Source organism: Salvelinus alpinus, chromosome 14 (genome assembly GCF_045679555.1).
Source record: "Salvelinus alpinus chromosome 14, SLU_Salpinus.1, whole genome shotgun sequence".
Lineage (NCBI taxonomy): Eukaryota > Metazoa > Chordata > Actinopteri > Salmoniformes > Salmonidae > Salvelinus > Salvelinus alpinus.
In genome coordinates, this window is record NC_092099.1 from 20089482 (window position 1) to 20211377 (window position 121896).

General features: G+C 42.3%; 2 protein-coding genes across 8 annotated transcripts; both read right to left on the reverse strand.

The window, feature by feature from the left end:
* Window positions 1–18263: 18263 nt before the first annotated feature.
* cog3 (component of oligomeric golgi complex 3) lies at window positions 18264–30705 on the reverse strand. Its single transcript, XM_071340746.1, has 23 exons — window positions 30507–30705; window positions 29846–29992; window positions 29476–29537; window positions 29172–29337; window positions 28922–28996; window positions 28684–28776; window positions 28454–28579; window positions 28260–28340; window positions 28094–28137; window positions 27858–27984; window positions 27652–27743; window positions 26828–26967; window positions 26437–26597; window positions 24229–24337; window positions 23881–23999; window positions 23598–23687; window positions 23233–23353; window positions 22864–22952; window positions 21103–21237; window positions 20120–20195; window positions 19886–20013; window positions 19350–19448; window positions 18264–19118 (listed from the first exon to the last, which is right to left on the reverse strand). Exons 1-23 carry the CDS (start codon window positions 30690–30692, stop codon window positions 19089–19091), a joined length of 2496 nt encoding a protein of 831 aa, XP_071196847.1. The 5' UTR covers window positions 30693–30705; the 3' UTR covers window positions 18264–19088.
* A 22964-nt stretch (window positions 30706–53669) lies between these two features.
* LOC139538571 (E3 ubiquitin-protein ligase Midline-1) lies at window positions 53670–120521 on the reverse strand. 7 transcript variants are annotated; one of them, XM_071340748.1, is made up of 11 exons: window positions 120410–120521; window positions 72197–72918; window positions 70206–70271; window positions 64173–64268; window positions 62871–62978; window positions 59652–59800; window positions 59410–59537; window positions 58213–58356; window positions 57452–57613; window positions 57126–57333; window positions 53670–56887 (listed from the first exon to the last, which is right to left on the reverse strand). In XM_071340748.1, the coding sequence occupies exons 2-11, from the start codon at window positions 72860–72862 to the stop codon at window positions 56539–56541; spliced, it is 2076 nt and encodes a 691-aa protein (XP_071196849.1). In that variant the 5' UTR covers window positions 72863–72918; window positions 120410–120521; the 3' UTR covers window positions 53670–56538. The 7 variants fall into 7 exon arrangements, with proteins under 7 accessions (XP_071196849.1, XP_071196850.1, XP_071196853.1 ...); XM_071340749.1 differs by lacking the exon at window positions 120410–120521 and adding an exon at window positions 102035–102268; XM_071340752.1 differs by lacking the exon at window positions 120410–120521 and adding an exon at window positions 81724–81968 and having other exon boundaries at window positions 70218–70271.
* Window positions 120522–121896: the final 1375 nt, after the last annotated feature.

Here is a 121896-nt window from a genome sequence, read left to right on the forward strand (position 1 = left end):
TCTCTGTACCCCACACATACAAATATCATTAAGATTCCTCAGTCGAGCAGTGAATTTCAAACACAGATTCAACCACAAAGACCAGGAAGGTTTTCCAATGTCTCGCAAAGAAGGGCACCTATTAGTAGATGGGTAAAAAAAAAGCAGACATTGAATATCCCTTTGAGCATGGTGAAGTTATGAATTACACTTTGGATGGTGGATCAATAAACCCAGTCACAACAAAGATACAGGCATCCTTCCTAACTCAGTTACTGGAGAAGTAGGAAACCGCTCAGGGATTTCACCATGATGCCAATGGTGACTTTAAAACAGTTACAGAGTTTAATGACTAAGATAGGAGAAAACTGAGAATGGATCAACAAACATTTTAGTACTCCACAGTACTAACCTAATTGACAGAGTGAAAAGAAGGAAGCCTGTACAGAATAAAACTATTCCGAAACATGCATCCTGTTTGCAGGAAGGCGCTAAAGTAATGCAGCAAGAAATATGGCAAAGCAATTCACTTTTTGTCCTTAATACAGTGTTATGTTTGGTGCAAATCCAATACAACACATTCCTGAGTACCACTCTCCATATTTTCAAGCATAGTGATTGCTGCATCATGTTGCATGGGTATGCTTGTAATCGTTAAGGACTGGGCAGTTTTTCAGGATAAAAAATACACAGAATGGAGCTAAAGCACAGGCAAAATCATAGAGGAAAACCTGGTTCAGTCTGCTTTCCACCAGACACTGAGGGATGAATTCACCTTTCAGCAGAACAATAACCTAAAACACAACGCCAAATCTACACTGGAATTGCTTACCAAGAGGATAGTGAACGTTCCTGAGTGGCCCAGTTACAGTTTTGACTTAAATCTACTTGAAAATGGCAAGACCTGAAAATGGTTTTCTAGCAATGATCAACAACCAATTTGGCAAAAACTCACAGCTGTAACCACTGCCAAAGATGCTTCTCCAAATATAGACTCAGGGGTGTGAATAATTATGTAAATGAGAAGTTGCTATATTAAATTTTCAATAAATTGGCTAATATTTTTTTATATATATGTTATTATGGGGTATTGTGTGTAGTAGATGGGTGAGATTTTTTATTTATTTAATCCATTTTGAATTCAGGCTATAAAACCACAAAATGTGGAATAAGTCAAGGGATATTAATTCTTTCTGAAGGCATAGGTGCAGGTATATAGCCATGAGATAGCTAATAAGCTCAGAATCTTCAATGCAAATAGGCCATGGCAGGTAGATTGCCGTGGTAGACAGATACTTAATTACTCATATGTGCAGTAGCCTCCGGTTAAAATGATAGGCTAAGACATTTCTGAATAGTCTCTTCAGAGGAGCTGGACCTGCGAGACCACATGAGGACAGCTTCTCGGGATCTGTGCCCACGGTATTTACATAATTTATGTTAAAAGGAATCTTGTGACCTAATTTAAGAGTTGGCATATTATAAATCTTTTTTGCTGAATAATTAGAAGAAGTTGAAGGAAAAAATGACAGTGCAAGTTTTCATGTTAGTGATATTATTTTGGTTGAACTGAATGCCCTGAACACCATCTACAGTAGGTTTGACTCTCCTGAATATGTGGAGGTCTACGCATTCGATGGCAGAGTTATATCCAGAATCAGCACGAGGACACAAACAGACTGGGATTGGGTGGACCAGAGGAGACATGAGGAGCATAGCCAAGGTAAGAGAAAAGGGTCATTTTACTTTACGGTGAAGTAAAGATGATTGGTGATTGTTATAGGTCAGACTCCAGAATTATGGTCTTCTTCAAAGTGGAGCATGTTGCTTACTTAGTCTTCTACTTTATTTTCTCTTGACAAATTCTTCCTTTGCAGACAACATTCAGTCAGAAGAAGTGACACCAAAACCTGCAAAGGAATCAGGGACCCCCTTGGAATGTGTGGATACCACGCTTGACTCCACAATGCTTGAGGTAGATGGGCAAAACAAGGATGTTTTAAAAGAAGGCACTCACTTTGACCAATGTAGTACATTTCAATGTAGTACATTTCACTTTAAATGTGATCCAAGAAATTGCTATTGCCTGTCTCTGAGTCCCTGAAGTGCTCCAAGAGTGCACCTTGTGTTGAGGGGAAAAGTCTACATCTTCATCTAGGGCCATTTTAATTGTTACCAATCTCGCAAGCATCCACATAAAAGATTAGCATAACTGTAGATACAATATCCTGAAATCTGGAGTTTCTCAGTTTTCAATGATTCATGATGAGCAATGTGGGCACTTCTGTTGAGAGTTTAATAAATGATGAACTGCCTTTGTTGTCTCTCTTTAGAATCTTCCTAAAAACGAGGACCTGGAGATACATATGTCCCTCGATAATGAAGTATTGGATACTCTGAGCAAGCATCCCCAAACTCCCACAGCTTGTAGAGTAGAAACTAAACAGTCACCAACACATTTTGAGATGGTAATGTTTTATATTATCACTGTTGGATTGTTTTATATAACTTTCTCAATACAGTTTTTTCTAAGGACATTATGACTTAGCCTATTCAACTTAACACTGTCGCGACACTGATAGCTGCATTACACCTATCATCATTTCTTGCAGCAAATTTGCATAACATTTTTGGGGGAAAATAGCGTACCCTTGGTACATAGGCCACTGGCTTGATGGACATGCCTAAAAGGCACAGGTTTAGTGCACTGTACTGGATGTTGTCAGCCGAGCTGATTGCCTGGTCTGCTTCTAGATCAGAAGGGCATCCAGCTCAGACTCATCAGGGGAGATGCTGGAGAGTGAGATGGACTCTATTCCCTGTGAGTACTGCCTGCAGCCCAGGAAGCCCACTGTGACCAGAGACCAGATAGTCAACAATATGGACCAAGAGGTGAGGCCTTCACAAACCACATAATGCTCTCACACAAATCTTATACAGCCAATAAGGACAAACCTTTTGTGTGTAACTGAAATTCACTGTAATATTTGTCACCATGGAAATAAGATCCATGGCTTGATACTTTTATATCTCTATTAGAGGCAGAGCCACGTCGTAGGTCACTTAGATTGATAAACAAATCACTTCGATAATTACATTATACATCAATCATGTTTTTTTAATATGTCTTTGTGTATTTATATTATACAGCTTTTATTCAACTGAGAAGGCATTTCAACAAATTGGATCTTAATTTCTGACAGAGGCATGTTTGGATATCTCTTCCTCTGATGGGTTTGACATGTTTTTTTAAATTCTATGTTATTTTATTTATTTAACCTTTATTTAGCTAGACAAGTCAGTTAAGAACAAATTCTTATTTAAAATGACGGCCTACCAAAAGGCAAAAGGCCTCCTGTGGGGACAGGGGCTGGGATAAAAACAATAAAAATAAATATTTATAAATAAATAAATATATACAGTGGGGAGAACAAGTATTTGATACACTGCCGATTTTGCAGGTTTTCCTACTTACAAAGCATGTAGAGGTCTGTCATTTTTATCATAGGTACACTTCAACTGTGAGAGACGGAATCTAAAACAAAAATCCAGAAAATCACATTGTATGATTTTTAAGTAATTAATTTGCATTTTATTGCATGACATAAGTATTTGATCACCTACCAACCAGTAAGAATTCCGGCTCTCACAGACCTGTTAGTTTTTCTTTAAGAAGCCCTCCTGTTCTCCACTCATTACCTGTATTAACTGCACCTGTTTGAACTCGTTACCTGTATAAAAGACACCTGTCCACACACTCAATCAAACAGACTCCAACCTCTCCACAATGGCCAAGACCAGAGAGCTGTGTAAGGACATCAGGGATAAATTGTAGACCTGTACAAGGCTGGGATGGGCTACAGGACAATAGGCAAGCAGCTTGGTGAGAAGGCAACAACTGTTGGCACAATTATTAGAAAATGGAAGAAGTTCAAGATGACGGTCAATCACCCTCGGTCTGGGGCTCCATGCAAGATCTCACCTCGTGGGGCATCAATGATCATGAGGAATGTGAGGGATCAGCCCAGAACTACACGGCAGGAGCATGGTCAATGACCTGAAGAGAGCTGGGACCACAGTCTCAAAGAAAACCATTAGTAACACACTACGCCGTCATGGATTAAAATCCTGCAGCGCACGCAAGGTCCCCCTGCTCAAGCCAGCGCATGTCCAGGCCCGTCTGAAGTTTGCCAATGACCATCTGGATGATCCAGAGGAGGAATGGGAGAAGGTCATGTGGTCTGATGAGACAAAAATAGAGCTTTTTGCTCTAAACTCCACTCGCCGTGTTTGGAGGAAGAAGAAGGATGAGTACAACCCCAAGAACACCATCCCAACCGTGAAGCATGGAGGTGGAAACATCATTCTTTGGGGATGCTTTTCTGCAAAGGGGACAGGACGACTGCACCGTATTGAGGGGAGGATGGATGGGGCCATGTATCGCGAGATCTTGACCAACAACCTCCTTCCCTCAGTAAGAGCATTGAAGATGGGTCGTGGCTGGGTCTTCCAGCATGACAACGACCCGAAACACACAGCCAGGGCAACTAAGGAGTGGCTCCGTAAGAAGCATCTCAAGGTCCTGGAGTGGCCTAGCCAGTCTCCAGACCTGAACCCAATAGAAAATCTTTGGAGGGAGCCGAAAGTCCGTATTGCCCAGCGACAGCCCCGAAACCTGAAGGATCTGGAGAAGGTCTGTATGGAGGAGTGGGCCAAAATCCCTGCTGCAGTGTGTGCAAACCTGGTCAAGAACTACAGGAAACGTATGATCTCTGTAATTGCAAACTAAGGTTTCTGTACCAAATATTAAGTTCTGCTTTTCTGATGTATCAAATACTTATGTCATGCAATAAAATGCAAATTAATTAATTAAAAATCATACAATGTGATTTTCTGGATTTTTGTTTTAGATTCCGTCTCTCACAGTTGAAGTGTACCTATGATAAAAATGACAGACCTCTACATGCTTTGTAAGTAGGAAAACCTGCAAAATCGGCAGTGTATCAAATACTTGTTCTCCCCACTGTATATATATATATATATATATAGGATAAAACACACATCACGACAAGAGAGACAACACAACACTACATAAAGAGAGACCATAAAGAGAGACCTAAGACAACAACATAGCAAGGCAGCAACACATGACAACACAGCATGACAACAACATGGTAGCAACACAACATGGTAACAGCACAAAACATGGTATAAACATTATTGGGCACAGACAACAGCACAAAGGGCAAGAAGGTAGAGACAACAATACATCACACAAAGCAGCCACATCTGTCAGTAAGAGTGTCCATGATGGAGTCTTTGAATGAAGAGATTGAGATAAAACTGTCCAGTTTGAGTGATTGTTGCAGCTCGTTCCAGTAACTAGCTGCAGCGAACCGAAAAGACGAGCGACCCAGGGATGTGTGTGCTTTGGGGACCTTTAACAGAATGAGGGAGAAGCATCGGGGATAGTCGCATTAGAAGGGGTGGGAGATGAGTAAATGTTGGACAGGCAGGGAGGCATAGCTGAATCAAATAGGAATCCTGACTTAATGAAGTGGTGATTAAAAAACTCTTAAGGATCCGCCCCTTTAAAAAAAAGCCTAAAATGACACTCAAATCGAACTGCCTGTAGCTCAGGCCCTGAAGAAAGGATATGCATATTCTTGGTACCATTTGAAAGAAACCACTTTGACGTTTGTGGAAATGTGAAAGGAATATAGGAGAATGCTGATGGAGGACGATAGCACCCGGCAACAGTCAACAAAGCTCTATTTGAAAGTTTAATGCTTAAAACCAGCAAATCAAATTGTTTGGGCACAGACTTGGTGGAGACAACCGAGCACTGAAGGTGATCCTTGGTAAAGATTGCCACTCCCCCACCTTTGGAAGATCTGTCTGCTGAAAAAGGTTATAACCAGGAAAGTAAACATCAGTATTCAAAACACTCTTCCTTAACCACGTCTCAGTAATGACCAACACATCTGGATTGAAGCTGTGAACCCACACTTTCAATTGATCTAGTTTAGGTAATAAGCTTCAAGTGTTAACGTGCAGAAAACCAGTCAGTAAAGCAGATATCAGAGAATTGGGGCTAGCAACTGTAGACAGGTCAGGGTGTACATACACATTTCCAAATTTCATCAACAGTAATACAATAAAGGCACGGCATAGGACAGGGAGAGCTCTGCAGTGCTGATTTATGACATCTGAACGTGCATCAGATGGCAACAAGATCATAATGTACAGCAATTTCATCAAGTAATATGAATACAAAGCCGGCGAAAGGTGGTTAGAAATGGTATGGGAGGCCAAAAGTCTAGGTAACCAATAGAGAGTCAGAGTCCCGAGTGCGGGGACAAACATAGTCTGTCCCACGGTTGGGTAGAGAAAGTTCGTAGTCAACAAAGCATGCAGGAGTCATTAGGCAAATAGCAAAATAGCAAAATGCACAAGAAAATAATTAAATATATAACGACTTGTGGCTAGCCATTGTAAGATCAGTGTCACTTGCCCCAACAGTGTGGTGGGGGAGATAATCAGGGCAGACGGTGAACAGATCGCCAGGTGGAATCCATAGCAGCAGTGCAGCAGGCAACGGGAGTAGTTTGGGAGAAGCTTTTATTTCTGGAGGCAGAGTTCTTGTAGAAAATGCCAGTGTGTGGTCTCTGAAAAGCAGGAGGGGGCTTCAAGGTCTCTGGATTTGGGTGGGGTAGCCTGCCATTTGTTGGGCTCAAAGGCTTCGACACCTCTCACTTCACACGTCAGTGCTAATTGAAGTTGTATCTTCCTGTCAGTTGTTTTGTTGTGAGTTGGCCTGGAAAATGACAAAGTTTCTGATGGAGGAGAAGGAGGAGGCTGCATTCGCTGCAATCCAGGGGAGCAGGAAGATTGATGTAAGCCCTTACCCACCCTTCAAGAAGGCTGCGAAGGAACGGGTGAAGCAAAGGTCATGACCAGTCTCTCGTATGATTGATGGGGCACTGAAAAGATCCCAATATAATACACTCTAATTTAGTGTAACTTTGATATGATATCCCACAGCACTACTTTAAAACATCACTGAAATCTTAATGGTACTATTCTCAAACATCAGGTTGAAAGAATGGGAGAACCAGAATTGCCTGTTTTCAACTAAACAAAGTAAGTCTACTCACAAGGTCACAACCCCTTTGTTACATGACATGTATTATATAATTCTTTAAGATACTGAAAGTTGTTTGGAATCCACTGATTAAAGTGAAAAACTTTTAATATAGTAGAGACAGACATCTTAGGCTGGTGGACTTTACTGACTCATTGTGTTGATGCTTTTAACATTGCAGGATCTAAAGTTAACTTGCGTAACACCATTTGCTATCGACTTTCAAATGAGGTCTGGACTGCAGAGAAGGAAGACTCATTCGCCGAAATGGAAATCATTGATTCTCCAGACACTCTCACACTTTATGGAGAAGAACAAGGACACAAGGTATACTAACTGAACTTTTAATGACAATTTTCAGCACGGGTGATGTTAACAAATAGATTATCTCACTCAATATACTTCAGTGAAGGCCAATGGCTATGCTTGTGCAGTACATGTCAATTCATGATTGCTGTTTGATTTTACAGATCAAGCACACACTAATCAAGCTCTATGAGGGTGGTCAATCATTTGTCACCATATTTCCAGATGGAACAGGACAGGTTTTGTATCCTTTCGGAGAGATTATTCAGAAAATGTATTCAAAATATACAATATATTTATTTTGAGTTATATGTTTTATAAAATGTTTAAATGTATCGTTGATCAGAGAATACGCAGGATGGTCAGATCGTTTACCTTAATGGAGTGAAAGCTATCCATCAGGAAGACTTGCCGTTCTCATATTTGCTGTCCATGGTGCTGATTACACCTATGTGATCCTGGAGGACAAAGATCTGGTACCCAACATCCAGGCCATCTTTACATCCAGGGGTCAGGCCACCTGCTATCATCCCAATGGTCTTATATGGTGTGTATAATATAGTATTAAGCAAATGAAGAACGAAAATGGTACCCTATAGATTTTCAGCTTCATTGGGGGCTGTGTAGGCCTATATTTGGTAACTTGACATATAGGGCGTTTCTCAAAATGCATGCTACCATGCTCCGAGCATGCAAATTCGAGCATGGGAGGGTCGGAGTATGAGTCCAAATCGAAGTATGCGAAATGGCTTTTCAAATGTGTACTCCGTTTGTACATATTTTGAAGCATGCATCAATGGAAGTTTAAACAGAAAGTATGCACAGAACATGTAGCAAACACATTAAAAAAATGATGCACAATTTCTTGAAATCAATTGCGGCCATTATTAAATAGCTGAAACGAGAGAAAATACACTCCGACTTCGGAATGAAATGTTGACTATTCACATCTCATATGTTGCCTGACTACAATATTTTATCTTCATACATACATGAATAAATACACACTGCGTTAATTTTGGAAGGTTTACCTGCCTACAATACCCCCGGTAGTAAGTAAGTCAATAGGGCTAACTGGCTAGCTACTACTGTTAGCTAGCCATATAGCCACAAATAATTGTTTGCTAGCTAGCCACCTACGAATAAATGACATCTACCTTGCATAACATTAGTTTTAAGTAATTTTGTCTGTTAAACTATCTGGTTAGCTACATTATTACAATTCACATACAGCTAGTTGATAGTTATGAAGTCAAATGTTTGCTTTGTGTATATCTTGTTTGTTGTCTCTATTGTTGCCATTGTCCTGGCTGGAAGAAGGTTCAGTGAATGGGAGGTGCAGCGTGAGGTGATACAGTAGGGGGAGTGCGAGTGCTTCTCAAACATGGTTGGAAATGTTACTTTCTAAAACTGTATGTTACCAATTGAACGACATCTATTGCAGGATAAATCAATGTTAAAGTTTACATAGCTAGCAATATATGGATGTTAAAATGCACTTTATGGGTTGGTTAGGTTTGCTTCTTCTAACCCATCGCCAGGGTTGGGTAGGTTACTTCTAAATGTAATCCGTTACAGTTACTAGTTACCTGTCCAAAATTGTAATCAGTTACGTAATTTTTGGATTACCCAAACTCAGTAACATAATCTGATTACATTCAGTTACTTTCAGATGACTTATGTTATGGGTTGGTTATGTAGGCTTCTTATAACTAATCGCTTTCTACCTCATATAATAATACGATCAAATTTTATCTTTACTTTAAAAACCAAAGTATCAGAATTTCAATAATTCCATTAAATATTATATTCCTTGATCTTCAAGAACAGGACTTGGAAATATGGAAGTATAGATTTGTCAAATTGTTTTACCTGAGCATAACCCCAAAACGAAGGACTTATTAGCCAGCCCTAATTTGTTGTTTATGCTTTTGTTGTCATGAAGGACTGATTGGGCTCATTGATTCGAGTTTGATTTTTTTTTGCTGCACTCATGGAATGGCATGCTTTTAGCACTACTGAAAAATGAATGTCATATGCTGCATTTGCTATAGGCCTATTGTTTACCTTTTTGTTGGTGACACTTTGATATCTTGATAATATGCAGCTGTTTAAAGGGCAAATTTATTTAAGTCCAAAAAATGTAAGCCCAAAAATGGATGTAGCAAATACAGATTGCCCCTTTAAGTCTATCAAAAGTGTGCGAGTTTGAGAATGTGTCCAATGGATTTTATTTTTTATCAGCATGAATTAGATTGAGCAAAAAAAGCCCCACTTTTATTCCACAGGCTGGGATCCACACTATGTAGCTGTTGCAAGAGCGCATTTTTCACTGGCTGTCCACTGGTTTCAAAAACAACGATTGACAGGCAGCTTAAACTTGAATTCAACCATTATTGCGTTCAAATACACATTTAGATTTGTGAACAGCCATCCACAACAACCACAATCCATAAGGCGCAAATAGCTAAATGAGAGAGTAGCAATGTGATTCACATCAATGCGCTATGTAGATATCAATAATAAGTGATATCCTTATCGCCGTAGACTACACCACTGCTGTCATCCTTACCTCCAAGCGTTTATTCAAGTTGGAAAATCTTTGGATGCAGACAACAGTCGCACCATTGGAAGACATAGCTTTGACAGTAGCCTACAAAAGCCTATTCCTGCTCTTTTCTCACGATCCATCAAACACATTCGGTGTGTCATCGTAGGGGTCTCTGACTTGTGGTCATACTCGCTCAGGTGGAACAAACTTAAACTTGGCCTTTTATCAATGCTGATTTGAATGTCATTGAGAATTCAGAGGGGTGTCAAATATTTTTTTCCACAAACATCCTTTCTGAATTTAAAAGTAATCGACGAAGTAATCATTTCGTTTTTCAAAAGTATCTGTAATCTGATTACAATATTTTTGCTGGTAACGTAACGGATTACAGTTACAATTTTTTGTAAACAAATCAAATCAAATCAAATTTTATTTGTCACATACACATGGTTAGCAGATGTTAATGCGAGTGTAGCGAAATGCTTGTGCTTCTAGTTCCGACAATGCAGTAATAACCAACAAGTAATCTAACCTAACAATTCCACAACTACTACCTTATACACACAAGTGTAAAGGGATAAAGAATATGTACATAAAGATATATGAATGAGTGATGGTACAGAACGGCATAGGCAAGATGCAGTAGATGGTATAGTGTACAGTCTATACATATGAGATGAGTAATGTAGGGTATGTAAACATAAAGTGGCATAGTTTAAAGTGGCTAGTGATACATGCATTACATAAAGATGGCAAGATGCAGTAGATGATATAGAGTACAGTATATACATATACATATGAGATGAGTAATGTAGGGTATGTAAACATTATATTAAGTGGCATTGGTTAAAGCGGCTAGTGATACATTTTTACATAATTTCCATCAATTCCCATTATTAAAGTGTCTGGAGTTGAGTCAGTATGTTGGCAGCGGCCACTAAATGTTAGTGGTGGCTGTTTAACAGTCTGATGGCCTTGAGATAGAAGCTGTTTTTCAGTCTCTCGGTCCCTGCTTTGATGCACCTGTACTGACCTCGCCTTCTGGATGATAGCGGGGTGAACAGGCAGTGGCTCGGGTGGTTATTGTCCTTGATGATCTTTATGGCCTTCCTGTGACATCGGGTGGTGTAGGTGTCCTGGAGGGCAGGTAGTTTGCCCCCGGTGATGCGTTGTGCAGACCTCACTACCCTCTGGAGAGCCTTATGGTTGTGGGCGGAGCAGTTACCGTACCAGGCGGTGATACAGCCCGACAGGATGCTCTCGATTGTGCATCTGTAGAAGTTTGTGAGTGCTTTTGGTGACAAGCCGAATTACTTCAGCCTCCTGAGGTTGAAGAGGCGCTGCTGCGCCTTCTTCACAACGCTGTCTGTGTGGGTGGACTAATTCAGTTTGTCCGTGATGTGTACACCGAGGCACTTAAAACTTTCCACCTTCTCCACTACTGTCCCGTCGATGTGGATAGGGGGGTGCTCCCTCTGCTGTTTCCTGAAGTCCACAATCATCTCCTTTGTTTTGTTGACGTTGAGTGTGAGGTTATTTTCCTGACACCACACATATAACGGATGACATGTAACACGTTACTCCCCAACCCTGTTCTCAAATGTAATGCTTTATGTGTTACATTCTCGTCTCACAAGAATGTACTCAAGAGAACGTCCTCGGAGAATGCACTCGGAGCATGAGAGTGTGGAACATGGTAGTATGCATACTGAGAAACATCGATTGTATCTGTGATCTTGCTGTTCTGCATGTTGGATGTGATTTTGAGTTCCCTTTCAGTCGGTCACTCGGTATATCATACTATGGAGAGTCAACGACCAATCATATTCACCTGAAGAAAAGTGAAATTACTCCCAAAGGGCCGATGGATGCCGAGCCTACCCTTGGAAGCTCCAGCCTTCCTGGCTATAATACCGGGGCTCGCATTCATTTCCTCAATTCTTCTCTCTTCAGCTCGCCTGAAGGGAGAACGTGTCACACAATTTACAAACTTTTCAAGCACATGAAGACTACGAGATTCGGCTCTGACGTAGGTGTCTGTTAGTGGTGAGAGAGTACTTGTCCCCCTAGATGTTGCGAGTTTGGGTCTTGGTATCGGTTTCTGTGTTTGCTAAAAACCCACTACTTTCTGCTCTACTTGTCTAGTCAGTACTTCCTTGCTTGAGTAAGATGGCCAGTGGTAAGAATATGTCAAAAAAGGCTAACAAGCCGAGTTTGAATCTCCCACTGTGCCTTAGGGCATGTGGTTTCACAAAGAAAAGTATAGATATTCACGAGTGCTGTCCCGTTTGCCTGTGGTGGAAACACGCTCAAGATGCTTTGGCTCGGACCAGTTAGTGTGACCATTGTCTCAACTTCCATTAGGCATTGGGTTGACTTTGTGAAAAAGATTGGAGCTGCTGGCAAAGGGTCTTCCAGTGAAACAACCTCGAGAATGGGACTGTCTGAGGCCAGGAGAGTTCAGCATTTGATTTAACCAGGCAAGTCAGTTAAAAACAAATTCTTATTTACAGTGATGGCCTATTGTGTGCCGCCCTATGGGACTACCAATCACAACTGGTTGTGATACAGCCTGGAATCGTACCAGGGTCTGTAGTGACACCTCTAGCACTGAGATGCAGTGCCTTAGACTGCTGCGCCACTCGGGAGCCCCATAGCTGTGGTTGGAGTTGATAGGGGTGTCATCCCATTCTGGTTTCTCTTTGGCAGTGTTCAGAGTCCGGATTCCGGGGATGATATATCCCTGGTTGGCCCTGGAAGGTTTTCAATGTGAATCGGATAACATCAGTCTGGGGCAGCCTAAAGTCCCGACTTTGTATTCGGCAGGGGGGGTGAAGCATTGGTGGTTAATGCGCCTTTGATGGAGCTGTGTCGTAGGGTGGCAGATCACCTGGGGTGGATTGGCTGTCTTCTCCCCCGCAGCAGAGTTCCTACAGGTTTGGGGGAAGGTACTGTATTTAACTCCTGTCCCTGCAGCGGTGAAGCGTTGCTTACCTCTGTTTAAAGATTTCACCAATGAGCTAAAAGCGACCTGGGATTTCCCTCATTCAGCCAGGATGGTGCTACCAGGTTATGGCGGGGCTCGTTTGCACACTGCTGATGGATGGAAAGCAGGCAAGTTACTTAGCTCCAGAGGCTAACAATGGGGCTAATCCTAGCAAGATGCTTCCTAATAAACAGTGGAGGTTCTAGTTGGATCAGCTGGACAAAGTGTTCCAGGCTGAGGGTGTGGCGGCCCGGTCGTTGAATGTGGTCACAATGTTGCAGATTTATTATATCAATTTGCTGCATGAGCTGAATAAGACCGTGAAGACGGGGAAGCCAGTTTTAGAGCTTCTCCTCAAAATGTTGTTCTGCGTCTGTCCCGCTGTACTATCCTGGCCGTGGGGAAATGTATGGGGGCGACAGTGGTGGTTCAGCTCCACCTCTTGTTGACATTTTCCTGGATTTGTAAGAGGGACAGGCAGATGTATTTGGACAAGCCAGTTTTGCCAACAAGGGCAACAGTTCTCCCAAGTGGCTCAGCCAATGGGGGCAAGTTACTGGTTGCCGAAGTCCCTAAACCAGGTGTGGGTCGGGTATCAGAACGGCAGTACCATGAAAGCACATTGTTTCTACTCAAGGTTCCTCTGTGTTCAGTGGTATTGAGAGTGTGGTATCGTCCAGGTGTGGGTATAATAAACACGGTTCCTTCCCCACATTCAGACACAAGGTTCTCAAGAGTGTTGGATCTGAAAACAATTATCCCAGTCCACAGGGTGGCGCTCTGCCCCTTCGGGACATAATGTATGGGAGACTGGCAGCGTGCTCCGTACGGTGGGAGGCATGGAGAGGGGGCATGGTCTGTAGATCGCTGTGTGCCCTCCTCCTTTTTGTGGTGTCATTATGTCAATGGTCCGCGAGGTCCTAGCGCCTGTCTTGAGTGAAGAGATTTCCTCTCTCCTTCAAAAGCAGCAGTGAGAAGTGCAGAGCGGTTGGCACAGCCAGTACTTTTTAGTTCCAAAGAGCAATGGAATGTTGCGTTTCATCCTGGACTTGTGCGTTTTAAACAGGCACCTCAAGATGTGCAAGTTCAAAATGCTCACACTTCCGTGGCTATTGCAGTCGGTGCGTCCCAGCGAATGGTTCACGTCCATAGTTCTGAAGAATCCATATTTTCATGTGGATATACACTGACTGTGCAAACATTAGGAACACCTTCCTAATATTGAGTTGTACCCCCTTTTGCCCAAAGAACAGCCTAAATTCCTCAAGGCATGGACTGTACAAGGTGTCGAAAGTGTTCCACAGGGACGCTGATCCACGTTAACTCCAATTCTTCATACATTTGTTTCAAGTTGGCTGGATGTCCTTTGGGTGGTGGACCATTCTTGATACAGACTGTTGGACTCTAGCTTATAATATACTTATTCATGTTACCATACTTATTGATTACTTTACATGTATTTAAAACATATTTTTTACCCCTTTTTCATGGTATCCAATTGGTAGTTACAGTCTTGTCCCATCGCTGCAACTCGGGAGAGGCGAAGGTTGAGAGCCGTGCGTCCTCCGAAACACAACCCAGCCGAGCCGCACTGCTTCTTGACACAATGCCCGCTTAACACAGAAGCCAGCCACACCATTTTGTCAAAGGAAACACTGTACACCTGGCGACCGTGTCAGCGTCGCCAGAGTGCGATGGTACAAGAACATCCCTGCCGGCCAAACGCTCCCCTTACAAGGACGACGCTTGGCCAATTGTGTGGGTCTCCCGGTCATGGCCGGCTGCGACAGAGCCTGGACCCGAACCAGGATCTCTAGTGGCACAGCTAGTACTGCGATGCATTGCCTTAGACCACTGCGCCACTCGGGAGGCCCTACTTTACATGTATAATGAATAAACAGTACCAGTCAAAAGTTTGGACACATCGACTCATTCAAGGGTTTATCTTTATTTTCTACATTGTAGAATAATAGTGAAGACATCAAAACTATGAAATAACACATATGGAATCATGTAGTAACCCAAAAAATGTTAAACAAATCAAAATATATTTTATATTTGAGATTCTTCAAAGTATCCACCCTATGTCTTAATGACAGCTTTACACACTCTTGGCATTCTCTCAGCCTGGAATGCATTTCAATTAACAGGTGTGCCTTGTTAAAAGTTCATTTGTGGAATTTCTTTCCTTCTTATTGCATTTGAGCCAATCAGTTGTGTTGTGACAAGGTAAAGGTGGTATACAGAAGATAGCCCTATTTGGTAAAAGTTCAAGTCCATATTATGTCAAGTACAGATCAAATAAGCAAAGAGAAACATCAGTCCATCATTACTTTAAGACATGAAGATCATTCAATCCGGAAAATTTCAAGAACTTTTAAAGTTTTTTCATGTGCAGTCGCAAAAACCATCAAGCACTATGATGAAACTGGCTCTCATGAGGACCGCCACAGGACAGGAAGACCCAGAGTCACCTCTGCTGCAGAGGATAAGTTCATTAGAGTTACCAGCCTCAGAAACTGCAGCCAAAGTAAATGCTTCACAGAGTTCAAGTAACACACACATCTCAACATCAGCTGTTCAGAGGAGACTGCGTGAATCAGGCCTTCATGGTCTAATTGCTGCAAAGAAACCACTACTAAAGGACACCGATAATAAGAAGAGACTTTCTTGTGCCAAGAAACATGGGCAAATCTGTTCTTTAGTCTGATGAGTCCAAATTTCAGATTTTTGGTACCAACCGCCGTCTTTGTGAGACGCAGAGGATTATCTCCAATTGTGTGATTCCCACCGTGAAGCATGGAGGAGGAGGTGTTATGGTGTGGGGGTGCTTTGCTGGGGAAACTGCCTGGGATATATTTATAATATAATACACACTTAACCATCATGGCTACCACAGCATTCTGCAGCGATACGCCATCCCACCTGGTTTGCGCTTAGCGGGACTATAATTTGTTTTTCAACAGGAAAATGACCCAACACACCTTTAGGCTGTGTAAGGGCTATTTGACCAAGAAGGAGAGTGGTGGAGTGCTGCATCAGATGACCTGGCCTCCACAATCACCAGACCTCAACCCAATTGAGATGGTTTGGGAAGAGTTGGACCGCAGAGTGAAGGAAAAGCAGCCAAGAAGTGCTCAGAATATGTGGGAACTCCTTCAAGACTGTTGGAAAAGCATTCCAGGTAAAGCTGGTTGAGAGAATGCCAAGCGTGTGCAAAGCTGTCATCAAGGCAAAGGGTGGCTACCTTGACTAATCTCAAATATAAAATATATTTAGATTTTTGTAAAAAAAAATGTTACTACATGATTCAATATGTGTTATTTCATAGTTTTGATGTCTTCACTATTATTCTACAATGTGGAAAATAGTAAAAAATTAAGAAAAACCCTTGAATGAGTAGGTGTGTCCAAACTTTTGACTGGTACTGTATATGTTCGGGTCAATGGAGGTTGGTTAAGAACTTGGTGTATGGAAAGTTACTGAGTCGGGCAATGGAGGGAGGCAGAAAATTTAAATTTGGTCAAACATGTTATTGTTTATTCTCATGGATCCTATGGAGGGAGGCAAAGGGCAACAGTCTGGTTTCAGTCAGTGATAAGGTAGGACAGCCGTGGAGTAGGGAGGAGTGAGGAATTCGGCCCGTGGTCAGGTCAGATGAAGTGAGAAGGAACAGTCCTATTACACACATATACTTACATGCCCACTAGATATCCCCCTTTCCCTTTCCCTTCATTAGGGGAAAAAGGTGGCTTGTGTAACCCCTTTTTGGAGATGATGGAACCTGTGTGTACGTGGGCTGCCATGGGCCTCCTAGTTTGGTACCCTCTGGGCTGGCTTTGGACGTGATTGTATGTCCCCATTGTATGTTATACCAAGTGACCGACTCAAAGGGAACTTACAGTTATGAATATAACTACTGTTCCCTGAAGGAGGGAACGCAGTATAACATATTTTGGCCCCATGACGTCAGAGGGTTGATGAAATTCATGCGAGCCCGGCATTATAGCCAGGAAGGCGGGGCTTCCGAGGGTGAGCTCCATTGGCCCGTTGGGTGTTTTCTTCAGGTGAATATGGTTGGTCGTTGACTCCCCATAGTATGTTATCCCTCGTTCAGTAGTTATATTCATAACTGTACGTTTGTGTGTTTTTTTTGCTTGTTTGGCAGGGTGAACCTGACCCAGCTGGGAGGCTCCTGCTGCAGTGACACCGGGGCTATGAGGAGGCGCTGGAGTTGGCTGGACCACGAGCCCCATGTCCACGCCCCTCCCTTCCAGCCCATCTGTCTGACCCTCAGCCCCAACATCAGCCTCCGCATCCAGACCCAGGACTGCATCTACCTCACCTTCACCTCTCGCAAGAGCAGTGTGAGGTTCAACGTCGGTGCCAAACTCAAGGTGAGAGACACTGACATTGTCAACTACAGATTCAATAAAGACACCAGGTGCGTGGCGTATATTACTCTAATCATGCGAGAAGCACAGGAGAATACCATGCTTTATAATGAGCACTGAAGTTGATCACAGGTGTCACATCCTTCCACAGCTTTCTATTAAAACCCACTCATATCAGAGCTGATCACTTTGCTTTTCCCCAGCTGGAGCACTTGAAGAGCCTGATGTTGCCTGGGCCAGACCTGGACCAGAGACACCTCCACATGAAGAGTGCAGAGATCTACAACCTTCTGCAGAAGATCCAGGGCTATATCACCTACCAGCAGGCCCCAAGTCCACAGAAAGTCACGCCCCAATATAGCCTGGTCTCTCAAATGGAGAGACTGAAGACACCTCTGGACAAGCACCACTCAGTCAAGAAGAGAGTTCAGATAGCTACCAAAGCCAAATAATTCATTTTTCATTAAATTGGATACAGCAACTTATCTAGTCTCAAAAACTGCACAATGAGACAATAGTGCTTATGTATAGTGTGAACAATGAGACAAGGACAGCAGATATACTAATTTGTCATCATTTTTAATCAGATTGTTCATGGATAAATACAGTAGTTACACTATACACACACACACTTCTATACAGAGGATGTCAAAGAAAAAGCTGCAGTTAAAGTTTACATTAACTTTGTAATTCATTGAATGTGGGAGTAGCATTAGGCAAATATATCCATAATATATTACATTTCTGAGTAAGACCACTGACTTCTCCATTCCTTTACAGTGCAAAACTGCTCTCGACAAAGGTCCATTAACACCAAGTTATAGAGAAGTTCAAGCATCCCAAATACAAAAGAAAAGGTAAAAAAAAGAAAATTAAACAAGTTCTCAGGGTACTTTAAAAAAAAAACATGTATGCAACAAGTTGAAACATCAATGGAGAGAGCAGGAGGAAGAACTACCATTTGGAAACCACTGACACAGTAAAACAGAAGGGTTCCTTTATTAAAAACAGACCAAGGGAGCAGTGTTAAAACCTGAGAGCCCTGCAGCACAGGCTGTCATAGACCAGAGATCTCCATGTTCATAGAGAAAGGCGTAGAGATGTTACATATCGTGCAGCATGTTTTCTTTTCATTCCGTCTCTTAATCCATGAAGCATAAACGTGGCGGCTGCTCGTCGCTCATTAGCTACCCGACTAATGAATAAAGTTCTATCTCCTCTATTAGCCTGGTTAGAGTGTCCTTATTCCAGCCGCTCAACATTCACCCTTGTTTCCCATTTGCTACGCTCACTAAATGTGCCAACTTATCTTGACTCAGAAATGTTTTATTATGATAAGAGAAATACAGTTGATATAGCCAATAACCCTAGTCTGTGTGGATCTCTCCCACATAAAAAAGTAAGCCCAACACCTTTAAATTTTAGTTGAACAAATTGATTCAAGATCAGTACCAAAAAGAAAGTCTTCATTTCACCTGATCCTACCAACTGAGTGATTGAATGCCTAACTAGACCACAACATGCTCGGAAGCTGTTGGTTGTGTCTGTGTTTGGGGTATCTTTGGCCTTGTGTAGGATCTTTGCAGGTCGAGGGCCAAAGACTAGCACAGTCCTTCTCCTAGACTTTTGCTCCACAAGCTCCAGGTCTGGCTAGGTCAGGGCTGGATTAACTCTCCTGTCCACCCTTCTGTCCAGACCAGACAGAGCTCTGCTGACCAGGCCTTCAGGTTACTTATTCACAGACAACAGCAGGTTAATCTGAAGAAGAGAGAGAGCGAGGACTCACTCCACTAAAAACATCCAGCATGACTTTGAATGTCGCTTCAGACACCACTACACACAGTGAAAAGCTGAATAAACCAAGGTTGAATAAATACACTTGAAAAAAGATCTTGAGATCGAACAGCCATTTTCAGGAAGAGATTGTAAAACCTTGTAATACCTTGCCCTTGGTTACGATTTTGTAAGTGTAGCTAGTACCAGCCTTACCTGTTCCATAGAAGGGCAAGCGATGATCTGAAGGTCCTCTCCACTGTATTCCTCCTGAAGCAAGGCGTGCAGTCTCTGGAACACCTGCTGGATGTTGTTCTGTGGGAGAAAACAGCAGGTTAGTCAGAGAGCTGCTGGAGAGAAATTATCCCCTCGCTGGTCCCCTTTGTATCCCAGTTGCCATGTCAACGGTGTTATTGTGCACTTAGATTCACTTACTGTAGATTAGCACCTAGCTGTGCACAAAGAGCCATGATAATTACTGAATAATTATTCATTTTTAATAAGCAGGAACAAGGCTTAAAAAAAAAGTATCTACAAATTGCTCAGCCTGAGCACCTGCTGAAAATATTCTATTTGTTATGTAGGTGTGTACTAAAAACCCCTATGAGCTCCTGTTACGCTACAGGGTTAGCCTGGCCCAAGATCTGTTAATTTGTACTTTGGCAAGACAGCAGAAACATATCTGGGACCAGGCTAGTACAGGGTTGGCTAAAGGAGGAGAGATTAAACTCCACTGTCTAACAGACACCCACCCGGACAGGCTTGAAAAGGATAAACTCTGTGTCTCTGTTGGCCAGGTACAAGGACATGCTCTGTAACGTGCTTGGCAGCTTGCTCTTCATCACCCTGTAGGTAGCCATCACTATGTCGTTGATCTTGGCTAAAAAGGGTAGAGAGAGAGAGCGTGAGTCATTTCTCAGTTCCAAGCCTTCATTCCACCATATGATTTAGAGGTTTCACTGAAATATGATGATACGGTTTCTTACCTGGCTGTGCCCAAGGTTGTTGGGAGAGGTTGTACGTGGGACCTCCTTGGATCGCCATGGTTTTCAGAGCGGACACCTGAAACAACACAAGACAAGTTCCCATCTTCCTCAGTGAAGGACAACGTGAGTTAGACTTGACTATAAGTCCTATTCTAGATTGAGGAAGGCATTTGCTGAAAGTGCTATATACAGGTACCTGCCAAAATAAAAAGAAACACTTGAGTAAATGAGGGACACAAAAGTAAAGTAGGTGCTTTCACACAGGTGTGGATCCTGAATTAATTAAGCAATTAACATCTCATCATGCTTAGGGTCATGTATAAAAAAAGAAAAAAAGAAAGAAAAAAAAGTAGCCCATAATTTTGGCAACCATGGCTGGAAGAAGAGATCTCAGTGAATTTGAAAGAGGGATCTCAAAATAGCTCAAGGGGTTTAAAGGGTGTGTGTAAGTCACCAGATCTCAACCCAACAGTTATGGGAGATTCTGGACCAAATTCTGGAATTTCTTGTGGAAGAATGGTGTCACATCCCTGCAATAGAGTTCCAGACACTTTGTAGAATCTATGACAAGGCACACTGAAGCTGTTCTGGCCCAACACCCTATTAAGACACTTTATGTTGGCATTTCCTTTAATTTGGCAGTTACCTGTAAGTCCAATTCATTATAACCACTTTAAGACTGTATGACTTTTAATACTGTATGAGAAAGACCATGGATGATAGGCACTGAGTAGATTCAGAACAGAAGGTCACAATGTTTTAAAACGAAACCCATCACATTTGAAAAGGCCTAGATTCCAGTAGAATAAGATTCACCTTTGAATAGCCCTTTATCTTTCAGTTTTACTGCACAAAATCATGACCCTCAGTCAGTAGTCAGTGAATTACCAGAAAAAGAAAAGAGAAAGTCCAAGGTCATGTTTTTGAAGTCTGAGCCCCAGGCTATCGGTCTGCCTCTCCTCTCTGTCAGACTGACACGTTACCTTGGTGAGAAACTCCTCCAGATTCCCAACAAAGAGGTGAGTCTGCTGCTGGATGAACTGCTCACAGCTAAACTTCAGATGACGGTCCACGTCCTTCTTCGAATCTATGTAGTGCTCCTTTATCTCCGGTGATCCCTAAGGTCCAACAGAGAGAGAGAGGGGTTAGTAACTAGTAAGTGGTAGTATAGATGAAAAATGACATATACTGCCAGGTTTTCCTGACATAGGGATAGGACCAGGAGTTTTTGGATTTCTTAACCTTATACTGTTTTACAAAGTGGGATTAAAATCGATGTCATTTTTTGTCAACAATTTACACAAAATACTCTGAGGTCTAAGTGGAAGAATATTTATTTTGAATTCTTAAGATGAAAAAAATTCATAACTAAAATAGTCGTTGCATAAGTGTTCAGCCCTTTTCTTTCAGCAAGCATAAAATTATTTTACGAGCAACATTTGGTTCAACAAATCACATGGACTCACTGTGTGAAATATTAGGGGTAGAATTTTTTTATTGCCTAACCCTTCCTCTGTCCCCATACATATATCTTTAGGTCTCTCAGTCAAGTATTGCATTTCAAGCATAGATTCAACTACAACGACCAGGGAGCATTTCAAAAGCCTCATAAAGAAGGTCAGTGGTTGGTAGATCGGTAGCAATAACAAATCATAAGCATGGTCAAGTTAATAATTATGCTGTGGATTATATATTAAACCACCCAGACACATCAAAGAAAGTCAATCTTCTGAACTGAGCTGCAGGACAGGAATGAAACTGCTCAAGGATGTTACCATGAGGCTATTGATGATTTTAAAACTGCTTCAAAGTTCATGTCAGTGATGGTAGAAAACTAAACATGGATCAACAACTTTGTAGTGACTCCACACTAATGGCCTCAATGACAGAGTGAAAAGAATACAAATATATAGAATAAAACTATTACAAAACTAAAGTAAAACTGCACCATCAAAACAAAAAAGACAGGAAATGAACACACTTTTTGGCCTAAATGCAAAGCCTTATGTTTGGAGCAATTCCAACACATCACTGAGTAACTGTATCCTTATTTTCAAGCATGGTGGTGGCTGCATCATGGTATGGGTATGCTTGACATTGGCAAATACTGGGGAGTTTTTCAGGATAAAAAGAAACTGGATGGAGCTAAGCACAGGCAAAATCCTAGAGCAAAACCTGCTTCAGTCTGCTTTACACCAGAGACAGGGAGAGTAAATTACTTTTCAGCGGGGCAATAGCCTATAACACAAGGCCAAATCTACACTGGAGTTGCTTACCAAGAAGACTGTGAATGTTCCTGAATGTCCACGTTACAGTTTTGACTTAAATCAGCTTGAAAATCTATGGCAAGACTCCAAAATTGCCATCTAGCCATGATCCAACATTTTGACAGAGCTTGAAGAATTTTGAAAGGAATACTGGGAAAATATTGCACAATCCAGGTGTGCAAAGCTCACAATAAGACTCCGCTGTAATTGATGCCAAAAGTGTTTCTAACATGTATCGCCTCAGGGTGCTGAATACTTATGCAACGACTATATTTTAGTTATTTAATTTCTAGTAATCTTTTATTTTTTCTCTCTCCACTTTGACATTAGAATATTTTGTATAGATTTTTGGGGAAAAAGGACCAATACATTTGATCTCACTTTGTAACACAAAATGTGAAGAAAGCCAAGCGGTCTGAACACCATTGTAAGGCACTGTATATGTATTCTATATTTAAACCAAATCAAAAACTTTACCTCCAATAGAAATTCTAGGATAGCGTTGTGGCTGTTGAGTCTGAAGAAACCAGGGACAGATTTTGGGTTCATCATTTTGAAGGCAGCATCTGATTTGAGACAAAAAAAAGAAGATTAATCTTGCTGAAGAAGGATTAGAGTGCCCTCTAGTGTTACAAATGAAATACGATGGCTGAAATGAGTGCTAAAACAGGAACACTTCTACCAAAAGCTACAAGTTATACAGTATCTCAAGTTATTACCACTATTATAATAGTCATATGTGCATTTGATGGACACAATGGGCAAACCCCACTGATAATGACAATATAATGACAGGTTTTATGGAGCCAGAACATACATCCGCTGGCCTAATCTCTCCCTCCTCACCTCTGGTTCTCTTCAGGTCCAGAGAGATCTCCTTGATGGCAAAGTCTGTGTGGAAGGGAGCGATCTGTTCCCTCATGATCAGCAGGTGTTTGATCAGAAACAGCTGACCGTCTACCTGCGTCTGGACAAGATGAAGTCATAGCGCTAAATATAACATCTGAATAATCCAAATGTAACCTTGTTCCAAAAACAAAACTAGTATTGAGCCATTTATAGAGGAAAAAACGAATAACATGCTAATCGTAAAGCTACAGTTGTATTTCTCAATTACACCGTATACAGGCAGAAATGTATAATACAACACATCACATGCACTGCGCCAACCCAAAAATAAAATAAATAAAATAAAAAGAATCGGCACCAACCTTGTTCTTCAGGATGACATCGGACGCTTTGAGCAGGGAGTGGATGCAGGCAGACAAGGCCTCTTGCGATAAGCCCTGGAAGACTGCTCTCTGGAGGGCCAAGAAATTCAATGCATCAACACAGGGACAACATGGTGGATGGTAGATTAAAGAGATCAAGAGGAAAGGTCAAATAGCATCATGAAATGGACTAGGCTCACAATTCATTCATATGACTATATCTCATATGCTCTCATACATCGAAGAGTAAACATGCAAAATGCCAGATAATCCAAGCACTCACATCTATGCACCTATAGAGCTTGGACAAGCAGACCAGCGTCCGTCTGACTGTGGGGTACCACATGCCATGCAGGTCAGCGGGAGAGATGGATGGCTGCAAGCGGGACGAGTCTATACTACCTGTATGTAAGGAAAAGAGAGGAGGGCAGAAAGGTACAACAGTAAGACTTATGCTTCTACACTTGCATTGCTTGCCGTTTGGGGTTTTAGGCTGGGTTTCTGTACAGCACTTTGTGACATCAGCTGATGTAAGAAGGGCTTTATAAATACATTTGATTGATGAACAGAATGCACTATTCACAACATATAAAGATAAGATATCCCTTTACACTCATTTGTAAACACTGACTTGCGTTACTGGCTCTCCTGTCATTTGGATCTTCAAGCTGCACGTCTGAGAATGACGACTCCTGGGCCATTAGCTTCATCTGCTCTTCCTTCAGGCTCTGGGCAATTTTCTGTAACCCCACGAGCGAGAAAGAGAGAGATGGATTACAAACTGCCTTTATGTTGTATCGAAGACAGCTGCAGGTAGAACTTGCCCGTAGGCACAGATCTAGGATCAGCACACCTTCACCAAATCTTAACCATTAGGGGGGGGGGGGGGGGGGGTGAAAAGTGAAGAGCAGCCGCAGATAAAGTCAATCATAAATCAATCGGGTTAATTACAAGTTGCAACAGCACAGAAGCTGAGAAAAATGTAATGTCTAGCTGGCCTCTTAGAGACAAGCCCTTTATATTTTAAATCAGACAGCACCAAGTGTTCTGTAAACACCAACCCCAGAGGCTTGTAGGAAGACAAAACTAAATGCAGTGACTATGAGCTGCTACAGAATCACATAATACAATAATAATCAAGTGGCCCGTCCTTGTACCTCCAGTCTGGCGTCAATTACAATCAACAAAACATTGCACAAACAGAACACTGGAAATCATGTGTATTACAGAAAGGGAACACTTAACTGTTTAACTCGTCAATATTCCAATTACAGAGGGGAAACAAATGTACAGTGGCTTGCGAAACTATTCACCCCCTTGGCATTTTTCGTATTTTGTTGCCTTACCCCCTGGAATCAAAATAAATGTTTTGAGGGGTTTGTATCATTTGATTTACACAACATGCATACCACTTTGAAGATGCAAAATATGTTTTATTGTGAAAAAAACATGAAATAAGCCACAAAAAAAAGAAAATTTGAGCATGCATAACTATTTTACCCCCCCTCCCCCCCCCCCCCCCCTGCAAGTCAATAATTTGTAGAGCCACCTTTTGCAGCAATTACAGCTGTAAGTCTCTTGGGGTATGTCTCTATAAGCTTGACACATCTAACCACTGGGATTTTTGCCCATTCTTCAAGGCAAAACTGCTCCAGCTCCTTCAAGTTGGATGGGTTCCACTGGTGTACCGCAATCTTTAAGTCATACCACAGATTCTCAATTGGATTGAGGTCTGGGATTTGACTAGGCCATTCCAAGACATTTAAATGTTTCCCCTTAAACCACTCAAATTTACATTTACATTTACATTTAAGTCATTTAGCAGACGCTCTTATCCAGAGCGACTTACAAATTGGTGCATTCACCTTATGATATCACGGCCAAATGATGCTTTAACAGTATGCTTAGTGTCATTGTCAGGTTTCCCCTCAAGAATTTCCCTGTATTTAGCATCATCCATCATTCCTTCAATTCTGACCAGTTTCTTGGTCTCTGCCGATAAAAAACATCCCCACAGCATGATGCTGACACCACCATGCTTCACTGTGGGGATGGTGTTCTTGGGGTGATGTGAGGTGTTGGGTTTGCGCCAGACATAGTGTTTTCCTTGATGGCCAAAAAGCTCAATTTTAGTCTCATCTGACCAGAGTACCTTCTTCCATATGTTTGGGGATTCTCCCACATGCCTTTTGGCGAACACCAAACGCGTTTGCTTATTTTTTTCTTTAAGCACTGGCTTTTTTTCTGGCCACTCTTCCATAAAGTCCAGCTCTGTGGAGTGTATGGCTTAAAGTGGTCCTATGGACAGATACTCCAATCTCAGATACTCCAATCTCTTTTTATAACCCAACCCTGATCTGTATTTCTCCACAAATTTGTCCCTGACCTGTTTGGAGAGCTCCTTGGTCTTCATGGTGCCGCTTGCTTGGTGGTGCCCCTTGCTTAGTGGTGTTGCAGACTCTGGGGCCTTGCAGAACAGGTGTATATATACTGAGATCATGTGACACTTAGATTGCACACATGTCGACTTTATTTAACTAATTATGTGACTTCTGAAGGTAATTGGTTGCACCAGATCTTATTTAGGGCCTTCATAGCAAAAGGGGTGAATAAATATACACAAACCACTTTTCCGTTTTGTTATTTTCACTTCACCAATTTGTATTATTTTGTGTATGTCCATTACATGAAATCCAAATAAAAATCTATTTAAATGACAGGTTGTAAAGCAACAAAAAAGGAAAAACGTCAAGGAGGATGAATACCTTTGCAAGGCACTGTACCTTACATTTGTATCTAGGGGTGACTCACTGAAAACAGCCACATCAGACAGACCCACCTCCATCATCTCCAGTTTCTCAGGATAGGCCAGGTCCCCAGGGGCGGGGTTGTATCCGATGATGTCAGTCTGGATGTAGATGTGTGTCCTGTAGACCAGCCTCTCCTGGACATCCTCCAGCATCTGTTTCACCACCGCGTCAAAGGCCCCCAACTGACCAGCTACAAACATAGTCAGTGTATCATTTCAAATCCAAAGTGCTGGAGTACAGAGTCAAAACAACTACATTTGTCACTGTTCCAATACTTTGGAGCTCACTGTATATTGCCATCTTGTATGGTAAGATGTTCTGGTAAATGTAACATAGAAGTGCATATTTCCTACAAAGAGTTAACTGTACCGGATCGTTAGAGTAACCAGAGTAGGTCCTTTGTATTGTGAACAACAGTACCGTTGTTGTGGACGTGGTCCTCCAGCATCTCATTCTTGAGGATGCCACAGAGCTCTGACAGGGTCTCCAGGTGGATAACGTGGATGATGAGTGGCCGCAGGACGTCGTAAAGCGACAGACACAGCTTCTCCAGCAGCTCACTAGAGGGGTAAACCCGACGACAAGCTCCATTATTCCCATTCACATGTCAGACTAGCAAGCACAAGGCTCAGTTTGTTAACTCACTGCAATGTAAAGGTCATATTTGAGTCGTCCTCTTGAAATAATATGTTGGAAGTGTATTTGTTGCTCCAAGCGAGAAACACTAGCTAGTATATGAGAAAGCTAGATAATGATTTGCGTCTCACTGTGTTGAATTGTAAAGCTGCCGTTTTAGATAATGAATGCCTAAGTTAGCAATTACTACAGTAGAGCCATCACATGCTGTAGCAGATACTATTGAGAATACTGACCAGGAAATAGCCATTCATGTGAGCCTTGCCTTCAAGACAAACACCCTGTACATATACTGAAGTAGAATGGGCAGGGCTCTTTGCTTCTCAGTTACAGACACAGCTTCTTCTGCAGCCCACTGGAAGGTTAGATACATTTACATGACACTGTGTTGAATTGCATGGCTGCCCTCAGCAAATTCAGTTAATGAAAACCTGAAGTCAGCAATATAACAATAGAGGTGTCATGAGCTTCAGCAGATACTATGGTGAATACTAACCAACCAGGAAATAGCCCCGCCTCCTTGACAAACATATGCAGAATGTGTTGTAGGACAAACTGTACATGCTTCTTACTCACTCCTATACCAGCACTAGGGGATGGCTACTTACTCTAGTCTGGTCGTGGGTTTGGAGAAGAACTCATTGTAGAGCTGGTGCTCATCCTGACAGACGTGAACCATGAAGGCACAGCCACTACGCACCTGGGAGGAGAACACAGGACAGACAGAATCGGCACTGGCAAACCATGTTGAAGGCTTCTCAGATAATCAAAAGTGAATGGATTCTAGTAAAAAAATATATATATGTGGTCTTACTAATGCACAGTGGTCCTTGTTGTTTTGACTGGTCAGGTCTGTGATGGTGGATGTGATGCTGGGGCTGAGGAGCTGCTCTCTCTGGTCCAAGTAGCACTGGTGGATCTCCTCTAACAGCTGGTGGTACCTGGAGATGCCAGAACGTGGGAAATAATTATACGTAGATGACAGAAAACATTACATAGGTGAGGTGCTCCTGATAATGGCGTTTTAGCATACAAGAGCCCCATACTTACTCAGGAATTCTCTCTGACCTCTGCTCTATTTGTTCAATCAGTGTCTGAAAGAACAATCACACAATTATTAATCTCTAGAAAGACAACACATAATTGCATACCAACAGAAGGGTGGCTTCGAATGTTGATGGTAATTCCAAAAGAAAAAATAAGTAATTATACTAACTCTGACTTTGGGTGCAGCTGCTCTGAACTTGACATAGTACAGTGTGAAGGCATTGTCTGCGTTAGCCAGACCCAATGGATCCTGAAAGAAAAGTATATTCTAATCAGACATACACCTCAAGAGCGAAGACAGTTGATTGTGTACCAGTACCAAGTCACAATCGATAATAAAAGTGGCCGAGGAGTTCTTCCTACCCTTTTTGTTAACTGGTTGGTGAGATTCTGCATAGTGTTCACAGTGTGAGTCTTCATGAAGTGCATAGCTTTAGACAGACATTGTTTGAACTTGGCCAGATACACCGGGTAGTCCTTAAAGTTTGGCTGTAGGTGAAAAATAACAGAAATAAGTAAGTCATAACACAATATAGTGACAGCTCTACAGTAGAATACGGACACTTTCCATTGTGAGCTGAAAATATACTTACATGGGACGAAACATACTCTATACAGTCATCCAATTTTGAAAGCATTGGTATAAATCCTTCACTGTTTACAGACAGTGTGGGTGAGTTTAATTTCTGCAAAGACAGAGCGAGAGAGATGATGACCTTTTGCAATGCTCGGGTTAGGAACAAGATTCCCCTTCAGAGACATTTGCTCAAGGATTTCAAATGTCACAGCAAAGGAGGATGGATAAGAGGTTTAATCAGAAAACCAGCATACTGTGTTGAGGTTCTCCAACTCATTGAAATAGGAAAGCTTCTGCTGTATGCTCTCAGCCAGATCCACCAGTTCGGACTGTTAAAGAGAAAAGTATATGTTGGCAGGGAACTATGATTTTGATAACAGGCTGACATTTCATGTCCGATGTTGCATTCCATTACAAATGGAAACAGGTCCATACTACTATGATCTGTTGGTACCTTTTGTGCCGCTGACAGTCTCACAGCCTACATTTAAAATGGTTCTCTACCTGTTCTTTAAGGAGCTGTTCACAAGCCTCATGGAGGGTGCCTGTCTTGTTGGACACAAACAGGTACTGCTTCTGCAGAGAGTCCAGGTGCTCAAGGGCAGCATTCACGTCACTCAGAATAGCATCACATTGTTCCTGATAACAATTGAGATGGTCTCTGGTTTTCCTGCAGGAGTAACACACACGGAACATTCCAGTAAATTCCTCAGAGATAGAGATCTAATGCAGGTTAGGATGCACTGTATACAAATCTACTTTCAATTTGAGAGATCAGCAAGTGGAAAGACATGAACACCAAGTTCACCTGTGCTTAGCTCCTTCATCTTGATCCATTTGTGTCTGTAGCTTTGAAAACCAGGAGAAAAACTGCAACGCAAAGAACACTGAAATAGCTAACTACTACACAACAAACTAACACATGCAACAATCATATGATACGAAAAATAGTAGACAGTAAGGGCATGTAATGACAGTGTGTACGTGTGTGTGCCTCAGAGGCTGCGTTTATACAGGCTGCCCAATTCGTATCTTTTCTCACTAATCGGATCAGCTCTGAAAAAGAGCTGATGTGATTGGTCAAAAGACAATTTGTGGAGAAAATATCAGAATTATTAGGCTGCTTTTGTAATGACAGCCAGAGTGGTAGCATTGAAGTGTAATGAAAAGCAACACACCTGTTGTGCTGTCTCTATCCTCTCATTCTCCAGATCAAGCATCTGAAAGCCCTTGAGCAGGACATCTTCTGTGGAAGCTGGTACAGTTGTCGTAAATGGGGACCGTAAAGAGCGGGATGTCAGGCTGCACAAGTCTTCAATGGGCAACTGAATAGGGAACGCAAATGCGGTTTAAACCAACACATGACACAATCAATACTGTCATAGATCTCAAAATATTAAACAGTTAGAGCTATCTTTACCAGGTTTGATTGACAGGTTACAATGATATGAGGTTATGATTCGATGACTAATGGTATGGTATGTTAGTGAGAGTTAGCTAAGCCTACTCACAGAAGTCATCAAACAAGCATATCAACTCTGGCAAGTTGTTAGCAAAGTAGCTCGTTAGCCTAGCTGGCTAGTGGCTACTAACTAAGACTCAACAAACGACGTGGCAGACGGTTGCTAGCTAGCTATATATTTGAACTGGCAGCTAGCTAGGTTGAGTTGTGACACTAACTAATGTTATGCTCCTTAGCAAGTCCCTCCTGACAATCCTACAATGTAATCAACCAATTTGCCTTCTGGAATGCATCTTTGCACCTGTCAACTAACTGCTAAATCGGTGGTAGCCTAGTTAGCTAGGTTATTAGCATTAGCAGCTAGCTTGTCAACTCACCTCTGCGGGAATAGGGAGTGTTTCAGCGGCAGCTCGGATGTCCAGAATAGAGTCCGTTTGTTTCTCTGTCAGGGGAGCCATGGCATCTGTCCGCCGGTCCCACTGTGACAGCTTTTCACGCGTTTCTTTATCTGTCAGGTCCAGAAAAGAATGGTCTGTAGACGCCATCATCATTCTCAGCAACATTAAACGTCAGCAACAGAGTACTTCCTCTTCCGGAAAAATAGGGGGAGGACTCTGACTACAGCATCCAATGGTATGACTACTTTTCAGAACAATTTCTTACTCATTGGTGGTTGAAACGCTTAAAACGTTGCACACATAAATAAAGGTGATAAAGGAGTGGGTGTTCTCAGGAGACATTTAGTGAACAGTGTCCCAGTACATAACTGGGATCGTGCTCCGACCCATTCAGGACACCTACTCAAAACTGTGCCTGTGGAAGGACCGCAGCATCATCAAGGACCCCATACACCCCAACCACGAGCTGTTCACTCCCTTACCGTCGGGTAGATGGTATCGGCTCATGAGTTCTGATACCAGAGACCGTTTCTACACAGCAAATGTTCTAGTGTTAAGTCAACACAGACTATAGTCTATATTGGTCCACACTTTTGAGTGTTAAATTAACACTGTGCTTCGTGCTGACCCTGTTACCCTTTGTCAGTGTTAGAGAATTAACACTTTCATTGTTATGCAATAACACCCTGTGTAGTATTTTTAACACTATGAAATGTATATAGTTTACACCAGTGGTGTTATGCAATAATACCTCATATAGTATTTTTAACCATTACACAAGCATTTCGCTACACCCGCAATAACATCTGCTAAACAAGTGTATGTGACCCCAAAAAATATATTTTGATTTGAAGAGTTGCGTAACTCTTGAAAAGGTCACTCAGTGTTGGGTTAAGGACATTACAATAATAGTCTTTATTGCCACATGCAAGTGCTTATAAAGACTTTACAATTGGCAGGAGACGTACTCACACTAAATAAACATAACAATAGCCTACTAAAACTGGTACAACACTTCCACTCACAGGTCACCACTAAGCCATTCCTCAATATAATTACCCAGTGTGCCTTGCCTTTTCAAGTGAATTGTAGAGTTACCACCTATTACTGTATTTGTTAGAGACATGGTTGTTGAATTCATACTGTACATGTTCAGTCCTGTGGACTTCAAGTGAGTTTATACTTTAGGCAAATGCCATCATTGAAATTAATCTCTTTATGACAATACATTACATACTGTATATCATACGGCCTTGCTTTGATGACCAAGTTTTACCCTAACACAGTGGTGTTAGGAACCTCCTGGTTTACAGCCCACATCAGGACTGCAAATCACATTCTTCTGGCTTGCAAAGTGATGTGTAATTCCTATTAGAAACCAGTCAGAGTTAGGATATCCAACAGTTTTTATTCACCCACAACCTGCATTCAGAATGACTGTCAGGGTTAGGAACATTGACAAAGGAGTCTACCTAAACCATTTAAACTGGATCAATCATTTCAGTAACAGGCACATCTAACTAACTGATTGGATTAGTTTAGAAGTTTAGATAAACATTTTATTCATCTTTGTGCTGCATAAGATTAATTAATTAATCAATCTCCATGCAAAACCACAGATATTAAATACAATCCTAAAAAATCTAGCTACAGTAGAGCATGCTGGGCAAAACGATGATGATGGACATGGTTTTGATGGGAATGTTTTACTCTCCAAAGAATAAAATGGACACAATCACACTCAACACTGATTATTAACTCCAACACTGGGGTTACTTTACACCACTAAGTATTCATTTCATTTTTGTTGTTGTTAATTGAACTCCTGAATCAACACTAGAAGTGTTACACTGGAAAATCAACACTTGGTAACACTGGCATATTTGCTGTCTACAAAATGACCAACAGAACTTGAGACTTCAAACAGTGAAATGCTTACTTGCAAGCTCTTCCTCAACAATGCAGTAATACTAAGTCAGATAAAAATACACACGTGAATAAAGAAATATACAGTGCCTTCTGAAAGTATAAAACCCCTTAACTTTTTCCACATCTTGTTACGTTACAGCCTTATTCTAAAACTCATAAAATTCAATATTTGTCCTCATCAATCTACACACAATACCCTATAATGACAAAATGGAAACAGATTTCTTTAAATGTTAGCAAACAGAAATACCTTATTTATGTAAGTATTCACACCTTTTGCTGTGTCACGTCCTGACCATAGTTCCTATGTGTGTTGCTTGTTTTAGTGTTGGTCAGGACGTGAGCTGGGTGGGAATTCTATGTTGTGTGTCTAGTTTGTCTGTTTCTGTGTTCAGCCTAATATGGTTCTCAATCAGAGGCAGCTGTCAATCGTTGTCTCTGATTGAGAATCATATATAGGTGGCTTGTTTTGTGTTGGGATTTTGTGGGTGGTTGTTTCCTGTGTCAGTGTTTGTGCCACACGGGACTGTGACGGTTAGTACGTTTGTTGTTTTGTATTTTGTCTAGTTTTCTTGTTATTAAATCATGGAAACTTACCATGCTGTACATAGGTCCTCCGATCCTTCTCGCCTCTCCTTGTCTGAGGAGGAGGACGACTTAGACTGCCGTTACACTATGAGACTCGAAATTGAGCTCAGGTGTATCCTGTTTCCATTGATCATCCTTGAGATGTTTCTACAACTTGATTGGAGTCCACCTGTGGTAAATTCAATTGATTGGACATGATTTGGAAAGGCACACACCTGTCTATATAAGGTCCCACAGCTGACAGTGCATGTCGGAGCAAAAGCCATGAGGTTGAAAGAATTGTCTGTAGAGCTCCGAGACAGGATTGTGTCGAGCCACAGATCTGGGTAAGAGTACCAAAACATTTCTGCAGCACTGAAGGTCCCCAATAACACAGTGGCCTCCATCATTCTTAAATGGAAGAAGTTTGGAACCACCAAGACTCTTCCTAGAGCTGAGCAATTGGGGGAGAAGGGCCTTTGTCAGGGGGGTGACCAAGAACCCAATGGTCACACTGGAAGAGCACAAGAGTTCCTCTGTGGAGATGTGAGAACCTTTCAGAAGGTCAACCATCTCTGAAGCACTCCATCAATCAGGCCTTTACGGTACAGTGGTCAGACAGAAGCCACTCCTCTGTAAAAAGCACATGATAACCCTTTTGGAGTTTGCCAAAAGGCACCTAAAGAACTGTCAGACCATGAGAAACAAGATTTGCTGGTTTGATGAAACCAAGATTGAACTCTTTGGCCTGAATGCCATGTCTGGAGGAAACCTGGCAACATCCCTAAGGTGAAGCATGGTGGTGACAGCATTATCCTGTGGGGATGTTTTTCAGTGGCAGGGACTGGGAGACTAGTCAGGTTTAAGGCAAAGATGAACGGAGCAAAGTACAGAGAGATCCTTGATGAAAACCTGCTCTAGATTGCTCAGGACATCAGACTGGGGCGAAGATTCACCTTCCAACAGGGTAACGACCCTAAGCACACAGCCAAGACAATGCAGGAGTGGCTTTGGGACAAGTCTCTGAATGTCTTGAGTGGCCCAGCCAGAGCCTGGCCTTGAACACGTTTGATCATCTCTGGAGAGACCTGAAAATAGTTGTGCAGCGACGCTCCCCATCCAACCTGACAGAGCTTGAGCGGATCTGCAGAGAAGAATGGGAGAAACTCCCCAAATACAGGTGTGCCAAGCTTGTAGCGTCATCCCCAAGAAGAATCAATTCTGTAATCGCTGCCAAAAGTGCTTCAACAAAGTACTGAGTAAAGGGTCTGAATACTTACATAAATGTGATATTTCCAGTTTTTTTGTTGTTGTGCAAAAACATATGAAAACCTGCTTTTGTTTTGTCATTATGTGGTATTGTGTATAGATTGATAAGGATTTTTATTTACTTAATCCATTTTAGAATAAGGCTGTAACGTAACAAAATGTGGAAAAAGGAAATGGGTCTGAATACTCTCCGAATGCACTGTACATGCTACCGGGGTGGCAGAAAACATTACATGCTAAATACACCGTCCACGAGCATGCGCCATCGCACGCGTGTTGATTTTGTCAATCCACACCCAACTCGATCAGTACACGCAGGTTAAAAAAATTTAAACCAACTGTGAACCAACTATATTATAGCTGAAATGTGTTAATTTTTGAGCAACCCAACCAAAACCACATGTGAGTTATAGATCTGTCATTTTCATTAAAAGCAAGTCTAAGAAGCGGTTGATCTGTTCTTTGTGTGCTATGGCTACGCTAACCATCCTTAAGTTTAGTTTTTGTGTATACCAGCTTTAATCTCCTGAATGTACAATACTTTTGGTTGTTGAAAATATTTCACAGCGGAGCGATTTTTGCATTTGCACCTTTAATTTGGGGGCATGTCGAAACACACATGAAACATTCGTGGACATTAAGGTAGCTTACTACTGCTAGCCCATTTGTCTTGTGTGGGAAATTGTTTAATAACATATGAAATGTCTATGGTCCTTTTTTATGCAGAATTTTGTCCCTGAGATATACAGAATCGGAACCTAGTTAGGCCTGGCTCACAGTTGGCTTTCCAATTCATCGATATAGTTAGATTTAAATTAGATTTTTTTTGATTTAATTAATCTCTCCTCTTTTTTCTTTCAAGCAACCACTTGGGTTTGTATCTTCCTGATTTCCAATAAGGAGGGGACTTGTCCATCTCAAATTCAGACGATCGTTCATGTGCGCAAGCGGTGTGGGAAATGATTGAATTACATGTATGTGTACATTTATTTTGCAGCGCTTGTGCACTCAAGGTGGCCGGTGAGGTTAGTAGTGCACAGGTCAGCGGTTTCTTCACTTGCACCCACAATTGCACCCACAATTGCTAATAACCCATCCGCAACCACCCAACTACACTACATGACCAAAAGTATGTGGACACCTGCTAATCGAACATCTCATTCCAAAATAACAGGCATTAATATGGAGTTTGTCCCCCCTTTGCTGCTATAACAGCCTCCACTCTTCTGGGAAGTATTTCTAATATATGTTAGAACATTGCAGCAACAAGAGCATTAGTGAGCTCGGACACTGATGTTGGGCAATTAGGCCTGGCTCACAGTTGGCTTTCCAATTCATCGATTGAGGTCAGGGCTCTGAGCAGGCCAGTCAAGTTCTTCCAGACCGATCGCGACAAACCATTTTTGTATGGACCTCCCTTTGTGCACAGGGGCATTGTCATGCTAAAACAGTAAAGGGCCTTCCCCAAACTGTTGCCACAAAGATGGAAGCACAGAATTGTCTAGAATGTCATTGTTTGCTCCTGAGTGGCACAGTAGTCTAAGGCACTGCATCTCAGTGCAAGAGATACAGTTCCTGGTTTGATTCCAGGCTGTATCACATCCGGCCGTGATTTGGAGTCCCATAGGGCGGCGCACAATTGGTCCGGGTTTGGCTGGGGTAGGCTGTCATTGTAAATAAGAATTTGTTCTTAACTGACTTGCCTAGTTAAATAAAGGTTCAATAAAAATACATGTAAAAAATGATTCATTATTCCTCATCCACCAAACTTTACAGGTAGCACTATGCATTTGGGTAGGTAGCGTTCTCATGTCATCTGCCAAACCCAGATTCGTCCGTTGAACGGCCAGATGGTGAAGCGTGATTCATCACTCCAGAGAACGCGTTTCAACTGCTCCAGAGTCCAATGGTGGCGAGCTTTACACCACTCCAGCCAATGCTTGGCATTGCGCGTGGTGATCTTAGGCTTGTGTGCAGCTGCTCGGCCATGGCAACCCATTTCATGAAGCTCCTGATGAACAGTTATTGTGCTGAAGTTGCTTCCAGAGGCAGTTTAGAACTTGGTAGTGAGTGCTGCAACCGAGGACAGATGATTTTTATGCGCTACTCGCTTCAACAATAGACAGTCCCGTTCTGTGAGCTTGTGTGGCCTACCACTTCATGGCTGAGCCGTTGTTGCTCCTAGACTTTTCCACTTCACAATAACAGCAAAACAGTTAACATACTAAATAAGCTTTTATAAAGCTTAAAGATCACACCTTAACAGACGGTCCCTAACCGTGCATTGATTCTCTCAAGATGTTGAAAGAATAAATCATGTCTCTGCCCCAGTTCCATTTCTATTTTACTGCAAGAAATGCTTAATTCTGCACAAGTTCATATTATATTAGGCTATGTGAGATGTTATAGAGCACATAGTCAGTGTCCAGAGTTTTGTTAGGATGCTATTCCATTTAAATTATCTGAACAGTATAGTTCCCTTGACGTGCAATTACCCGCCTTGTAGCCCCATGGAGAACCAAGCTGTGTAAATCAATGACACAAAATGTCAAACCCATCAAGTGCCTTGCTTGTTAGTGCTCACTAGATTAGTGTCATAGCTGCAACAGTGCGTGAGGATTGCCAGGAAATCACATTAAAACCCCATCAAAATATGTTGATGTATGTCGATTTTGTGTATAAAGCACACTTCTGGTAAAAAATTGTTATGTTTTTCCTCCAGGTTTTCTTCCATTTTCTGCAGTTACAAACTAGGATGTGGAACAATGTCACATTCAAAACAACTGGGAACTGGGAACTTAGAAATCTCTGACTTCAGTGCGTACAAGACAACTAGGAACTCGGGGAAAAAACAAGCTCCGACTGGTAAAAATCCTATTGAACAGTCATTCAGCTCAAATTCCCATTCAGGAACTTGGGCCCCTTTCTAGATCTCCGACTATCCGTCCTGAAGATTACTGAAGTCATGATTTGACCTCGTTTTTTTCGGACAACTCTCTGCAAAATGCTTCCTTCACGGTTTGAAAACAGTGACGAACATCACACGTAGCACCAACAGGTATGTGGGGGGAGGGTTCTTGAAATGTAACATCTCATCAAAATCTTGGAGCTGGGAGCCAGCGGACCATTCAAACCGTTTTTGCAATACAAAATTCTCCATATCCCCAAGGGAGGCGTGACAGTGACATGATTTCAGAGGAATGGCGACATGAGACTACCCGTCTTGTGGCTGTTGAATATGTACAGCACCTCACAGTCATCTCACATACAGTATGTAACGTAGCAGGCACTTCAATCATCCTCTTTTACTACTTCACCAAATCTTTCCCAAACATTAAAATATTGTTCTGGCCTTCCCTTCTATTTCTGTTCAACTCTCCATTTTGCATATTTTCTCTTATTGAAACTCTGACATTGTCCTTTTTGCCTCAGTGAATCAAGTTAACTTTTTCTTCCCAAGTTCCCAAAATAATTTGTCAATTGGTGTGTAGGCCTATTTGGTGTGCTAGTTAGGCTCTAAAGCTTAGGCTACGCACTAACATGCTGTCCACACCGCGAGCGTTGCAAAAATAAATGTACATAAATGTTATTCAATCATTGCACACACACTGCTCGCGAGCGTGTGCGTGGCCAGGCGCTAAAATGGAAGTTGGTTATATTTATGACGCTCAACGCGCTGCAAGTCCTGTCTCTCAAATCTCCTCATTGGTTTTTCGAAGCATATACCCATGTGTCACGCCCTGACCTTAGTTATCTATGTTTTCTTTATTCTTTTGGTTAGGTCAGGGTGTGACGAGTGTGGGTATGCTTGTTTTGTTTTGTCTAGGGTTTTTGTATGTCTAGGGGTGTTTGTAAGTCTAGGCATATGTAGGTCTATGGTGGCTTGAATTGGTTCCCAATCAGAGGCAGCTGTTTATCGTTGTCTCTGATTGGGGATCATATTTAGGTTGCCATTTCCCCTTGGGTATTTGTGGGTTCTTATTCTATGTTTAGTTGCCTGTCTGCACTAGCCATATTAGCTTCACGTTTTGTTATTTTGTTTGTTTTGTTCAGTGTTCATTCTTTAAATAAAGTAGAATGTACGCTTATCATGCTGCGCCTTGGTCTCCTCCCTACGACGGCCGTGACACCATGTGGGTGATTGAAAGACACTCCAGTCGGTTGTAGTAATGCACCGTAAAGTTGGTTGCCAACCGCCTTATCAAGTCCAAAGAAGAAAAATAAGCCTGTAGGAAGGAGGAGAGATGATGAGAAACAAATTTGGTTTACCATTTTATCTGTGGATTAATTGTGAGAGTAGAGGACCTTGTGCATTTCAGATAAAATAACAACCTAATACTTATATCCCAGGACAAATTAGCTCGCAACAGCAAGCTAGCTAGCTAAATTGCCATAAATGTTTAGTGCTTTTTGACCTGTCCCCAAATTAAAATATTTGGTTCAGAGTTTGTTTTGATATTTTAACCTACGTGTCCTGATTGCTTCTGGTGTGGGTGAACAAACCCTGTTCCTGCAGCTACCCAGTACTTAATTTGGAAACCAAATGAAATCTGTTCAATAGTAACATGTTTTCACAACGAAACATATTTCATTAAACTGTTGACTGCCCCTGTCTCTGGGCTCTGGAGAAACAAATAAAGGAGATAGGGGACAAGATGGAAACTCGTGGTGGTTAGATATTCTGTAGCTAAACGTAAAGTGTCAGTCTACTAATTATGAACATTTAAAAAATTCCCTATTACTAGGCTATTCAAAATCTAAAACAAATTCACTATAATTGTAGGCTAGATCTGAATGTGTTCAATGTAGACCAATTATGTAACAACGATATCTTAAATCAGTATTTAAAAGAAAAAATATTATGCCATGTGTAATATGCGGTTGGCTACGTATTTTATAATGGCACAATCATTCTTTTAATTCAGTTTTTTGGGGTGGCTTGGGCTCATATATAGGCCTATGCTTATGTATAAGCTCTAATATGCATGTGAGTGTTTTGAAATAATCATCACCTTAGAAAGCGCTGTCCATTTTGTTGTTAGGCTTTGAAACAACATCACCAATGACCATGTTTTCCACTCAGTTTCAACCTATTGTTCAACCTATTGTTGAACTTCTTTCTTCAAATTGATCATTCACAGTGAGGTGAGTTTTAAAAGCACATACTGTTTTGATAAGTCTTTGATGTGATTTTCGATTTGCATTTGCATTTATGCCAGAGTGGTTAAAGAGACAACAGAGCCATGAGTACCAGGCCATTAGCCTGATGATTGTTGGCGAGTTGGGTAGGCTACTACTAATGCATGCATTATTTGCTCGCTTTGAGGACAATACAGTGCCACTGACATGGCCCGCTACCAAAATCTGCGGGCTCTCCTTCATGTGGCCAACGTAAGTAAAACATTTAAAGGTGTTAACCCTCGCAAGGCTGTCGGCCCAGACGGCATCCCTAGCCGTGTCCTCAGAGCATGTACAGACCAGCTGGCTGGTGTGTTTACGGACATATTCAATCAATCCCTATCCCAGTCTGCTGTTCCCACATGCTTCAAGAGGTCCACTATTGTTCCTTTTCCTAGGAAAGCTAAGGTAACTGAGCTAAACGACTATCGCCCCGTAGCACTCACTTCCGTCATCATGTCATGAAGTGCTTTGAGAGACTAGTCAAGAATCATATCACCTCCACCCTAACTGACACCCTAGACCCACTCCAATTTGCTTACCGCCCCAATAGGTCCACAGACGACGCAATCACAATCACACTGCACACTGCCTTAACCCATCTGGACAAGATGAATAGCTATGTAAGAATGCTGTTCATCGACTACAGCTCAGCATTTAACACCATAGCACCCTTCAAACTCATCATTAAGCTCAGACCGTGGGTATCACCCCGCCCTGTGCAACTAAGTCCTGGACTTTCTGACGGGCCGCCCCCAGGTGGTGAGGGTAGGAAACAACATCTCCACCCCGCTCATCCTCAACACTGAGGCCCCACAAGGGTGCATTCTCAGCCCTCTCCTGTACTCCCTGTTCACCCATGACTGTGTAGCCATGCACGCCTCCAACTCAATCATCTAGTTTGCAGACGACACTACAGTGGTAGGCTTGATTAACAACAATGACAAGACAGCCTACAGGGAGGAGTTAAGGGCCCTCGGAGTGTGGTGTCAGGAAAATAACCTCACACTCAACGTCAACAAAACAAAGAAGATGATCGTGGACTTCAGGAAACAGCAGAGGGAGCACCCCCCTAGCACATCGACAGGACAGTAGTGGAGAAGGTGGAAAGTTTTAAGTTCCTCGGCGTACACATCACGGACAAGCTGAAATGGTCACCCACACAGACAGCGTGGTGAAGAAGGCGCAACAGTGACTCTGGAGGCTGAAGGAGGCTGAAGAAATTTGGCTTGTCACCGAAAACACTCACAAACTTTTACAGATGCACAATCGAGAGCATCCTGTCGGGCTGTATCACCGCCTGGTACGGAAACTGCTCCGCCCACAACCGTAAGGCTCTCCAGAGGGTAGTGGGGTCTGCACAACGCATCACCGGGGGCAAACTACCTGCCCTTCAGGACACCTACACCACCCGATGTCACAGGAAGTCCAAAAAGATCATCAAGGACAACAACTACCCGAGCCACTGCCTGTTCACCCCGCTATCATCCAGAAAGCGAGGTCAGCACAGGTACATCAAAGCTGGGACCGAGAGACTGAAAAACAGCTTCTATCTCAAAGCCATCAGACTGTTAAACAGCCATCACTAACATTGCCAACATACTGACTCAAATCGTTAGCCACTTTAATAATAAAAAATTGGATGTAATTAATGTATCACTAGTCACTTTAAACAATGCCACTTTATATAATGTTTACATACTCTACATTACTCATCTCATATGTATATACTGTACTCTATACCATCTACTGCATCTTGCCTATGCTGCACGGCCCTCGCTCTTGCATATATTTATATGTACATATTCTTATTCATTCCTTTACAGTTGTGTGTATAAGGTAGTTGTTGTGAAATTGTTAGATTACTTGTTAGATGTTACTGCACGGTCGGAACTAGAAGCACAGCATTTCGCTACACTCGCATTAACATCTGCTAACCATGTGTATGTATGTGACCAATAAAATTTGATTTGATTTGTATGGGGAAGTTGGTTGTGGCTCTATCACTTTCTAAGTGTCAAAGAAAATGAAACAAAATGAATGAAAGCAAAAACAAAACAAAATATAGTTAACCCACCTTAATCATCTAAGTGGACTGTATTCTATATACTGTATGTCCATGGTCTTGGCAAAATGACCCTATGATGGCATTGTCTAATGTCATATCTTGGGCTTTCCTAATTTGCAGTGTGTTGCTTAGGGCACTATCCTAAGTTGATAATTATATGATACGTCTACAGCTGTAAGGCACTAGTTTTGGGCAGTCTACAGGGATGACCTATGGACTTCTGGGAAGAAAACTGGTGAGTACTGTAGCTGTAGAGTCAAAGGCTTCAAAGTAAATGTTCAACTTTTCTAAGGCTGTTATTTTGCTCAAACCCTTAAGTGATCCTAGCATAAATCCTAATTGGATGTTAAGGTGTACATGTGTGTTTATATTTACACAAGCGCGCATGTCTAGGGAAAAAACAAGTATCCTGGTAGACTACAACTTATTCAGAATGAGTCTGACGTAATCAGGTAATTTTCAGATCAATGCCTGGAGGTCAGTCAGAATTCGAGGGAGTGAGTCTGTAGTGGTTTTACTACAAGTCACTGTCTTCCACTATTGTAGTGGCGGTAGGTATGAAGAAGTCTATTTCATAGCTATGTTATCCACGGAGGAACTAACCTCACAACAGAAGTACTCTCTAAGCACTGAACCAGTCGTAAGAGGTGTGATCATGGTTCATGACTTCTAATAACTTTCCTCCTGAATGGAGAGTTCTATTTATTAGTGGCATGTGTGTTGACTATCAGAAGAGTGTTCTGGAGATTTCCTTCCACGTGTTGCAATCTGATTGACTACTAACTCCTCTGTCGCTATTATCAATAGCAGTTTGACTTGTGAGGTCTCGAATCCTCTTACTGATGGTTGCTGGACTGACTGTGGTATTGGTACTGGTACTCAAGGGGACAAGTTATCCTACCGATTTATTCTGAAATGTTATCCTACAGGAACACATGATTAGAGCATTTTACTAGTTGTCTTGTAGTGGCTACTACACATGGCAAGGAATTATTATTGTTGCTATTTGTTTTGGAGGTGGAAAAGTCCACTGGACTTCCTTTATGACCAGTATGGTACACCTCAGTAATATCTTAGATGTGGTCTAAGATAATCCCTGTCTAGGGCCCTGTCTGCTTTTCACTGTTATCATAGGGGAGTTAACAACTAGCTAACTTATTTTTATGCTCTGGCGGCCTCGTACGGTGTTGGACGTAGTCTCGACCCCCCTACCGGCCTCGATGAGGCTCATCATGGGTCTGGGCTACTATTCCCCCCCTTTGTGTCTCGGGACCTCTCCACCAGCGAGTGGTGTTGGTATCCGAGACGTAAACGAAAAGTTCGGACCCTATGCACGAGTTGTCAGTGGCCGCATTGTTATGAGAATGGCTGTAACCTTTCAACCGAATCTCCTGGTGTTTGTGCTTCACAACGCTCAGTAGCTGTCGAGGCCTGTCAGTCACCACAGCGTCCGCGTGTGGCAACCTCTTCAGTACCTGCGAACTGAGACGAGGATGTCTGTCTGTGATATTGCAAAGTGTTTCACTAGTGAGAGTCATTGGGTCAGTTGCTGGACTGACACCGTTAGTGTCATTGTAAGGGGTGACAGTCCCCCACAAAGCGGAAGATGTATCATCGGAAGCAGAGTATGCTCTGTGCCTCAACGTTTTTCTTGCTGAGATGGCCGCTGTGCTTGCTGAAGTGTCCGAAGGGCAAGAGAAGTTCATCTCAACTATCGTATTGCACGACTGCAAGGAGGGGGGAAGTTGCTCATTCCCAGAGGCAGCTGGCTCGAAATCATGAAAATAATGGTCAATCAGGTTTGCTGATGGAATGTGTCGAAATATCGTAATATCTCCTTGGATCTGATTCTGTACCAAGAGGTTGCGAAACATCTTTTTCCCAAGGGGTGCTTTCGACAGATACCCCTCGTGGGTGAATGCGTTGCAGCTAGCGTTAGGGGAAGACAGTGTGGTCAGTTGAGAAGGCACTGTGACCTGTAACCATACATGGTTGGTTTTCCAATCCATCAGTGGAAGTAACCGAACCATCAAGTCTTCTCCAAGTAGCAGGGGTTCAGATTCGAGACTGGTAGCATACACAGGGTGAACGAGCGATACGTCCTGGAAGTGTAGTTTCAGCATGACTCTCAATGTAAGAGGAGGTAGGTTGAGTGAAACCTCGAAGTGTAGTGTCTCATCGTTCCACTTTTAATCAACGTTTACTGAGCTTCAAAGCCCTTTTGATATCATTGAACAATTTTTGAGAGGTGACAGATATTGTTGCATCCGAATCAATTAGCGCATGACAAGTTAACACTTCTTATGGCTGGGGGCAGTATTGAGTAGCTTGGATGAATAAGGTGCCCAGAGGTGCCCAGAGTAAACTGCCTGCTACTCAGTCCCAGTTGCTAATATATGCATATGATTAGTATATTTGGATAGAAAACACTCTGAAGTTTCTAAAACTGTTTGAATGATGTCTGTGAGTATAACAGAACTCATATGGCAGGCAAAAACCTGAGAAAAAAATCCAACCAGGAAGTGGGAAATCTGAGGTTGGTCGATTTTCAACTCATTCCCTATTGAAGATACAGTGGGATATTGGTCATGTTGCACTTCCTAAGGCTTCCACTAGATGTCAACCGTCTTTAGAAACTTGTTTGAGGCTTCTACTGTAAAGGAGGGGCTCATAAGGGCTCTTTGAGTCAGAGGCCTGGCAGAGTGCCACAAACTCGTTACACTCGTTCACGTGAGAGGTAGCTCCCGTTACATTGCTTTTCTACAGACAAAGGAATTCTCCGGTTGGAACATTATTGAAGATTTATGTTAAAAACATCCTAAAGATTGATTCTATACATCGTTTGACATGTTTCTACGGACTGTAACGGAACTTTTTGACATTTCGTCTGCTCCTAGTGAACGCACTTTGTGACTTTGGATTTGTTTACAAAACGCGCTAACAAAAGTAGCTATTTGGACATAAATGATGGACATTATCGAACAAAACAAACATTTATTGTCGAACTGGGATTCCTGGGAGTGCATTCTGATGAAGATCATCAAAGGTAAGTGAATATTTATAATGTAATTTCTGACTTCTGTTGACTGCACAATATGGCGGATATCTTTTTGGCTTGTTGGGTCTCTGAGCGCCGTACTCAGATTATTGCATGGTTTGTTTTTTCCGTAAAGCTTTTTTGAAATCTGACACAGCGGTTGCATTAAGGAGAAGTTTATCTAAAGTTCCATGTATGACACTTGTATTTTCATCAACATTTTATAATGAGTATTTCTGTAAATTGATGTGGCTCTCTGCAAAATCACCGGATGTTTTTGGAACTACTGAACATAATGCGCCAATGTATACTGAGAGTTTTTTATACAAATATGAAATTTATCGCACAAAACATACATGTATTGTGTAACATGAAGTCCTATGCGTGTCATCTGATGAAGATCATCAAAGGTTAGTGATTAATTCTATCTCTATTTCTGATTTTTGTGACTCCACTCTTTGGCTGGGAAAATGGCTGTGTTTTTCTGTGACTTGGCTCTGACCTAACATAATCGTTTGTGGTGCTTTTGCTGTAAAGCCTATTTGAAATCGGACACTGTGGTGGGATTAACAACAAGATTACATTTAAAATCGTATAAAATACTTGTATGTTTGAGGAATTTTAATTATGAGATTTCTGCGCCCTGCACTATCACTGGCTGTTGTCATATCGCAGCCATAAGAAGTTTTAAGCAGTCCTCCAGGACTGTTTCCAGGAAAGGCCGTTAAGAGTTGCGTTTAGTGGACATATTCCCCACAAAGTGGAGTGGTCATTCACAACGACGTGATGTGCCATTTCTGTTCAAGTAGAAAGCAGATCGACTTTTCGGATTTTGAGTGGGCTTGGCTTTAACGAAGCTTTTGAAATTTTTCTTTGCAACCTTTGTATCAGTGTCTATAGAAGAGGCCTGTGGGCTTGTTTCTTGATCAAGCGGGACCTGGATAGGGTCTCGAGTGAGAGCTGGAGGAATTCGATTTTTACCGTCCTTGCTAAGGGTGTTAATTACTGCGGACCTGGCGTCCGGCAGTTCCCTGTCTAGTCCTTGTGACTTATTTTTTACCTTTTTCTCAAATTTTTCTCGCTGAAGTTCTTCACGTAGTGGAACTTTTAGAGAACATTGGTCTACGTTTTGATCGCCTTTTAACCCTTTGTTACCCTTGTGCTCTGACACTTTGTGTGGGTTGGGTGCAGGAATGTAGTGTACAGGTCGATTGTAGTGGTAGTAGTTTTGATGGCGACGTACTTTACAGTTATTTGGACAGCGGTGGTTATTGGATTTGTGGTTTCGTGGTAGAAACCGTTGTTGTGCGTTATCTCTCAATGCTCCAATACCTGATAATGCACCCTTTAACTGGAGTGAGTGCTCCTGGTGAAACTTCAAAACTGAGTGGTCAGGGCTCTTAGCGTTGCAAACCTTTGATGCCTCAAAAGCTGTGCTTGCAAGCTCTCTGAGTTGTAAGGTAGGCAAGCCAATGTGGGCTGCAGGGCACAAGTAGGTAGTGAATGCGGGATACATGTTCGACAGAAACATGTGTTTGAATGGTAGCAGCTCTTCCATTCCTGTTTCAGTGAGTAGGCCAAAGTAAGCTGAATGAAGCCTATGATAGTAAGCTTGTGTTCGTTCTGAGCTTGTTAGCCAGTGAGCTATTGTGTTTGCGAGTCGCAGAACCACTGAAATCTAATTTCAAAGCTGTGGCAAGTTGAGCATAGTCATTCAGCACGTGTTGCTGTTGTAGACTAATGAACCTCGTCACGTGTCTACTCGACGTTCGCTTCCTGTCAGAACCCGTAGCGTTCGGGTAGCCATCCAATGTGTCCTCTATGTCAGCTAGGAACATCTCAGTATTTTTTGGCTGACCTGGAACGTGGTCAAAGGTGGGGAAATTCTTGACGAGTTTGTCAAGGTGTTCCACGTCAAGCGGGCGGAGAGGGTTGGCTTCAACCTGTGGGGAAGTTGTGGCCGAACGGCCAAGAGGAGAAGCCAAGCTTTGGCTTTGTTGGTGAAGAGGCACCATATTACTCAGTGCCAAATGGCCAAGAGGAGAAGACTGAGGGATACATGAGGGAGGCAACGTCTGAAACCTATCGTCTTCACTCCTTTGAGTACCGGACTCCGGTTGCTTGGTTGGATAGTCATGATTTAGCATGTGACTGTTCTGGAATTCCACCAGGTTGTACCTAAGGGTGGTATTCTGCTGCATTACAGAGTCCACTAGAGCTCTTAAAGTACTGATCTTGGACACGTGAGTGTCGCACTTGCTCCTTTCGGTCTTAGACTTATCTGTCATCGTTTGCAGATAGAGGTCTGGAGTACAGAGCTGGAGATTCAGTGATGAGATTTCCTCCGCTTACTTAGAAATCAATATTTCCATCTTCATCGCCTGAGTTCTCTCATCATTCATTTGGTCAGCGACTTCAATGAGTTATGCTGATTTGTCATCCAACTTAGTCATTGTGTTCATTAACTAATCGTCTTTGGTCTGCAGAATTTGGAGCATTGTTACTTTAAGTAACGTTCAACAAAACTGCCTGCATGTTATCAAATTGTGCGCTCGTGTTATCAAATTGTGTCTTGCACGTGCTTCAATTGTGCACTGTGGTATTGGATCGATGCCAATCTTTGATAGCGATACATAAGAGCTAAAGTGGAGAGAACTGTCACAAAGCCTGTGTTTGATGGTTGATGTTGCAGAGCTTTCGGCAGTTTTTTCACTAATGGCATAATTAGGGTTGGTATCGCTGCTGAGGTCAGAGATCAATCCTTTTATGGGTGGAGGTTCACTAATTAGCGGAGGAGTGGTGACCACCCCCTCTGATAGCTTGCACATTATTTGAAAAATTTAGAGGAAAAATTTACTTAAAAAAAAAAATTGGGTTTGAAATTTGTTCGAAGCTGCAAAGAAAAGTTTTATCTTTTTACAGATGTTAACGAACCATCAGTACTGTACCAGTAATGTGGGAGTTGGACGTGAATGAATTTGCAAAAGCAAATTGAATTAATTAATCAATGATAATGAATAATCATACCTTGATAGGCTATCTGGGAATTAAACTTTAATTAACCTGAGAAGTTGGTTCATCTAGGTTAATATCAAATCAAATCAAATCAAAATCAAATCAAATCAAAATTTATTTGTCACATACACATGGTTAGCAGATGTTAATGCGAGTGTAGCGAAATGCTTGTGCTTCTAGTTCCGACAATGCAGTAATAACCAACAAGTAATCTAACCTAACAATTCCACAACTACTACCTTATACACACAAGTGTAAAGGGATAAAGAATATGTACATAAAGATATATGAATGAGTGATGGTACAGAACGGCATAGGCAAGATGCAGTAGATGGTATAGAGTACAGTATATACATATGAGATGAGTAATGTAGGGTATGTAAACATAAAGTGGCATAGTTTAAAGTGGCTAGTGATACATGTATTACATAAAGATGGCAAGATGCAGTAGATGATATAGAGTACAGTATATACATATACATATGAGATGAGTAATGTAGGGTATGTAAACATTATATTAAGTGGCATTGTTTAAAGTGGCTAGTGGTACATTTTTACATAATTACCATCAATTCCCATTATTAAAGTGGCTGGAGTTGAGTCAGTATGTTGGCAGCGGCCGCTAAATGTTAGTCTGATGGCCTTGAGATAGAAGCTGTTTTTCAGTCTCTCGGTCCCTGCTTTGATGCACCTGTACTGACCTCGCCTTCTGGATGATAGCGGGATGAACAGGCAGTGGCTTGGGTGGTTGTTGTCCTTGATGATCTTTATGGCCTTCCTGTGACATCGGGTGGTGTAGGTGTCCTGGAGCGCAGGTAGTTTGCCCCCGGTGATGCGTTCTGCAGACCTCACTACCCTCTGGAGAGCCTTACGGTTGTGGGCGGAGCAGTTGCCGTACCAGGCGGTGATACAGCCCGACAGGATGCTCTCGATTGTGCATCTGTAGAAGTTTGTGAGTGCTTTTGGTGACAAGCCGAATTTCTTCAGCCTCCTGAGGTTGAAGAGGCGCTGCTGCGCCTTCTTCACAACGCTGTCTGTGTGGGTGGACCAATTCAGTTTGTCCGTGATGTGTACACCGAGGAACTTAAAACTTTCCACCTTCTCCACTACTGACCCGTCGATGTGGATAGAAGTCCACAATCATCTCCTTTGTTTTGTTGACGTTGAGTGTGAGGTTATTTTCCTGACACCACACTCCGAGGGCCCTCACCTCCTCCCTGTAGGCCGTCTCGTCGTTGTTGGTAATCAAGCCTACCACTGTAGTGTCATCCGCAAACTTGATGATTGAGTTGGAGGCGTGCATGGCCACGCAGTCGTGGGTGAACAGGGAGTACAGGAGAGGGCTCAGAACGCACCCTTGTGGGGCCCCAGTGTTGAGGATCAGCGGGGTGGAGATGTTGTTACCTACCCTCACCACCTGGGGGCGGCCCGTCAGGAAGTCCAGGACCCAGTTGCACAGGGCGGGGTCGAGACCCAGGGTCTCGAGCTTGATGACGAGTTTGGAGGGTACTATGGTGTTAAATGCTGAGCTGTAGTCGATGAACAGCATTCTCACATAGGTATTCCTCTTGTCCAGATGGGTTAGAGCAGTGTGCAGTGTGGTTGCGATTGCGATTGCGTCGTCTGTGGACCTATTGGGTCGGTAAGCAAATTGGAGTGGGTCTAGGGTGTCCGGTAGGGTGGAGGTGATATGGTCCTTGACTAGTCTCTCAAAGCACTTCATGATGACGGAAGTGAGTGCTACGGGGCGGTAGTCGTTTAGCTCAGTTACCTTAGCTTTCTTGGGAACAGGAACAATGGTGGCCCTCTTGAAGCATGTGGGAACAGCAGACTGGGATAAGGATTGATTGAATATGTCCGTAAACACACCAGCCAGCTGGTCTGCGCATGCTCTGAGGACGCGGCTGGGAATGCCGTCTGGGCCTGCAGCCTTGCGAGGGTTAACACGTTTAAATGTTTTTCTCACCTCGGCTGCAGTGAAGGAGAGCCCGCAGGTTTTGGTAGCGGGCCGTGTCAGTGGCACTGTATTGTCCTCAAAGCGAGCAAAAAAGTTATTTAGCCTGTCTGGGAGCAAGACATCCTGGTCCGCGACGGGGCTGGTTTTCTTTTTGTAATCCATGATTGACTGTAGACCCTGCCACATACCTCTTGTGTCTGAGTTGTTGAATTGCGACTCTATTTTGTCTCTGTACTGGGACTTAGCTTGTTTGATTGCCTTGCGGAGAGAATAGCTACACTGTTTGTATTCGGCCATGTTTCCGGTCACCTTGCCCTGGTTAAAAGCAGTGGTTCGCGCTTTCAGTTTCACGCGAATGCTGCCGTCAATCCACGGTTTCTGGTTTGGGAATGTTTTAATCGTTGCTGTGGGTACGACATCGTCAATGCACTTTCTAATGAACTCGCTCACCGAATCAGCATATTCGTCAATGTTGTTGTTGGACGCAATGCGGAACATATTCCAATCCGCGTGATCGAAGCAGTCTTGAAGCGTGGAATCAGATTGGTCGGACCAGCGTTGAACAGACCTGAGCTTGTTGTTTTAGTTTCTGTTTGTAGGCTGGAAGCAACAAAATGGAGTCGTGGTCAGCTTTTCCGAAAGGAGGGCGGGGGAGGGCCTTATATACGTCGCGGAAGTTAGTATAACAATGATCCAAGGTTTTACCAGCCCTGGTAGCACAATCGATATGCTGATAGAATTTAGGGAGTTTTGTTTTTAGATTAGCCTTGTTAAAATCCCCAGCTACGATGAATGCAGCCTCAGGGTGTGTGGTTTCCAGTTTACAAAGAGTCAGATAAAGTTCGTTCAGGGCCATCGATGTGTCTGCTTGGGGGGGAATATATACGGCTGTGATTATAATCGAAGAGAATTCCCTTGGTAGATAATGCGGTCAACATTTGATTGTGAGGAGTTCTAGATCAGGTGAACAGAATGACTTGAGTTCCTGTATGTTGTTATGATCACACCACGTCTCGTTAATCATAAGGCATACACCCCCGCCCCTCTTCTTACCAGAAAGATGTATGTTTCTGTCGGCGCGATGCGTGAAGAAACTAGCTGGCTGCACCAACTCCGTTAGCGTCTCTTGAGTTAGCCATGTTTCCGTGAAGCAGAGAACGTTACAATCCCTGATGTCTCTCTGGAATGTTACCCGTGCTCGGATTTCATCAACCTTATTGTCAAGAGACTGGACATTGGCGAGTAGTATGCTAGGGAGTGGAGCGCGATGTGCCCGTCTCCGAAGCCTGACCAGGAGACCGCTACGTTTGCCCCTTTTACGGCGTCGCATAGGGTCGCCAGCTGGGATCAGATCCATTGTATTGGGTGGAAGGCAAAACACTGGATCCGTTAAGGGAAAGTCATATTCCTGGTTGGAACGATGGTGAGTTGACGTTAATCTTATATTCAGTAGTTCCTCCCGACTGTATGTCGATTATGTTAGGTCACACCAAACCACAATAAGCACAGCCATTTTTCCCAGCGAAAGATAGCAGTCACAAAAGCACAAATATAGCTAAATTTAATCACTAACCTTTGATGATCTTCATCAGATGACACTCATAGGACTTTCAAAATATGGGAAGTTTATAAGTGTCTTATTTGATTGAAAGAACTTTAAGGTATGTTCAACAATTTAACTTATTAAATTTAATTAGACGATGATATCCAGTCAATGGAGATTGTATGGATTATCATAAGTGTAAACAGCAGTTCAGATGTTAGGGTACATTCACCACTAAGTTCACTTCTTAGTAAGGCCGAAGACACATGGGATTCCTGATGGAGGCGGGACTTCCTTCAGTACTGGGTAGTTTGGACTGAGCTTTGCACAAGCAAATTTTACTGATGAATCAATATTAATGATAAATCAAATTTGTATATGCTGTTTGGGAATTAAACTTTAAATTAACCTGAAAACCTTGTTGATCTAGGTTAATGTGGAAAAAGTTTACATTGTCTCATTGTAGAAAAGTAATCTATTTGGATATTATTTAAAAGATCCACTTGAGAAGATAAATCTGGCAATGTTACTTCTTAGTTAAACTTCTTATGGCTGCAATCCCGGTAACGGGATGATATGACAACAGCCAGTGAAAGTGCAGGGTGCCAAATTCAAAACAACAGAAATCTCATAATTAAAATTCCTCAGACATACATGTGTTTTATACCATTTTAAAGGTAATCTTGTTGTTAATCTCACCAAAGTGTCAGATTTCAAATGTGCTTTTCAGCGAAAGCACTACAAACGATTATGTTAGGTCACACCAAACCACAATAAGCACAGCCATTTTGTCCAGCGAAAGATAGCAGTCACAAAAGCACAAATAAAGCTAAATTTAATCACTAACCTTTGATGATCTTCATCAGATGACACTCATAGGACTTCATGTTACACAATACATGTATGTTTTGTTTGATAAAGTTCATATTTATATAAAGAAATCGGAGTTTACATTACATTGGCGCGTTACATTCACTAGTTCCAAAAACATCCAATGATAGTGCAAAGCCACATTGTTTCAACAGAAATACTCATCATAAATGTAGATGATAATACAAGTTATACACATGGAATTATAGATATACCTCTCCTTAATGCAACCGCTGTGTCAGATTTCAAAAAAACTTTACGGAAAAAGCAAACCATGCAATAATCTGAGACGGAGCTCAGAACAAGAGTCAAATTAGCCGCCATGTTGGAGTCAACAGAAACCAGAAATTACATGATAAATATTCCCTTACCTTTGATGATCTTCATCAGAATGAACTCCCAGGAATCCCCGGTCCACAATAAATGCTTGATTTGTTCGATAATGTCCGTTATTTATGTCCAATTAGCTACTTTGGTTACGCGTTTAGTAAACAATTCCAAAGTCACAAAGCGCGTTCACTAAAACGTGACGAAATGTCCAAAAGTTCCGTAACAGTCAGTAGAAACATGTCAAACGATGTATTGAATCAATCTTTAGAATGTTGTTAACATACATCTTGAATAACGTTCCAACCGGAGAATTACATTGACTTCAGATGAGCGATGGAACGGAGCTGCCTCTCACGTGAACGCGCGTGGTCAAAGCATGGTCACCTCATGGCAGTGGTGATTCATTCCTGTCTCCTTCGGCCCCCCTTCACAGTAGAGTCATCAGACAAAGTTCTATTGACTGTTGACATCTAGTGGAAGCCGTAGGAAGTGAAAACTCATCCATATCTCGCTGTAATTTCAATGGGAGCTTGGTTGAAAATCTACCAGCCTCAGAAAAAATCCAAACAGGAAGTGGAACTTCTCAGGTTTTTGCCTGCCATATGAATTCTGTTATACTCACAGACATAATTCAAACAGTTTTAGAAACTTCAGAGTGTTTTCTATCCAATACTAATAATAATATGCATATATTAGCAACTATGACTGAGGAGCAGACCGTTTACTCTGGGCACCTCTGTGCACCTTTCATTCAAGCTACTCAATACTGCCCCTGCAGCCATAAAGAGAACATCCCTGGTCATCCCTACTGCCTCTGATCTGGCGGACTCACTACAATACAAATGTTTTGTTTGTAAATTATATGTGAATGTGCCCCTGGCTGTCCGTAAACAATTTACAACAATGAAATTGTGCCGCCTGGTTTGCTTAATACAAGCAATTTGAAATTATTTATACTTTTACTTTTGATACTTAAGTATATTTTTGCAATTTCATTTCATTTTGATAGTTAAGTATATTTAAAACCAAATACTTTTAGACTTACTAATTTTCTATTAAGGTATCTTTACTTTTACTTAAGTATGAAAATTGGCTACTTTTTCCACCAATGGAGTGCCAAAGTGGTGTTGGCTTGTGGAGAGATGTATACAGCAGTGATAATTATCGATGAGATCTCTATTGGTTGATAAAAGGGTCTGCAGCTTACCGTGAGGTATTCTGTGTCAGGTGAGCAAAAGCTAAAGATTTCCTTCTCACTGGAAGTAGCCCACCAGTTGGAGGTTATGAAGAGGGACTTGCCCAAGGTCGCCTTCGTCCGATTGTGACACCACACGGAGAAACCACTGAGTTCTATGTACATAGAGTCATTCAGCCACATCTCTGCTAGGATTTTTTTTATTTACATTTTTATAAAAAACATTTTTTTTATTTAACCTTTATTTAACTAGGCAAGTCAGTTAAAAACAAATTCTTATTTACAATGACGGCCTACACCGGCCAAACCCGGACGATGCTGGGCCAATTGTGCGCCGCCCTATGGGACTCGGTTGTGATATAGCCTGGATTTAAACCAGGGTGTCTGTAGGGAGATGCAGTGCCTTAGAACGCTGCGCTACTCGGGAGGCATATTCTGTAAGATTGCAGCTTTTCAAGTCCATCTGATAGAAGACTCTCAAACAAAGCTCATCCATCTTATTCTTGAGTGACTGGACATTTGCCAATAGAATGGAGGGGATTCTCTTAGTCTCAATCTCACCAGGATGCCGGCTAATGTATCGCATATACGCATGCAGAATTTTGTTTGCCCATGAAACAAAGCAATGGGGTCCGGTATGAGTAAGGGAACAGCTGAATCAGAGTTGAAATCGGATTTGAAGTCAAAATCAAGTTTAGTAATTGGCAATCTGATATCCAGAAGTGCTTGGTGGTCATATGTGATAATAATATGAACTTTCTGTACAACAAAAGTAAAGATTAACATGAAAAAAGTCACTAAATAGCAAAGTCGGGTTGGAACTTGTAAGATGTCACCCTTCTTGCCATCTGAATACACAGCTACAGACCCACATACAAACATCTTATTCTGAAAACTAGGTAGGCCTAACTACTGCACCTGCTATTTTTACCCAGTATAATTGTAGTTAAGAAATATAGGTATGTTATGATACTGTGTAAATAGCACAAATACAGATTTGATCAAATTGACCGGCAATAATATTTCACTCATGTTTTTTTGTACACAAATATTTACAGATGCCTCCAATCAAACTACGCAGGTCTCTGTGACATCATTGTAGCCAGGCGATGTTCGTGCACTCGAGCTATGTCATGATCCATGTCTCGAGGGTGTCCGATGGTGAGGTCACGGTAAAATTCAGATATGTTCTAGTCTACTTTAGTTGAAAGGATTGGGGTCCAGTGGTCTTAAAGCCATGTTACTTGAGCACAAAAAGAGATGTCAGAAGGAATCTCATCACAGCTTAATCATTGTTGTATTGTGCTGAGGAGTTATTTAGAATAATAGTGACACACTTTTTTAAAAGTGGGTTAATAAAGGATACAGTGTGACATTAATGAGACATTTATGGTCAGTGAATTTAATCACAGCTAAAATACATCAGGTGAACCACATTGTTTTACCTACAGGGGTATCTGAATTCAATTAAAATTACTGTTAAGATTAGGTAGCAGACAATTAAAAATCATTATCATTACAATTTAGATGTTTTATTACAAATTCACTACGTGAAAAGTTTGTTGATGTCACTTTATTACATTTTTAACGAGGAATGTATACTAGTGTGAAAATAATGATGCAGGCATCAGAAAAAGTCAAATTGCTCAAATACCAAAAGTATGTGAACATACAGAGCCTATATGTGAGAAGAAACCAGCAAGGTATTTACAGAGATTGCACATGGTGCATTTAATTACAATTAACCCCCTGTAGGTCTAAGCCCTTAGATCGTCATATCTACTAAGCTAACATATGGAATTGGTCATAAAATTTATAATTTAGCCATTTGATTTAGAATTTTAGGGCGCGTGTGAACAGGCACAATGGTTTTCACTAGCTACCACATACACAAAGTTAAAAGTACAGTATATATCATCAAATAAATCCTTAAAAACCTTTGTGGCCGTGGTAACTAGTGACGACCAGGTACAATTCCAATTTAAAATGTTTTTTCTCGAAGTGGCCTGCATGTCACGTGTCCTACTTATATCAGTACACACGTAACAACCTAATCATTCTGAAAGTTATATTCAATCAAATAAGCCACATGTAGCAAATAAGCGCATTTTTCAAAACCAAATTCGACACACTTTCTTTGACCAGACAAAAAACTCCTGTGCTTGGTGAGCAAAAAATAAATAAAACACCCAGTTATCCCTCTCGCTTCACCTCTTCTTCTCGGGTCTTTAGCAGAAACACACAAGGAGCTATTCAATATTCAAAATTACATCACCATGTGACGCGGTGGTGCGTCAAGTTATTTCTGTATCGAAATTTCACTTAAAATGGCTTCTATTTCAAATGTACATTTTCGACAATAATAAGATTTTTAACATCATAGTGGTTTTTAACAAAGAGAAGATGAAGAATTGTCTCTGTTAATTTGTCAATCATAGTCAAGTTGTCAGTGCACTAAATCACCTAAGATGAACTCTTAAAATAACTCTTAACATGTTTATTATCATTCTAATTGTAGAGAGGATCTTGGTACACCTGCATGAAACAGAACAGGTGTAGATGACTAATCCTGATATGACTGCTTTATGAAGTAATCTGTGGTACTGCTGCTATGATGCCATGTCAAAATCAACAGGTTACACATAAAACGTTTATCAACATGCTGCTAACGATGGATACATGGAAAGACAGAAACAACCTTCTATATTTGTAAGAAGGAAATAAACTATTCTCAGAGCTGCATGAAAATAAGTTTGACTGAATTTCAAAACGTTATATCCATCTTCCTCTCTAAGCGCACCCCAAAAACCAACAAGCATACATATAGTAGTGTACATGAATGTGCAAAGCAAGAAATAAAATCCAATAAATGGTTTCCATAAATAATTCAAGAAATTCATTTACTTCTAATAAGAGCATGATTAGAGACATCTGGGACCATGGCTTTATTCTGTTTTATACAGCATTGGTGCTGGGACAAAAAGGCAGCCAGGTGAGGCTGCAATCAGTCTGTTCTGCTCCCTCTGTGTCTCTGTGTTCTATTAGCTGGACTGTTAATCCCGGCAGTCTGTTCCCTCTAGGTGGTCTGGGATGGGCAGCCCTGTGAGGACAGTCAGACACTTGTTCCACACGTTGAACACGGGACAGACTGGCTGAGCGAAGGCGATGTCGAACGTGTACAGGTGCTGTGAGCCGGCGCCATCGTAGAAGGCCAGGGAGCCAGCATCGTAGTCCAGCAACACCCCCACACGACGCAGGTGGGGGGACGGTTCGATGGGCATCTCCTTGCTGTTGTGACGTACTACCCAGGAGTTGTTGCAGCGAGACAGTACCCACGAGGCAGAGTTCTTGCCAATCCACTCATGTTTCGGTGCTGACTTGTAAGCAACGCCCACAGCAAACCTGATAAAGATAGAAAAATAGAATATTGAATGTTGATGGCTCATTTTCTGGTAGTGGTCAAATAGCACCGATGGGAAATGATAGGCCTAACATCCTAGAGATTTTAGATTTTAAGATTGCGTTTACTATAGAGTAACAGAGACCATGATTGGATTTCCCAATCTGATTCTCACACACATTTGTCTCTCCAAATGTTCTAGTCTGATGTACTTCAAACACCACAGGTCCATATCCTTACCATGTGCTCCCTCCTATCAAGGCTTCCCAGTAGTGGCGCCCGCTGTCGATGTACACGTTCCCTGTGACGCCGTAGCTGCCCTGGCTGGTGAAGCGGTCCTGAGTGTGGCTCTTCTTGGACAACGTCTCGTCTCGCTCCACTGTCAGGTTGTCATGGGAGACCTTCAGCTTCTTGTGAGCAGACTTTGGGTCCAACTTGAATGGTTGACCTGTTGACCATTAATAGATTAACAGTAAACAATGGTAAATATGCTATCTCCGTATATCAAATCTCCAAAGATGCTTAATGATATCAGCATGGTACAGCTATTCGAAACGCAAACATACTGTTGGTCTTGAGTTTCCAAGGCTCACTGCTGCGACTCCCTGCCTGATTGATGGCCTTGACGATGAACATGTACTTGGTGCCACACTGGAGTCCATGCACCGTGTAGTGGTTCTGCTTGATGTTGGGCACAATCATCCAGCTATCAGCTGAGTTACACAAACCTAGACCACAGACAAAGACAATCAGTTAATGGCAGATGAGAGAGAAAAAAACAACCACTGGATTGTAACAAACACACAATGTAAAATACATTTGTTGAGATAAGAACACCTCCAATGAATCATTCTCCAATTGTTGTCATTAAATCAAACAATAACATTACCTATTCACTGTAGTATGAACAGGCACTGGGGCAGAAGAGGGCCAATTGCTTGATTCAGCATGCTGTAACCCTGTTAGGGTGATCTATTCCAACAGTCTGTCACTTACATGAGCCACAGGGAAAAATTCTGCCCATAATCTGCCTATATCCTCTTGCCTAGAGTCTGTGCCAGAGAGATACAGAGCAGAGATCTCTGATATCTTATTATCCACACAATTAAATGGTTGTTGCACCCCTGCTGACATGACAAATTATTTATTTGATCAGGATAGTGCAATGAAGACCCCAAAGCTACATACAGTAAGAGGCTTTATATGTATGATTGCTCTCAGATAGCCTACCTTTCATGATTTAAAATGTTGTACCACAACAGACGTACTGTACAGACACACCCAACATACTGTACTGAGGACATCTAGACAAGAATTGTATACTTACTGACAACATTGGCTTGTCCGGTGAAGATGGCATACTGAAGCTCATAGGAGACCACACAGAACTCGTCATCAGACGTCCAGTGAACAGTGATGGTGTCATTCGATGCCGTACATAATTCCGCCCGGATTATTGGGGGATTTGGTGCTGCAAATAGAAAAATATAGTTATTTTTAATCACGTCAGTTCCTGGTATGTGTCATTTAATGACAACAATGATGGACAGTTGACATAACACACAGTAGAGTACCGTACTTTGGATTGACACAATCAGTGTATTTTCTTATGTCCAACGTGTTATGTGCAGGGGATTGGAGATTTTAGGTAAATACAACCAAGCCCACTCTTGCAAGTGACTTTTACTGTGCGTTTTTCTTATTATTTTTTATTTAACCTTTATTTAACTAGGCAAGTCAGTGAAGAATGAATTCTTATTTACAATGACGGCCTAGGAACAGTGGGTTAACTGCCTTGTTCAGGGGCAGAACGACAGACTTTGCCAGCTCGGGGATTCGATCCACCAACCTTTTGGTTACTGGCCCAATGCTCTAACCACTAACCACAAAGTTACTGCTCCTTGAGCTACAACCCACTGCCTCAATACAGAACAGAGGACAGGACACCCTGCTGAGAATGTCCTAAAAGCCAGAACACTCAAAAGCCATTTCATTAAACTGTAAACAAACCTCAAACTGTATCTTCTACACTTGTGAGCATTTCCTTGCCCTCAGGAAGCACTCAACAAAGCACCAAGGGTATTACCCAGTCAAAACCACTGTACACGCCACATAGCTTCTGACATGAGATGCTACACACACACACATGATAACATACACATTATACACAAATATTCACAACGATTTTGTGTTGTAGATACGTGGTAGTAGAGTAGTGGCCTGAGGGCACACACTTAATGTGTTGTGAAATCTGTTCTGAAATGTATTGTAATGTTTTTTAAATGGTATAACTGCCTTAATTTTGCTGGACCCCAGCAAGAGTAGCTACTGCCTTGGAGTAACTAATGGGGATCCATAATAATTACAAATACAAATACAGTGTAGCTGTTTTCACTTTGACTTCTAAAGAAATATATAAACAGGGATTGCACTATACCATAATCTCCTATTTCAGATAGATCTGAGTTATAGATATGTTCTTAATATCCTTAATATCAAGGATCATGTTCGGAGTTGTGTTCACCTGTGAGGTAATCCAAGCTTTCCAGCATTTTCTTTTCCCTTGTGAAGTCCAACGCAAACGTATCAAAGGTGTCATTTAGGTTGATCTCTGGTATCAGGATCTGAGAGGATGCTGTTGCCATGGACACTCTGAAACCCAAAGATACAGGATTCACGTGACATTTATCTTATTACAACCTGTGACTCTCAGTCAGTTGAGGGTTTGGATCATTATCACCACAATCGGTTGACTTGATAGCTCACCTTTCACAGATGCTTTTGGCTGTTTGCAGGAAGCGGGCATGGTCTGTCTCCTTGAGGGTGTGATCAGCCTGAGTGATGAGGGACGACGATCTCTCAATGATCTGCTTGCAGCTGGCGATCTGCTGGGCTAGCTTTCGCAGCCGTATAGCCTGAAAAGAAACAATGGATTATTGAATTCACTGGTGCAGAGGCAGGTACAGTAGACCTGCAGTATCAAGTCTACAAACCTACTTCTCAGGCTACCGCGGCTTCAGAAACTGAAGGACTACCAAGGCTCCAGGTTCAATTGAGTTGACAGTTCCTTCTTTAACGGTCACAATCAAGAGGTAATTCATTTGTACATAAACATATCACCATTTTCTCAAATTCAAAACATGCTTTTATTTCATCACATCTGCTTAAACCATTGTAAGAGACACACTTTGAGGATGGCATGAGGAGAATCTACATCCTCCATAACATCACCAAGGTAACAGAGCCATTACATCCTCCCCTCTGGGAGTGTGGCTGCTTGCCCCCTCCGTCCATCGGCAGGGAGCAGAGAGCAGCCTCTGACTCCTGACTGTGACATGCGGCACAGGGCGAGGAAGGAAGCAGTGCTCCTCAGAGGGATCACAGGAAACAGGTGTGATGTGGCTCTGAACATGGCATAGCATGCCAGAGCCATCCCTCCGAGCCCCTCAATCTCTCTCTAATGACACTTATTATTTTTTTTTATCTAACCTTTATTTAACTAGGCAAGTAAATTAAGAACAAATTCATATTTACAATGATGGCCTACCCCGGCCAAACCCTAACAACGCTGGGCCAATTGTGCGCCGCCCTATGGGACTCCCAATCACAGCCGGTTGTGATACAGCCTGGAATCGAACCAGGGTCTGTAGTGACACCTCTGGCACTGAGATGCAGTGCCTAACATGCTGACCAGACTGGACACGTCGCGTGCGCGAGCGTCGCAAAATAAATGTAGGAATCCATGTTATTCAATTATTGCACCCACACTGCTTGCCACGACTGCAACAATTGAATAACATGGATTCCTAAATTTATTTTGCGACGCTCGCGCACGCGACGTGTCCGGTCTGGTCAGCATGTTAGGCACTGCATCTCAGTGCCAGAGGTGTCACTACAGACCCTGGTTCGAATCCAGGCTGTATCACAACCGGCGATTCCAGGCTGTATCACAACGAGCGTCTGTGTTGCTAAGGGCTAAAATAGAAGTCATTCCTATTTCTAACGCAGATCGCGCTGCAAGTCCTGCCTCTCCCATCTCCTCATTGGTTTATAGAAGCAGGTACCCACGTGCCATCTCCTCATTGGTTATACCCACGTGTGTGATTGAAAGACAAACTTTGTTGCCGGTTGTCGTGGTAATACAATGAAAGTTTAGATGCGATCACCATATAAGTTCAAAGATGAAAAAGCCTGGAAGGAGGAGAGATGACTAGAAACGATTCGGTTGGCCGTTTTATGTGTGGATTAATTGTCGGAGTAGAGGTCCTTGTGCATTTCAGGTAAAATAACAACTCAATGTTTATATCCCAGGACAAATTAGCTAGCAACAGCAAGCTAGCTAAATAGGACAAATTAACGTTAGCTAGCAAGTGCAAGCTAACTAGCTAAATTGCCATACATGTTTAATGCTTTTCGACCTGTCCTTAAATTAATGTCATTGGTTCAGAGTTTGTTTTGATATTTTAACCTGCGTGTCGTGATCGTGTTTGGTGTGGGGGGGGCAAAATAAATGTATGAACGATAGCGCACGATGGCGCACGCGCGCAGCCGGTTTGGGTTCCGTGTTAGACCACTGCGCCACTCGGGAGCCCATAATATTGGGGGAAGGGATAGAAACCACTAAAGGAGCAGAGTGGAATTGTTTAAGTTTCCTAAATGCTGTGCCAACAATACTCCATTACTGTTAGTAAGCATACTACAGGATACATACTGTATTGCACATACACAACCAAGCTATTATAGCTGGATCAGTCACGCAGCACTGAACTGACAACACATTTTCATAAAATCTGAATTCCAGAGTAAATTAAATCATGCATTCTAACAAAGAAGCCGACTCTTGTTTATGTTTGTCTCTTGAGGTAGGCTACATAGTCAGTGAAAGCTGTGCATGTCGAGCAGAGACTTATGGTATGGTAACAACGTACACGCTCAGAAATAAAGGTTTAGATGAGTTTTTAAAGGGGTACAAACACTTTTCACTGTAGTGGTATCCTGTAAGTGTAAGGTACAGTATATCCTATGTACCTTTAGAATGGGTGCATAATTGGACCCTTGTTATTTGTACCTTAATCGGCTGTCCCCATAAGACACATGTCAAACTCACTCCATGGAGGGCCGAGTGTCTGCGGATTTTCACTCCTCCCTTGTACTTGATTGATAAATTAAGGTCATTAATTGGTAAGTATCTCCCTCACCTGGTTGTCTAGGTCTTACTTGAAAGGAAAAAACAAAAACCAACAGACACTAGGCCCTCCATGGAATGAGTTTGACACCCCTGCCATAGGAGAAGCCTATGAAAAACCCTTTTGGGTTCCAGGTAGAACCCTTTTCACAGATGGTTCTACCTGGAACCCAAAAGGGTTATCCTATGGGGACAATTGAAGAACCCTTTTGAGGCAGGCGTATGTTGAATGTGTAGTTTTACCCAAACACAGTGGTCTGAATCTCCTGGTTTGCAGTTCCATTATGGTGGCTTGCAAAGTGATATGTAATTTCTATTGGAATCCAGCCCGAGTAAGGATATCCAAAAATGTGAATTTTTAATCACCTGCTACCTGCATTTAGAATGACTGCCAAGGTAGGAAACATTTTATAAATGTTACTACCTAAACCATCCCAACGGGAACAACTCAGTAACCGGTGCAATAAATCCAACTACTAACAGATTGTATTCTTTTGTTATGTATGTTATTTATCTTTGTGTAGCATAAGATCAATCAATCAATTTGCATGCAAAAACACACATATTGAAACAAACAGTTCTAAAAACAACCTGCAATAAGCATGCTGGGAAATATGATAATGATGGCTGTTGTTTTTGAGATTGTGTGAGAGTGTACATCCTCAGCCTTAACAGAAAGTTCAACCTTGGGGACACGAGGAAGATGAAGAGCAAGACTGAGCATCTCCCAAGGGATAGGCAGCCTGACCCATCTGCCCTCCTCAATAACCATCAAAACATACTAACGCCTAAGAAATTACCTTGCCCTCCTTTATCTTGGTGGCTATCATCTGCCTTCTCTGCTGTATGATGTCGATCAGGAGGTCACATTCTTCAAGGAGCTTGTTCTCTTGTCTTGATGCATTACACTTGGGAAGAGATTAGAACAGGGATGGTCAAAGATATGAATGTGGTGGTAGTTGATGGTTTTTCATTGCAGTGGCTTTGGCCTGATACAGGATAAAAGATAGTACAATATTCATTGTTAAAATACAATAATGCTCATATACAGTAACAAAGCCCCTCTGGCTCGTATGAGATAATAGTCCACTTGAGGCAGAAGACCTACCTAGGGTTTCCCAGGTTAGATCTACACAATACAGTCATCACACACAGGATAGCACAGTGCCGCAGGTGAGAATCAGCGGAGCATAGTCATTGCAGCAGTAGTTATTTTTCCTAAATACAGCCAGAGCTGCTACATGCCCAGTCTCTCTTTCATCTCTCTGTGGGCACGTTGTGTCATCTGACATTTTAGTCCTCAATTGGTTCAAATGTTCAAATGTTTTTGCTGTGTTCTATCTATCTATTCCCCAAATAACCCTATACCATGCACATACACACAGACAGTCACGCACGCTTGCCAATATTGCAATGTTTATAGGCTACAGTAAGATTAGCCTATATCCTACTTTATACAGTTAGGTTTACTGGCATATCCACTTTATTGTATACCCAGTGAACATATTCATCTCAGTAACTGTGTCCGTGAGATAATATGATATTATATCGAGAGCTTGGTTCTAAGGTTCTATCTGCATTTTTGTCAAACTTGAGTAATTGACATACTGTAACCTTATTCTATTCAATGTACTCTACCTATATAGTGCTCTAGATACCCCAATTCATGTTGTTAATTTCAAAAGAATACTAGATGAAAAGTGCTGACACCATTTAAACCAGTGAGGGTTCGGAACTTTAGAGCCAATTATCTCGGAATCATCTTATTGCAGATACAACCTTATGTCACAGTTTTCTAACATGTTCACTGAATTGCAAAGTTTTGCATTTCACAGAATCTGGTGAGCTTGAATGCTAAATGACAATATTGAGGTTTGAGGCAATTTTATTTTTTTTACCAATCAGAGATATTCCTTTTCCTTTTCTACGCACTTTATGTCAGCAACCACTGTATCTTTTCTGGCACGTAATGGGTTAAATGTACAATACTCACAAGGAAGAAATCAACAAATCATATCATCAAATAATCAAACATTAGAAATGACACAGAAACTGGGAGATGTGCCACATAGCCTAATAGGGAAAGAGAAAAACGTCCTTACCTCCACATGTTGGCAAGTCTGAATCAACTTGCCCATCAGAGTTTCCAACTCATTGTTCCTCTTGATTAGATTGCTGAGGTTAGAGTCCAAGGCTTGCTGTGGAAAAAAAGAATAGAACAAAACTATGAACAACAGAGTATGTAACTGAAAATAATATTCCTCTAGCAAACTGTACACAGTTCACAACATTTAGAAAGAAGGGGGGGAAGTCAAAATCACAACCATGTCTGTCCACTGGTGGAAGATGATAAGCTAACAGAGAATCCCTTCATAGGGTCTGGTTGTGTACCATTTGGTGTGTGATCAGTCAGTCAGTAACCTCTGAGCTAGCCCCAATGCCAGAGCTCCCATCTTTCTGCCTGCTCACTAAGCTCCCAAAGTTGAGAGGGACAAGAAGAGCATCTGCCAGAGATTTAGGCAACTAAACCATGCATGCATTAATCACCCGCCGATGACTCAGATCAAACTCTCTCACAGCTTGACTATCTACGGCTCTATGGCTAGGTGAATATTTGGGAAGTTCTGTTTGGCTGTTATGCATCCAGAAGGTTCTTTATGTTGTATTATTGTCTGGCACAATGATTTAGATTGCAATGTATTACTCTTCTCCATGAAGGATTACATTGTCTTGCCACAGGGGTTATGCAGTGAGGCGTAAGGAGGGCACAAGGGCATTGGTTAGATGTCTGAGAGGGTTATTTGTTAACGGTATATAATCCTGGATTAATTTAATACTGTGATTATGCTCCAGGAGAATTGTTATGTGTGTATGGGTCTATAGATAACATCATGAGCCTACTTCACTGAATAAAAACAGTAAGAGAATACAAAAATGGAGTGCTATACCATTATGTTGCCCTCTAGATAACAGTCAATTGAAATGAACAACTTGTTGAAATACTAGATATAAAGATTGTCCACCATGTTTTTTATATATATTTTTTTATCATATTAAGTACAAGCCCAGATGTATGATCTTAATTTGATCAGCCTGTTGCAGGAGAACTTTCCTGCAATGCAGGACATTTTTAACTTGTAGTATATTTGAGGTTTGTAATTTCCACTTTGAAATTTCAGATTTGATTTTCCCTTACGAATAATGTATCATCTCCTACAAAAATGTTCATTAATTATAATCCACATAATAATTCACATTTCCTGTTGAGGCGGGAACATTTTCCTGTTGTAGTGAACATGCTCAAATTAAGATCCTACATCTCTACTGTATGATGAAAAGTTTAAAGAATTGAGTGAACAGAGAGCATAGAACTTTGGAGATCTGAAGGTGTCTGTGAAGTCACTGTTTAGCTAATGGTGGGGAAAGCTCTCTCAGGTCGGCCTTTTCGCATTGCGATTTCATAAGGCTCTGTGCGTCAGCCGTCAGTGTGTACAGAAATAGCATATATTTTTTTTTACTGCTCTCACCAAGATTATTTATTTATATTCAAGCAGAGGTGATGAAGCCATTAGAATAGGGCTCCCTGCCTGTGCCATTAAACCCCTACAACTCATCCAGAACGCCGCAGCCCGTCTGGTGTTCAACTTTCCCAAGTTCTCTCACGTCACCCCGCTCCTCCGCTCTCTCCACTGGCTTCCAGTTGAAGCTCGCATCCGCTACAAGACCATGGTGCTTGCCTACGGAGCTGTGAGGGGAACGGCACCTCCGTACCTTCAGGCTCTGATCAGGCCCTACACCCAAACAAGGGCACTGCGTTCATCCACCTCTGGCCTGCTCGCCTCCCTACCTCTGAGGAAGTACAGTTCCCGCTCAGCCCAGTCAAAACTGTTCGCTGCTCTGGCACCCCAATGGTGGAACAAACTCCCTCACGACGCCAGGTCAGCGGAGTCAATCACCACCTTCCGGAGACACCTGAAACCCCACCTCTTTAAGGAATACCTAGGATAGGATAAAGTAATCCTTCTAACCCCCCCCCCCCCTTAAAAGAGTTAGATGCACTATTGTAAAGTGGTTGTTCCACTGGATATCATAAGGTGAATGCACCAATTTGTAAGTCGCTCTGGATAAGAGCGTCTGCTAAATGACTTAAATGTAAATGTAAATAGCTCTGTGCTGTTGTGGATTGAAGGTGCAGGGGACCGACCCGGAGAGCCCTGGCTAGATAACAGCTGAGCGAGCTGAAGTAGCCTCACCAGAACAACAACCCACACACTACAACGCAATGAAAAATGCTCCAATGCAGTTCCTAAAGTATGAATGGATGTGTTATAATAATTGAATCTACCGAAAAAGGCAATTATATACAGCAGTGTGTTAATTTGTATGTTTGACTGTATAGTTGTATAATGCACTTGAAATAATTGCCTTGGTGAAGAAATTTTACATAATGCGAAAACAAAAGAAGTCATAGAGGGTATAGTAATGAATGATATGCCTCTTGGTGGGTTAACACTCTGTTGCCAGGCCAAAACAACATTGCTTTATGTAAATAGGGTATTTCCCTCTCTCTCCTGTCTCTCTTCCATAAACGTTTGACAGTTAGGGTGGCATGCCAGTTGGCATTTCAACTCCCAACAGGAGATAAAGCATCCACTTCCTCTCAGAGATGATTTATCCTGTGCCATTAATCTGAGAGGATTTGGATCCCTGCAGAAGCTCCCAGAACAACTCTGAGAGGAGAGACAGCAGGCCCATGCTGGAGACTAGATAACCCACTCTGCCAACTCCATCTCTCTCTGTTACTCATTTTAGGTGGACGTGGCTTCCTTTAGCCTTTTGAGGGTTGATGCACAGTTTTTGATCGTGGCCACTGGCAAGTCATCTACATGGTAAATTTTATTGTTTTGCATGTGAACGCACTCTTCCCAAGAAATGCACTATTTTATAATATATTAATAGAGTTTGAAATAATAAACCAGGCTATTGCCTCTTTTTACAATCGACACAATCAAAGCTTTCACTGTCCTTAGATCAGGTGGTAAAATTATGGAAAAGTTGGCAGGACAGTTTCCAAACATCGACAGTGGTCTGACCTGTCCGGTTTTTGTCAGAAAGGAAGAGAGACTGAGCAAGCCAAAGCCAAAGAAAGGTGTGGGACCAAAAGCATTCCTCATCCAGAGGAAGCAGCTATTCTTCTCTCATCACATCTGGATTACTTTAGGAAAACAGAACTCCATTGCAGGGAACTGTATAAACATGTTCTATGGTTGATGCAAAAAGTTGCACAATGAATCATTATAGTAGGGGAAATTAAGTTGAGAATCTTTCAATGAAAATATGAACAATATGTCAGATGAAAGTGAGGACAAAATGTAAAACTACTGGATACTCTACAGTACAATAACCAATAACGATCAGTCTCATTATATAAAAGGGAAAATGTATTTTAACCTCCTTACCCTCTCTTCCTCACCTCTCTGTCTGCATTCATCACAAGGTAACATAAGAGATTTCAGACATGTACAGGTATCGAAATACTACTGTTACGTCTTTGATTCGTGTTCCTCCTACGTTAGTCAGAGAGTGCTACAGTGCATGTGCCCTCTGGGATGTAACCAAATAGGGCAATGATGGGGCTTGGCAGAGGACCATCAGCATACTGTAGTCTAGCTCGTCAAGACTTGTGAAAATAAGAAATAGGGCATGCTAAGTGTAGTTAATTTTGCAACACATGTAGGATTCTTTTTGCATTGAGGCCTATGGCTGCATCTCCATGTCCAAAAATATCTTATCCTTTTCAAATACTCTCTGTTAACATTATTTATTTAGATAGGATTATTTTGTACTTTGGCTGTTGTATATTTTATAGGTTTAACTTCAAAAGGTGAAGCGGGGTGACTTATCACTTTTATGTTAAAGATTAAACTTTTCAAAATCAAGACAATAGCCCCATGTGACAGACATAGAGCACAAAGGACAGTGCTGCAACAACATAAAATTAAGCCAAGACCAGGTCATCCTAGCCCCACTGTATATGCTGACTTGGGGAGATAGTATGACAATACCTTGGTACTAAGGTCAGGGGGAATAGAAACAGACAAAAAGTAATCATATACAAGGGTATTAAGGTCTATGACGATAAGTAAGGACCAGTGTGGTTGTGACATTACAATTGCCATGCTCAGCATAACTTCATTCATTTGTTTCTGCCTCAGACATTCTAATCACATATATTGTAGGATTTGCAGTGAAAAATGTGACCACGCACACTGCTAGCCGTTTTTGTAATTTGATCAGCAACTTACTGTATTAATCAACAGTATAATACTGTATAAACTAAACCAAGTAGATTACCGTAGAATGCACAGTAAAGTACTGTATTTGTTTTACAGCACACTGAAAGACGTTTCTGTAATTTCAACAGTAAAACACTGTAGAATGCACAGTAAAATACCGTATTTAAAAAAAAAAGTATTAATTATGTTGCATTGTGGGAAAATGTGGGCAGGGAAAGAATCTCTGGCTCATTAACATATTTAAATCACACTTTGTAAGAGGCTATATTTGTTGGACCTGTGAGTGAGAATGCTGTACCCCCACAGAATACAGTAATATACTGTATTTTTGGAATTCTACAAATCTTGTCCTGAAACTCTACAGTAGCTTACTGAACATTTGCTGCCAGTAATTTACTGTAATTCAGAATATAGTACCATATTGCATTTTTGGAGCACCAAAAGCCTTTTAAACATTAGTGGATGCATGGTATTGTTGTTTCTCACTCATTAATATATTTTGAGGCGTGTCTTGTAAGAGGCTATGTTTGTTGCACCCGCTAGTGAGAGTGCTGTACCAATTTATTTGATATGTGGTAGTAGTTACCTAATACTTAATCTGATATAGGAGACAGATCAGAGTGGCAGAAAGTCTAAAATTGTTAAAGGTTGAGTGCAGGGCAAAACAGATCAAAAGGACATGAAACACCTAGTATTCATTAATATGCTTTAATATGCAAATGCATACAGGCAACCTGCTTGCTTTAATTCCTTGTAATTACAGTAAAATACTGTAGAAATAATTTTCATAGTTTATAGTCACTTTTACTTTATTGTACTGTGTTTCATTGCATGAATTTACTGTGAATATTTCAGTATTGTATTGGCACTATCCAGAGATGACCTATGATACAGTATATAATAAGATGTCTTGTTGTAATTACAATTATTTTGAAGACCAATGTATCCTTAACTACAACATTTTCAGTAACATTTAGATAAACCTTTACTTGCTATGACTGTGACGTGTTTAAAAAAAAATCAACCTTGGTTTAATGCACTAGATGTAAGTTGTTAAGGACAAGAGCACCCACTAAATGACCAAAATATAAATGTTAAAAATTCAAACTTCAAAGAACACTGGGTAATATGTCGCTGCATGGGCAATTTCAGTAATGTACTGTAAATTAGATTACAGTAAAAAATGTGGTAACATGTTTGGATTACTGTAAAATGGATTACAGTAGCGTACTGTAAAATTAATTACAGTTACTTACTGGCTTCAACTAGCCAGTGTAGTAGATAGAGCATCTTACATCTGGCAAGTAATATTGGACATACATGGGTTATAGTTGACCACAAGTCTGCCACTGCCCACTCTTAGTAATACCATTAAAATACAGTGCAACAGTGAAGTAGGGGATAGTTATTTTCCTAGTAATGTAAATCTGGTAATGTATTTTTTTTTTTATAGTGTTCTCTCTTGTGTTTATGTAACAGTATGATGGCACAAAAAGTGAAACTATGTTCCATAGTACATATCTACATACTGTATGTATAGATATGTCACTACGCATTACATAAACTATGCAGATCTCGCATAGAGGCCATGAAGCCATCCACAATAAAATGTGGACTATATTCTAAAGGTCAGGTTTACCGAGTATTTGCACATGTGCAAAATATGCTCCTGATATTTTCAGAGGGGAATAAAAGCGCCCCGGAAATGATCTAGATTTGACCTTAATATAATTTCTACTGTATATTGCATCATATTTGATACTCTAGTCTGTAGGTTTTATTTCCCATTGAAAATAGCAGCTATAAACTCTTAGTAGACCTGTCCCTGAATGTAGATACCGTAGATATCACCTGGTATGCTTCTTCCTGTTCACTCCTCTCACTGAGATAGCAGTCTGGAGTTCTCTGCACAATGACAGCATGATCAAACAAAGGAGAAACTGGTTAAGGCTGATGCTCTGACCTCAATCGCTATACTGCAATCTAAGATTACCGCATCTCAGTTTCACTGGGAGTCTGGGACCAAGCTTGACATTCGCCATTGGCATTCTCTTTGTTTTTGGTGAAAGGACAAGCAAAAATAGTTTGTGTGTATCATGTAATGCAAAACCCCCTTTTTATGATTCATGCTCAAGTAGTGTTATATATTTATATATGTGTGAAAAGTCCTGTGGTCTTTCAAAGCCATGCAGTGGAAGCCATGTGATCCCTAGAAACCTTTTCACTAGACTTGACAGATACTCAGTTGCTACACTATTACACTGACTTCTTATTTACTAAAGGCATTAACTAAACACTGCCTTATGCAAATATTTACAAAAAATGTATACGCTATCAATAGCCTGTGATAGAATGACAATAGATAGGCTATGTCTACTGTACAGTACAAATAAAAGACGGTAAAAAATGTTAACTACAAAAAAATTGTTTTAGCATCCACTTGATGAATTGCAAATACTAAAATAACAACTTTACTGAGAAGATATTTCAATACTTTATATGTTGATCAATATAGAATGTAAAAGGTTGAGGTCTGCTAACATCCCAGCCCTGCTTGCTGCATCTCTTGATAGAACTTGTCAAATGTGAGGGTCAATTTCCATGTGAAAGGCTAACTATAACACACAGCTGCATGGTTCTGCCTTGTAATAAAGCATTAATTGCTCCCATGAGGTTTCTGGAGCCATGATCGTGTCCCATGGCGTGTGTTGGCAAAATACTAACCCACAAAGCCCGAATCTCAGTGCTTTGACAGGGGCTCATTCAAGTCTAAAGTGGAAGGAATGCGTGGCCACCTTTTTGTGTGTTCCAGCTAACAGTCTCTCTCATGACGCCTTATTAATATGGAACCATGGAGGGAAAGTGGTTAGCTCTACTTAACCTGAAACCCTGGAAGCAATATTTTTTATTGGTTGGAATTACGTGGCAAATGTTACATTTAAGGCCGTCAAAGAAAGAGTGTCTTGATGTGTGATCTCTCCTTGTTCCCAAAGCTCTTGCTTTTGAAATATGAACAGAAATCACATTAGTTTAATGCTGTTGTATTATTGGGGAATCTGACCGAACGGGGATTTCCATTAGCCATTTCTGTAATACTTTCTTTTAAGGTTTCGTACGTCAAGAGCCCAGACATCTGTAGATATATAATACATATCATATAATAGTGAGGTTGCCTGATTGTATATTGTGCTCTTTTACTGCACTGTTACCATCAGCAATGACTCCTGATTCACCCATTAGTCTTAGTCTGGGGAAACAGATCTAAAAAAGAGGATATCATTGGGGGAACGACTATTTATTGAAATATTGGATAATATGTATAATGTTAATGACTCAAGTTTAAAGTGAATCTCAAATATAATTTTCAAATTCCATCATCACGATGTCTCTATGACATGTTGAACAATGTGTTTTTTTCTCAAACTGCAGTAGGTCACAGATTTTTATGATATGGCCAGAAATAAAATATTACATTCTGGAAACAACACACTATATAACAATCACATCGTTTTAATGTTTTTGAAAAGCTGCTGATATAAAATAGTAAGTAATGAAAAAATGAACTGATCTCTGAAAAATGTGTGGTGAATCTCCACAACACAAAAAGTGAATGGTCAAATATTGAATTTGATCAATATTTGTGTCACGCAATTCAGGCACAATCTTGTTAATCTAGTATACTTAAAAATTCAAACTTGTTTTTTATCAAATTTGATTTTAAATCTCACCATGTGTACACAATGAGCTCTTCACAGTCAGTCATTAACTCCCCAGATACTCCCCAGACATTCCTGAAGCTGTGCACAGTATTGTACAGTAGCATCTCTTACCTTCAGTTTCTCGTAGCGGTCGCTGAGTGCTGCTACTTGGTGGTCCCGATGCCGACCGACCAGTTTGCACAAGGCACAGATCAACTGTTCATCTGTGACACAGTACATGTTCACCTTCTCGTCCTCGTGCTCCAGACACATGAGTCCCCTGAGGTGGCAGTCCGGCATGGGCTCGATCAGACGGTGGCCAGTGAAGGGCTTCTTATTGGGGTGGGTGGCCTTCAGGCACTCGTCGCAGTAGGACACCTCGCAGGTGACACAGGTCTTGACGGCGTCTTGGGGAGGGTCCTGCTCACAGAACTGACACTGCACCCTCTCGCTGGGGGAGGTCATGGCCTTGCTGTCTAGGGCGGCCCGCTCGCGGCGAGTCTCACTGGGGGAGTTGGGCCCGCTCACGGAAGCCTTCTGAAAGCGGTCAATGATGTTCTGCAGAGTGACGTTACGCTTCAGTCCTTCTAGGCCCCTCTGGCTGAGGGTGATGACATAGCGACAGGTTGGGCACTGGAAGGCGCTGATGGACTGCACAGGCTCGTTGGGGGTGCAGTGGGAGACTAGGATGCGGTGGGCACAGTTGAAACACAGGCTGTGAGCGCAGGGCAAGAGCAGTGGGTCCTCGAAGAGCTCCAGACAGATTGGGCAGGTCAGCTCCGACTCCAGTGTTTCCATCTTCACGCACAACAAAGCGGTGTCGTCAGCAAAATCCAGGGAAGCTGATCAGCTATCTGTAGGGATGACATGTAGTACATCATTAGAAAATGGGAGAGAGAGAGAGAGAGAGAGAGAGAGAGAGAGAGAGAGAGAGAGAAAGGAGAGAGGGAGAGGAGAAAGAGAGAGAGAGAAGAGAAAGAAAGCGATAAAGAGAAAGAGAGACAGAAAGAGAGAGAAGTGAAGGGTTCGAAAAGGGTTGAGCTATAGGGGGTTGTCAACCTTCCCAGAAAATAAATTAATGAGTGGTCTTTCCACATTCCTAATTTAAAGAAAACTGGAGATTACTTGATGTACTAGAGGAATAAATAGCAGGTACTGGAAAACACATCTGTGGTATCTTTATCAGGGGTATTGAATGAAATGAGGAAATGAGAAATGAAGACTCTTCTGAGTTTTGGCGTGTTCTAAACCCTTCAGACAAATATAAATGATTAAAGCGCCATAGAAATGAAAGTAATGTTCGTAAAAAAGTTAAGCAATCCGTGTGGATCTTAATTTCCCCTGAACTAATCCATACATATTTTATAGGGAGGCACATCTGTCCTTATTCCCTGTGATGCAACAACCAAACAACTGAAGACTGTAATTGGGAAAAACAAACAAACAGTGAATATTTTATGTAAGCGTTTTGAGCTGTTTTGATGATATAACTCCAGAAACACGAAAATGACTCAAGTAGACATACAGTGCATACAAGAATAGCCATGTATACGGAAAGGCTTGGTCTGGCTAGCTAGCCCAGGGCAGTGCAGGACAGTGAGGCCAGACAGCTCAGTGAAGCAGAAGTCCCTGGCCCAGCTGGAGCTCCACACTGTGACTGGACTGATGGACACAGAGCCTTTGTTACTGGCCAGTCAGACACCCCAGCTGCGAGTAGACACTCTGTGACCACCACGTCTCCCTGTGTAAACTCTCTACCTCCACTAATTACGTGTGAAAGAAGGCAAAAGCTCATTATCAGGCCAGCCGGGCACAAGTGGTCTTTGAAGTTGTGAGGATACAGCAATTATCCCAGGCCCCAGAGCTACAGGCCCGGGTTTGTTCCCCCTCCTATTCTAGTCAAATCCGCAGAGGCACTCAGCTAACCTACTGTATGAGACAAGAGACAATTGTCTGTTACACTTGTCTCCCATGTCTGTGATGCAGACAATATGAATGCATCTGTGGGGCTTTGTTGTGCTACTATATTTGGTTTGTGCAGACATGGAGTTTAATGCAGGTGTCTGAATGTGATTTTTTTGGAGTAACAAAGTTCTCTTTGTTATCCAAGTTGATGAGACAAACTTGCTGGCTAAATGAGTAGGGGGGTGGAGTTTGTGTATCCAATGTTCAAAAGTGATGCTCAGAGAGTAGAAATATAACAATAGTTTGTTAGCGGTAAGGAAACATACAGTATAGGCTACTGTACTGCATTTTTCAGAAACAGTTAGAAACATTATGATAGTTTATGGTTTCCTCCATTAAAAATGTAGTATAATCTTAGTGTCTTGACCTTGAACACCCAAGACACTTCAAATCATCTATTTTAAATGTAATTTTAAATCATCTATTTTCATGCACAGTGCACACGATGCCAAGTTTAGATGTTTTGCACACTGAAGTATAAATTAATCTGGTGAGAAGTGAATGACAAAATCTCAACAATAATTGCTGATACAAAGTATATTGGTGCTCATGTCTACTGTAGTGTAAGAATAGTTGTTGTAGAAGTAGAGTGGCAACTAAATCCACAGATGATCACCGTCCTGACATGTTTGTCTCTTGTAATGTGTTTGACAAGTATTCCACAAGTCAAACACAACTCATATGACACATCGGTCAGAATATATATTTTTTGTACTTCCTCTAACCAAATGACCATACAACAGTAACAGTACAAATATCCTGAAATGTGTGACCTGTAAATTATTTAGTCTCCATTCAATGAAGCCAAATAATAGTTCATAAATATGCAAAAAGATCTAAGAGCTTTGCATGGACAATACAAATACTGTACACAAATGAAAACGTCTCAGCCTTGATGTCATCATACAAACAGCCACAAAAGCCCTACAGTTACACAAAAACCCTGTAAAAGTATACTGTGGCAGAGAGCCAGAACAAAGTGCTTCACAGCAACTGCACCTTACGCACTCCCCTGAAAGCTTTCCCATTCATAAGCAGTTTACTTTACCCACCGATGGATTTTGCCCCGCTTTGCACTGCAGAGACATTTCAGTTGAGGGGGTACTTCTGACCCAAATCATGAAAGTATATTAAACAACAACAAAAGAAACCCCCCGAAACGAGGCGGTGGCAGTGTGCAGTAACAGAAGAGAGGCCAGCATCCAGATGGAACAAGTCTTCATAAGGAAGTAATCCTGCGGTAGCGGAGCAGGGCTGTCATTAACCAGGAACCAGGAGACGGAGAGCAAGAGGTAGCAAGTAGCAAGCACAACAGGAAGAGCTGCCCCACAATTCCAGGAAAGCCAGCTCCACCTACAGTAGGAGAGCCGGCCAGCACTCAATTACTCACTGGAAGTATTGGCAGAGAGAGAACAAGAGAGAGAGAGAGAGAGAGAGAGAGAGAGAGAGAGAGAGAGAGAGAGAGAGAGAGAGAGAGAGAGAGAGAGAGAGAGAGAGAGAGAGAGAGAGAGAGAGAGAGAGAGAGAGAGAGAGAGAGAGAGAGAGAGAGAGAGAGAGAGAGAGAGAGAGAGAGAGAGAAGAGAAAAAAAGAGAAAGAGCGAGAGGCTGGATATAAGCAGGGACAGAGCTCCATAGGACCCTGGTTGGTCTAGTCAGTATAGCTTTGGCCCTCACACAGGACAGACAGGTCAGTGTCCTCTGTGCTCTGAGCCCTGCCCACTGAGCCGTGATCCAGAGAGGAGACAGAGGACAGCGTCAGGATCCGTTTCCCTCCGTGACCGTCTCCTCTGCCTCTCCAGCGGCACAATGCTGCCCTGTGTGGCGGAACTTTTCTTGGCTCTGTCACCAGGGATTAAAAAAGAGAAAGCCTGACAACACACATGCACACATATACAGATGTAGGATTTTAATATGAGCCAGTTTTCTACAGCAGAGAAAAAAAATCTGCAGCAACAGGAAATGTGAATTATTATGTGGATTATAATGAATGGACATTTTTGTAGGCGTTGATATACTTTCGTTAGGGCAAATCAAGTCTAAGTGGAAATTACAAACTTTAGAAGCCATTTTAAAACTCGAAATATATTACAAGTTAGCATTTCCTGCTGTGCAGGAACATTTTCAGCAATGAAAGACTGGTCAAATTAAGATCCTAAATCTGTACACAGGCACGCAGGAATGTGCACACACACAGGGGATGGGTTGGGATGGGAGCCTTGCTGGCAGCAGGATTCATCTGAAACACAGGGAGGGCAGGCAGGGATCTCTGATTCCCTGTGCTCCCAAACAACAAGTTGACGTAGACCGCACAGATTACATCTGTTTCACAAAATCATTATTAGACCACAAAAGCTCTACAATCTGTTTTAAAATTAAACCATTCCATTTCTAGCCCTCACCCCAAGACCAGTGCAATCTGTAGACATGTGTCTCTTCATGATAAGACCTGTGTTCATTTGTTCCAGTGCTTTCTAAAGCGGGATTAATCACTTTTAGGTAAGGGTTTGTGTTCACCAAGGCATGTCTACCATCTACTATTCGCTCTTCATGTCCCTCCCTCCCTCCGGTACATTTGAATTCTCCTATCATTCAAAATTACATTGAGATAGAATCCCCTCTCTGACAGACAGATCCATACTGTAGACATTATAGACATGCCTTGGTGAACACAAAGCGGTGGGTATGAAAGTGAGAGACACATGGTGTTGGAGATGGCATGGGAATGTGAATGGCATTCCCCTGACTGACTTCATGTGAAGCCTCCAGCTGGGCAGGAATGCCTGCTGTACTGCTGTAGTGTTCTGTACTGTAATGTCAGTGACTCAGTGTCAGTGAGTCTCAGTGGGGGAGAGTGGGGTTCATCAAAACACACTCAGGACCCAGATGTTCCTAATGAAAAACCCATGCCCACAGTTCATTTCCACACCCATAGTAGCCTTACACATGCCTGCTGTTTTTATTTTAAAAAATTCTACACAAAGCACTCAAAGAACATTGCCACAAATATGCAACACATTCATGCAGAATACAAAATGAATTAATGGCATTTTTAAAACACTGTCTATAGGAAATACAACTTTACTATGCGTCAGTATTCTAGTCATACACAAAGATCATGTTGCATTAACCTTTTTCCCATTGACAAAACATTGATTGGAGATGAATGATCAATTGCCTTGAAGCCAGTCGCCTGTCTGCCCACTGCCAGCTTTGGAAAAGGCCCATATGAAATGTGACCTTTACGATGGGGCTGGGACGGGCTCTACAGCCAACCGGGGTTGGCACCTACAGTCATTGGTTGGCACTGAACCCACCATCGATAGCCAGTAGGACTGTGCATCAGCGTGGCCCGAGAGAGGGAGAAACACCACACAAAGAGCCAACTAACACCGCCTAATGTGTAGCCACACCTAGACACCACCAGCCTAAAGAGCCCCACAAAGCTCTCGTCATAAAGGTTGTAAATCCCCAACATTTAGAGCCAGCAGGGTCAGATTAAGTGCAGGAAAACTGATAAATGGCTTACTCACAGAGTGAACTGTAAATAGTTTATTCCCAGGGCCCAGACATGCAGGGTGGTATCTCTGCAGAACTGAAAGAGCAGCGGAACAGTAAACAGGGATAGGCATCACTGCACGTGGTCACTGACAGTTTTCCAGTGTGGGATAGGTGCTTGCATCTTGTATCAAGCATTAGTACTAAGCAATATGGCACTTCAGGGAAACTCTGAATTTGGATATTAGGCCTAATAACTACATTGAAATGTTATTTAAACTAGAGTCATCCTTGGACAAATATTACCTTTTGGGCTCCTGCGTAGCTAAGCTGTCTAAGGCATTGCATCTCAGTGCTTGAGGCATCACTACAGACACCCTGGTTCGAATCCAGGCTGTATCACATCCGGCCGTGATTGGGAGTCCCATAGGGCGGCGCACAATTGGCCCAGCATCGTCCGTCTTTGGCCGGGGTAGGCTGCCATCGTAAATAAGAATTTGTTCTTAACTAACTTGCCTAGTTAAATAAAGTTTACGTTTAAAAAGAAACAAGATATGTGCTCTCATTCTCATTTTTGTGGCCGATTGTTTTCTCTCCAATTCAAGCACCTTTTAATTGGCTATGCCAGACTCTTTTATCATCTCTAATGATGGCCGCAATCCATATATTTATTATTAGAGAGAGAGAACTTGCTCTTTTCCCCTTTTTTCCTGGGGCAGATACCTAACATCATTATCTGTAATCCTGTCTTCACAGCGTATCTGTGACCAATGTGTGGCCTGGTGCTGCACCCAAAAGCAGCCGTCTCAATGGAGCGGCCCAACAGCCCACTCTGTCTGCCTAATGTGATTTACAGCTGTGGCGAGAGGCAGATGATTAGACAAAATCTCTAATCTCCCAAATCTGCACCCGTACACATCACTGTGATTATCAGCAGGGGCCTCATCCTGACCCACATTCACCAAAAACATGGGAATTTACTGCTTTCATATATTAGAAAACAAACGAGGAAGCACAGTGGTGTGCTGTGCTATCTGAGTGGATGATAGAAATCAACATTTGTTTTACTTCAAGGGTACTCCACCTGTCAAATAGGATTATGTTGAAAAGGCAAACCAGCTTTATTCAGGGGTTTGCATTATACTGCGTTTCTACTATTGTGGCGAAGCTAATGCACAACCAATTGACTATGGATTTGTACTGCATGTATGGAATTATAATGATGAGCATGTGACCTGTTGTAAATTTCGACAATCATTTCAGTATATTTCATATTTTGATTTATTAGGATTCTCATTAGCCGACGTCAATGGCGACAGCTAGTCTTACTGGGATCCGACACATAACAGAAAATACATTACAGACAAAAGACTAGAATTTACATACATTTAAAAACATGAACATGTAGTTTATGTGCATCTCTCAGTTACATATACATGTCATTACATACACACAACAAGTAGGTCACATGGGGGAGAGGCGTTGTGCCGTGAGGTGTTGCTTTGTTTGTTTTTTAAACCAGGTTTACTGTTCACTTGCACTATATAAGATGGGAGTTCCATGCACTCATGGCTCTGTATAATACTGTACGTTTCTTTGAATTTGTTCTGGACCTGGGGACTGTGAAAAGACCCCTGGTGGCATGTCTGGTAGGGTAAGTGTGTGTGTCAGTGCTGTGTTTAAGTTGACTATGCAAACAATTTCGTATTTCCAACATATTAATGTTTTTTATAACAACAAGATGTAATGCAGTCAGTCTTTCCTCAACTTTTAGCCAAGAAAAACTGGCATGCATAGCATTAATATTATCCCTTTGATTATAATAAAGTGCAAGACGTGCCGCTCTGTTCTGGGCCAGCTGCAGCTTAACTAGGTCTTTCTTTGCAGCACTTGACCATATGACTGGACAATAATCAAGATAAGATACAACTAGAGCCTGCAGGACTTGCTATATTAATTTTGACAGTACAGTAGGTGTTTCATTTGTTAAGTTGATGTTCTGTTGAGGGATATTGATTACAAATGTGTGCCAATAAACAGTAGCCTAGAGTAAGGGGTGTACATGTGAACAGACAATAATACAGTTATGAAATGCAACCATCTAAAAAAAATACACTGCAAAGGTTTTTTTTTTGCAGCTGAGAGTCCAATGCTGATTTGAGCAAAGATTAGAAACTGGAAACGGAGGCCACTAGTTGGATTGATACATTGCCAGTTAGCCTTTAGCCAGCCAAGCAGTCAAAGAGCTTTAGAACAGAGGGTTTGTTAACTAGGCCAGCTGCTGGCAGGGCCAGTCTTTCTGTAGGTCATCCTGGTCAGTAATCAGAACAGCCAAACTCTCCCATTTCCTCCCTGCTGCTTGGCAGGTGGCATCAGCAGGAAAATGTTGTTTTCTTTCCATAACCATATGAACTTTCACTGAATCCCCCTAAGACTGTTGCTTTCCCAGCAAAGCCCTAGACCAGCATAGATGTCATGATAACAGAATTGGTCGCAGTTGGATTACACTAATCTCAAATTCCAGTCGTTTTAATTAAAACATGATCAATCAAAACATCTTTCGTCCCTTGATCCCCAATAACTCAGTGGATTAAATTGAGGGTTTATGAATATCTCAAGAAGATTATGCGTCATTGAAATTACTCGAAAATGTATGGGTTAACTTCAAGAGATATATTTTCATTCTTATGAAATGTACTGTTTACATAGCTGCGTTGTGATTTCAGATCACCACATAGAAATTGATGGACAACTCAACCCACTGAAAAACAGGTTAAAGGGGGACATCTTGTGGCTGACATAGAAACTGCCTGACACTGCCGATCCCTGACATAATTGAATATTTGGTTATGCTGATGATAAGTTATGAGCTATGCATACACAGACTTCTGAAATACTTTCTATAGTAGCGTCAAACAAAAAGTTACTGTTGTAGACTCCCAAACAAACACACTATCCCGACTGTACCGTTGCTTCTTTACCTATTTCAACACCTACATTCCAAAGACTGAATCTCAACAAATGATTCACTGACTGACACATTCCCTGATACCTCTAGTGGCCAGCCCACAAGGTTTCCATGGTGATACATTATTTACCACACAAGTGATCAAAGAGCGACTACAGAGAAAGTCAGGCATTCTTCAGCTCTACTGGGAAACAATGAGTTACTAATTAATAAGGAAAACCCCAGGCTCCAACAGCAAAGTCTAAATGTTACACTTAGAAAATAAGACGTTCATAAGGATGACTTGCCCACAGATAAGCTCTGTTGTAAAACTACAGGCAAGCTTCTGTCACAATATTACACATAATGCTTGAGAGTTAAAGAGGTAACCCAGATCACGAAACACTGCTATCTTTCACTTGTCTTACTTTCACTTGTCTTATCTTATCTTATCTGAGGTGTATTACATTTGGTGGGGCATCAGGAGATGTGTTTTGTCTTCATAAGAACATATTTCCAATCCCCTGGTAGCACTAGTATAACCCTCAGACTGTGTAACAAACGCAAGGTCTTTATTGGCAATACACTGTTGAAAAATAGCAGCTTCACTCAACAAAAACAGCTTTAATTGACATTTGTGAGAAAATAACATTCTAAACTGGTCACATTCTACAAGCTGAAGAACAATAAAGGCTGGCATTTCAACTGCATTCTGCAAACAGCCTGCTTGATTCAAATAAAGATGGATTACTTCTTGCACCGGTCTCATAAACGATGTTTTCATGGCGATCAACGTGTAAACCTTGGCATGATGTCAGCACTGAAATTGGCATACCAGCTTTTCTAATCACAAAATGAGGTGACATCCAAAGAATGCTGATTACAGACAACACATTGCACATAATCACACCATTGATGTGTTGTTATATTCTTTCCTTTCACATTCACATGGCCTCTCCACCGCTGTGTTATTCTACACTCTGTAACGTCACTTTGATAATTCATCTGTCGTCAAACATAATGGCATTTCTGAGTGCAATGCAGCAGTGACATCAGCTTTTGAACTGTACCCTGCCTCGAGTCTCAGAAACTTGTTCTGTCGACACACTGATATCAAGCACTTACTGCACACGCACACACACAGGCACACACAGGCACACACACACACACACACACACACAGAGAGAGAGAAAAAACACTTGCTTGAAGGAAAATAAGCAACCCCAAAGTAAGCAGTAACCTCTTTTTTTACCTGCCACATGGCTAAAGTCCCATCATCCACAAACAGGGGGAAAAGAAGAGAGGTCTCACAGTTGACAAGTCTGGTAATACTGTACTAGGCCAATCCACTGTAGCAATCTGGACAAACTAGCTCACCCCTACGCTTAAGCGTTTACCTCCAGTACCAGTATATTGGCTCTGATTTAAGTTTCTGGTCCTCTAACCCTGTCCTCTCAGCCTATTGAGAAGAGGCAGGAGGGTTGAAGCTGTCCTCCTTTTCTCTCTGTTCTACTGAGTACTGTATCTGGCCCCTGTGGGCTACAAACTGTTGCCCTAACCAATCACACAGAGGGGGAGGGACCTCTGAGGGGGGGGGGGGGGTGTCTGTTCAGGGATTGTGAGCTGAGAAGCATTGCCATCTAATGCTCTGTTAAGACAGTATATCCAAATGGCACATATGGTATTACTGTACTATAGCATGTTTATAATCCAATAACCATAAATCATAATTTATGTGGGTTAAGTGACTTGCCGTTGATGTAAAACCACAACAGGTATAACAACGTTATTAATGCAGTATATCACAATGATTTTTGTTATGCGCCACAACATACCAATGTTGATCTAATTGATGAAAAACACATCTGTAACAATATGAGGTGGTGGGTCTCATCCCAGTCCCCGGGAAACTCAACACAGACCAGAGTCATATAGCCAAGCAAAACAGTCAATGATGTCACCATGCATGCACTGTAAAATGATGCATTCATATTACAGTACACCTACTGTAATGTAAATACGGTATCAAAGCAAGTACTGAGTAATGACACACAGTACAATACGTTAAAATTGACTGTATTATACTGTAAAAAAAGTAAATTATACTGTAATCGGAATTAATTAATTAATGGATGAATGAATTACATTTATTGAGGGGAGGAGGTTTGTATTTCACAGTATTTTACTGTAATTACAGGGGATTGGTGCAAGCAGGTTGGCTGCTAGGTAAAGTGTTTACACGTTACAATATACTATATTGATGAATATTTGTTGTTTGATATCACTTGCACTTCTAGAAGCTTTAACAAAGGCTTCCCGAACTGGTAGCGACGATAGGGCAAAATGCTGAACAATTTAAGGTTTGAAGGTCATGAACAGTCAAAATCATGTTTTTTTTATGACATTGGATCAAAGTAAGATGACCAAAGTATGAAAAATGACTGTTGCTTTTACATTGATAAAGTTTGATCATAAAGTTACTGGCTCTCTCCCCCATGTCAAACACTTGGATTCAGGAGGCGGGGTTTATTAAGGCAGTAGGGTGACCTCACCCTAACTCTCATTTTAGTACACCAATGGTAACATGATATTCTCCTACCTAATTTCAATAAGTACCGCCTTGTCAGCAAATATATTTAAAAGTGTGCATTATTCATCTATGACAAAGATACTTATATGTTTCCCCTTTCATCTGTGTCTGGTGTTAGCTAGCTACTGGCTAGCTAGGTCATCATACGCTCCAAAGAGTTTTTTACTGTTGATAATACCCCAAATTACCATATAATTTACATTGTTACGTTACAGATTGTATTATACTTCCACAGAATTAGACCACTGACATAACAGGTCAGCAACACCCGCAGTGGAAAAAAACAAATGACTTCCATAGTCATATTGGCTATATTGTTACCCATTCGCTTCTTTATGAAAACTGTGTTTATTGTCACAACAGCATCTTTTCAGCATTCTCATTGGAAACATGATCATAATGCTGACCTGACAAAAAAGCAGAACACTGGGATGTTTTATCTTGACTTCTATCAAACTTGACCAGTAAGTTTCTCACACCGAGCACACGCTCCATCTTGCCCGGTAAACACTTTTACTGTCACGGCCGTTGAAAGAAGTGGACCAAAGTGCAGCGTCGTGAGCGTACATATTCCTTTTATTAGAATGTCGCCAACAAAACAAGAAACGAAAGAAACAACCGTGAAGCTTACAGGGCTATAGTGCCACTAACAAAGTTAACTACCCCCACTGAAAGAAGGGAAAAAGGGCTACCTAAATATGATTCCCAATCAGAGACAACGATAGACAGCTGTCCCTGATTGAGAACCATACCAGGCCAAAACATAGAAATAAAGAAACATAGAAAACATAAACATAGAATGCCCACCCCACATCACACCCTGACCTAACCAAATAGAGAAATAAAATGGCTCGCTAAGGTCAGGGCGTGACAGTACCCCCCCCCCCCCCCCCTCCCCCTCCAAAGGTGCAGACTCCGGCCGCAAAACCTGAACCTATAGGGGAGGGTCTGGGTTGGCATCTATCCGCGGTGGCGGATCTGGTGCGGGACGTAAACCCCGCTCCACCTCTGGCTCACCCCACTTTGGTGGCGCCTCTGGTGCGGAGACCCTCGTCGCCGACCCCGGACTGGGGACCCTCGTTGCGGGCCCCGGACTGGGAACCCTCGTTGCGGGCCCCGGACTGGGGACCCTCGTTGCGGGCCCCGGACTGGGGACCCTCGTTGCGGGCCCCGGACTGGGAACCCTCGATGGCGGCTCCGGACTGGGGGCCGTCGCTGGAGACTCCGGACTGGGAACCCTCGTTGCGGGCTTCGTGCCATGACTCCTCACTGGAGGCTTCGTGCCATGGATCATCACTGGAGGCTTCGTGCCATGGATCATCACTGGAGGCTTCGTGCCATGGATCATCACTGGAGGCTTCTTGCCATGGATCATCACTGGAGGCTTCTTGCCATGAATCATCACTGGAGGCTTCGTGCCATGGATCATCACTGGAGGCTTCGTGCCATGGATCATCACTGGAGGCTTCATGCCATGGATCATCACTGGAGGCTTCTTGCCATGGATCATCACTGGAGGCTTCTTGCCATGGATCATCACTGGAGGCTTCGTGCCATGGATCATCACTGGAGGCTTCTTGCCATGGTTCATCACTGGAGGCTTCGTGCCATGGATCATCACTGGAGGCTTCTTGCCATGGATCATCACTGGAGGCTTCGTGCCATGGATCATCTCTGGAGGCTCCTTGCCATGGATCATCACTGGAGTGAGGAGACGTATGGGCAGTCTGGTACATGGAGCTGCCACAGGGCTCACCAAGCTGGGAAGACATACAGGAGGCCTGGTTCTGGCAGCAGGCACAGGACTCACCAGGCTGGGGAGACATACCGGAGGCTTGGTTCTTGGGGGAGGCACCGGATACACTGGGCCATGGAGGCGCACTGGAGGTTTCGAGCATAGAGCCTGCACAACCCGTCCTGGCTGGATGTTTATCTTCGCCCTGCACATGCTGGGCGCTGGCACAGGACGCACTGGGCTGTGCAGATGCACCGGAGACACCGTGCGCAGAGCCGGCGCAGGATATCCTGGGCCGAAGAGACGCACTGGAGACCAGGCGTGCTGAGCCGACACCATCCGTCCTGGCTGGATGCTCACCCTAGCCCGGCAGATGCAGGGAGCTGGGAGGTAGTGCACCGGGCTGTGAACGCGCACTGGAGACACCGTGCGCTCCACCGCATAACACGGTGCCTGACCAGTACCACGGTTCTCCCCACGGTAAGCACGAGGAGTTGGCTCAGGTCTCCAACCTGACTCAGCCAATCTCCTCATGTGCCCCCCCCCAAATTTATTTTGGGGGCTGCCTCTCGGGCTTCCGTGCTAGCCGTGTTCCCTCGTAACGCTGGGCCCCTTTACTCGCTGCCTCCGCCTTCCTCGATGCTTCCACTTGCTCCCACGGCAGGCGATCCTTTCCGGCCAGGATGTCCTCCCATGTCCAGGATCCTTTGCCGTCCAGGATGTCCTCCCATGTCCAGGCCTCCTGAAAGCGCTGCTCCCCCTTACCACGCTGCTTGGTCCGTTTGTGGTGGGTAGTTCTGTCACGGCCATTGAAAGAAGTGGACCAAAGTGCAGCGTGGTCAGCGTACATATTCCTTTTATTAGAATGTCGCCAACAAAACAAGAAACGAAAGAAACGACCGTGAAGCTTATAGGGCTATAGTGCCACTAACAAAGTTAACTACCCACACTGAAAGGAGGGAAAAAGGGCTACCTAAGTGTGATTCCCAATCAGAGACAACGATAGACAGCTGTCCCTGATTGAGAACAATACCCGGCCAAAACATAGAAATAAAGAAACATAGAAAACAAAACATAGAATGCCCACCCCACATCACACCCTGACCTAACCAAATAGAGAAATAAAACGGCTCTCTAAGGTCAGGGCGTGACATTTATTGGACATTGAAACATGGAAATAGAGGAATGTGTTTGTGGTTGAAACAGTTGACTGAGACCGTGTTGATAGTCTCAGTTTGTTGGCACCAGTTGCACCGCTCTGTGGTCATGTGGGGGAAAAACTTCCTCTCCTAACGTCTGCAGTAACCAGGCAAGTTTGGCAGCCGCCTGTTGATGCCATCACATCGTATAACATCTGATCAATGCAAAACCTTGGCTTCCATCACACCTCCATAGCTAAAGGTTAAGGTATATACCGTAGCTCAGCTCACATGTTCCACTACCTGGAATGACCTTTAATCAATGACCTCATGGGATCACTATGACTATTGATATCTCATAATAAACCCTGTGTTAGTTTACCGTGCTAAGGCTCCAGCACAGCATGCTGGCTACAGAACTCAGGCAGTAATCGATTTAGATTGGTAATTACCCAGAGCCGGACCCCTGCCATGAGAACGCTCAAATTTCCTTTTTCACCACTGAAAGAGACATCCAGTTCTTCTTGGGTTGAGCAAAGATTGAGCAATGAATAACAATATCTCAGTAACCAATTACACTAGAGCAACTGGGCTTACCGTGATGAAATACTGTGGTTTAAATGTGGTACAAAACCACAGTAGTGTGCACAGTCTATTTTGACAACTAATCAAAACAGAATCCTCTGAGATGAGAAGTGTGTGTGAGTGGCCAGTGCACACTGCATAACGTCTGTCATGGAAATCTGCTCCAGTATGACGTTGATGGCCTACAGTAAATACAATTGCTGCCATTGTTCCTTCTTCATCCTAATCAACATTGGCATATCAGTCCCTCAGAGGGTTGCCACAAAACAACATTGTACAGTTGCCCTATCTTAATTTGTTCCAGTTTGCTACAGCAGGAAAGTATTACTGCAGGAACAGAAAATGTGAATTGTTATGTTGATTTCTAATTATTGTTCTTTTTTTGTAGGGGTTGAGCCATTTTTTGTTAGGTCAAATCAAGTCTGAATTTTTGGGGGGGAAAAGGACAAACTTTAGAAGCCTTTTTAAATCATGAATACACTAGAAGCTTGATCCTACATCTGTAGGACACATTTCCAGCCCTGTGTATTCACTGTATTGTATTGGACACTGGCCAATAGCTGTGTACAAATACTTCCACTATCAATCAATAGTGACCTCTACTTTCCTGATGGATTTAAGGCCAGACACCACACCCTAATCGGGTACCCCACCCCCCACCCCACCCCCCTTAGCTGGCAATGGTTTATTGTGATGTGATTAAGAGGTCACTAAATATAATCTATTTTGGTATTAAAATGTTTGATACATATTTTTTTCTAATATGCAAATGAGGCGCTATCAATTAAATATACAAATGTAAATATGTATGTTTAATGTATTTTTGGCACATTATTCAGAAGAAAATGTTATCTAGAATAAAAATTGTACAACACATCAACAATTCATTTTGTAACAGTCTGGAAAACATACTTTATCTAAGAATAACCACACAAAAGTTGATGAACGTAGATGCTTCTGGAGCTGAGAAAAAATGTGTTGGTGTGTTGGAAGAATCTAACTTTTGGGAAATGGCAGTTAAAGACAAGTACACTACATTTAGACTACTAAACGCCAAACGCCTATTTAGACCCAATCACCATCTCTTCAAAGAAAGTTACTACACATATTCCAGTTTGTAATGTCCCCTATGAAATGGGCTTTTAAATTGTGTTGGATTCAATGTAGTGAGCTTTGATATTATGGATATTTAAATATATATACAGTGCATTCGGAATGTATTGAGACCCCTTGATTTTTTCCACATTTTGTACGCTACAGCCTTATTCTAAAATTCAATTAAAAATAGTTTCAGGAAACTAGGCTTATGTCGCGGCTCATTACTTCACAGGAGACCTGTTTGAACGTAAACTTATTTTTTTTATCAAAATGTGTTTTTTGGCCTTCTCGAACATGTGAATTTGCCATCTGTAAAGACGAATAACATTGTTAAATTACGAGCCTAGTTGATTTAGCCAAAGAAAAGACAGCAACCTTCCCTCTAGCCATGATTGGATGAGATAATGAGTGGGCTGGACATGCCGAGAGATGAGTTTGGATTGGTCTGCAATGTGGCGCGCTTCTGTCTATTTGAACTGGTCAGTATGTCTAGGTAATCCTGTCTAATGCTTCTTTTTTTTTAAATGTATCGCGTATTAAAATTGCATATGTGTTGCTCCCCAATTTCTGGAGGACCGAGTTTTGAAATCAGTGGACTTCGAGTATGATAGCTATAGGAGATGGAGAAAACACCTTTCTCAGGATTACATCTTCAAACTAAGGGCAACCATTGCATCTGACAGGAGACGCGTCCATCCATGAATGATGTATACAGGTAAGATAGTCTAGCTAGCTACATTTTCAGATATTACACGTTTCTAATTTTGAGAGAAAGGGCCATTTGCTTGGCTAGCTATAGCCTAATGTTAGCTAGCTATTATTTGTCTATCAGAGCCATTTGCTTAGCTAGCTATAGCCTAATGTTAGCTAGCTAACAATGAACCTGGTTGGTTTGGTTTATTTACCTGCAGATTCATGCAGGGTAGTAACGTCATGAGTTGCGATTATGGTTCATTGTTTACCTAGCTAGCTACATGTTTTACCAAAAGACTCCATTATCCAAGTAACCATTTTGGTGCGTTCGTAAATTGAGTCTGGCCATATACTCCGATATCATAGCACTCTCATCTGTTTGTGTCAGAGCGCAGAATAACTGCTGAATTTACGAACGCTCAACACCCATTGAAGATGGTCGGTGTCAGTAAACGTCGGCAAGAAAGAGTAATTAAATTGTTGCCAGCAGCACAGTTAGTCACCAACGCTCCGGATAACATGAAAACAGCCTTACCAGCTCTGCTAGAGCGAGAAAAATGGTCAGAGTGGGATGTTCTCTCATTATGTGTATGGAAGTAGCTAGCAAGCTAGCCAATGTCAGCCAGTTAGCTTGGGTGCTTGACTGCCGTTGTGAGGTTCAGAGCGTTGGGTGTGCGCTCTGAACTCTCAATCTGACAGCACAGTTGCGGTTACCAACGCTCTGGATTGCATAACAGCCTAACCAGCTCTGCTAGGGCGAGTAATGTTCAGTGAGCTGTTCTGTTATTTCTGTCTGGAAGTAGCGATCAAGTTAGTTTGGGTGTTTGACTTTTGTTGTTAGTAGAGAACGCTTGGATCAACCCTTAAAGAGATGGGTGGGGCTAAAGCTTAAGAGGGTGTGAACGATGCTGAATGGGTCAAATTTTGCTACATAAGAACGATTTGAGCCGGTCGATCACAAATAGTTTTTTCCCCCTCATCAATCTGCACACAATACCCCGTAAAAAAAAAAGCAAAAACAGGTTTTGCTAATTTCTTAAAAATAAAAACTGAAATATCACATTTACAAAAGTATTCAGACCCTTTACTGAGTACTTTGTTGAAGCACCTTTGGCAGAGATTACAGCCTTGAGTCTTCTTGGGTATGACGCTACAAACAGGCACACCTGTTATTTGGGGAGTTTCTCCCATTCTTCTCTGCAGATGCTCTCAAGCGCTGTCAGGTTGGATGGGGAGTGTCGTTGCACAAGTAGTTTCAGGTCTCTCCAGAGATGTTTGATTGGGTTCAAGTGCGGGCTCTGGCTGGGCCACTCAAGGACATTCAGAGACTTGTCCCGAAGCCACTCCTACGTTGTCTTGGCTGTGTGCTTATGGTCATTGTCCTGTTGGAAGGTGAACCTTCGCCCAAATCTGAGGTCCTGAGTGCTCTGGAGCAGGTTTTCATCAATGATCTCTCTGTACTTTTCTCCATTCATCTTTCCCTCGATCCTGACTGGTCTCCCATTCCCTGAAGTTGAAAAACATCCCCACAGCATGATGCTGCCACCACCAGGGATAGTGCCAGGTTTCCTCCAGACGTGAAGCTTGGCATTCAGGCCAAAGAATTCAATCTTGGTTTCATCAGACCAGAGAATCTTGTTTCTCATGGTTTGAGAGTCCTTTAGGTGCCTTTTGGCAAACTCCAAGTTGACTGTCAAGTGCCTTTTACTGAATAGTGGCTTCCGTCTGGCCACTCTAATACATTTCCCAAAATAAATAAAAAACTGTTTTCGCTATGTCATTGTGGGGTATTGTGTGTATATTGATGAGGACATTTTTGTATTTAATACATTTTTGAAGAAGGCTGTAACATAACAAAATGTGGAAAAAGACAAGGGGTCTGAATACTTTTCAAAAATATATACGCAACATACAACAATTTCAAAGCTATTACTGAGTTACAGATCATATAAGGAAATCTACATAAATTCATTCTGCCCTAATCTATGGATTTCACAGCCACTGGGGAGCCAGGCCCAGCCAATCAGAATATTAGTTTTTTTCAGGCTCCAGTGATGGGATCAGCTAATGTGGACATACATATTGCGGGCCGAATGTTCCACCACCCCGTCTGGGTTGCCGAGGTCAGAGAAAAGTGGCTGTTGATTTTGGACCTCCTACGCAGGGAAAGCTGACAGCTGGATCTTCGAGCTGAGGTGATAATCTTTTATGGCAGTCCTGCCATACATCTTCGACGCTCCCGAAGACTGAGACACTCCAGACCCCAGTACTATCGAAGCCTTGCCCTTTGGAAGAAGACATCTCACCCCCACTAGCAGGCACGCAACCTGTGCAACCCCCCAGTGTACAGCACCCAGTGGACGTGATTACACCAACCTACCCCATGCCCAGCCTGACTCAACCCCTATTCCCCACACTCATCTAAGCAGTGACCCCCAGATGTGGACTACAACCAGGTAAATTACATAACTGTCAAGGACTCCTTCCAGCTGTCTCGGGTGGATGAGTCCCTTGACTTGGTGGTGGGGTCCACATGGTTTTCTTCTTTAGACCTTCGAAGTGGCTACTGGCAGGTGGCCATGGCTCCAGGGGACAAGGCAAAGACTGCGTTCACCACAGGAAAGGGCTGTGGCTGTTCAAGACCATGCTGTTCGGACTATGCAACTGCCCAGCAATGTTTGAACGACTGATGGAGAAAGTACTGGCTGGCATGCCTCCTGAATGCTGTCTAGTGTTCTTAGAGGATGTGTTGGCACATGGGCTGGACTTTGCTGCTGCCTTAGAGGCGCTGAGAGAGGTCTTAGAGAGGATCCGTGCCGCAGCCTCAAGCTGCACCCTGAAAAGTGTTGCTATGGGAGGTCATGTTCCTCGGCCACAGAGTGAGCAGTGAGGGTCTCAAATCAATGGAGGACAAAATCGTTGCAGTTCAGGACTGGCCTACCCCCAGAGACATTCACTAAGTACCGGCATTCTTGGGCCTAGCCCAATACTACAGGGGATTTGTGGAAGGCTTTTCAATAGTGGCTGCTTCTCTGAACTGGCTCCTGAAGAAAGGGAATGACTTCCAGTGGAACCAAGAGCAGCATGTTGCCTTTGAAGCCCTGAAAAAGGCCCTTTGTGATGCCCCCATCTTTGTTGCCCCAGACTCAGAGAGACACTTCACCCTGGCCACCGATACCAGTGGAAGGGTCTGGGAGCAGTCCTGTCACAGGTCAACCCGAAGGATGAGCAGGTAGTGGCATACTATAGACATACAGTACCATCAACAAGGCGGAGAGGAACTACTCCGTCACTCGCTGAGAACTCTTGGCAGTAGTGGACTTTACTCATCACTTCCGCCACCACCTCTGTGGCCTGCCCTTCGTTATACGAACAGACCACGCAGCTTTGAAGTGGCTTCTTTCCTTTAAAGAACCTGAGGGCCAAGTCGCCCGCTGGATAGAGCAGCTGCAGGCTTTCCAGTTCACCATTGTTCACTGTGCTGGGGAGAACCACTAAAATGCTGATGCACTGTCCAGGCGGCCATGTGGTCCTGAGTGCAAGCATTGTGAGCACACAGATGCTTGTGAAGTGCTGGCACTGTTGCCAGCAGACACTGATAGGTGGATAGAACAACAGCAGGCTGATCACGACCAACAGATGGTGTTTGGCTGGGTGGAGGAAAGATCTTGCCCCCCTGCGATGAGGTGGTGGAGCAGTCACCCATAGTGAGGGAACTGTGGTCATAGTGGCCTGGGTTAGAAATAAGAGATGGATAACTAAAAAGAAGCAGGTTGGAACCAGCCACAGGTGAGGCTCGTTCGCAGTTGGTATTCCCCAAGGTCCTGAGAGAAGAAGTGCTCGAGCTACACAATGGACGCCCTGGTGTAGGACATTTTGGTGTTACCAAGAGACTGAAGCGAACCCACCAATCCTTCTACTGGGGACAATGTAGACAGGATGTGGAGGATAGTGCCCTCACCATAGTGCCCTCAAAGCTCATCACTAAGCTAAGGACCCTAGGACTAAACATCTCCCTCTGCAATTGGATCTTGGACTTCCCGACCGGCCGCCCCCAGGTGGTAAGGGTAGGAAATAACACATCCAACACTCTGATCCTCAACACGGGGCCCATCAGGGGTGCGTGCTCAGTCCCCTCCTGTACTCCCATGACTGCATGGCCAGGCACGACTCCAACGCCATCATCAAGTTTGCCGATGACACAACAGCAGTAGGTCTGATCATTGACAACGATGAGACAGCCTGGGAGGAGGTCAGAGACCTGGTCGTGTGGTGCCAGGACAACAACCTCTCCTTCAACGTGATCAAGACAAAGGAGATGATTGTGGACTACAGGAAAAGGAGGACCGAGCCCGCCCACATTCTCATTGACGTGGCTGTAGTGGAACAGGTTGAATGCTTCAAGTTCCTTGGTGTCCACATCACCAACAAATCATAGTCCAAACACACTAAGACAGTCGTGAAGAGAGCACGACAAAGCCTATTCCCCCTCAGGAGACTGAAAATATTTGGTATGGGTCCTCAGATCCTCAAAAGGTTCTACAGCTGCACCATCGAGAGCATCCTGACTGGTTGCATCACTGCCTGGTATGGCAACTGCTCGGCCTCTGACTGCAAGGCACTACAGAGTGTAGTGCGTACGGCCCAGTACATCACTGGGGCCAAGTTTCCTGCCATCCAGCGCCTCTATATCAGGAAGGCCCTAAAAATGGTCAAAGACTCCAGCCACCCTAGTCATAGACTGTTCTCTCTGCTACCGCACAGGAAAGCGATACCGGAGGGTCATGTCGAGGTCCAAAAGGTTTCTTAACAGCTTCTACCCCAAGCCATAAGACTCCTGAACAGCTAATCAAAGGGCTACTCAGACCGCTCTTTTACACTGCTGCTACTCTCTGTTTATAATCTATGCATAGCCACTTTAACTCTGCCTACATGTACATTTTACCTCAATTACCTCAACTAACCGGTGCCCCGGCACATTGACTCTGTACCGGTACCCCCTGTATTTAGACTCTCTTGTTATTTTACGGCTGCTGTTCAATATTTTTTATATATTTTTTTATTTTCTCATTCCTATTTTTTACTTAAAACTTCTTATGGCTGCAATCCCGTTAACGGGATGACATGACAACAGCCAGTGAAAGTGCAGGGCGGCAAATTCAAACCGCAGAAATCTCATAATTAAAATTCCTCAAACATACATTTACATTTACATTTAAGTCATTTAGCAGACGCTCTTATCCAGAGCGACTTACAAATTGGTGCATTCACCTTATGATATCCAGTGGAACAACCACTTTACAATAGTGCATCTAACTCTTTTAAGGGGGGGGGGGGTTAGAAGGATTACTTTATCCTATCCTAGGTATTCCTTAAAGAGGTGGGGTTTCAGGTGTCTCCGGAAGGTGGTGATTGACTCCGCTGACCTGGCGTCGTGAGGGAGTTTGTTCCAACATTGGGGTGCCAGAGCAGCGAACAGTTTTGACTGGGCTGAGCGGGAACTGTACTTCCTCAGAGGTAGGGAGGCGAGCAGGCCAGAGGTGGATGAACGCAGTGCCCTTGTTTGGGTGTAGGGCCTGACATTTTTACTTTTGCGTTTTACTAAGAAAATGCTATGTTTTTTTATTTAAGTAGTATGTGTTCAGGAAGTGGAAATTAGTCTAAGCTATAAGAAGTTTGTTAATGGATATTTATATTTTGTGTTTTTAAGTTATCATTTCAGTTTTACTTGGTGTTATACCACCCAGGTGCATGTGACAAATACAATTTGATTGGATTTGATTTTGATTACACAAGGCAGCTGCAAGACCGCATGGATGTTGCCCACAGATTTGCCGGAGAGCAAGCCAAGGCAGCTGGTGTGCGACAAAAGAGAGGGTACGATGTGCAGGTGATGGGGCAACAATTTACATCAGGAGACCTGGTGTGGGTGTATGGCCCTAAGAGAGTGAAAGACAGGAGCCCCAAGCTGGACAGCAACTGGGTGGGTCCCTGCTACATGGTTGGCCGGGTTGGAGAGGTCGTATACCGAGTGAGGCTAGCATGGCCACACAGTTGTCACCCACCGAGACAGAATGTCGTCTTATCAGTGCCAGAACCAGGCCTACTGTAGCTCACCACATCCCAGAGACCGCAGCTCACCATCCAACAGAGACTGCGGCTCACCCTCCAGCGTCACCCATTCAACCCCCAGTTACCAGAGGGCCGGACGGCCTCACCTGTGGTTACCCGGCAACATAAGAGCCACTTCTGAGGTGAAGTGGTGACCCCAATGGGGGCACTGGTGCCTCCATCAAGGCCAAACACTACATTCCCTGCTTCCACTCTCGCACCCAGAGCTGGGCACCCTTCTCCGCCTACCCCCATTGCTCCAACCCGGAGGCTACAGCGTTCAGATACTTTATCCTTGGGGACGAGGACTTGAGGGAGGGAGCAATGTAGCGACCCTCAAGGGGTAGGGTGGGCAGACCCTGCCCCAACCTGTCAGCACCAGTCACATTCAATGTTTATGGTGTTTGTCATGGTAATAGAAAAGGGCTGCTCATAGGTTTTGTCGGGATATAACCAGTGTCTCTCTTGTGTTTATCTCTCTGGGGAGATACCTCCCGACTGTGATGTATCTAGTTCAGGCTAGGTTTGTTGTTTTGTGCAACTCCCTGTTACCCTGTGCAGTGTAACATTAAAATACCTTTTGGCGTTAACTGTATTTCCCTATCAGTCCATTTGTTATTTAAGCTATCAAAGTTATAAGATCGGGAAACCCGTAAACGCCACAGTATTTTGATATTTTTACTACATAAAAAAACAAAATGCTATTGTTGCCTTTTTCACTGGTGTTACCTATATTTTAATGACAATTCAACCTTTCCAGAATGTAATTTGATTATTTAATTTGCATATATATTCAAAGACAGAAAAGGTTCATGATAAAATTAAGAAATGTTTTTGATTAGTAATAATTTACTTTAAACAAAACACATTTTTTGTTTAACGTAAACGAGTGACTGTAACACCAGTGACCAGAAACACCAGTAACAAATCTTCAGACTATTCTACTAAAACCAGCAGGAACAGTAACACCAGTGATGGTAACACCAGTCACAAATCTGCAGAAAATATAGAATATCTAAGATGGTGGCCACAGTATCCAAACCACATTTCTTAAATTCTAAATAAATCACTTAATCATTTGATTTCATCAATTATTTTAATTAAATGTCCCTTAACCCTTACTTTAAACTGTGTAACACCAGTGACACATCTTAAGGCTTCACCTGAAATGACCAAATTAATCATTAAATTGCTATGAAGAGAGAGAGCCCTACATCCAATGAACCTTTGACCAGGTAAGAAGTTCGTTTTTTTAATTGTGGTTTTTATAATGGGGTAACACCAGTGACATTAAATTGAGGGACAGCTATTCCCTGTAAATTATTAATAAATAGTAGTTGATATTTAAGTATTTTAAGTAATACACAAAACAAATATAATACTTCCCTTGGTATTCTTAGATTTAAAGTGGGAGAAAAAAAAACATGGTACTAACTATGTTTTATGATATATACAGTACCAGTCAAATGTTTGGCAAGCGTGTACAAAGCTGTCATAAAGGCAAAGGGTGGCTACTTTGAATAATCTCAAATATAAAATATATTTTGATTTGTTTAACACTTTTTTGGTTACTACATGATTCCATATGTGTTATTTCATAGTTTTGATGTCTTCACTATTATTGTACAATGTAGAAAATAGTAAAATAAAGAAAAAGTATGGTGTGTCCATACTTTGACTGGTACTGTATATATATAAAAGTTTGCAATATAACTGTCTTACATATGTTTTATTAACATTGGTCTAGGGGTATGATTCTCGCTTGGGGGTGCGAGAGGTCCCGTGTTCAAATCCCTGACGAGCCCCCACTTATGTTACGAATCCCTTTGGCCCGACAGTCTAGGGGGAATGGTAATGGGACCCGCAACATAACTCATGCAAATTATAGTAGTGACAAAGTAAGAGTGAGAACGAAATAACCACAACAACTAATATCTACCGTCAAACACTCAGGGTTTATTTACAAACACATGGTAATGGGGGGAGCAGGAAAAGGGGCTGAGCTGGACCCAAGGAAAGAAATAATAAGTATCCACAAACACCCCTAAGCTAGACTAGCCTACTTCACCAACAGCTAACTAACTAACCAAAAATACAGTAGGTGGTGCGCCCAGTGTTAACTAGTGTATTTAACAAAGTATTCCTACGGGTAAAGTATGCCCATGGGCGACTTATCTTGGTACCCCCTTTTCCCACTGTCAAACAAACACCATAACAAAACCAATGCTCACCAGCTGTGTCCTCAAATACTGTTGACATTAGTAGGCAGATTGCCTTGGTACCTTTGTTCAGAGAGTCAGAGGTTGACTCCTATTTTTGTGTATTTGAACGTATAGCCGTAGCATTGAAATGGCCTGAAGAGGTATGGTGCCTACTACTTCAGTGTAAATTAACTGGTAAAGCCCAGGAGGTTTTGTCAGCGCTACCTCTGGAAGACAGTTGGAATTATGAAGTGGTCAAAGCTACTGTATGTTAATTTAAAAAAGGTTAAAATTCATAACATTTTGATAATTCATAATAGTATGATAAACTAAATAAATTAGATTTTCAATTGTATTTTGCATAATAAAGGAGCCAAACTCACGAACTAAACTATTCTCTTCATATTAACACAGAGAGAGATGTCACCCTACAAAGGATAAACCATCCTCATCACCACACCTACTATGATGCTTGAATTTGATGTCTTTGTTAATAAAAACACAAAACCAGCTCTCCTGTATGTACACACTATCGATAAGATCAGCTGAGGCTTGCGGCCAGCTGACCACGAATCAGAGGGCAGGTCAGAAACTTCCATCATGGAAACAAACAGAGAATCTTGTGATTATCTCTTACCAGTCACTTCTCCACACACAGCCTGGGTGACAGATGAACATAGCACTGGCTTAGATGCCTTGAAGAGCAGGAAAGAGCTGAGAACACCACTTTCCTTCCTTCAGGAGCCTTTCTCTCTGACATGGTTGGTCTCTCCTGGTCTCGCCTTTGCCACTATCTGTGAAATTCTCATCACGCACGCACGCACACACACACACACACACACACACACACACACACACACACACACACACACACACACACACACACACACACACACACACACACACACACACACACACACACACACACACACACACACACACACACACACACACACACACACACACACAGCCCCTCTCTCTTCTCTAATCCTCCTCTTAAAGAGTGCAATCCAAATAACTCCAGCAGACTGCAGAGACTTCTCAGGCTTTTCCTCTTTGTGTTGTGTTGTTGGCTGGAATCATTAACTTGGTCCCTGGAGACTTTGGGATGTAAATAATCCCCCTCCTCCATAGGGAGGATGTCAATCAAACCTGGTGGTGGAGACTGAGGGGGCTGGCTGCCAAGGAGACATCCCTGATTTAAGCAATAAGGCCCGACGACGTGTGGTATATGGCCAATGTACCACGACCAAGGGCTGTTCTTATGCACAACGCAACATGGAATGCCTGGATACAGCCCTTAGCTGTGGTATATTGGCCATATACCACAAACCCGCAAAGTGCCTTATTGCTATTATAAACTAGTTACCAACATATTTAGAACAGTAAACAAGTCATTTTACGACATACCCATGGTATATTGTCTGATACACCACGGCTTTCAGCCAATCAGTATCCAGAAGCCAAACTACCTGTTTTATAATGGTAATTAGGAAATTGCAATGTATGGGATAAGAGGGATATCGGGGAGTGGGGATATGGGGACATGGGGATGGGGGTATGGAAATGGGGGTGTGGGGATTTGGGGATGGGGACGTGGAGGTGGCACAGCTGAGCTGGCCTGTACATTGATATTGGAGCGGTCTAATGCACTGCATCTCAGTGTGACACCCTGGTTCGAAACCAGGCTGTATCACATCCGGTCGTGATTGGGAGTCCCATAGGGTGGCGCACAATTGGCCCAGTGTCGGCCGGGGTAGGTCGTCATTGTAAATCGTAATTTGTTGGCGAGCCTAGTTCAATAAAGGTGGCGAGCCTAGTGCAATAAAGGTAAATAAAATAAAAAATAAATATTGATTTGCAATAAGAGACTTGATACATGTAATATATGTGTACTTAGCTATTTAGATGGATTATTGTTCACCATACAATTTCATTGTTCATATGCTACAGTTATATATCTACAGGCATTTAGCTTGCGAGTACAGTATGAGCATTTTCTTCAAGACATAAGATCATTTTTAAATGCATGAGTAGGGATGGCATTGAGGAGAGTTGGCGGGGAGGTGTAAGGCTTTGGTTGCCATGGTGGTGTGCAACAGCTCGACAGTGCATCTTGGCTCTTGTGCCAAACAGCACTCTAATCCTTTCATGGCAAGTCCTCCAGCTCAGCTCTCTCTCTCTCCCAGATCAAAGCCTGCTTGTCTCCTACTGGGGCCCATGGCTGCCTGTCACTCTCCTCCTGCTCTCCTCTCCTCACCCGCAAGCTTTCCTCTTCTTACTGTGATGACTGGTCAAATGTTTTGAAAAGGCAAAGCAATTTGTTTACAAAGACTCTCTTCGCACAAGGCAATTGGACTTGTGAAGGGTCTTTCTGTTCTTAAGCTGACGACTTGACATTGAGAGGCTTGAGGAGTGTTACTGATGGAAGGTTTACACAAAGGATTCATAACAGAGGTGTTCAAGTTGGCGTTTAGTAAACCTGGGTTGCCTGCCCCTCTCTTCACATTTTAGCTTGACAGGAGCTTCCAATGAAAAATTTGTGAAATGTAGTGTGTTAAATATTAAATTAAAACAGCATTTTAACATGTATACATTGCCCTCATTTAAAAAGATCGGACAAAGGATATGCAAACAACTCATGACTGTAACACATATCCTGTACACACACAAAGCCGTGTTTGATTATTCTCACTTCGCTTGACAGAAGTATGTCCCACCCCTCATTATAATACCACATGTGCCAACTCTAAAAGACACCAACCCTGTACCCATCTGACACACAAATGACAATATATTTCTACACTATAGAAATACTGCATTGAAATAACTCTTATAGTATAGCTTCTGTATAGTTGCCTCTGTATAGTATAGCTTCTGTATAGTTGCTTCTGTATAGTTGCCTCTGTATAGTTTCCAGGTAAAGCTCCAGAGTATACGGGATTGGTCCATAATAGCATTTTCCACTCAACTTTTTAGAAATTCCATCATGATTGATGCAGCAGTGTTGTTTCCTCAGCAGTTAGGTTATTTGGGGACAAAACATTTTTTACTGGTAACAAGTGGTTTAGCAGCAGAAGGTCAAGTCCAATATCACACCCATTTGGAGCTGAAATAAAGATTGAGTGGAAACGGTTTTATTTTGTTACATTTTGAACCACTCCAAAAGGACATGTCTGGACTGTGGTTAAGCAACTGTCTCCACCTCACCCACATGAAATCCAACCTGATCCTAAATCCAGGCTGACGCACAAAGCTACATTTAGGATTTTCTGAGAGAAAAACAAAAGAAACAAAAGCATGATGGTTTTGAACTATTAACACTTTTTAATAAACTTCCCTCAACAACATAATAATACCATAAACAGTCAACTTCTGTTCCGTCAATTTGTAGTCTACATCTGACAGTACTTGACTGAAGTATATAGCGTCGAAACTGAGACTGGGATGAATTAGGTTAAACATTAGGGTACACTCTTAAAAAAAAAGATGCAAGTTGGAATCAAATAAGGTTCTTGAGAGCAATACCACAGGGAAACTATTTTGGAGTCTCGGAAGAATCATAAATGGGACGGTTCTTGAAAGAACCATACAAAAATTCCAAAACCAGGACAGGAATTGAATAGCCCTGCTTTAGGGTTTTAAACCTTATTTACATATTTCCCAGGGTGCCTTTAGAGTGAATTGTAGAGTTACCAGTACCACCTATGACTGTGGTCCCGTGTGGCTCAGTTGGTAGAGCATGGCGCTTGCAACGCCAGGGTTGTGGGTTCATTCCCCACGGGGGGACCAGGATGAATATGTATGAACTTTCCAATTTGTAAGTCGCTCTGGATAAGAGCGTCTGCTAAATGACTTAAATGTAAAAAAAAATGTAAATGTTTGCTAGTGACAGAGACATGATTGATGCATTTATTCATTGACATAGCTATGGCCTTCATGTATAATTTTGTCATAAAAATGTAATTATTTAATACAAGGCCTTCAGTTGAGGGCCTTCTTTTACTCTATAGAGTGGCCTGTAACTCATAGATTACTGCCCACATCAGGCCTGCAAATCACATTATGCTGGTTTGCAAAGCGAAGTGTAATTCCTATTGGAATCCAGCCTGAGTGGGGATATTAAATATTTTCAGAAGAAAAATCACCCGCAACCTGCATTCAGAATGACTGCCAGGGTTGGGAAGATTAAGATACTAGACTACTGTACCTTAATACCAACACTGGGGTTATTCTACACCACTGAGTGTTAATTTAACTCATTACAGTGCTAATTTAACTCTTGAATCAACACTATAAATGTTACACTGACAATCAAACACTAGTTAACACTGGCCAATTTCCTGTGTGCTATGAAAGGGACACATCTGCATGCTTCCATTCATTTGAAGAACCTTTTAGAATTCTGAAGAACCAGATGCCATGTCAAGAACCCCACACTTAACTCAAAGGTGCTTATTCGGGCAAGAGTTCTTGAAGGAACCTTAAGAACTGAGGAAGAACCATTTTAAGAACCTTCATTTTTTTCAATGTAGCAACAAATACAGCTTCATCAAATCCTGAATTCTTTGAATATTCATCAGTGAATGAAAAGTTATAAACCTCTTACGTAATTTACACTCAGAAATATTTACTTAGAAGTAATTGTCTTGTATATATGAGCATTTACCATTTGCTCTGATGACTACCATAATATAGAACAATTCTTCCAAACAGATGAATATTCATCCATGCTAAATAAGTCCATTAGTAGCTCAGGGCTACTTCCTTGGTGGTGCTGGGCAAGTCAAACATAAGAAATTGTGGCTTAGAAAAACCTTCTTGGAGTAGAAGATAAGGGATGGAACAGAGAAAGCACTGAGGCCTGATGGATCCAAGAGTCTAAAGCACATGGGTGTGTCAGATATGGGATGTGTCATATGGACTGGATTCACACAGATCCATCCATAATTTACTTGCTTTGGTCTGGTTGTTGAACAATTTAACTAGTCCACATGATTCCAACTAAACAGATAGATTCATATTGAAGATTTCTGAACATAATACACTTCTACAATGCAAGATTTCAGGTACAGGCCATATTCTCAAAACGAGCCATATTATTCCCCATTTTCAAAAAATGGCTTAACAAGGTCCATAAATATGCTTCATTAATCAAAATGCTGTTATGTCCTTCAAATCTTATGTCCTTCAAAAACCTCAAACTAGAAATACAAATCTTAAGGATTCATACAACACAATTACAAATGAACTTCTACTGCACATGTCCAGATAATGGATCACCATGTCAAGAAGCTCAAGAAGCTATGCCTATATATGACATGTTCAAGCAGCTCAGAATAAATAGCTAGAATCATTAATTACAACAACTTTCCACAACATTTAGCCCTTGCATAACAAGCACTACTCACATGCTATGGTCCAGGGTGGTCCTGTCCAACGGAGAGGAGAGATGTAACACCCACTGAACGGTTAAACACTCTACTGCATGTCACTGGCACATGGATGAAACTCTGCCTCCAAACAAAACACAGCCACCTAGTTAGTGTGGTGCCTCTCCCTCCCTCTGCCCCTGACCCAGCCGTAGCCGTATGTTCATGGAAGCGTGTAACGGGCTAGAGTAGCGTCACTTGCACTGGGTTATTTCATGGACGCGGCATCCATTAAAGGGCTGGGACTGTGCTCTTGGCCCTGACACTCCCCTGTCGCTCCCCTCTCTCCCCTCTCCACCCCATAAGACAAAAGGCAAGCAAACAAAGACGGGGGAGTATGGGGGAACCTTGGGGATCAGGCTGCACACAGATGGGGTCAGTCTCCAAGCCTCTGCTGCATCGCTGCATCACAACCATACATCATCACAAAAGATACATGAAGAATACACTGCTCAATAAAAGCTCCTCATGAGATCATGGTGAAATAAATGTGCAACTGCAAGAGGCCATACAATGGGAGAAGATCTAGGGGAAAGGAGGACTTCTTCATTGATGTGTTGATGTGTTAGCAAATCAGATGTGAGAAAACGCAGATGTAATCGAAGTGAAAGCATGCGTTAGGGATAGTTTTTTTCCCCCACAGACTTATTATAAGGTCGTATAGAATATTTATCTACACATTAAAACATCTAATAATAATAGAATCAGATAGGGGTTCTGCGGCTTGTAAATATCAACTTCATGAAAAACATGATTTTATAGATTTAGCGGAACCCTTATTTGAAGGTTCTATAATGAACCATGCTCCTAAAGTTCTAAATGGAACATGCACTGTTCTATAAAGAACCCTTTCCCAAGGTTCTATAAAGACCCATTAAAAAAGGTTTTATATAGCACCAAAAAACCTTCCGCTATGGTTACAACCATTTTTGTGGCTTTTAGAAGCCTTTTTTATGGTTCTTTATAGAACCTTTCTCAATCTGAAAGGTTCTTTGTAGATCCTTTTGAAGAACCATGCAGACTTTTTTATTCTGGTCAGTCATTATATTCCATAGGTGTTATTGCTGTGTTCATTGACAAGTTAAATCAAGTGAGCTACCTTTGAAACAGCTGGGTGTCCTTAAGGAGAGAATTGAGAACCACTGACCAAATTGGTCATCTTTCACAAGACACCATCACTGGCCAACGTCATCTAATATATGTAGTGGCATAACACAACACATTAGATAAACTGGAATGACACTCTTACTCATGGTTGCACAAAACGCCGCCGCTACTTACAATTTAATTATCACTAAAAGAGCAAATAATCATTTTGCGAACTGTAAATAAGAGCTTAAATGGTTCTTTGTGTCATTATGGTTGCACATAGAACCATCACCCTTTCCAAAGTCCTCAATTTTTTGTGTATATTCATTTAAGTAATTTAGAAGATACTCATATACAGAGCAACTTACAGTAGTGAGTGCATACATTTTTCATACTGGTCCCCCATGGGAATCAATCCCACAACCCTGGTGGTGTAAGCACCATGCTCTACCAACTGAGCCACATAGGACTGTGTACTCAACCACCCAAGTACGTTCAACCACCCAAGATACACAACGTTAACTTGAGGGATGAATCCAGCATGAACTGCACTGCACTGAACACAATCTGCATCATTCTGAGAGAACATTATCACTCCTGTTAAATTCTACCTTACTCCACTGTCCCCACGGACAGTTCTATGTGCACACGGTAACCATGGCAAAGGTTCAAGATTTTAATTACTCTGCTGGCCTATCAGTAAGATGATCTCCCCCAAGGGCTCACTACTGAAACACACAGGGTTGATGGATCAAATAAATAAACATATAAATGCATTTCCCTCTGCAGCAGTGTTCTACTACAATAAATGATGAACCCTCCTCTAATCTATCAACAATACAAACAAAAGAATAGCAACGAAGATAACATCTAGTATCCTCTTTACCTTTGCTTCGGGTTTTTCATTTGAGTAGCTGTGGTTGAGTTTCAAGCGAGTGGAACTGGAAAGCCATGTGTGTGCCACAGCACAAGATGCCCTTAATGTAAACAACCTTTGGACTGCATTCTGATTAGCTTGGATAACATATAGTTGGCTGTGAGGGGCTATAAGAGGCATTGACCTGGAAGTTATGCTTTTCCTTTGAGTATAGGGCGGCTATACTACAGCTTGATTGTCTCCATGGCTACGGCCCTGCCTGCCAGCACTGTGGCATCAGATTCCATGCAGCTTTTTCTCTGCTCTCTCTCACACAAGCTCTAGCCATTCAACAGCAGCCATGATCTGAATTGACACAGTGAGGTATGTTTTTAAGAACATAGATGGGGAAATACTTGGAGGTGTGCTGTTTATTTACAGTGAAAAGCAAATTCTCCACTGTAAAAAAAACATCAAGTATGTGTGTGAGTCTGAGTGTGCACAGCAAATTCTCCAGTATTAAATCAACACTGAAAGTGTGGATTTGTATAGACACTGGAACAGTGTTAAATTAACACATTGCCTTTCGAGTGAATTGTAGTTACCACCCATGACTGCATTTGTTAGTTACAGAGACATGGTTGTTGTATTCATCCGTTTAAAATGAAAGTACATTTATTTAAAAGGTCATGAACAGTCAAAATCATGTTTTTCATGGAGTAGGGTGATATTTGGATGAAACCAGATCAACGTAAGATCATAAAGTTGGGGTGTCAGCAAATATATTTAAACGTTTACATTATTCATCTATGGTAAAGATACTTACATGTTTCCCCTTTCATCTGTGTCTGGTGTTTGCTAGTTACTTGCTAGCTAGGTCTTCACCCAGCACGGAACAAAAGGGGGGAAGGGTCATTCAAAACACTATCAGTGCTGCTGTGAACCGCATCACATCAGACATGACAAACGGGAGATGTATATATAAAATGAAAATACAACATTCATGCAATTTAAATGTTTGAGTAGCTTTGTGTATTACCAAATTAGCTTGAGGTGATTTTACTGCAATACTGCTGTCTGCAACCACGCTGCTTGACCTTTATTTAATAAGGCAAGTCAGTTAAGAACAAATTCTTATTTACAATGACGGCCTACCAAAAGGCAAAAGGCCTCCTACGGGGATGGGGGCTGGGATTAAAAAAGAAAATATAGGACAAAACACACATCACGACAAGAGAGACACCACAACACAACATAAAAAGAGACCTAAGACAACTAAATAGCTTGGCAGCAACGCATGAAAAGACAGCATGGTAGCAACACAACATGACAACAACATGGTACAAACATTATTGGGCACAGACAACAGCACAAAGGGCAAGAAGGTAGAGACAACAATACATCACGCGAAGCAGCCACAACTGTCAGGAAGTGTCCATGATTGAGTCTTTGAATGAAGAGATGGAGATGAAACGGTCCAGTTTGAGTGTTTGTTGCAGCTCGTTCCAGTCGCAAGCTGCAGCGAACTGAAAAGAGGAGCAACCCAGGGATGTGTATGCTTTGGGGACCTTTAAAAGAATGTGACTGGCAGAACAGGTGTTGTATGTGGAGGATGAGGGCTGCAGTAGAGATCTCAGATAGGGGGGAGAGAGGCCTAGGAGGGTTTTACAAATAAGCATCAACCAGTGGGTCTTGCGATGGGTATACAGAGATGACCAGTTTACAGAGAAGTATAGAGTGCAGTGATGTGTCCTATAAGGAGCATTGGTGGCAAATCTGATGGCCGAATGGTAAAGAACATCTAGCCGCTCGATAGCACCCTCACCTGCCGATCTATAAATTATGTCTCCGTAGTCTAGCATGGGTAGGATTGTCATCTGAATCAGGGTTAGTTTGGCAGCTGCGGTGTAAGTGGAATGATTACGATAAAGGGATCCAAGTGTAGATTTAACCTTAGCCTGCAGCTTTGATATGTGCTGAGAGAAGGACAGTGTACCATCTTGCCATACTCCCAAGTACTTGTATGAGGTGACTACCTCAAGCTCTAAGCTCTCAGAGGTAGTAATCACACCTGTGGGGAGAGGGGCATTCTTCTTACCAAACCACATGACCTTTGTTTTGGAGGTGTTCAGAACAAGGTTAAGGGCAGAGAAAGCTTGTGTGTAGAGCATTTAACACAACATCCAGGGAGGGGCCAGCTGAGTATAAGACGGTATCATCCGCATATAACTAGATGAGAGAGCTTCCTACTGCTTGAGCTATGTTGTTGATGTAAATTGAGAAGAGCGTGGGACCTAGGATCAAGCCTTGGGGTATTCCCTTGTTGATAGGCAGTGTCTGAGACAGCAGATGTTCTAACTACAGTGCACTCTTTGGGAGAAGTAGTTAGCAAACCAGGCCAAATACCCCCCAGAGACACCAATACTCCTTAGCAGGCCCACAACAATGGAATGGTCTACCGTTTCAAAAGCTTTGCCAAAGTCAATAAAAACATCAGGACAACATCGCTTAGAATTAAGGGCAATGGTGACATCATTGAGGACCATTAAGGTTGCAGTAACGCATCCATAACCTGAGCGGAAACCCGATTGCGTACCCGAGCTAATACTATAGACGTCAAGAATGCCAGTCAGTTGATTATTGACAAGTTTTTTTTAACACTTTTGATAAACAGGGCATATAGAAATTGGCCTACAACATTTAGGATCAGCTTGATCTCTCCCTGTTAATAAAGGATGCACCGTGGCTGCCTTCCAAGCAATGGAAACCTCCCCAGAGAGGAGATACAGGTTAAAAAGGTCAGAGATGGGCTTGGCGATCATAGGGGCAGCAACCTTAAAGAAGAAAGGGTCTAAACCATCTGACCCAGATTTTTTGGGGGGGGTCAAGTTAAACAAGCTACTTTAGCACCTCGGACTCAGTGACCGCCTGTTGAGAGAAACTTTGTAGCGGGCAGGGGAAAAAGAGGGAGGAGCATTGGGGATAGTCGCACAAGAAGGGGTGGGAGATTAGGAAATGTTGGACGGGCATGGAGGCATGGCAGAGTCAAATAGTAATCCTGACTTAATGAACTGGTGATTAAAGAGCTCAGCCACGTTCTCCTTGTCAGTTACAACCACATCATCAACATTAAGGGACATGGGCAGCTGTGAGGAGGAGGGTTTATTCTCCAGGTCTTTAACCGTTTTTCAGAACTTCTTGGGGTTAGACCCACAGAGAGAAAACTGCTGCTTAAAGTAACTAACTTTGGCCTTCCGGATAGCCTGAGTGCACTTATTTCTAATTTGTCTGAACAAGAGCCAGTCAGCCTGAGTATGCGTGTGCCGAGCAATTTGCTAAATGGAATTCTTGAGGTGGAGTAACTCTGCCAGATCACGGTTGAACCAGGAGCTGAACCAGTTTTTAATTCTAATTTTCTTTATGGGCGCATATTTGTTAACGATACAACTGAAAATATCAAAAAAGAAGGTTAAAGCGTCTTCGACAGAGGGCGTCAAGCTGATTATACACCAATTTACAGAGGCCATGTCAAATCAGGCCATGACAAATCAGGACAGGTTGTTTCACTGAGCAGCCATTACAAACACAGGCTGTAAAACAGTGATCGCTAAGGTCATTACAGAAAACACCAGACTGATACCTATCAGGATTATTTGTAAGGATAACATCAAGGAGAGTAGCCTTTTCTGAGAAAGATTTAAGGAGTCCCATTGCTTTAGGACTTGGTCAGGTGGTTTAAGCATGTCACTGTTTTGTTCGCCTAGCAGGACAAATTCAGACTTAGTGTAAAGGGCCAGGAGAGAGCGTAGGGCATTTAGGGTACAGGCCGGTGCTGATGGTGGCCAATAACATCCGGCAACAGTCAACAAAGAGTTATTTGAAAGTTGAATGCGTAAAACCAGCAAATCGAATTGTTTTGCGACAGACTTGGTAGAGACAATCGAGCACTGAAGGTGATCCTTGGTAAAGATTGCCACTCTACCACCTTTGGAAGATCTGTCTTGCTGAAAAAGGTTATAACCAGAAAGGTTAACATCAGTGTTCAAAACACTCTTTCTTAACCACATCTCAGTAATGACCAAAACATCTGGATTGGAGCTGTGAACCCACACTTTCAATTTATCAAATTTAGGTAATAAGCTTCTAGTGTTATTATGCAGAAAACCAAGGCTTTGAAGAGAGCAGAAATCAGTGAAGCAGATATCAGGGCACAAATAAGAATTGGGGCTAGTAGATGGGCCAGGGTGTACATGCACAATCCCAGATATAAGCAGCAGTAATACAATCAGGGCACGGCAGAGGACAGGGAGAGCTCTGCAGTGTTGATTTAGAACATTTGAATGTGCATTAGATGGCAACAAGATCATAATGTACAGCAATTTCATCAGGTAACATGAATACAAAGCTGGCGAGATGTGGTTAGAATAGGATGGGAGGCCAAGAGTCTGTGTAACCAATAGAGAGTCAGAGTCCCGAGTGTGAGAACAAACATAGTCAGTATCACGGTTGAGTAAACAAGCAAATTCATAGTCAACAAAGCACACAGGAGTCATGAGGCAAATAATAATAGAAATAATAGTAGAAAAATATAACGACTTGGGGCTAGTCATTGTAAGTTCAAAGTCACTTACCCCAACAGTGCGTGTGTGCTGGAGGAGAGCGAAAGCTCGGGAGAGAGGAGGGAGTGTGGTGGGGGTACCTGTACCAGACAGGGGGATACAGGCCAGGGCAGATGGTGAACAGATCACCAGGTGGAATCCAAGCAGCAGTGCAGCAGGCAACGGGAGTAGGTGTTACACCCACTTGGGAGAAACTTTTTTCGGGAGGCAGATTCCTTGTAGAAAATCCCAGCTAGCTAGCTAATGTAGCTAACGTAGCTAACAAGTCTCTGTTCACCGTCTTTTCCACATGGAAAAGGAGGTTGTTAGCTAGCTATATCTTTTCAGTTTCGGCGAATGGTCCTTTACGACGTCCAAACAAATTTGTTTGTGTTGGATGGTATTTCCAGGTTCCAATGTGTTTCTTTTGCAGGTTTTGGTTTGTTTCTTGAGGATCCTTGGTGGTAATAGTCCAATCAGATAATTTTGCCCAAAATCAAGGTTTTAGGTATGGAATTGTGATTTGGAATGAAGGTTTTGATGTTGATGGTAGTATCCTGTATAAATCCTTGCGAAAGATTCAAGTTTATCTACATTTATCCAACTCTAAATTCTATCAAAGTAAGGCGAGCTCATTAATTTATCTCCCCACCCACTCAGTCTGTCTTTTCAAACTTCCTGGTAGTGAGAGACAAAGTACTCAAATGTTGAGCAATTCTATCCGAAACAAATATTATGTGTCATATTTTAGTCACTCAAAGGCTATTTTACATGGGAATCAGAATGACTGTTCGGGACCTTTAACACACTATAATACGTATTTCATAAGGCCTGAGTTTGAGGTCCTACACTCTAAACATAAGAACTCTGTAAGTGCTGAATTAACACTCATTGGTGTAAAATAACCCCAGTGTTGACAAAATAACCAGATTTGAACCAAAACCACACCCATCATTATCATATTTACCAGCATGCTCTATTGCAGGATGAATTTAAGAATTGTTTGTTTCAATATCTAGGTTCTTGCATGTACATTGATTGATTAATTAATCTTATGTTTCTCAAATATAAATGAAATGCATTTTCTAAACTAATCCAATATGTTACTAGTTACTGAAATGATTGTTCCAATTTAGACGCTTTAGGTAGTCTAATATTGCAGTTTTCCCAACCCTGGCAGTCATTCTGAAAGCAGGTTGTGGGTGATTAAAAATGCTCAAGGTTGGATATTGGCACTCTGGCTGAATTTCAATAGGAATTACACATCACTTTGCAAGCCAGCATAATGTGTCAGGTTGTGTGAAAAACCCAACAAGCATAGGTTAATTAAACCATCAATTTAGTTTTCATTCTGGGTTGACCAAGCAGATGGAATAATGTAATCTATAGGTTATATTCATGGGGCGTGGCTTATTAGGGGTGGGGCTTTAACATAGTTAATGTCATTCCTGGTGATCATGTTAACTTTGTTCACAACAAAGTCATATTTTAATTGAACACAATTCGACATTACATTTTTATACACAAATATAAATGCCTTTATTTTCATATTAGTGCTACATAGTGGTTACTATCACATTGGGCTTTGCATATGCTTTCAAAGGTCATCCAGTGTCAAAATCAGTTTTTTTGTGAAATTGGATGATATTTGAAGGAAACCAGATTAAAGTATGATGACCAAAATATGAAAAGTTATTGTTGCTTCTACATAGATAAAGTTTGATCATAAAGTTACTGGTTCCCTCCCCCATGTCGAAAACTTGGATTCATTATTAAGGGGACAACGTGGTCACCTTTACTCTAAATTTAATTTGCCAAAGGTAACATGATATTCTCTAACCTAATTTCTATAAGTAACATCCTTGCAACCAACATCAGAGAAGGCATGTTTGCGGAGGGGTGCGGTTTATATAGCTAGATAGCTACTCTACTGGTGCCAACATTTTACTGTAGGGTGTCAGCAAATACAGTGCATTCGGTATTCAGACCCCTTGACTTTTTCCACATTTAGTTTTTTTCCCCACATCGATCTACACACAAAACCCCATAATGACGAAGCAAAAACTGTTTTTTAGAAATGTTTGCACATTTATAAAAAACAACAACTGAATTTACATAAGTATTCAGACCCTTTACTCAGGACTTTGTTGAAGCACCTTTGGCAGCGATTACAGTCTTGAGTCTTGGGTATGACGCTACAAGCTTGGCACACCTGTATTTGGGGAGTTTCTCCCATTCTTCTCTGCAAATCCTCTCAAGCTCTGTCAGGTTGGATGGGGAGCGTTGCTGCACAGCTATTTTCAAGTTTCTCAAGAGATGTTCATTCGGGTTCAAGTCCGGGCTCTGGCTGGGCAACTTCAGGACATTCAGGGACTTGTCCTGAAGCAAATCCTAAGTTATCTTGGCTGTGTGCTTAGGGTTGTTGTCCTGTTGGAAGGTGAACCATTGCCCCAGTCTGAGGTCCTGAGTGCTCTCTGGAGCAGGTTTTCATCAAGGATCTCTCTGTACTTTGCTCCATTCATCGGTCCCTCGATCCTGACAAGTATCCCAGTCCCTGAAAAACATCCCCACAGCATGATGCTGCCACCACCATGCTTCACCGTAGGGATTTTGCCAGGTGTCCTCCAGACGTGACGCTTGGCATTCAGGCCAAAAAGTTCAATCTTCGTTTCATCAGACCAGAGAATCTTGTTTCTCATGGTCTGAGAGTCCGTTAGGTGCCTTTTGGCAAACTGCAAGTGGGCTGTCATGTGCCTTTCACTGAGGAGTGGCTTCCGTCTGGCTACTCTACCATAAAGACCTGATTGGTGGAGTGCTGCAGAGATGGTTGTCCTTCTGGAAGGTTCTCCCATCTCCACGGAGGAACTCTGGAGCTCAGTCAGAGTGACCGTCGGGTTCTTGGTCATTTCCCTGACCAAGGCCCTTCTCCCCCGGTTGCTCAAGTTTGGCCGTATGGCCAGCTCTACTTGGTGGTTCCAAACTTCTTCCATTTAACAATGTTGGAGGCCACTGTGTTCTTGGGGACCTTCAATGCTGGAGAAATGTTTAATACTCTTCCCCAGATCTGTGCCTTGACACAATCCTGTCTCAGAGCTCTACAGACAACTCCTTTGACCTCATGGCTTGGTTTTTGCTTTAACATGCACAGTCAACTGTGAGACCTTATATAGACAGGTGTGTGCCTTTCCAAATCATGTCCAATCAATTGAATTTACCACAGGTGGACTCCAATCAGGTTGTAGAAACATCTCAAGGATGATCAATGGAAACAGGATGCACCTGAGCTCAATTTCGAGTCTCATAGCAAAGGGTCTGAATACTTATGTAAATAAGGTATTTCTGTTCTTTACGTTTAATAAATGTGCAAAAATTTCTAAAACAATGTTTTCGCTTTGTCATTATGGGGTATTGTGTGGAAAAAGTCAAGGGGTCTGGCTACATTCCGAGTCCACTCTATGATTAAAGGTTTACCATATTCATCCATATGGCAAAGGTACTTACATCTTTCCCCTTTTATCTGTGTCTGTTACTGGCTTGCTAGGACTTCAGCCAGCATGGAACAAAAGTGGGGCAAGGGTCATTAACAACTCCGACACAGTTGTCAAGTCAACACATCCTTCAGTGCTGTGATTTTCTTGGTAAGTTTTTATTAGGATCCAAGATGGCGTAGCAGTAGAACGTGTGTGTTTGTCTTTGTCTTATCCCGTGTAAATAGCCAGTCTTTTTCGTATATATCTTAATCTCACTATCTATCTACGAACTAAATATACTTTCCTGCAACTCGCCTCCCCCAATGCGGTACGGATCTGCTATTTTTATTCCTTATAACTGGAACTTCCATCAGGAGCTAGCCAGCTAACTAGCTACTAGACGTTGTTAGCCACGGCTAGCGGTCTTCACCTTTTTCTTGGTAACCAGCCAGCCTTAGCTCGGACAACACCTGCCAGTCTGCACAGCGCGATATCAACCCAGAGCATATTGGACTGCTTCTCTTTACCACATCACTGGATTCCTGCCGCTCTGGATCATTACACCGGATCATCGCAACTAGCTAGCTGCAAACGAGTGGCTACTGTTAGCTAATGCCTCTGTCCCGAAGCAAGCACAAGCTAGCCTTGAGCTAGCCTCGAGCTAGACCCATATACCTGCTAATTCCCATATACCTGCTCGGGCTACAATACCTCCTTTGCCATTTGGCCTGGACCCTTTATTGTCAACACGGAGCCCTGCCGATCCATCACGACTTGACTACCGACGTGATCGCCCGATGTGGTCTCAACAGGCTATTCTGTTACGATGTCGCCGAAGAACCATCTACTAGTTCCGGCCCGCTAGCTTTTCTGAACGCTGTGTCCCCTAATCGCCTAGCATAGTAGTGACTACCGAACGGCACCCTGACTCACCTATTGCTGCTCTTTTGACCATATTATCACTCGGCTACACAGCTGATGCCTCCTGGACTGTTTCAATAACACTGTACCTCATATTGTTTACCTGTCTGCCCCAGCCTCAAACTCAGGTCCTGTATGTACCTAACTGACCCACTCTGCACATTCATCGCCATTTACCCGTTGTTGTCTTAGCTTTCCTGATCAACACCTGTGATTGCTTTATGCCTCTCTCTAATGTCAATATGCCTTGTCTACTGCTGTCTTGGCTAGTTCTTATTGTTTTATTTCACTGTAGAGCCCTCAGTCCCGCTCAACATGCCTTAGATAGCTCTTTTGTCCCACCCCACACACATGCGGAGACCTCACCTGGCTTAACTGGTACCTCTAGAGACGAAACCTCTCTCATCGCTACTCAACCCCTTAGGTTTACCTCCACTGTACTCATATTCTACCATACCCTTGTCTGTACATTATGCCCTGAATCTATTCTACCACGGCCAGAAATCTGCTCCTTTTACTCTCTGTCCCCAACGCACTAGACGACCAGTTCATATAGCCTTTAGCCGTACCCTTATCCTAGTCCTCCTCTGTTCCTCTGGTGATGTAGAGGTTAACCCAGGCCCTGTAGCCACCAATTCCACTCCTATTTCCTAGGCGCTATCATTTGTTGACTTCTGTAACCGTAAAGGCCTTGGTTTCATGCATGTTAACATCAGAAGCCTCCTCCCTAAGTTTGTTTTATCCACTGCTTTAGCACACTCCGCCAACCCTGATGTCCTAGCCATGTCTGAATCCTGGCTTAGGAAGGCCACCAAAAATTCTGAAATTTCCATCCCCAACTACAAAATTTTCAACCAAGATAGAACTGCCAAAGGGGTTGGAGATGCAATCAACTGCAGAGATAGCCTGCAGAGTTCTGTCATGCTATCCAGGTCTGTGCCCAAAAGGTTTGAGCTTCTACTTTACAAGATCCACCTTTTTAGAAATAAGTCTCTCACTGTTGCCAATTGTTATAGACCCCCCTCAGCCCCCAGCTGTGCCGTGGACATCATATGTGAATGAATTTCCCCCCATTTGTTCTTTTAGGTGACCTAAACTGGCATATGCTTACACCCCGGCCGTCCTACACTCTAAACTAGATGCCCTCAATCTCACACAAATTATCAAGGAACCTACTAGGTAAAACCCCAAATCTGTAAACACGGGCACCCTCATAGATATCATCCTGACCAACCTGCCCTCTAAATACACCTCTACTGTCTTCAACCAGGATCTCAGCAATCACTGCCTCATTGCCTGCGTCCGTAATGTGTCCGCGATCAAAGACCACCCCTCATCACTGTCAAACGCTCCCTAAAACACTTAAGCGAGCAGGCCTTTCTAATCGACTTGGCCCAGGTATCCTGGTAGGATATTGACCTCATTCCGTCAGTAGAGGATGCCTGGTTATTCTTTAAAAGTGCTTTCCTCACCATCTTAAATAAGCATGCCCCATTCAAAAAAATCTAGTACAAAGAACAGATATAACCCTTGGTTCACTGCAGACTTGACTGCCCCTTCGACAGCACAAAAACATCCTGTGGCGTACTGCATTAGCATCGAATAGCCGCCCGCGATATGCAACTTTTCAGGGAAGTCAGGAACCAATATACACAGGCAGTTAGGAAAGCAATGGCTAGCTTTTCAAACATAAATTTGTAGCACAAAGTCCAAAAAGTTCTGGGACACTGTAAAGTTCATGGAGAATTAGAGCACCTCTTCCCAGCTGCCCACTGCACTGAGGCTAGGAAACACTGTCACCACTGATAAATCTACGATAATCGAGAATTTCAAGAAGTATTTTTCTACGGCTGGCCATGCTTTCCACCTGGCTACCCCTACCCCGGGCAACAGCTCTGCAATCCCACAGCAACTTGCCCAAGCCTCCCCCATATCTCCTTCACCCAAATCCAGATAGCTGATGTTCTGAAAGAGCTGCAACATCTGGACCCCTACAAATCAGCCGGGCTAGACAATCTGGACCCTCTCTTTCTAAAATTAACCCGTGGCAATTTTTGTAACCCCTATTACTAGCCTATTCAACCTCTCTTTCGTATCGTCTGATATCCCTAAAGATTGGAAAGCTGCCGCGATCATCCCCCTCTTCAAAGGGGGAGACACTCCAGACCCAAACTGTTACAGATCTATATCTATCCTACCCTGCTTTTCTAAAGTCTTCGAAAGCCAAGTTAATAAACAGATCACCGAACATTTTGAATCCCATGATACCTTCTCCGCTATGCAATCTGGTTTCAGAGCTGGTCATGGGTGCACCTCAGCCACGCACAAGGTCCTAAACGATATCATAACAGCCATCGATAAGAGACAATACTGTGCAGCCGTCTTCATCGACCTGGCCAGGGCTTTCGACTCTGTCAATCACCACATTCTTATCGGCGTACTCAACAGCCTTGGTTTCTTCAAATGACTGCCTCGCCTGGTTCACCATCTACTTCTCAGATAGAGTTCAGTGTGTCAAATTGGAGTACCTGTTGTCTGGACCTCTGGCAGTCTCTATGGGGGGTGCCATAGGGTTCAATTCTCGGGCCGACTCTTTTCTCTGTATACATCAATGATGTCGCTCTTGCTGCTGGTGATTCCCTGATCCACCTCTACGCAGACAACACCATTCTGTATACTTCTGGCCCTTCTTTGGACACTGTGTTAACAAACCTCCAGACAAGCTTCAATGCCATACAACACTCCTTCTGTGGCCTCCAACTGCTCTTAAATGCAAGTAAAACTAAATGCATGCTCTTCAACCGATCGCTGCCCGCACCCACCCGCCTGTCTAGCATCACTACTGGACGGTTCTGACTTTGAATATGTGGATCACTACAAATACATAGGTGTCTGGTTAGACTGTAAACTCTCCTTCCAGACTCACATTAAGCATCTCAAATCCAAAATTAAATCTATAATCGGCTTCCTATTTCGCAACAAAGCATCCTTCACTCATGCTGCCAAGCATACCCTTGTAAAACTGACTATCCTACCGATCCTTGACTTTGGCAATGTCATTTACAAAATAGCCTTCAACACTCTACTCTGCAAATTGGATGTAGTCTATCACAGTGCCATCCGTTTTGTCACCAAAGCCCCATATACTACCCACCACTGCGACCTGTATGCTCTCGTTGGCTGGCCCTCGCTTCATATTCGTCGCCAAACCCACTGGCTCCAGGTCATCTATAAGTCTTTGCTAGGTAAATCCCCGCCTTTTCTCAGCTCACTGGTCACCATAGCAGCACCCAACCGTAGCACGCGCTCCAGAAGGTATATTTCACTGGTCACCCCCAATGTCAACTCCCCCTTTGGCCTTCTTTCCTTCCAGTTCCCTGCTGCCAATGACTGGAACGAATTGCAAAAATCACTGAAGCTGGAGTCTTATATCTCCCCCACTAACTTTAAGCATCAGCTGTCAGAGCAGCTTACTGATCATTGTACCTGTACACAGCCCATCTGTAAATAGCCCACCCAACTACCTCATCCCCATATTGTTATTTATTTTGTTGCTCCTTTGCACCCCAGTATCTCTACTTGCACATTCATCTTCTGCACATCTATCACTCCAGTGTTTAATTGCTAAATTGTAATTATTTTGCCACTATGGCCTATTTATTGCCTTACCTCCCTAATCTTACTACATTTGCACACACTGTATATAGATTTTTCTATTGTGTTATTGACTGTACGTTTGTTTATCCCATGTGTAACTCTGTGTTGTTTGTGTCTCACTGCTTTGCTTTATTTTGCTTTATCTTGGCCATGTCGTAGTTGTAAATGAGAACTTGTTCTCAACTGGCCTACCTGGTTAAATAAAGGTGAAATTATATATTTATTTACTTTTAATTTTAAAACTGCTCACTGCATCCAAGTTGCTTGACATAGGCGTTTCAATGAGCTGTCAGTCAAGGTGAGGTCATCAATATAAGCTCCCCGCCCACTCAGCCTGTATTTTCCAACTTCCTGGTAGCTAACCATGAGAGAAAAAGTACTTTTCAGAATGACTGTCCAGGACCTTTAACACTTTCAAAAGTGTTATTTTAATACCAGTTGAGTGGTGTACATTTCACACTTTCTGAGTTAAATGTACAAAATAGATTTTACTTTGCAGGCTATGACTAGCTACCATGGCTCACTCTAAAACTTGAACACCCTAAGCACAAAGTCTGCAGATAAAGTGTGACTCAAATGTCCAGCACAAATAAATCATTTGCAGAGAAACGCAGGGATGAGTTGCAATATTTATTTTTTGCGTGAGAAACACAATACAATACTGAATGTCTGTTGTTTTCCCAGTTAAATAGGGAGATAGAGGCAGTAACTTACGGGAAAATAAGGTTATGTGTTATGTTTAGTTCCACAGCACAGTCTAATAGCCAAAGCTTGTTGGCTTTTCTTTTTTCCTGAAAAATGTATCCTTCTTCTGTAAGTCTGTGGTGAAAGCCTGCCACATTCTTTTCTGCTTGGAGAGCCCTGTAATTGCTTCCAGCAGCTGATGGATTTTCTTAGACATTGTTAGACTATTAGATGTATGTCTTTATTAAGCAAAATATTAACTTAAAGCTGTTTATCGCAACTCAGATGAAAAGGTGGGAAATGTCTAGGTAATTCTCAGATATCTCAGACACAGTTACACAGCTAAAAACTGGCTGACTAAACTTAGTCATTAGCACATTCATGATACCTGCTTAAATCATCAGTTAACTTTAATACAGACCCTATTGTACTGTTCCTTGTATCTCTCCCAGAAACATACAGTTTTACTAAGACACTGAACAAAGTGGAGACTGGCTAGTGGGGACTGTGAACATCTGCTGTTCTATGCTCCTGTGTCTTATCCTGGGAGAGCCGTGGATAGGATGAGCGCTGCAGGAGCCCTCAGCAGGAGAACCAGCTCTTAGAATCTGGGTCTGAGCTTTGGGTCTTGGTCTGGCTGGGTGCATTCCATCTTCACTACACTACAGGCTCTGTCAAAACACCATCAGCTCTGGTTTGATCTGGTCCCTCAGTGGGAATAATTACATAATGCATTGTTAGAGGCAGAACGGGTTATCATAGACAAGCAATATAGTGGATAAACGTTAGCTATCACTTCTTGGGATATAATTTTTACACTATAGGTTATAGTTTCTGTAGAGGGCCCTGGCTAGATGGGGTTGAATAGTCCTCAACAAGAGTTAACTGAAAAAACTTGTAAGCTTCATTGCTTTGGCTGGCTAGAAGCATGCAGAGTATCCTCCTTTCATTCCTTCTCCATATATATCTCACTTGCTCTAAAGTCTTTGCAGGACACATTCCCCAAACTTGGCTCCAACAATAGATTTTTCTCCCATTTCAAAATGGATTAAACAGTCGCCTTTTCCACTGAGCTCAGATTGTCTTCTCTGGGAACTGGAGCTTGTGCTCCAGCCTCCAACAGCAGAGGAGTATCCAACCACACATTGTGGTGACTGACTCACAGACTCAGCATCACTCTTTCCACAGTCAATGCTACAGTACAGTACAACCCTTGGGCTCACATCAACACAGCGGCGTGCTCTGTCACAACCAATGGCTGGGAATAATATAGGAATGGACAAAGCCATTGATCACATGACACCATTGATTCCTATGTGAAGACTCAATAGCGCATTTGAAGCCAAGGAAGTCAGGTTAAGATGCGCATGCACTTTGAGTTACTCCAGGTAGGGACGTTGCAGGCTAGCTCAGTGTTGCCCCCCCCCCCCCCCCATTGAGTATCTCAAGTTGAAGGCCGCCCGTGTACTACAGGCTGCCATTAGCTACTAAATTATCCTCATAGCTTCTTCTGTTTGCAATTTTAAAATAATTGGTTAAATAATCGAGGACATACATCTGGTGTAATAGAATACATTATTGGTCAAATGATTGTCTAAAAAAATGCTTTATTTACACCAAGATTGACCATGAAGTTTGACATTTTCTCATTCATTTTCTCATTCCCTAATGGGGATCCTGTTTTTTTGCAAATAATACCTGCAGTACCGCGGTCTGCCTTGAACTTCGTGGCTTCAATTAGAGTGGGCAGTCATTCTCCCCTGGTCACAACACCCAGGCCTAGCGAATTCACACTCACTAATGGCCCTGGCTCTCTTGACCTGGGATGGATACATTGGGTTCATTTATCATTAAGAAGGATAGTAGTGAGGCAAAAGTGGGGTTTAAGAGGTGATACACCAACAGAAACTACAATTCACATTGCTAAACGTAAATAAAAAATCACAAGAAATCCATTGCACTCAGGATTATTATAATGTATTGATGAGAAATTACTCATCTGGCCTGTTAAAAAATAAATAAAAAAAAATAAAAAAGAGCTGGTTACGGAATTCAGTCCTCAAGGCAAAGAAAGCACAAAATATTAATGTTGAGAGAAAGTACTACTGTTTCAGTCTATTTAAGACAAAGTTTACAAAGAAAGTGTTTGAAGTGTTTGAACACTACCAGATGCTTCTAGGCTGCACTTGAGGGAAACTACAGAAAACCAAAATGAATATACCAGATTCCCACTTTTACCATTTTTGGCTCAATTAAATGTACTGTATCCTTTCCTAAAATAACATGGTACTGCTTTCGTTTCCACCAAAAAGCTTTAGGTTAAGATATATGACATAACGTTTATTTTAAATTATAAGATTTATGGTGTAAAATTACAAGGAACGGAACCTTCTAACCTCCTTATGTACAGTAGCCGCATGACAGTTGACTGTTTCCCTGAAATGAAGTATACGTACATTTTTCTGTTTAATAAGCCAAAGTCAGAACAGTTTCCTCTTTGTGGTACCTGGTAACTCACTGGACCTGTCAGCAGGTATGATTCATGTCCACACCAGTCTCAACCTGTTCTTTTACAGCAATTCCTGCTCCTCCTTACTTGGAACACACACTCCCTCTCACACACACACACTGGGACTTCAACACCTGACCAGTAGCTCAGTAACAGGAATTCACTTACAGCACATTCCTATTCTGTTGTCTCTCAGACTGGCAGAAATTGTCAAGCAATATTAGGCCCCCGAGTCTCATCAATATCCATTTAAGAGAGATTGATCAAATCTTTATATAGGCCTTTTTTTATAGTCCTTCTGATGCAATACTGAGGATGTATTATCCTAATCACTTTGTAATCCCTAATCACATTCTCTGCCTTTGCGCAAGAAATTGTACACCGTGTGCAGGGGAGACAACAATGTTGAGTCAGCAATGGTTAGCTTAACAATTTGGTTGTTGAGGGACGCAAGTGAAAGTCATGGAGAAAGTTATACTGTACAAAAACTCAATCCTGAATACAATTCATAGTCTCATCACTATTCCAATGTTGCCATTTGTCCTTAGACCTCTACAGTATGCATCTTACCTGGCTCCCCATGGCTGCCATGTGTGAGTCTCTCCCAGGTGAATAATGGCAGAACAGCAGAACGTGGCCAGGCAGAATGTCTCCGTCAGGCAGCAGTCAGCCAGGATTCCTCTGGTAAAAACATACAGGAGGTTGGAAGGTGTTCTGTCTCGCTGCTGTACACTCCCCTTCATCAGGGTGTGTACACACACATACCATATTGACACACACTCTGCTTCTCATCTGCCTCACAGGTTTACACAGGAGCACAGAAAGCTGGGCTGGGGTGAGTCCTTCCACCCCAGGGGAGCTGCCGTTACAGTAATGCCTTTACAGTTCTATCCACACACAATGTACAAATATTTCCATTTAAATTCACCCTAATTATACTCACTGTAAGTCATCATCTGACCTACCCATATGGTGGGGGAACTTATCTGTTCTGCACCTAATATGCACAAACTTTGTAACTTATTGATTATCTTTTGGTAGTTAGCTGCAAAAAACAACAACAAATTAATTAGATAGAATTAGGAGGAAAGTCAGGGAGACTTGTGTTTACTAGGGCTAGGTCTGTTAGCCGTGGGTGGAAAATCAGTTCCTGATAATGGGGATAAATGCTCTTTCATCTTAACAGTTTATCTCACATGGCCCTGGGCATTCTCCACTGAGATACCACAGCAGAGAAGACAAACAGAGATAAAGAAGTCTGGAACAGAATCAATCTCCCTAAGCATCATCCTACGCCAACAGGCAACAAACCCGTTGTAATTAGAATTGAATTTCTCAGCTAAAGACTTTAAATGCTACGGGATTGATTGCAATGTTTGAAAAATGAACGATTTCATCATCACAATGGTGTGATCTTATGGGTCTGGAGTAAACATATATCTCCCAACCTCCCTGAGGACAAGTCATATTTTATGCTAACTGGACTTTTTTGGTAACATAGCAGAAGGCTCAATGAAGACCTTAGAAAACCTTGAGGAAATTCCCTCAGTTTCAGTGACTCCAATAAAATGAAATGACTACTTATTATCAAGGCCTATCTTCTGCTTAATTGCTGCTTGCTTTCACTTGACATTTCTTTGATACATAAAACGCATAATTATATGGTTGGAAACTAGATTTATCGCTCAGTGTCTCCTGCTTTGTCTGAGCGCCAATGTTTTACCCCAATCAATTTAGCAAGCATTAATATTGAAATTAAGACATGCCTTGGAATGTTAACTAACAGCCTTCAGCGTTTTCTCCAGTGAGTAGTACACTCTTAGACAAAAGCGTTTCAAAGGGGTTCTTTCGGCCTTCCTCATAAGAGAACCCTTTTTCGTTCCAGGTACACTCTAACGAATGTTGGGTTAAAAACAAGCAACCAACTCGCTATCAAGCTTTGATTATTTGAATCAGCTATGTAGTGCTAGGGCAAAAAACAAAATGTGAAACCAGGTGGGGACCAAGAACCGAGTTTGGGAAACCCTGATTTAGTGTAGCTATGATGCACCGGGTCA

Coding starts and splice junctions, on each gene's coding strand:
- LOC139538571 (XM_071340748.1), bottom strand. CDS start 72,862: ATGGAAACACTGGAGTCGGAGCTGACCTGCCCAATCTGTCTGGAGCTC. Junction 57,614..58,212: donor CGGACAAGCCAATGTTGTCA/GTAAGTATACAA, acceptor TCTGTGGTCTAG/GTTTGTGTAACTCAGCTGAT. Junction 57,334..57,451: donor TTGGAAACTCAAGACCAACA/GTATGTTTGCGT, acceptor AATGGTCAACAG/GTCAACCATTCAAGTTGGAC.
- cog3 (XM_071340746.1), bottom strand. CDS start 30,692: ATGTTGCTGAGAATGATGATGGCGTCTACAGACCATTCTTTTCTGGAC. Junction 28,580..28,683: donor TAGAGTATGTTTCGTCCCAT/GTAAGTATATTT, acceptor TTTCACCTACAG/CCAAACTTTAAGGACTACCC. Junction 20,196..21,102: donor TGGAGGAGTTTCTCACCAAG/GTAACGTGTCAG, acceptor GTGTTGTTTCAG/GTGTCCGCTCTGAAAACCAT.